At 47.2% G+C, this 144,179-nt stretch overlaps 2 protein-coding genes across 3 annotated transcripts; one reads left to right on the top strand and one right to left on the bottom strand.

Moving 5' to 3' along the window:
- The first annotated feature begins 20,489 nt into the window (after positions 1–20,489).
- Positions 20,490–30,850, top strand: SERPINH1 (serpin family H member 1). 2 transcript variants are annotated; one of them, XM_082659557.1, is made up of 6 exons: positions 20,568–20,627; positions 22,091–22,134; positions 24,676–25,331; positions 26,520–26,618; positions 26,733–26,965; positions 29,760–30,850. In XM_082659557.1, exons 3-6 carry the CDS (start codon positions 24,710–24,712, stop codon positions 30,060–30,062), a joined length of 1,257 nt encoding a protein of 418 aa, XP_082515683.1. In that variant the 5' UTR covers positions 20,568–20,627; positions 22,091–22,134; positions 24,676–24,709; the 3' UTR covers positions 30,063–30,850. The 2 variants fall into 2 exon arrangements, with proteins under 2 accessions (XP_082515682.1, XP_082515683.1); XM_082659556.1 differs by lacking the exon at positions 22,091–22,134 and having other exon boundaries at positions 20,490–20,627.
- Positions 30,851–69,934: 39,084 nt separating this feature from the next.
- Positions 69,935–131,305, bottom strand: MAP6 (microtubule associated protein 6; the record flags this gene model as incomplete). Its single annotated transcript, XM_082661189.1, has 3 exons — positions 69,935–70,135; positions 72,440–72,653; positions 130,395–131,305. 3 exons carry the CDS (start codon positions 131,303–131,305, stop codon positions 69,935–69,937), a joined length of 1,326 nt encoding a protein of 441 aa, XP_082517315.1.
- Positions 131,306–144,179: the final 12,874 nt, after the last annotated feature.

Genomic DNA, 144,179 nt, shown 5'->3' with positions numbered 1-144,179 from the left:
GTGTCACCACCTCATGGAAGCGCCTCTGGGCTCCCACAGGCCCCTGGGCTTCCCTCTGTCCTCTCATTTACCAGCCGCTTCTGTGAATGTCAGCTTAGGTGTCTGCTTCCACCAGGCCACACCTGGCAGCTGGCACAGGGCCGGGTACATCGCGACACAATGGTGGTCATCATCGTCCCTGTTTTACTGCCCTCTCCGGGCAGCCCAACCCTCCTGGGCAGGGAGAGCAATTCCTTCACTTATTCATTGCTCCATCCCTTTCCTCACTCTTTAAATACATTTATATTGAGTGTTTACTTTGTGCTCAGCATGGTTGTAACATTCTAACACAGCAGCAAAAATCTCTGCCTTTGTGAAACTTACTGTCCGGTAGAGGAAGGCAGACAATAAGAAAAAAAAGAGAGAGAGAATGGTATATATTAGATAGGACACGCACTTTGGACAAAGAAAGAACAGCATAGACAGAGGAAAGTAGGGAATATCGGTGAGGGGGTTACCATTTTAAACAGAGTAGTCAGGGAAGGTGACATTTAAGTAAAAACCTGAAGCAGACGGCAGGTGCAAAGGCCCTGAGGTGGGATGTGCCTGGTCTGTTCATGCCAGGAGGCCAACATGGCTGGAGTGGAGGGAGTGACTGGGTGGAAGGACGTAAAGGATGGTGTACAAGGTCACTGAGATCAGATCACGAAGGGCCTAGAGCCCATGGTGAGGAATATGACTTTTACTCCAATTGAAATAGAAAGGCACTGCAGACTTCTAAGTCATTTGCCTTATGAGTCAGACCAAGGGGGAGAGGGTAGAAGCAGGGAGAGCAGAATGAGGCATCAGGTGAGAGGTGACGGTGGCTCAGATCAGGGCAACAGCAGGCATGGTGAAGTAATCAGATGCTGGGGTGTCCTTGGAAGGTAGAACCACAGGATTTTCTGATGAACTGAACGTATGTTGTGAGAGAAATAAAGGAGTCAAGTATGGCCCCGAGTTTTTGGCCTGAATACTTAGAAGGATGGTGCTGCCATGATCTGCCATTGAGGAAGGTGGCAGCAGGAGCAGATTTGGGAAACAGAGCAGAATTTGAGTTTGGACATGCTAATTCTCAGGTGTCTCTTAGACATCCAAGTGGAGACGTTAGGCATACAGTTGGGTTTAGAAGTCTGGAGGCTGGGAGAAGTCCAGAAACTCAGGAGCTGTTGCTTGTTCCTTCTCTTCTGCTGTTGTGGGAGCCCTGGAGCTCAGTCTTAGGGCTTCTCTTCTCCAGCAGAACCATTTGCTTGTCAGGCTCATCAATTGCAAGGCTTTAAGTACCTTCTCTGTACCTACAGCTCCCATAGATATAACGGTTGGCGCTCTAGCCGCCATCTTGGTCTTTGAAGACATAGGTCACGCCCTAGGGTTGAAGAAGCCATGAGCTGGAAGGAGCCTGAACACCCGAGGACTTAAAAAGCAGAGCCTCCACACCACCCTTGAACCATCTATTTCCAGACTTTTATGTGAGAGAGAAACAAACTCTCTTGTTGAAGCCAGAATGATTCTGTTATTTGCAGTTGAGCTTAATCCTGCAATGATACCTCCTGTTCACTGCATTATCTCATGCTCATCCTGACAATGGCCCTGTTGAGTGGATGTTACCCGCCTCATTTTAGAGAAGAGGAAAGGGGGCTCAGGGATTTTCGGCAAGAGGCCAGTGCAAGGCTGAAGTGGGCTCAAGCCCTGGGCACTCCAACTCCTGGCCCTGCTCTCTCCGCCAGCCCCTGGGCCCACACCCAGGCTGACCTCCCTGTGTGCACTAATGCCTTCTGGGTTTCCCAGGGTTCTTTATCCAGGGCCCAGAATCATCTAATGAAAAGGAGGAACTGTCTTGGGGTCAGAGATGTTGCAGGGTGACACCTGCCCTGGTTTGCCCTGGACTGTCCCTCCTTTAGCACGAGGAGTCCTACATCCCTCGGTCATGGGCAAACCCGGACAGGTGGTCACCCTAGAGCTCTGGTCCAGCCAGGACCCATTGCTGGCCCTGTGGACACCCAGACCCTGAGCCATTACAACCTACTCATTTCCAGGCATTTATTCCCTCCCCATCCCTGAGCCCTGGGAGCTTGCTGAGCTGGGGCCTTAGGTGGGAGGCCCTGAGGTCTGGTGAGGGGCTGGGGCCGGGGTTAAGGCAGCAGTCCCCAACATTTTTGGTACCAGGGACCGGTTTCACGGAAGACAATTTTTTCCAAGGAAGAGGGGAAGGTTTCAGGATGATCAGGCATTAGATTCTCATAAGGAGCGTGCAACCTAGGTCCCTCGCATGCGCAGCTCACAGGCGGGTTCCTGCTCCTATGAGAATCTAATGCCGCTGCTGATCTGACGGGAGGCGGGGCTCAGGCGGTAATGCGAGCGATGGGGAGTGGCTGTAAACACAGATGAAGCTTCGCTCCCTTGCCTGCCGCTCACCTCCTGCTCATGGACCGGTACCTACCGGTCCATGGCCCGGGGGTTGCGGACCCCTTGGTTAAGGGATTAAGGAGATCGGGCTCATCCGTACTGGCAGGAAGTAACAGTCCAAATTCCATCTTGATTTCACCTTGCACTGGTCTCAGAAGTCAGCAGCCCCCATACCTGCCTTGACCTTTTTATTAATCTCTGCATATCTCTCTGCATATCCTGTAAACCACCGCATATCCTGTAAACCACCGCCCCTCCCGCCCACCTCCCACCAAGAAAGCACAGAGTCCCAGCCTGCTGTGGTCTGAGGCAATCAGGCTGACCCGAGGGTGCCCACCCACTCCTGTCTCCCCCCAGGCACCCATCAAGCATGGCTGGGCCCTGACTCAGAATAGCACAAGGGGCTCTGCACTCAGAAGGACTCCTGTCAAATTCTGGCTCTCCTACCTTCTCCCCAAGTGAACTTGGCCAGTGATTTCACCTGTTGAGCCTCGGTTTTCTCATCTGTAAAATAGGGATAATAGTACTTACCACATTAGGCTGGGGCAGGGGTTCATGAGATAATGCCCCACGAAGCTTGACACAGGGCTTGGCACATGGGCAACACCCATACAGCTCGTCATCATCACTGTTGTTGCGTTACCACTCCTCTGTGCCAGGGAGCCTTTGTGCTGGTTGCCAGGGCCCCAGTGATAAGCCCGAAGACATCCAGGGACTCCCCAGGGAAATCACAATCTGATAAGGACACAGGACACAAGACAGTTATCGAAAATAAAATAACTGTTCTAATGGAGGCGTGAACAAGGTGTGGTGGGAGCATCAGGGAGGAGGAGAGTCTCAACGGGGCCCATGGGGCACTGAGGAAACCCCTCCTGGAGGGGGCGGAGCGTGAGTGGAGCCTTGCAGAGAAGCAGATTCTTGCCAGGCAGATCCAGGCGATGAAGGAGCCTCTTGCGACTCACTGTGTCTAGGGTTCTCTTGTCCTGTACTAAGGGCGGGGTGGGAACCAGGCTCGTGCTGCTGGCTGGCGTCTCTGCAGAGGCTCCAGAAGCTTCAGACAAGAGGGCCCCAGCACCCCTCCCCCACCCCATCCTAAATGGAGGGTCAGACCCTCCTGTAGGACCAGGCCATCCTGTAGGACCAGCAGGAGGTGTGTTCCCAGACCTGTCCTGCCGCCTCCGCCCATCACCCATCCTTGTTAAATCAGTTTTTTTAAGAGAGAATTGTCACTCTGCTCTGCTTCCCCTCCCTCCTGTAAGTGAAGAGGACTTCCAGAGAACTGTTGGGAGAGCATGATATGTGCACCTAGAATCTGGGGGACACGGGGACCGGAACTCCTCTCACACACTGCAGAGTCTAACAGCACGGTTTGTGTGGGGAGGCGGAATGGGGTGGGGGAGGCCAGGGCTACCCCGGGAAGGGCTCGCTGCCGGCTAGACCACACAAAGGATGCCGGACTTGCCTGTTGGCCAGATGAGGGCCTGCCTGCCTGCCTAAGGCCGTGTCCAGCTGCCTGAGGACCCCTTTGGGGGAGGTGAGGAGATCTCCTGAGTTAAAGATCAACTTTGGACATCAACCATGTCCAGAGGGTCCCCAGCCAGATTACAACTGTGTCAGGCAAGGAGGGCTCTTTCTGCCCTTTCTCCCACTCTGCACTCCACCCTGAAGCAGCCGCAAGTAGTAGCCAGAGATGGTCACAGAGGGAGAGAAGGAACTTGTCGGCACACTCCCCGGGTTTCTGGTTTCTGAGGTAAGCCCAGCCTGAAAGAAGGGTCTCATTCTGGACTGGAGAGATTTTGGAAATTTGATATTACTTTGAACTCTATTTTTAAAAGAGAAATGTGTGGATGATTTCAAACATATATGAAATTAGAGAGATTAGTACAATGAATCTCCTAGGTACCCATCCCTCAGCTTCAACAATAGTCAGGTCAGGTCAAACTTGTTCAACCTGTGTCCTCAGCCCACTCCCTCTGATGGAATTTTGAATCAAATCTGTGAGAAAGAATAAAACAACTTCCTGCTTGCCTTTGAAAATTAAAAATAAAAAAAGTCAGCATCCTCCCCTGTTTGATTAGGGCACTAGTCTAGGGCATAAACCTGAGATCAATGTGGGCAGGACCCACTAAGTCATTCCACTGAAGGCAGGGTTTATACCTGCTTCTTGCATCATGTGTTCCCACCACTCAGAACAGTGCCGGGCACATAGTAGGTGCTTAATAAATCATTCTGGAGCCTCTCCTCCTCCTTCTCCTCTGTTGCATCCCAGACAGCAGCTCTTCTTTGGGCATCAGCTGGAGCTGATACTTAGCCCTCCATCCAAGGCTGCGGGCAGGTCCTGCTCATAGCACCCCACCCTGGGGCATATGCCAGAGGCAGGATTACTGCGCAGAACACAGGAGCTGATGAAATCAAGAGCCTAACTCAGTGCTCCAGATGGCAGATGGCTGTTATCACAAAAGCAGTGGTAAGGAGACACCCAGAAGAAAGTTTTGAGTGGAGGGTGACAAGGGAAGACATTTTGGGGACTTCATTTCACTCTGCGGAAGGTGAGACAGAAGGGGTGAGAATGAAGCAGTGAGACAGTGAGGAGACAGGTAATGGAATCTGGGGAGAAGGGATGAAGGTTTGACTCCTTCTGGGAAGGAAGCAATGGGGGATGTGAAAGATGGGGGAGCTGGAAAACTTAGAGGCACAGTTCAGCTGCTGTGCCCTGACCCCTCCCACCTTTAAGCTCTGAGTCCTTCCTAGGACTAACTACCTGTGCAAAGTGAAAACTACTGTGCTCCATGTCCAAAAATTATTAAGAATTTCAAGGTAAAAATTGCAAATATTGCACCAGATTTATTTATACTAAAAAATTATTCGTTGTTCATCCGAAATTCAGCTTTAACTGGGAATCCTGTACGTTAGCTGGCAACTCTACTAGGGGCATCCTGGTGTCTCCTCCATTACCTGGGGCTTCTAGGAGGAGAACCCTCGAACTTCAGCCTGCATCAGAATCACCTGGAGGGCTTGTTAAAACAGATTGCTGGGCTCCATCCCCAGAGTTTCTGACTCATAGGTCTGGGTGGAGTCCAAGAATTTCATTTCTAACAAGTTCCAAAGTGATGCTGATGCTTTTGGTCCTGGGGCCACATTCTGAGAACCAAGGTTCAAGGGTCCATTACCACAGTGAAGCCCATGAATAGGATCCAGAAATGTGCAGTGACCCAAAATAACCACCAGAGGGCAGGGGAGCCCACTGTCTTGGGGCTGGGCTTACACCTAGGCTGAGCAATTGCTCTGTGCCTGACCAAGTCCAGGGCCCTGGCTGTGATGAAAACATGGGTCAGACTCAGTGCCTGCTCTTGAGAAGCTCAGGGTCTGGTTAGGGAGACACAGGTGTTAACTGGCAATTATAATTGGTGCTGAGGTGCTGGGAAGCACAGAGTAGAGTTGGGTGGGGATTCTGTGGGAACCCAGAGAAGGCTGGGAGTAGTCAGGCAGGCTTCCTGCAGGAGCTTGTGGCCTGAAACATGAGTAGGAGTCACCCAGGTGGGGAGAAGAGGTGGAAGGGCATTCTGCACAAGTACAAGGGCATGCAGGCTGGGAAATGTCAGGTGTTACCAAGGGCTAGCACAGAGGCAGGGCGGAGAATTGGTGGGTGAATACCTGGCGAGGCTGGTGGGGGCTTGATTGGATCCTAAAGGTCTCAGGGAGCCCCAGGAGGGTTTTAACTGATGGTATGTTAGAATGATCCCCAGGCAATGGTGTGGAGGAGGAAAGACCAGAGGCAGGGAAGCTAGAGAGTTGGCCGGTACAGTGGTCCAGGGAAGGGGTGACCAGACAAAGCAAGAATGGCAACAGTCTCATTCATTCATTCATTCATTCGTCCACTCATTACACACATTTATGGAGCAACTTCTCTGATCTAAGCCCTGGGCTGGATGCTGGGATTTGGTGGCCTTCTCAGAGAGCTTACAATCTAACAGGGAAGGCCACCAACCAACAGCTCATGGCACAGTTAGCCAGCCAGTGATATCTGTGGTCCCTGAGGGATCAATACAAGGGATGCCAAGGAAGCCAAATGGCAGGGTCTGGGCAGAGGTGGGGGGTGGGAGGCATCTCCCAGGAGAGCCCCTGACCTGGGCATCCTGACCTAGCAAGCACAGATGCCTCATTCAGCCAGACCTTGGCACCCTCCCCACTGCAGCCCAGAGCTAACAATATGGCCATTGAAGTTTGCTGCCACTGCTCGAGGTCCAGCCTTTCCTGCTCCCATTCTCCCTCAGCCACACAGTCCTGGCCTTCACCAGGGAAGAAAGAGCAGGATTATATGCAGGTACGAGGGGCTGGGCCCACTCCTCGACCACAGTCAGTCTGGCCCCCAGCTCCAGGTGGGCACCCGGGCTGGCACCTTCCTCAAACATGCAGGGCTCTCATTCTAAGCATGTGAAGGGTTGGCCAGCTAGAAGCAGGGGGAGAGAGGAGATGACCTTACGTGCCAAGGGAATGCTCTCTAAGGGCTGTCCTGGCTGCTCAGGGTTCCTGGAACACACCACATTCATCTGCAGGGGTGAGACTGGCCCCATGGATGAAGTGAATTACAATCAAATTAACTGGAGCACTGCTCTCTAGAAGGGTGGCCTTTTGCTATTCTGAGAACATGCCTAGTTTTTTCTAGCCTTGGGGCCCTTGCATATATAGTTCCCTCTGTTTGGGTTGCTCTCCTCCACTCTAAAGTTTTCAGGGGGTTGGCTTCGTTGGCAGGCAGAAGAGTGGCTCCCAAAGGCATCCAGGTGCTAATCCCTGCATATGTTAACTTACATGGTAAAGGGGACTTTGCAGATGCGACTTAATATTTATTTATTTGGCTGTGCCGGGTCTTAGTCACAGCACACGGGATCTTCATTGCCGTGTGCAGGATCTTTACCTGTGGTGTGTGGGATCTTTTTTTTTTTCAGTTGTGGCATGAGGGATCTTTAGTTGTGGCATGTGAACTCTTAGTCATGGCATGTGGGATCTAGTGCCCTGACGAGGGCTCGAACCTGGGCCCCCTGCATTGGGAGTGCAGAGTCTTAGCCACTGGACCACCAGGGAAGTCTCCTACAGATGTGATTAAATTATGGATCTTGAGATAGAGATATTACCTGGTGGCCCTATGTAACCACAAGGTTCCTTATATGAGGGAGGAGGGGAGGGGGGTCAGAGAAAGATAGGTGATGACAGAAGCAGAGGTCAGAGAGAGGGGCAGCTATGAAGATGCTACACTGCTGGCACTGAGGATGGAGGAAGGGGTCATGAGTCAAGGAGTGCAGGCAGCCCCCTAGAACCTGGAAAGGGTGAGGAAACAGACTTGCCCCAGAGCTTCCAGAAGGAACGCAGCCCTGCTGACCCATTCTAGTCTTCTGACATCCGGAACTATAGGAGGAATAAATTTTATTGTTTTAAGCCACTAAGTTTATGGTAAGTTGTTGTAGCAGCAATAGGAAAACAATACAGCCTCTCATCATTCAGTTCTCAGGTTATACCCCCTGTAAAGTACTCATCCCCGCACCTCCAACCACTGGCTTTTGTTTCTTCGTAGCGCTCACCATTACCTGGAATTATCAGATCTGTTTCTTAGCGTATAGCCTGTCTCCTCCAGACGCACGTGAGGCTCCTTGAGAGCGAAGGACCTGTTTGTTCCCTCCTGTGCTCTTTGCACCCAGAATAGCGCCTGGTGAGTAGTGAGTCCTTGATGAACGTTGGTTACATGAAAGAAGGAATAAATAAAATAAATAAAGGGCTTAGGGCTTCCCTGGTGGCGCAGTGGTTGAGAGTCCGCCTGCCGACGCAGGGGACACAGGTTCGTGCCCCGGTCCGGGAAGATCCCACATGCCGCAGAGCGGCTGAGCCTGTGAGCCATGGCCACTGATCCTGCGCGTCCGGAGCCTGTGCTCCACAACGGGAGAGGCCACAACAGTGGGAGGCTTGTGTACCGCAAAAAAAAAACAACAAAAAAAAGGGCGTAGTATGATCTCTCTCCCCTGTGTGCACTGAAGGCAAGGGAAGGGAGAAGCTGTGGCTGGCTGGGGGAGTCTCCCAGGCTATGAGAAGGCAGAAGGGGTCTTCGGAGCTTGGAGGTGGGAAGGAGAGAGGCATGGAGGGTGGAGGAGCCGATCTCTGCGTGCCTGTGGGAGTTACAGTGGCACCTAACACAGAACTGGTGCACAGACTTCCTAGCGTACAGCCCTCTCTGGTTTCAAACTCAGCACCTTTTATTTTTCTTTTGTCTCTCAACCTGGAAGACAGGCTGTTGAAAGGAACCATTGTTCTCACTTTGCAGATGGGGCACTGAGGCACTCAGTGACTTGAGAGTGTGAAGATATCCAGGTGCATCTCTGGCAAGGGCTCATGGGATCTGGGAAGGGCCTGAGGCTGCCCTGTCCCCCGAGCCTTCCCCAGGCCCTGCAGGCTTCCAGCTGCTGGACAGCCCTTCTGTCCATCTGCCTGGGATGCCCTTCCACACCTCGTCTTCTCTCTGGGCTGGGACTAGGGTGAGGAGAGTGAGACATTCACCCTGGGTGCAAATTACAAGGGGCACCCCGAACCTCAGGAATCAAAAGAAATAAGCTTTCCATGCAATATTTTTTAAAAATCAAAGTTAATGCCAAAAAAACCCACGATGAACAAAATATCAAAATTTTAAATAAACCCTTTTTTTTCCCATTTGGCTCAGCTCCAACATGGCTCGACACAGTACTATTTTATTGTCCTTGTCCAGGACTGGCTATGTGATGTGTGAGGCCCCTCCTTCAAAAATTATTCCAAATTTCAAGATGGCAACAGCAGAATATGCAACCAAGTGTGGCACCGTGTCAGACTACACAGGTCGCATGCCCAGGAAGTTGGCCCTGATCCTGTCTTTATTTAAAACGTTGATATTTTGTTCATCATCTATTTTTTTTAGCATGGATTTTCATTTTTTTAAATATTGCATGAAAATATTACTTATCTTCATTACTGTGGGTTTTGGTGTTCCCATTGATTGTGCACCCAAGGAGGCCACCTCCCTTTTCTCACGCTCCCCGAGCCTTCTCTGCTTGAGGTGAGCTCCTTCTCCACCCCAGGCAGCCTCCTCCAGGAAGTCTTCCCTGCTCCCATCCCTGCATGGGCTCTGGCAGCCCTCTGCCTTCTCCCCTCTGTCACAGCCTTGAGCAGCCTGTGTGAGCTCCATTGCTTAAGGACAGGGGGCGGATCTGGTTTGTTTCTGTGTTCCCAGGACAGGGCCTGGCTCAAAACAGTTGCTCAGGAAAAGTTGGTTTCGAGTGAAAATGAGTGGCCTGCCAGCGTCTGGAATTCTGTGTCAACATGATGCCTTTGTCAAGTCCTTCTGTCTCGAGAAGGACCTTGGTAAAACCCCCTGGAAATGCCCAGTGGTGGCAGAGCCAGCTCTGTGGGCGCTGGGCCTGCTTGTCCCCCACATCCCTCCCCCAGGACACTGTGGGAGACCCAGTCCCACTCCAGGGGGCAGGACAGACCTCCAGCAGGACGCGGGGACAGGCCAGTACTGTGGGTGTGGATGAAGGCGGAGAGGGCCCCCTGTCAGGATTTTGGTATCAAGGCAGCCTCATCTCTGTGCTGTGCTATCCCCGCCTGTGGCCTGGCACTGGCCCATCGCTCACTGTACAAGCCACACTGAGCTGCTGCGAGGCTCCTAGCCTCAGGGACTCACAGTCTTGCTCCCATGACTGGGCTTCCTGTCTTGGTCCTGGGACCAGGCTTCTCTAGATCTGCAGCTGAGACCCTTTCTGACACTCAGCCCCACTCCTGCCAGTCTTCCAGGGCTGGGTCCCTTGAGATCGCCCCCTTTAGATCCTGGGATTCTGTCAGACCTGGCCACCACTTGTCCAGATCCCCCTTCTTTGTGGCCCTGACACTGGGGCCTGGGCAGGGTTAATGAAGAAGAGACTCGTAGGCGGTGCCCAAGATTTGGGCAACTCTGAGCCCTGGGCATCAGCGATGCTAGTGTGAGACTCCCCAGTTAGCTGCAGCGGACAGAACCCCGGACCCCAAGCAGGGAAACCTGGCTTCAAATCTAGGCTCTATCATTCCTGGGCTTTCTGAGGGCTCAGTTTCTTGATCTGCAAATTGGGAATGAAAATGCCTGCCTCACAGCAGGGATATGGGAGTTAACAGAGAATGAAAGCGCTCCCTGTACAAAGCGGGCATCAATAAATGCTCGTTCCCTTCCTCCTGTGTCTACTTTGGGCGCCCAGACTGGTCAGCTGTGCCCCTGGTAACCCCCTTCCCCTCCAGCTCCCACGCCTTGAGTTCTTTTTCACAACTCTCTGTCCTAGCGAAAGAGATGGGGAAACTGAGGCTCAGAGAGATCAGGGACTTGCCCGAAGTCACACACAGAGTCAGAGGCTGAGCACAGGCTGGCACCCAGGACCTGACTCTCACCCTGGGCTCTGCAGGTACCAGGTTCCTCCGCTCCCGTCTCCCCATCTGGCCTTGAGAATGCCGAGCCTGAGCTGTGCAGCAGCAGCCGCTGGGGCCCCTCCCCCGCCTCACGCACATGCACACAGCCGAGGGCTCTGGGTGCTTCCATGAAAGGCGTGTTTCCCTCCTGAGTCAGAGCACACCCAGAGCAGACAGCTCCAGCCTGCCCTAAGAGCTGGTCCCCCCTCCCCACTGGAACCTCTGGGCAGCGGCCAGCACAGCTGCATCCCCTCAGCAGGGCCTGCAACGATAGGCCCATGTTGCATCAGCTTGGCCTGTCCCTGCACCGGCTCCTGCCCGCCAGCCAATGGGGCCCGGCCGAGTGTACAGATCCTGGCTCTGACCCACCCCACCAGCCACGGAATCACCACGCGGCAGCCTGGTCCTCCCTCGGCATTCTCAGAGAGGGAGGAGGGGACAGAGGGCATCGTGGCTCCGTCTCCTCCAGCATGGCCTTCCTCCCTCTGCCCGCCCCCCCACCCCACTAGTGGCCCGGCCAGCTCCTCCTTGATTCTCCCTCCTGGAGGTGGCAGAGGATATTCCCCCCTCTGCCTGGCATGGGCCTGTTCCTCCCCGGCCTCTGTTCTTCTCAGCCTCTGCGCCTGCTCTCACCCACACCGACCATCCCATGGCATCCATTAGTCTCCTGTGCCACAATCCCAAATCCCAGCCTGGCCTCTCCTGAGTGCCAGACTCACGGATGCTACAGCTTCTTGGATGCCTCCTATCTACAGACAACAGAGCTCACTACCTTCCCCCTAGAGTCTCCATCTCAGAGAGGGGACAGTTCGCCACCTGTTTACCCAGGCCACACCCCCGAGAGTCCTCTTCCCTCCTTCTCCCTGGCCCTCCAAGCCCCAGTCCCCTGCTGGACCCTCTTAGCCCCATGGCCCCTGCCCAGGTCCAGGCATCAGAATCCTGCTCTGGGTTATTGTGACATTCTCCTCTCTGGCCTCCCTCTGTCACTCTCCACTCAGCAGACGCAGAACTCCTTTAAAAACTCCAACGAGACCTTGTCATTTCCCTGCTAAACTGCCTTTGGGAGGGGCGCCCAAGTTCTTGCTAGACCAGGACTGGCTTGGCCACCTTCTGCAGCTCTGCCCACACATAGTCCTGTCCCTTCACATGGTGACCTTTGGCATGACTCTTCTGTCCCCGCTGGCTGCTGCCCATGAAATCCTGCCACAATCAAGCTCATTTTAGCCTGGCCTGAGGCCATGGGGGTGGAAAATGCCGGCCCTGGCCAGACGGGCTCCAGCTCCTGCCTCCCAGGCTCCCCAGAGCTGCAGTGAGGGGCCCCGAGCCCCAGGCCCCATCACGGCCCGTGCTTCCCCAGCACCTACTCAGACATGGCCTTCAAGCCTGGCTTGATCTCCCACTGGATGTTGCTTTTCTATTTACTTTATTGATTGTCAAAAAGTGATTATAAAAGTAATATGTGCTATTGAAAAAAATTCAGAGAAGCAGAGAGTTGAAAATAGACATAATGTGTATGTCCATCTCCAAAGATAGGATTAAACCATTTAAGAGTATTTCCTTCTGGCCTTTTTCTACGAATATTATGCAGATCTCTCTATATTTTTGAATACACATTCATTGAGGAAAAAAAGCTCGAAATAGTAGAAATGGTTTAAAAATTAGGTGGTGGGACTTCCCTGGAGGTGCAGTGGTTGAGAATCCGCCTGCCAGTGCAGGGGACACGGGTTTGATCCCTGGTCGAGGAGTGGGGTAAGGAGGGTGGGAGGGAGACGCAAGAGGGAGGAGATATGGGGATATACGTATGCATATAGCTGATTCACTTTGTTATACAGCAGAAACTAACACAACATTCTAAAGCAATTATACTCCAATAAGGATGTTAAAAAAATTAAAAAATAAAAATATGAACATAGATACACGTACAAGGATGTTCATTATAGCCTCATTTGTAAGAGCCAAAAATTAGAGACAATGTCAGTAAGGCAAGGACTATTGGCAGCCACCATAAATGTGGAAAAGCCACTTTAATCCTCGGAGAGCTTAATGGACTGGTGGATAAAAAATGTAGCAGCTTATAAAACAGCATATTTACGAAAATTCCATGTGCAGAGGCACAGATGTGTGGAAGGATGTTTACATTTCACCAAAAAGTCAATTCTTGTTACTAGGTGATTTCCACCTAATTTTTTTTTAATACATTTATTTATTTATGGCTGCGTTGGGTCTTCATTGCTGCACGCGGGCTTTCTCCAGTTACGGTGAGTGGGATTTACTCTTCATTGCAGTGCGCGGACTTCTCATTGCGGTGGCTTCTCTTGTTGTAGAGCACGGGCTCTGGGCACGCAAGCTTCAGTAGTTGTGGCGCACGGGCTTAGCTGCTCCGCGGCATGTGGGATCTTCCCAGACCGGGGCTTGAACCCGTGTCCCCTGCATTGGCAGGTGGATTCTTAACCACTGCGCCACCAAGGAAGCCCAATGCTCATACTTTTAAATAATGATTTCCTTACGTTAAATTTCTAAAAACTGATTTTTTCCCCAAAAAGAACAAATTAAAGAAAAAGATACAAATGAACTTATTAACAAGACAGAAATAGACCCACACACATGGAAAACAAATTTATGGTTACCAAAGGGGAAAGGGCATGGGATAAATTAGGAGGTTGGGATTAACACATACACACTGCTATATATAAAAAAGATAACCACCAAGGACCTACTGTATAGCATAGGGAACTGTACCCAATATTTTGTAATAACCTGTAAGGAAAAAGAACCCGAAAAAGAATTTATAAATATATATATGTATCTATCCATCTATATATCACTGAACCACTGTGCTGTACACCTGAAACTAACATGACACGGTAAATCAACTATACTTCAATAAAATTTTAAAAAAATATTTGGGGGGCTTCCCTGGTGGCGCAGTGGTTAAGAATCCACCCGCCAATGCAGGAGACACAGGTTCGAGCCCTGGTCTGGGAAGATCCCACATGCTGTAGAGCAGCTAAGCCCATGCACCACAGCTACAGAAGCCCGCACGCCTAGAGCCCGTGCTCCGCAACAAGAGAAGCCATTGCAATGAGAAGCCTGTGCACCGCAATGGAGAGTAGTCTCCGCTCACTGCAACTAGAGAAAACCCGTGTGCACAGCAACGAAGACCCAACACAGCCAAAAATAAATTAAAAAAATTGTTTTTAATTTTATTATTATTTTTTTCAACATCTTTATTGGAGTATAATTGCTTTACAATGGTGTGTTAGTTTCTGCTGTATAACAAAGTGAATCAGCTATACATATACATATGTCCCCATATCCCCTCCCTCTTGCCTCTCTCTCCCACCCTCCTTATCCCACCCCTCTAGGTGGTCACAAAGCACCGAGCTGATCTCCCTGTGCTATGGGGCTGCTTCCCACCAGCTATCTATTTTACATTTGGTAGTATATATAAGTCCATGTCACTCTCTCACTTTATGCCAGCTTACCCTTCCCCCTCCCCGTGTCCTCAAGTCCATTCTCTATGTCTGCGTCTTTATTCCTGTCCTGCCCCTAGTTTCTTCAGAACCATTAAAAAAAATTTTTTTAAAAGAACAAATAACTTAAAAATTTAAAAATGTATGAATAGGTAATGCATTCATATAGCCTCCAAATTCATAGGGGATGAAAGATAAGTCTCACTCCTCCCCCTCTCCCTCTCACACCCAGTCCTTCCCCTGCCAGCAAGGAATGTTACCAGTTTCTACCCACCTGCTGGGACAGTCTGTGCAGATCTAAGTAACACCCTCCTTCACTTCAGCTCTGAGATGGAATCAATATCAAGACATAAAGAACTTCCTTGCTTTTTGCTTTTCCCAACTTCCTGGTATTCCCACCTCCCCTACTGATGGACAGTTAGGTTGTTTCCAAGTTTTGCAATTACAAACAATGTTGCAGGGAAATATTCAGTACAATCTTTAAAGCTCCCAGTGCGAACTGCCTTCTAGAAAGGCTGTGTCCATTTCTTCTCTTGCCAACAGTGGGGACGAAACTAAACTTTCCCATTTAAAATGAAATCCCTCAGAGCCTTCCAGATCCTCCTCATTTCTCCACGTTACAGATGAGGAAACGGAGGCCCAGAGAGGTGCAGTGACTTTCCAAGGTCACTCGCTGAATGGTGGCACCCAGCCTTCCTGACTCCTGGGCTGGATTCTCTTCGCTTTGCCAGGATGCCATCCTTGGCCTCTGCCTCTTCTGAAGGGCCCCACTCCAGCCCTTTGCTACTCTCATGTGTATGTGCAAGGCCAGGTGTGAGTGGAACTGACAGGATGGTGATCAGAGGACAGAGCAGGAATGGTCAGAAGTGGTGTCTTAAGGTTAGGAAGGATTTGACCAGGTGATGAAGAGGTGAGCAGTGTGCACACAGAGTTCTCAAAGTGCTCTCCAATCCATTGTTTCATCTGTGCTTCTCATCATCCTCTAGATCATCATTCCTATTTGACAGAGGTGGGGAGCTAGACCAGCTAAAACACAGCAGAGCTGGGCCAGGATCCCAGGTCTCCTGACCCCCATGCCAGGGCTTACTGTATCCCGTAACACTGGGGTGGCTGCACTGGGCTGAAGCGGATTAGGGCTGGGAGTGGGGCGGTCAGAGCCCAGGGGCCCTTTTCTGAGTGTCAGAGACCCTAAGATAAGGAGGGCAGCCCTGCGGCTAACCTGGCCATCACTATTATTACAGCTGTCAGCGTCCCCTGGGGGAGAAAAGGAGAGCTGGGTGCTGGGTAAGGGGGTGGGTAGAGAGGCAACAGGGGAAGGGAAAAGGCAAGTGGTACTTAAAAGCCATCTGACCACCCCAGGGCTCTCCAGGCAGCTGGAGCTATTTCCATAAGTTGCCAAAGGAGGCCTGGGAGAGGGAAACTGGCAGAAGGAAGGGAGCTCCCAGTCCCAAAGCTGAGCTTTCTTGAGAGCATCCTCCCTTGCTCTGGCCCTAAGAAGGCAGAGAGTCTCTGCCCAGGAGCACCGAGGACCTGCACTTGCAAACTGGCTTGCTGCAAAGGGCCACCAAGGGGCTTGGACTTTCTCGAGGGGCTGTTGGGAGCCACAGAAGGGTTTGGAGCTGGTGCAATGGACTGAGCCCTGGGCTGGGGTCAGGAGCCCTGTCCCTGTGTTCTGCACCTGGCTCATTCCCCACACATGGTAGATGCTCAAGAAATGTCTGCAGGTTTTGCGGGTGAAGGCAGGGGAGAATGTCAACTGGCAGGGAGGCGGGTGGCAAGGAGGAGTCACACCCTCTCATTTTACAACTGGAAACTGAAGGCCAGAGAGGGGAAGTGACTTCCCCAAGGCTTCACAGCTAATAAGGGGTGAAGAGAGTGGAATCCCGACTGCGGGCTGTCCTCCCCGCCTCCCCTTGAGCCTGAGCCTGTGTACAGGTACCTATTAGGCAGGTGTGCCACATGTGGTGCATTTGTATTGCTAGAAAGTTATGCAGACATTTGTGTATGTGGATTGCATGAAGCGGCCGCAGTGGGTGGGTGGACACGTGTGTCTGCAGTGTCATGTGTCAGTGGACGTGTGTCTCTGGGGTGTCCTGTCAGGGTGTCAGGTGTGTGGGTGAAGGCCCTGGAGTTGCCTCAGCACCAGGAGGGTGGTAGGAAGGTGGGGCTTGCTCTGGGAGGAGAAGGGAGGAGTCATGCGTCTGCCCACCCTTCACCAGCCTCCCACCCTCCAACGTGGCAGCTCACAGGACAGCCCTTTGGGTCAGAAGGCCCCAAACACCATGAGAGAGAATCAGCGACTGCAGAAGTTGCATTTCCCTGACTCATGCTTGGGGCTGCAAGCACATTCTTGGCTCCTGGACAGCATCTCAGAGAAAAACTGCCAGTGGCAGCCCTGGTTTCCCAGGGAGAAGGCCCACCATGGGCTGGCTATCCAAGCCTTTCTTGGCCACAGTTTTATCCTCTGTTAAAAGAAGAAAGGGGGGCTTCCCTGGTGGCGCAGTGGTTGGGAGTCCGCCTGCCGGTGCAGGGGATGCGGGTTCGTGCCCCAGTCTGGGAGGATCCCACGTGCCGTGGGGGCGGCTGGGCCCGTGGGCCGTGGCCGCTGAGCCTCTGCTCCGCAATGGGAGAGGCCACAACAGTGAGAGGTCCGCGTACCGCAAAAAAAAAAAAAAAAAAAAAAAAAAGAAGAAAGGGATGACGTTTCCTTCCAATTCACGTCCAATAATTAAAAGTGAGATATTGTTTAGGGTACCTGGCCACAGCAAAGGGCCCCATGAAGGTCACTTCCTTGTCCTCTCCCTGTCCCAACTCCCCATCTTCCACAGACAAACAGTTCAAATCCCAGTTCTGACTGCAATTTGCTGTAAGGTCTTGAACTTAGCCTCCCTGAACCTCAGTTTCCTTGTGTTTAAAATGGAGACATTCTTACTTAACCTGAGAGTATTAAATATGGTAATATGAACGTGCTGGGCACTTAACATGTTAGTTTTTGTCCTAGGATTCTGTAGGGTGAGGACTGCCTCAATCTAGCCACTGGGGCTAGAGAGCCGTTTCTGCAATATCTGGCAGAACTGGGCCTGTGTACCTGGAAGGCCCAGTTAGAAGATGGTGTGGGAAAAAGAGGGCTGGGGCCCAGGGCATGGGCTCTGGCCCAGCTCCACCTCTGACTTGCTGTGTGACCTTGGGCAAGTTTCTGCCCCTCTCTGGGCCTCAGTTTTCCTCTCTGTACGATGTGATGCAGTTGGATTCCACGGTTTTCTATTTCCTGCTGCCCACACCTCTTGGGACATGGGATTTCCAGCTGAGCCTCTGTCGGGGGTGGGGGTGGGCAGGAACCGCTCCTGCTGGGAGCAGAGGCATTGGAGGAACCCAGACCTGAAATGCTGGAGAGTTTCTCTGCATTTCAGACTCTTTCCTCCCTCCAAAAACAGTGCTTTTTCCAAAAAGTGCAGCCTGGGAGTGTGGGGGAAGGGCTGCAGTCAGCAGGGCCTGGGCTGGGCTCAGAGCTAAGAATAATGTGGCAAAGGCTCTCCAAACTTTTTTTTGCTGATCTTGGAAATTTAAAGGAGCCGTTGCCTTTCTTTCTTCAGGGAGGTTGCAGGGAGGCTGTGCTTGGAGTCCAGTAGACTCAGGAAGACACTTCCCATCACTCACTCACTGGCCACGCTCACCGTATGCCTTTTCTGGGCACACCATGTGCTGGGTACTGGGCACTCAGAGTGAGAAGAAATCTCTGCCCATCCAAAATCTCCAATGACATTCAGTGACCATACAGGGTGATGACACGGAGAGAACGCAGCACAATGCCATAGAGGAGGCTTCTGACCCAGTCTGAGCTACAGTATTGGTCTAGTGAGTCTGGTAGAGCGTCTCCAGACCCAGCCCCCTCCCTAGGCCTCAGCTACCCTATCGGTATATGGTGGGCATTGGTCCTTTCTACTCTGACCTTCTAGGATTCTGGGTTTATCTAACAGAGCGAGCCTCAGTTTACCCTTCCCCCTCAGGGCCGTCACTGAGGGTCGTAGCACTCAGCTTTCCCCTAAACTTCTGGTGAGGCTTCAGAGAGCTAAGAGATGAAAGGGTGTGGAGGAAAGGAAATCTCTGCGGGATTCTGACATCTGGACCTGCTGAAAATCAAGGCAAACCTCTCTTTCATTACACCAGCTTTGATGGACCCTTAGCTGACTGGCCAATTACCACCTGAGGGCCAAGCTGGGGGTGGGGTAGAGGGTGGAGTTGGGCCTGGGACCCAGGCGATTTTCTCAGTTTCCTTGAATAGCAAGGACTTATTCTTAAAAACAATACACAGATGAGGCAGAGGGAAGTACATGAAAACCAGGACAGCTGCACCAAAGAGATGGACACTGCCCTGAGGCGAAGAGATTTTGTCAACAATCAGACCTGTCCTAAGAAAAGGATACTGGTCTGCCTCCGAGGGAGGTGAGCTCCCTGTTCTTGGAGGAACCTGGGTGCTTGCCTTTTTGGGGTACTGCAGAGAGGACTTCCGCTAGGGGCTACAGACAGGAATCCATGACCTCTGAGATGCCTTGCAGCCCAGAGTCCTCAATACTTTTATTCTAAGATTCTTTGACTCTGAGAGTAAACATTCTAAGATTCCTTGTATGAATTCAAAGATTTCATGGGGATATCATATTCTGTGATGACTACCTTAAGGTTCAAGTGATCTCTGATTCTTTGACCCTGATTCGAAGAATCTGAAGCTCTTGGGATCTAAGGTTTCCCACAATCCTTGTAATCAGACTTTGAACCTAAGCCAGACTGAGAAGTTAGTCACTCCCACCACTGGGGTAGCCAGAAAGTGCCCTCCCCTCACCTCTGCTGCCAGGGACCTGGATGATTCATCTTTTGGGTGCTGGGCTTCCTTTGCTCCCCAAGATCCAGAGATGCACCTGGAAGCAAGAAGATATTCAGCACAGTTTGCTGATTGAATGAATGAGTGCGTGAGTGAAGTGTCTGTCCCTTCCTCTCCATACTGGGGTCCATGGGTTATCTATGATTTCCCTATTAAAGATTTGGGGGAGGGAGGGGGATGTCCTAAATCATCCTCTACCTTCTCAAGTTCCCTACTAAGATGTGCATACCCCCCTCAGAATGTTCATCCTAAGGGCAGGGACTTTGTCCTGTTCTTGGTTGTGTCTTCTGCACCTGGAACGGAAATGAATACCCCAGCTTAGCTCAGAGCTCAAGAGGCTATCAACTGGGGAAGGGTGGGGCAAGAGGAGTTGATAGTGAGACCTGTGGGAGAGGACCCAGACAGGGAGGGGGCAGGGACGACCAAGGACAGAGACACAGAGACAGAGACAGACAAGGAAAGGAAGCAAGGAATGACATTTCACAAAGGAACTGAGGCCCAGAAAGGAAAGTAACTTCTTTAGGGGCACACAGTATATTAGTTAGTTGACAGCCAAGGTTTTCTTCCTGTGCACCCCTCCAGGCCCAGGCAGACCATGTGGTGTTTCCCAGGTGTCTCCAATACTTTCCTAGGTGAGGGTCAGGTACTGGGACTGGCCCGACCACTCTTCCTGTTGGGTTAGCCACTGAGGTTGAGCTCCAAGGTGTTCAGGATAAACTGCACATGGAGAAGGGTGCTGCCTCCCAACCTCTGACCACCTCCCCTGAGAGGAAGGAGAGGGGCCCTGACTGAGGAGGGGGTGTGTAGGGGAACCCAATTAAGTTTCAGCTCAAAAATGAAGGAATGGATCCACTTGGAGGCAGAGCTGCTGCAGGGAAAGGGGTGCTGGAAGGAATGTGCAATCAGGGGTAGCTGGCTTGTGCAAAGAGCCTTGGGGTGTTAGGGGGCTCCTCTCCGGGGAGTTGGACCCTGGAGACCCATGTCCCCTCCAGCTAAGTGTTCCGAGCTCCCACTAGGGTGCAGAGTCTCAGCTGAATCAAAGGATGCCTGCTCGCTCTGCAGTCGTGCGGGCCCCGGGCGCCCAGCCTCAAGGCAGGAGCTCCCCGGGTGCCGCGACCCCGTCCGATGAGGGGGGCAGTAGGACCCAGGGGCCGGGTGACTGCCCGCAGAGGGAGAGGCGGGAGCCGGGGCGGTTTGGGGGAGGTCTTTGGCTTTTTTTGGCGGAGCCGGGGCGCCCTCCGGAAGCTTTTCTAACTTTCCAGAAGTTTCTCGGGACGGGAGGGAGGTGGGGTGGGGGAACGCCATATATAGATCTGGAGAGCGGGGGCGCGGCGGAGAGTGGAATCCGTTCGCGGCTCGAGTGCGGCACTGTGACTGCGGTCCCGGCGCCAGCACAGCCCGGCCAGGTGAGGGGCGGGGGCGGCCCGGGTGGGGCGGGAGCGGCCGGGGAGAGCGGCGGGAGCTTTGGGGGTGCTCAAGAAAACGAGAGGGGAGAGCGGCCCGCGGGAGCGTTTAGGGGCCACTCCAGAGCCCGCAAACTGGAGTCCCTGGCACTTTGGGGACAGCTGGAGGGTTCGGCATGGAGAACCCGGGGCTGCGGGGTGATGGCGGAGCGAGCCCGAGGGCCAGAGCAGAGATCAGAGCCGGGATGGGGAGTCGGGGCACTCAGAGGGCCCGGAAAAAGTGCAGGGTTCCGCAGAAGTGTGAGGCAGGGGTGCTGGTGGCAGAGAGGAAACAGTGGGGCTGGGAGCCGGGATGCTGAGGCTCGTCCCTCTGCAGGATCAAGGAGGGAGAAGATGGGGTCTGGAATGCCTTCCAGCAGGGACAGGGAGGCCAGGCTGGCTTTGCATGTCGGGGTGCCTCCAGTTGTGGGGTTGAGGCCCAAGGGCCAGTGGACCACCCTCCTCACAGGCTTGCTGGGGGCGCATCTGAGCCTCCTGAGGTAGGGTGGTAGGAAAAGGAGGTGAAATAGCCTTGACTTTTACTTGGCTCTTGGGGTCCCCATGGTTTGGGAGGAGTCCCCCACCGCGGCTCCATTTCTGATCGGCAGCCAGCACCAGTCTCCCCCACTTCCCTCCAAAAAGGGGTGCGTCCTCCCACAGAAGGGACAAGGGGGCGCTCCCTAGAAGGCTTTGAGTCACCCACTCTAATTCTGTCCACCGCCACCTGGTTCCTGGAGTAACTGCAGGGTTAAGGCTACTTAAGAGGCCGGGGTTCCCTGCCCCCAGCTTAGGGACATTCCTGAGACGGCTGGAGTGGTGGAAGAAGAATGAAACCGCTTCCAGCGTGACCAGAAAGGCCTGGCCCCTCCTCTTCCCGGGCTTCCGGCTGGTCCCGCTGGTCTGCAGGGCCCGGATGGAGGCCGGATGGAGGCCGAAGGAAAATCAGGGGGCTTTGGTTCCCTGGAAGTCTCTGGCTGGGACCACACCCTACTGTCCTCTGGCAGTTCATCTGCCCATCCCCCCTTCCTGAGGCCTCCGCGTCCCCTCCTTTTGTCTCTGGTCACCGGGATTCCCAGCAGAAATGTTTTTTCACGGGCTGTGTAACAGGACACCACATCCAGCCCTCCAGAGGGGCTCTGTGGGTGCTTCTGGGAGGAAGGAGCCCTGTGCTAGGAAGCCTGACCCCCACTGATCCTTGGTGGACTGGAGGTGGCTCCCTGCCCGCTCTCTGGCCTCAGTTTCTCCCACTGTTTGGTGAAGTGAATGACCTCCAAGGTCATTGTAGATCTGGGACTGGTTACGTCTTCCTTCTGCCAGGGGCAGTGCAGACAGGGTTCCATATGGGGGCTGGGCCTACCAGGCCCCCTCCTCACCACCACGCCAGCTCTGCCCCATCCCATCCTCCTCACTCTTCTGTTTTCTTTCAGAATGAAAAAGGCAGGCATTGACCTCCCCCTGAGGCAGTTTCAAGGTACTTTAGCCCTCCTCAAGTGTTCGAGAGCCCTTCTGGTGGTCCCCCCCCAGCATCTGCTTCCCTTCCCTCTACTTACAAAAATCTGGAACCCAGTCTCAACTTGGCCTGGCTAGCTGTGGGCACAGCCCTTGGTTCTGGGCTCGTGTATTTTTCTTTATGGGAGTATAAATCTTCTAACCTTAGCCTAAGGGCTAGGATTTCTCTGTAGCAACAGGGGCTGGGCTGTGGGAGGCTGGCTTGCTTGCAGTGACTTGCCTTCCTCCGTTCCTACTGCTGGGTTAACAGGGCAGCCCTTCTCCATAGCTGCACATCTCCCTGCAGAGAGTGACGTTGCGGGCTGGAAGCTAGGGCCAGGGAGGCTCCGTGGCACCCCCTGGGACCTGAACCCAGGCCTCCCGCTTCCCGAATAGGAAGCCCCCCTCTGCAGGCGGGTGCAGATAATTCAGTTTCCAGCCTGCCACGTCACCCGGCGCAGGAGCGCAGCTGTGTGGCTGCCTGAGGAATCCCAAACTAGTCATTTGGAGCTTTCTTAAAAAGCCCCTCCCAGCCCTTTAAGGTCCTGGTTGGCTGGGGGTGGGGCTGTCAAGACAGTGCCTGCCACGTGGCAAGGCTGTGAACTAGACTCCGAGACTGTCTCTCAAGGGGATGCTGGTGGCCTCTGCAGAGGTCCCAGCTCTGGCATCAGCTGTCTGGACTAAAGGCGGCCTTTGAATAGGATGACCATATATATGCCTGTTGTCCTGGCCTAATAATTAGTAGTGTCCCATTTTACACTCTTAAGTGTCTTTTTTTGTACAATAATTATATGGCCGCTCTGCCTTTGAGGCTCCAGGCCTGGTGGGGAAGTAGCTAGGGCTGGGAGGAAGGCGGGCTGGGCCCTGAGATATTCCCTTCCCAATCCGTTCTTTAGGGTGAAATTCTGTCTTACCTCTGCAATCCATACTCTAGGCTACAGATCTCTTTGATACCGCCCCCCAGGCAGCTGTGGGGCTCAGTGGCCTTCCCTCCTCCCACCACCTCTCCCCATGTACCTTTTGCTTCTCCTCTGCACCGCACCTCCAAGGAGGTGGCAGCCCAGGGAGGGGGGCCTTGGCTTGGTTCACAGGATGGCTGCAGCAGTAGAGTCTTCGCAGAAAGCCGGTGCTCCCCAGGCAGGTTCAAGGCCTGAGGGTCGTCCACCAGGATTCTGAGTTTTCCGTCTTCTTGAGGACCATGAGATGGAATCTGCCAGAGCCATGGGATCACCGCGGCTCCTTCCAAACCTTCCCTTTGCCATGTCACCTCCTCTTCCCTTGTGCTGCCTGGAGAAGCGGAAATGACCTCAGATTGGAGGAGTGTGGAAATAAGTCCATGTGGAGAGACTGTCCTGATGGGAGGCCCCAGAGAGGGGAGAGGGGCTTGTCCTAGGGGCCACTGCTACTGCTGTGGTTTGAGGAGGGGACCTGAGGGCAATCTTGAAGCCACAGAGTAGATAGGCACGTGTGGTGATGACTGTCAGATGGGAGGGAAGAATGGAATCTGAGGTGGCCCAGCTTCCTGGGAGAATGAACACACATCTGGCCACCAGCCTCTGGTGAAGGGGTGTTGGTGTCATTGTTCCTTTGAGCTGTGACTTACCCTCTCCCTTAGTATCCTTCCTCTCAGGAAACCTTCCCCCCCACACACCCGCCGGCTCCCCCCGCTTTTGTCCTGGGGATTTCACATCCGCTCCAGGGGCTGTGGGCAGACGGGCAGGCAAGTCCCTGCCGAGACAGAAGCCTGGGCATGGAGACCTAGACCCATACAACTTGGAAAATGGCGCCTGAGGCTCAGAGAGGGGAGCACACACACATGCACACAGGCGAACTCAAGGTCACCCTTGGGGCAGCAGAGCAGAGCATCTGGACTCTCTCATTTAATGAGTGAACCAACTGGCGACTCATTAACATCCCAGGGCAGGAGGAAAGGCATTCGGGGAGGAGCAGGCCTGTACCTCCACCCCACATGACATCCTTTGTCCAGGCCCCTGAGTTTCATGCAGACCCTGAGCCCATCTACCACTTTTTTTTTTCCCCACTGGAAAAGGGCCCCAGGGTTGTATGAGATCAGAGCTAATAACTAAAGGCCCCACGTTTGGGCAAGTGGCCCTGGTTTTTGTTCATTAAGGAACAGCTGAGGCCTCTTGTGTGCCAGGCACTGGGGATATAGACAGAAGCCAGACTAGCTAGGTTTCCTACCCTCCTGGAGGTCACAGACTAATTAGGGATGGAAACAGTACATAACAAACATAAGTCTAAATGTTAAGTTCAGTGCAAGAAATCAATAGAGCTGAGGTGGGGATTTGCCTGCTTTGGCTAGGGAGTCAAAGAAGGCCTCTGAGAGAGTGGGCAGACGGAGACCCCCAATCTGGGCAACCCGGAGTTAGGTCCGGGCTCCCTAGAGCTCTGGGCCGTCTTGCTCCCATCTCCAGGGGACTTGGTGACAGCCAGAGGCTAGGGATGGTTGTTGGCGAGGAACGACTAGGGCTTCAGGGCCACCCTCTCTCTGCCACCCTCACAGGTCCTCCGTGGTGCTCACACCCCGCCTCCCAGCCATGCGTGCCCTTCTGCTCGTCAGCACCTTCTGCCTACTGGCCAGGGCCCTGGCCGCCGAGGTGAAGAAACCCGCGGCTACAGCAGCTCCCGGACCGGCTGAGAAGCTGAGCCCCAAGGCGGCCACGTTTGCTGAGCGCAGCGCCGGCCTGGCCTTCAGCCTGTACCAGGCCATGGCCAAGGACCAGGCGGTGGAGAACATCCTGCTGTCGCCTGTGGTGGTGGCCTCGTCCCTGGGGCTAGTGTCGCTGGGCGGCAAGGCGGCCACGGCGTCACAGGCCAAGGCGGTGCTGAGCGCCGAGCAGCTGCGCGACGAGGAGGTGCACGCGGGCCTGGGCGAGCTGCTGCGCTCGCTCAGCAACAGCACGGCGCGCAACGTGACGTGGAAGCTGGGCAGCCGCCTGTATGGGCCCAGCTCGGTGAGCTTCGCAGAGGACTTCGTGCGCAGCAGCAAGCAGCACTACAATTGCGAGCACTCCAAGATCAACTTCCGCGACAAGCGCAGCGCCCTGCAGTCCATCAACGAGTGGGCGGCGCAGACCACCGACGGCAAGCTGCCCGAGGTCACCAAGGACGTGGAGCGCACCGACGGCGCGCTGCTGGTCAATGCTATGTTCTTCAAGCGTGAGTCCGGAGGGGCGGGGCAGGGCGCGGTGGGGCGGGGCCTCCTCTCCCCGGAGCCCCGCCCCTGGCAAATCAGGTCAGTGTTCCTGTGCTGAGCACCACAGCTGGGGCTCCTTCAGTCCTCATTAACAACCTGTGGACCCAGAGGGAGGCACTGTTACTGAACTCTTGTTACATACGAGACACTAGATTCAGAGAGGTGTAGTGTTGTGTCTAAAGGAACGGGACAGAGATGCAAGCCCCACTGAAGGACTCCATAAGATGTGCTCCTGCCGTGTTTCATCACATCAGAGTGTTGTTGTCTTGGAATCAAATTTAGTAATCAGTTCTATCTCAGTAATGAGCTGGAGAAAGGCTCCACATCTGTGATCATTACTAACCCTCAAAGCAACTTTGGGGGCAGGTGGTGTTACCTACATTTCACAGGTAAGGAAACTGAGGCTCAGCTAGGAGGAGAGAGCCCAGACTCAAGTCCAGGTGCATCTTGAATTGAAGATTCGATTTGGGCTTAATGTGTATTTTTGAGTACCTATATGGATAGCACTCTTCCTCTCACGGCATGCTGTGAGGATGAGGTGACCCCTCTTTTACAAATGAAGGGACCAAGATAGGGGTGAAAGGTCTTGCAGCCAGTTGGTGACTGAGACTGAATTTGAATACACGTCTGTATGTGACATAGGGCAGGGCTCATGCCACTGTCACGTATTCATGGTTTTTTTGGGTCATTTTGGGGGGCACAGAGACAGGGCTTGCAGACAAGAATGAAGGGTGGTCTTGGGGCATCCCCTGCCCGGGGCACAGACCTCAGTTAGCAGGTGGGGTGGGAAGTCTAGCTCAGCGCATGTTGCGCAAATGCCTGACAGCTGTCAGGGCGGAGGTGGACGTGGTGGTAGCTAAGCTGAGGGTCCTCCTTCTGAAGGCACCCCCTGTCATGTGGAAACAGGTAGGCCCTAAATGTAGAGAGCCGTATCTTCAGGCAGCATGTCCTGGGGCCAAGACCCACACCCCCAGAGCAGGGAACATGTACTCTGTGGGCTGGGTGCTCGGGGGGAGGTGGGCCGCAGCTGAGCCCAGAAGACTTTAACAAAGGCCTTGAGCAGGGAAAAATCCAGGGTATGCAGTTGAGGGGAGTGTCTTGACAAGATGGGGGCATCTATTTCTGACCTTGTGTCCTACTTCCCACTACAGCACACTGGGATGAGAGATTCCACCACAAGATGGTGGACAACCGAGGCTTCATGGTGACCCGTTCCTATACCGTGGGCGTCACCATGATGCACCGAACAGGTAGGTGCCTTGCAGGGCGGGGTTGGGGGGGCGAAGTGGGGGCTTGAGGGTGCTTGGGGCCTGGCCCGCCCCTGCCCCACAGTGTTCCCAGAGCCGCTTCTGCTCTTCTCCCAGGTCTCTACAACTACTATGATGACGAGAAGGAGAAGCTGCAAATCGTGGAGATGCCCCTGGCGCACAAGCTCTCCAGCCTCATCATCATCATGCCCCACCACGTGGAGCCCCTGGAGCGCCTTGAGAAGCTGCTGACCGAAGAGCAGCTGAAGACCTGGATGGGGAAGATTCAGAAGAAGGCTGTTGCCATCTCCCTGCCCAAGGGTGTGGTAGAGGTGACCCACGACCTGCAGGTGAGGGATGGCCCAACTCAAGGGCCTACAGGGCTTGGAGGGGGGCATGGCGCATGGGGCAACCATTCACCAGCTCAGCAGGTCTGTCCTGAGCCCCTCTGGCTGTCCAGGCAGTACTGGGCTGTGTTGGGGGAGGAGGCATGGTCCCTGCCCTTGGGAAGATGGTGATAACATCAATAGCTAAATATTGGGTTGGCCAAAAAGTTCGTTCAGGTTTTTCTGTAACACCGTATGGAAAACCCAAACGAACTTTTTGGCCAACCCAATATAATTGAGCACGTGCTGTATGCTAGGCACTCTGCCTAAGCACTTTGCATGTATTAAACTCTTAATTCTCAAAACAACTTTATTAGGTAGGACTATCAACCTTATCTTACAGATGAGGAAAGTGAGGCTCAGGAAAGTTAAATAACGTATCCAAATTCACACAGTCAATAACTCAGACGTTTTTGCAGGCATGCCTCATTTTATTGTGCTTCGCTTTACTGCGTTTTTTTACAAACTGAAAACATATGGCAATCCTGCGTCAAACAAGTCTATTGGCTCCACTTTTCCAACAGCATTTGCTCGCTTCGTGCCTCTGTGTCACGTTTCAGTAATTCTCGCAATATTTCAAACCCTCCACCAGCAAAAAGATTGACTCCCTGAAGGCTCAGATGATGGTTAGCATTTTTTAGCAATAAAGTATTTTTAATTAAGGTATGTACATTGATTTTTTAAGACATAATACTATTGCAGAGTTAATAGACTACAGTATAGTGTAAACATAACTTTTATATGCACCGGGAAACCAAAAAGTTCGTGTGACTCCCTTTATTGAAATATTCACTTTATTGTGGTGGTCTGGAACTGAACCCGCAGTATCTCTGGGGTATGCGTGTATAGACTGTTCAAGCTGGAGGATTGTCCCCCATGCAGTAATAAGACTAATAATGGCTTTCAGCTCTGAGTCACTTGGCTGGAAACTTAACCAAACCCGCTCAACATCATTTCTCCCTCATGACCACCCTGGGTGGTGGGCAGCGGCTCAGAGAGAAGCAGTGACTCGCTAAGGTCACCCTGGCTAGTAAGCAGTGGAGCTGCAGTTAGTTCTCAAGGTGAAAACTCAGGGTGGCCTTTTTGTCAATCAGGAGAGAAAGATTTTTTCCTCTACTCGAAAGGGAAAACTTTCATCTCATTCCTTCCTTGGATTCTAGAAATGATTCCTTGGCAGGTCTCTCACCTACAGAATTGTTTCAGACTTGTTGCTGAGAGAGCGTGGAGAAAGAAAGCTTGAGATGAGATGGGGCTTAGGCTCCAAACTGGAGACTAGTGGAACTTGTGTGGTCTGTACTGTAGACGGCACTGAGGGTTTCCAGAGGAGCCACCTGTCTCCCTCTTGCGCTTGTCCCGACTCTACCCCAGCCCTTTCTCCTGCAGTTGCTGTCATCTGACTCCCTTTCTTTCTCCCGTGTTTTCCTGGCACCCTGGCTGGACACACTACCCGCTATCCTGCAATAGATTGAGTTGGGAAATTCCAAGAGGGTGATTTGTGCAAAGTCAAGGGGACTGGAATAGCTGGGCCTAGAATGCCTGTCTCAGGACACCCTGACTCTCAGATCCCTAGGTCTCGTGCCCGTTTGGCCATGCTGGGGAAGTGCACTGTCCCGCAGAAGCCTGGGCCCTGAAGGCTGCTGTTCACTCAGCCGACAGTCCTTTACTGCCACCTCTTCTGCACTGAGAGCCAGGGAGAGCCCTGAATATGGGCCCTGCCTTGAGGGAGCTCTGAGCCAGGTGGGAGAGACAGACAGGACCACACACTGATAGCCAGAGGGAGGCCAGGGGTGCTGAGGCCCAGAGAGGCGCGGCTCCAGTCTTGTGGGATAGGGAAGCCTTCCCGGAAGACGTGGAGTCTAAAGGGACCTACAGAGACAGGGTAGCCACTGAGATGCCATCGAGGATGCAGTTTCAGGGAGGCTGTTGAGTGGAGAGCGGAGTGGGACATACTGAGGGTTAAGGCTGCAGTGCAAGCACAGGTCACAGGAAAGAGCTTGTCCTTGGCTTCCAGGGTGTGGAGCCTTAGAAGAGTGTGTGTGTGTGTGTGTGTGTGCGTTTTGACTTTTTACTATGGAAATGTATAAAGATATATTAAAGAGAGATTAGTATCAGGAACCCTCATGCATCCGTCACCCAACATCAACCATCGTCAGCTCATGACCAATAAGGATTCATTTATACACACCCATTCCTCACCCATCAGATTATTCTGAAGCAAATCCCAGATATCATATCACTCTGGAAAGGTTTTAAGCCCCAGAGTGATGTGGTCATAGCTGTCCTTAGGATAAGTCTTTCTCAAACGAGTGTGTCAAGAATTACCTGGAGAGTTGGTTCAAAAGGTTCCCAGCCCACCCCCAGAGATTGTGATTCCGTGGCTCTGGGCTGGAGCCAGGGAATGTGCGCTTCGTGTAAGCCCCTGGGTCACGCTGATGCTGGCGACCCACCACCCACAGTCTGAGAAGCACAGGTCAAGGTGGCTCGGCGGGGCCAGGCATAGATTCTGCCTTTTCCCCCTGGGCCTTAGTTTCCTCATCTGTGACGTGGTGATTGGAAGCTGTTGCAGGGTTTTCATGAGAATTAGGAAAGCAGTGCTTGGCAGTGCCCACGCCATGTCTGGCACACAGAAGGTGGCAGGGAGTGGTCATCTCTGCTCTGAGGGAAGAGACGGGAGGAGACGGCAGGCGGTGTGGGTGGAGGGTGAGGGTCTAGGAGCCTTACCCACCGTGGCCTCACCGGCACTCACCTGGTCCTGCAGAAACACCTGGCTGGGCTGGGTCTGACTGAGGCCATCGACAAGAACAAGGCAGACCTGTCTCGCATGTCCGGCAAGAAGGACCTGTACCTGGCCAGTGTTTTCCACGCCACCGCCTTCGAGTGGGACACAGACGGCAACCCCTTCGACCAGGACATCTATGGGCGTGAGGAGCTGCGCAGCCCCAAGCTCTTCTACGCCGACCACCCCTTCATCTTCCTGGTTCGAGACACCCAGAGCGGCTCCCTGCTGTTCATCGGGCGCCTGGTCCGGCCCAAGGGTGACAAGATGCGAGACGAGTTGTAGGGCCCCAGGGTGGGTGTGGGATGGCACGGGGCAGCGGGAGGCTCCTGAGACACATGGGTGCTATGGGGGTGGGGAGCTGAGGTACTGACCTTGGATGGTCCATGGGGTGGGGGTGGGAAAACAGGGGGGCTGGCTGTGTCTGAGCAGACCTTCCCAGCCAGGATTCACTCTGCCTGGACACAGGCCCCCAGATGTCAGGATGCTGAGCCCAGAGACCCCACATCCTGTGGGAGCTGGGCAGTAATCGTGGAGCCCTGCTCTCGGCCCTGGGATCCAGGCTGCCTCAGTCAGTGTTCATATTTATAGCTGTGTGCTTTCTCATCTGTGAGACAGAATCGAGCTGGGGATTTAGCCAAGCCCTCATGGAATGGGGGCCCTCTTCCTGATACCACCACCACCTCAGCCCCTCCCCGGCTCCCTCCCAATCTTCTGACTTCCCTCAACTATAAAACTAGGTGCTGCAGCCCCTGGGACATGTACCTGCCCCCTGCCCCTGCCCCCCCCATGGGTCTGACCCCAGTGAGGGGGTCGGGTATAGCTTATGGGGGGGCAGGGGGAGCTCTTGGGCAGACTCCAGTCAGGCATCATGGGGATGAACATTTTTTTTTCCCTTTTATAGATTTTCAAAGATGGGGAGGAAAGGGGGGAAATGAGCCTTTGTTGCTGTCAAACAAAGATCTTATTTGTACAATTGTTTTTTTTCAATAAAATTTTCCAGTGAAATTTTGTCAGAGCATGGAAGGAGATTGGATCAGAGATTCCCATCTCATTCTTCCCCGGGGAAAAGGGCTCCTTCTGTTAAGCCACGTTTGCTACTAATAGCCCTTGTCAGGCCCTGAAATCCTGGCAGATGATACCATGTGGCAGGCCCACTATGTGCTGAATTGGAAATTGTTTTGGCTCGGGCTACCCTGGAGAGATGGTGGCTGCAGGGCCGGAGTGACAGTGCTGGACCTGGAGCCCAGACTCTGCTGTCCTGCTGTGCAGGGCCCCAGGGTCCCAGTCTTCAGCCCCCTAGGCTTTCACTTAAAGCTGACCTCATCCACATCCAGGGCCAGAGGGCACAAGCTCAGGCTGCCCAGCTGGGCAGGACTTTGTGAAGAAGGAGCTTGTGGGAACCTTGCTCTGTGTTTGGGTTTGCAGCAGGAGATGAGGGACCTGATAACAGTCCTCACACTGGTTACTTTTCATGGTCCTTGGGGCTCCTGACATCACAGCTCAGGGAGGGAGAGGGCAAGTGGGATGCACAGGACAGAAGACCAGTGGCCAGGGAGGCAGAGGAACAGAGGAAACTGGATTCATGTCCCATCTCTGCTGTTTGCTGGCTGTGTGACTTTGGGAAGGTCACTACCTCTCTCTGGGCACCTCTCCAGCTTCTGTTTGCCAACAACTCTGCCCTGGGGGTTGTTGGTCCGAGGAGGGAATCCCTGCCTGGCTGGGCAACCTAGTTGGAGTCCTCCAAGGTGTGAATGGGGCTGCAGAAGGGCCAGCTGATTCACTCCCATTATTACCATAATGCAACACAACTGTTTAGAACTCCAGGTCTGTTCTGTGCTGTGAACCCAATAAATTAGATCTCTGCCCTCAGGAGGCTTCATTTAGAAGTGGAGACGTAGGGACAGTGACAAGTATGCTCGGTACACACCGTGTTCCAGTCCCCTGGATCATTCTGTTCCCAGACATGCCACACTTACTCTCCTGCCTCAGGGCCTTTGCACTAGCTGTTCTTTCTGGCAAGTGGTTCTTCTAGATCTTTGCAAGCCTGCTTTTTTGTCGTCCAGAACTCGGCCTAAATGTCATCTACTCCACAAGGGCCTTCCCTAACCACCCAGTATAAGCAGCTCCTCCACAACATCAGTTTCTTTACTATGTTTTCTTGTTTTACTGACTCAGTGCTCCTAAATTATCCACCTATTGACACATTTGGTCTCTCCCCACTACTAGAATGGAAGCTCCACGAGAATAGGGACGATGACTTTTTAAAAAAAATTTTATTTATTTATTTTTGGCTGCATGCGGGCTTTCTCTAGTTGCGACGAGCGGGGGCTACTCTTCGTTGCAGTGCACGGGCTTCTCATTGCGGTGGCTTCTCTTGTTGCGGAGCACGGGCTCTAGGTGCGTGGGCTTCAGTAGTTGTGGCATGTGGGCTCAGTAGTTGTAGGTCACAGCCTCTAGAGCGCAGGCTCAGTAATTGTGGCACATGGGCTTAGTTGCCCATGGGCATGTGGGATCTTCCCGGACCAGGGATCGAACCCACGTCCCCTGAGTTGGCAGGCAGATTCTTAACCACTGCGCCCATGTCTTGTTCATCACTGTATGTCCTGCACTCAAATTCAGTGTCATACACACATAAGGCACTCAAAACATTTTAGTAAGTGAAAGAGCTGTGTTAGAAGGGCACCAGGGCTTCGGGAATCCAGAAGGGTGCTATGGGTGGGTGCCATGACTGCCATGGGGAGATCAAGGAAGACTCCCAGGAGGAAGTGCCATGTAGGCTGCCTTGAAGGGTAAGTATGCATTTCTTGATCAGAAAAATGATTTTAATAATACCAGCTGGTCCTTCCTTTGTATTTTGCTTCTACTATGTGCCGAACACCATGTTGGTCACTTGATATATATAAATTTTATCCCAGCCTCCTAACGGCTTGGCTAGGTAGGGATTATTCCCATTTTACAGGTGAGATAACCGAGGCTGCGAGAGGTTAAGTGACCTGCCTGAGGCTCCACAGCCAGTGGGGCTGAGCTGGGAAATGCTCCTAGCCAGCTGGAGAGTTGTTCTTCCTCCATGACACACAGAAAGGGCAGGAGAGGAACTGGCCAGATTTTAACAGGAAAGGTACATAACCTCAGTCTGTATACGTTGTCCAACTTAGTCCCCACAATAGCCCAGTTAGGTGGGAAGTCTTCCTACTCACACAGGTATAGTTCAGAGATGGGGAGACTGGACTAGAAGCTGGGACTCCGGGACCCAACGCTCAGCCTGCAACAGCTTCCCCACCGGGTGGGCATGGGCAGTGAAGGAAGGCAGGGCTGAGTGTGGGGCTGCCCAGATGACACAAAGGGGGCCCTGAGGCCACCTGCCTCCATCTGGGCACAGGCGGGAGGGTGGTGGGAGGTCTGTGCTCCCACCTCAGTGAGGGGTGGGGTTGCTGGTGTGAAGGGTGGCAGGGCAGGTGGTGGAGGTGGATAGGTCAAGGTTGGGCTGGGGCTGGACCAGCCACGTCGGCACCCTTGATGGCCCATCACAGCTCTGTGTGGAGCTTTCTTGCCACCTGGAGGCCACTGAAGGGACCTCCTTGTTATTTCCACCACTGTGCTTGTTAAAAGTCTCAGAAAGATGATGACCCTGCTGCACTGTGTGGGTCTTGGATGTGAGTGCAAGTGTGGGGAGATGGGGATTAACTTTTACTGAGCACCGACTATGTGCCCTGCACTGCCGGGTACACATGAGGGAAGCTCTTAATTCTTAGAGCTTCCCTCAGGGGTAGCTATTACCATCCCAAGTTATAGAAGAGAAAACTGGGGTTTAGAGAATAACGTGACCAGCCCAAGGCCACCTAGCAGGTCAGTGACGGAGCCTGGCACGTATGGGAGTGCAGGTCAGCTGGCTGTGGAGGAGAGAGGTGGTCGATACGCGTGAGCTCCGTGCTCCACGGTTTACAGGAGGCGGTCAGTAACCAATGGGATTCTATATAATCTTTACTCCAGTCCCCGCAGCTAAAGCCGCCTTGAGAGTAGCCCTTGTCTGCCCACGCCCTGGCCACATCCCCAAACCCAGCACAACGCCTGGCACATAGGAGGTGCCTAATAAATACTCATTCAAAGGAAGTGGTCCAGTGGGTGCTCTGGTGCTTAGCAACAGAGGCATTGGAGCCTGGCAGACCAGACTGGAAGCCCAGTTCTGCCACTCCTAGCTGTGTGGCCTTGGGCCAGATACTTAACCTCCCTGAGCTTCAGTTTCCTCACTAGTAAGATGGGAATGATAATAGCAAGTACCTCATAGAGCTGTGGTGAGAACGAAATGAGGTAACCCATGGTACCTGGCAAATAATATGTGGCCGAGAAATATTAACTATTAATAAGAGAAGGTAAATCAAGATCGTACTGCAGAGCTGGGATTTGAACCCAGATCTCCACAACTTTAAAGCCTGATTCTTTCCATCATGCCATACAACCTGGGGGTCAGGCAGAGCTGAAGTGGTCAGGGAAGACTTCCTGGAAGAAGAGGTGCTAGAGGTTGGTAGGAAAGAGGGGAAGAGGCATTCTGGAAGAGAGGCCCAGCGTGAACAGAGGTGCGGCCGCTGGAAGGGCCATGGGAGCTTGGGACACAGCGAGGGGCCCAGGGGAGGTGGGGGTGAGATAGAGGGAGGCCTGGCTGCCAGGTGCTGGGCTGAACTGCTCTGAGAGGGGCTGGGAGGAGGCGGCTGACGGGGAGGCCCCGAGGTCAGTGAACGCTTCTGCAGGAGCAGAGCAGTTGGTTTTGCCACTCCCACCCCTCCAATTTCCCTCCTTTTCCCACAGCCCCCGCTTGACTTATCCCCTCCCCTGGACTTTCCTCTCTCTCCTTTTGCTCATGTGGCCTCTTCTGCTGGTATCATGCCTCCCCCTACCTCTGCCAGTGGAGCCCTCCTCATCCTTCAAAGCCTATCTCAAAGGTTACCGACTCTCCAGAGACCCTTCCTGGGCCCCTGTCAGAAGCGCAGCTGCCTCTGTGCTCCCAGAGCTCTGGGGAAGCATCTCTGGGCGCACGCACCACATTTTCCCTGCAGGTGCTCTCTGGGGGACTTGGTCCTTCAATACCTCTTGCTGTCACCTTTCTTCCTCTCTCTCTGTGACATGGACATGTCTGCTCAGCTCCCCTACGTGCCTACCGCCAGGGTTTCATTTGTGGGGGGAGCACGGAGTCCACATGTCCAGGCATGAGCTGATCCACCTGGCTGTCCCAGCAAGAAGTAGAAAGTGTTCTGACACTTCAAACACACCTACTGAGAAGCGGCCAGCTCTCAGACTTCCTTTTGTTTTTCATGTCATTCCTCTGTCTTGGTGTAAACCAGAGATGACAAACTCAACAGGGGAGCCGAGAGGAGGCCCAACAGGAGGGGAGAGCTAAGCTGTGTTATATAACTTACCAAGACAGGAGTTTGATGCTGCCGTCAACAAATTACATTGTCAGTTTGTCAGCTGAATTCCCAGTGCTGCTAGATCTCAGGTGAAATTTAGGGCACTGATCTCAGGGAGGGAATTAGAGGCCATATGGCAGGATTTGGATGATTTAGAGCTCCCCTAGCTCCAGTAAATCCCCGTGCAGCACCAGCTGCCTTGCCTGAAGACCTTGAAGTGACCTTGTCTTGGAAGTTACCCTGCAAAGTGTTCTAGTTGTTTATTGCAGAGAAACAAGCCACTCCACACTTAGTGGCTTAAAATGACAATTCACTCTTTTTCACAGTTCTGTGGGGCGGCTGAGCAGTCCTTCTACTGGTCTTGTCTGGGTTCGCTCGGGTGACTGTATCCACTGGACGCTGGGCTCAGCTGGGATGGCTGGGCGCTGAGCCTCTCTCTTATGTGTGCCTGCATCCCCGTTTTCTTCCTGGCACAGTGGTGGCCTCAGGATTCTGAGAGGATGAAGGCGGGAGCTAAGCCTCTGAGGCCTGGGCTCTGCAGCTTATATCATGTCGCTTCCATCACACCCTGTTGGTCAAAGCAAGTCACGAGGCCAGCCTGGATTCGAGGGGTGAAAAAGAGACTTCACGTCTGGATGGAAAGAGCAGCGAAATATCATGGGCATGATTTCAATCTACCCCACAGGGGGAGGCCAAGTCTCTTCACGCACCAATCCCATTGTCTCCAGTCCCATAACTGGGATTAGACACTTTCCTGTCTCAGAAGACTAGTTCCAGAGTCAGATGGGGGAGGAGGAAGCAGCCACATCAGAAGAATTGCAAGATTTTGCTAATTTATATCACCAAGGAGTCTGGATGATATATGTGGGAACGTTTTCTGTGGGTGCTAGTGCATGGAGGCAGGAACACAGTTTTCACTGGGCTGGATTTATTAATATGGGTACATTTACCTCAGATTCTAGAGTCAGTGTGCCAGTTTGAGCACCTAGGAGTGGTTTTCATTGTTTGCTTAGCTGGTTGACTGAAACCTGGATTCAACTGAGGCCTATGCTTAATTGATATTGAAATGCCAGAATTCCTTGCTTTAACATAGAGGAAGGAATCCAGTGCTAAGGCAGGGAGCAATCTTGATGTGGATTTACCCTGTGTGACCCACTCACATACTCCCAAGCCAAGTTCCACACTCCCGACTTCCCCTTATAGAGCCTGGAGGAAATTCCCTTCGCCAAGGCATGAAGAAACATGTTAGTGAGGGGAGCATCTCTGAAACATGATGCAGTACTTGTTCCCTGCAGGCTAGGGATACTAGTGAAAGACACTGCCACAGAAATGGGCTCCATGATTTTAGTGGAAATGATGGGATCCCAGGGGAGCAGAGCACAGACAGTAGCACGTGGCCATCTGGGACGTCAGATGCCAAGTGGTACTCAGAATGGTCTAACCCACAGATGTCTTTAGCAAAGACTAATTGTTTAAGGGCCAAATAGGACCAAAGGGACCAAATGGATAGGCAGCCTCTAAGTCCTCCTTAATGTATAACAGAAACAACAAAGCAAAACAACAAACAAAACCCTCCAGGCCTGGTAGCAGAAGCCTGATTTGACCCACTATGAAAGAGAACTTTGGTCCCTCACCCAAAGCCCCTTGAATGGAAGAGAGGTCAGTACCCTTCAGAGCGGCCCCTTCAATAGCACCCCAGATACATACTGTAAATCTTCCTTTTAGCAGCCTACCTTCCACAAAAGGCCCTAGGCCATTTGCCAGAGAACTGTGCTCTGTGAAAGGAAAATACACAGGCTTTTCAGGGATTAGCAGACCTTGAGCTTATCTAATGCTAATTCCTGAGGACATAGAAAGCCACTGTGTAGAGGCTCAGGTGCATCAGGTGACAACTGGAGCTTTGACTCAAGTCCAGGCATGGTGCCTGGACTCATCCTGCAATTGTATTTTTAGTTTCAGGGTGTATAATTGAAATTTACAGCACACATGAGCCTCTAGACCTGTGGAATAAGGGCCATTATGGTAGAAAGGGCCAAGTGGAAGCTTCTGGAACTTTTTCTTCTTACCAATCAATAAACTGGTACAGATCTGGGAGAATCACAGAAATTTGTGCCCTCATCAAAACTTGAGAGATGTAGGCTGGTTTCTATTACATCCCACTTAATTTACTTCTTTGGTCTGTGCAGAAGGCACAGGTCTTGGAGAATGACAGCGAATTATCATAAGCTTACTCAGATGATTCCAGAAGCTACTATTCTAGGTATGGTCTTTTTATGGGGCAAATACACATATATTTTGTTACTTAATGTGAAACTATTTATCTGAAAAAGAATTTTTTTTTAAACTTCCTCTGTGGAAAATACCAGAAGCAGCTTTCTTTTTCTTGGCAGGGACAGCAATACAGCTTTCTCATCTTGTCTTGAAACTCCCCAAGTCTCTGATTCTCTGTTACAATGTAACCTGTGGGGATTTTGACCATCCTCCCATAACACACAACATCATACTTGTCTGCTACACTGATTACATCATGTTCCTAGGATTCAGAGAGTGGAAAGTAGCAGGTACTTTAGATGCATTGATAAGATACAAATGTGCTGAGAATGGGAGATGAATCCCATAAGAACACAGGGCCCTGCCCCCTGAGTGACGTTTCTGGGTGTTCAGTGGTCTGGATCGTGCCAGGAAACATATATTAGTCAGGGTTCTCCAGAGAAACAGAATCAATAGAAGATACAGCTATAGATATGTGTATATAGAGATAGATACAAAGAGATGTATTATAAGGAATTGACTCACAGGATTATGGAGGCTGAGAAGTCTTGTGATCTTCTGTTTGTAAGCTGGAGACCTAGGAGAGCCAGTGGTATAGTTCCAGTCCAAGTTTGAAGGTCTGAAAAGCAGGAGAGCTGATGGTGTTTAGTTCCAGCCTGAAGGCAGGGGAAGACCAATGTCCTCGCTTGAAGACAGCCAGGCAGAGAGCAAATTCTCCCTTACTCAGCCTTTTATTCTGTTTCAACAAATTAGATGAGGCCCACCCACACTGGGGAGGCCAATCTGCTTTACTCAGTCTACAGATCCAATGTTAATCTCATTCCTTACAAACACACCCAGAATAATGTTTGACCAAATATCTTGGCACCCAATGGCCCAGTCAAGTTGATACATAAAACTGTCACATCCTGAAAAGTGAAAGGAATTTGCTGTTTTCTGTCCCTAGTAGTAAGAAAGAAGCACACTCGTTGGGCTTCTGTGTATTTTGGTGGCAATGTATGTCACATTTTGGTGTTCCGCTCTGATTTATGGAGTAACTAGTAAGAACCAAACTGAGTTCATCCTCCTCCTGCCCAAACCTTCCGTTTCCTGTTTTCCTATTCATCCACCCAACACATAGTTATTACATATCTATTGGGTGTGTAGGCAAGAATGGAAGATTCTGTAATAGACAAAGAAATCACTGCTATAATAAAAATGATGGACAAGACCAAGTGTTGACAAGAATGGGGAGAAACTAGAACGTTTCATGTGTTGCTGGTGAGAATATAAGATGGTGCAGCCCTTGCCCCCCCAAGAATCAGGTCTAAGCTCACAGAGGATGTTAAACTGGATGGGCTGAGATGGAGAGGGGGGAAAAGTGTAGGTGCTTTGATGGATGAAGGGGTAGACTGGCCTGACTTGGGAATGGGGGTGTGTAGAAAGGGCAGGGAGCTGGGGGGTCTGGATTATGGGGCCTCTGAGGGATGGGCTCAGATGTGGATGGCTACAGGAGTATCTGGGGAATGGCATTAACACCACACAACCTGGGTAGGCTTTGGGAGCCCCGCAGCCAAACATGGTGCAGGGGGTGTGGGGCTGCCAGTGCCCCTCTGGCTGGGCTGGGGCAGCCATAGTGACAACCTATGTGTCTTCTCAGGATGGCCTAAGCCTCCTGGACCTAGGAACAGGGTGAGGCTCTAGGAAAATGACTAATATTAGAGTTCCTGCCCACCCTGGCAGTGAGAGGAGGGGCTCCAACTTGATTTAATTTGATTTATCAGAATAAAGAAATGCCTCATTTCTTACACCCTGAGTGCCATCATGTAATTCACATACAGAATTACAAACTGTGATATATGTGACGTAAGAGGGGGTGGCCATAGAGATAGAGAAAAGAAGGCAGATTCACCATTTATTTAGCTGGTAGAGGGCGCAGGTCTTAGTGACGGATTGGAAGTGGAGGGCTGGTAATTGGTGCAAAAAAATATTTCCAGGTTTCGGACTGAGAATGGCGTGCATTCCCCATCCCCTTCCTCTAGGTGATCCATCCTCGCCGCGACAAAGACAAAGACTACGGAAGGTGCCGCTGTAGTACGATTTGGCCCCATGGTCTGCCCTGAATCTGCACGCACCGCCTCCTCATTACACAAAAATGCCAAAAGGTGTCCAGGCAGTGCGGGGGTGTCCCCGGCAGGTGTTCAGGGCGGGGATCACTGTGCGAGGAGTAAAATCGCAGTCTTTCCTTGGATCCGCCACAAGGGGCTCCAGCGAGGCCTCAGCCCAGCTCCAAAAGGGCCCCCCAGACCCGCCTTCGGGGGGCGCGCGCCCGCGGGTCCCCAGGCTTCTCTAGCCAGCCCGCTTCTAGGCCCTGGCCCGACCCCGCGCCGAGAAGCTCCGGCAACTGGGCCCGGAGCCCAGACGGGGAAACTGACCTGGCCGCATGGGCAAGACGGCGTGCGCGGGCGAGGACGGCCGCGGCTGGGGACTGGGGCTCAGCGCCGCCCGCCCGGGGGGTATGTCGGATCCCCAGCTGTCAGATTCAGAGCCGGGAGCCTGGTTAAGGGCTCTTGGGCGGAGCCTGGGCATCTTCGGGATCCGAGTTTCGGATGCCGGCGCGCTTCCGAGGCCGCTCCGCGGGGAAGGGGCGCCGCCCTCTCTTCCTTCCCTCAGGCAGCCGCGTCTGGGTGGGGTTACAGGCCGCGGCCCGCCGGGGTCCTTTATCTGGATTCGCCAGGCCGCCGAGGGGCGGGATTGAGAGGGGTGGAGACGGCGCGTGCTGGGGAGGGGCTGGGAAATGGCTGCAGCTGGGAAGAACCAGGCTTAGGATGAAGTCTGCATCTGAGAAGGGCCAAGAGCATCTAGTTCATTTCCCGCCTTTCGCCGCCCCAGCCCAGGGCGGGGACCTGAGCCTACCACCTCTGTCACTGGGCCTTCTTCCAATGCAGTAGAGAGCTGGGCGTGATGCAGGTGAGGCGGTGGCCTGCAGCTCAAGCCTGAGCTGGAGGTTTTCTGCCTCAGTATCACCTCTTATCATCAGAGCCACTTTATCATCAGGAGGAAATTGAGGGGGCTGGCGCTGGGCTGGAGGCCGACCTGCTTCCGCCACTGCCGCCTCTCGGTCATCTGCACTCTCTCCCTCAGCTTTGGACCCTGGGCATCGCTCTCCTTATTGAATCACTCCTGGCACCGCAGGCCCTGGTCTCTCCTTACAGCTTTGGGCGAGACCTTCCTCAGCTTCCTTTGTGCCCTTCTCTTCCTACCTTTAAAAAGTCATCAGAGCCTTGGGCTGGGCCCACTTCTCTTTCCATTCTGACAGTGTCCCTGAGGGAGCTCAGCCTCCCCATGTGGGGCTGACCCCCACACATTGTTTCCAGGCAGCTGTCTCTTCAGAGGGGGAGCCCTGGTAGCCAGTGGCTTTCTGGACATTTGCCCCTGGATGTTGCCCATCACAGAGAGAGCACCATCTATGTGGCCCGTGGGAATGTGTGTGCCACGGGACCAGGTGTGTGGGTCAGAGGGAGAACTGAAAGGAGGGGCGTGGTGTCCGTACACAATACTTCTTTAGCCTCAGCGTGGTCTTTTCTTATCCGCAGGGCCCTATTAGAATTCACATGGCAGCAAACTGTGTTGGGTGAGCCAGGAAGAATCCTCATGGTGTGTGTGTGTGTGTGTGTGTGTGTGTGTGTGTGTGTGTGTGTGTGTGTGTGTGTGTGTGTGTGTGTGTGTGTGTGTGTGTGTGTGTTTATAGAGGTGGCTTGTGGGGCAGAAAACACTGGTGCTGTTGGGAGTGGGGTGAGGAGGCGGGACTGGGGCCTGTTGCTCAGAAAACTTCACCATTTGGAAGTCATCAGTACTTCCTGTGATTTCTCTGTTAGAACCACGCTGAGCTTCTTAAAAAAGAGACCTTTAAAAAGGGTTAGTGTTCATAATGGGTCTCAAAGGTCTTAAAGGGGTAGGAGTGTTCCTTGGGAGCCAGCTTTGGTGGGGTCAACAGGTGGAGCTCTCCCCACACCCCCAGGCCCCTGAGGGCTCTGGGTTTTAAAGGGGAGGCTACTGTGACCCACACCAGTGGGATCCTAGCAGGGCCCATCTCTGAGCAAGGCTGAGCCTTAGCCCCCAGCTTCTTCCCAGTAACACGCTCACAGCCTACAGGACTGACTCCCTGACTCCCTCCCTGAGGTCCTGGGGTTCAGAAAATTGGTCACCCCTCCCTGGTCTCCGTTGTCTGCCCCAGAGGCCTGCTACACCCTTTGGTCAGGCCCTCGTGAAAATCAGGTTTCTTTGATTCAAGGACTTCCAGAGGGGGCTTACCCTGGCCCTCCCAGCCACATCCATGATACCCCTTCCAACCCCTGCTGCCTGGGCTGTCTCTACTTCATAGCCACTTTCTCTGAGAAGGCTTCCTGGATGCCCCTACTAGATTTTCTTTCTTCACTGTCCTCTCAAAGCCAGGCCTTTAGTTGTCCTAGGGCCTCATCCCACGCCACCTTTATTGTCATAAGACTGGAACTTCTGTACCACAGTGACCTCATGCCCAGCACTGAGCGAGGCACAAAGTGAGTGCTGAGGACAAGTCAACTGCAGGCATGAATGAGTGGGGGACTTCAGGCGTTGTTTTAAAAGCCCTGGCTGAGCTGTCCTGGATACTGAATGAGGACCAGCAAATGTTAGGTTCTGCCCTCATGAGTGTCCCGGGACCCTTCTGATCAGAGGCCTGGTTTACTCAAGAAGCATGACCCCTGGAGGACCTTTAGGACTGAGCCCTTGGCAAACAACTGTCATCCAGGGTTATCCTGGGCACCTGGGTCCCTGCTCCTGTCTCCTCTGCAGGTTTCAACTCTGAACAGTCAGCTGCTGCAGTTTGGTCCCTGTTGGGTACCTAGGCTTTCATGGAAACTGACCTGTGAAATACTAGAGCTCCTAAAACCCTCAAAGTTTCCTGGGTTCTAGCAGTGTCTTTTGTTTTAATGAGGGGACTCTTGGTGGCTTCTGGATCACTTCAGGATGGGGGCTGGTCACCAGAAAGACCAAGTCACGATTAGAAGCTTGGAATTTTCAGCCCCACCTTCCATCCTCTGGGAGGGGGAGAGGGGCTGGAGATTGAGTTAATCATTGATTATGCCAGCATGATGAAACCTTCATAAAAATCCCCAGAGTCTGAGGTTCGGAGAGCTTCTGGGTTGCTGGGGGCACTGGCAGGGTGGTGTGCTTGGCAAGGGCAGGGAGGCTCCGTGCCCCTTCCCCTGTACCTTACCCTATGCATCTCTTCCATCTGGATGTATTCTTTATCCTTTGAGGATAAATCAGTAAACATAAGTACGTGTTTCCCAGAGTTCTGTGAGCCATTCTGGCAAATTATTGAACCCAAGCAGGGGGTTGTGGGAATGCTGATTTATAGCAAGTCAGTCAGAAGTACAGGTGATAGCCTGGGACTTGCAATTGGCATCTGAAGTTGGGGGGGGGTGCGGGGGGACAGTCCTGTGGGACTGAGCCCTTCACCTGTGGAAGCTGACGCTGTCTCTAGGTAGATAGCGTCAGAATTGATTTCAATGTAGGGCCCCCCAGTTGGTGTTAGATAATTGCTTGATGTGAGGGACCTCCTCCACCCCCACCCCCCCCAACCACCTCTGGTGTCAGAAGTGAAGTGTGGTCACAGTGTGAGAGTAAAAGGGAAACACATGTGTGTCCCGCCCACACCCTCACGATGGGGTCCTGTCCTCAGTCTCAAGCAACTCCCATCCACTCCCATCTCATAGCGACAGCTCACAGGAGCTGGGAATTTCTCAGATGGCCCGGTTGGATGAATGCAGAGCCCTGAATGCCCACCCTCAAATGTGCATGGCGCGCACACACACACACACACACACACACACACACACACACACACACTCAAATGAAGCCAGACAGGGAGAGGGACACTGCTGAGCCAGAGGGACAAGTTTTATTAGATTCCAGCAAGACTATACAATACGTGTTTCATGCAGATTAAATAAGTGTCTTTGCCGCCCCTGAGAGGGAGCATCTTCATTGCTAGCTCCTTCTTTGGCATGTCGAGGGGTGAGCGTCAAGGAGAACTCTCAACATATTCTGCATAGGGCACAGTTGGGATCATGACTGGGGGTGGAGGTGGTACAGTGGGCAGCTGAGGGCTCCTAAGACCTTGAATCTTCAGAGGCTCAGGGACCACAGGACCTTGGTCCTTTGCTGGTGGTGGCACCAGAGGACCTTGATCTTTCAGAGGCACTGGGGGTATAGGAACTTGATTCTTCACAGGCTCTGGGACCACGGGGCCTTGATCCTTGACTAGTTCTGGACCTTGATTCTTCACAGGTTCTGCAATTACAGCATCGTGATCCTTTAGGAGCTCTGGGGCCCCTCCACCTTGATCTGTGACTGGCTCTGGGACCACTGAACCTTGATTCTTTCCAGACTCAGAGAGCACAGAAACTTCACTCTTCACAGGTGCTGTGACCATGGCACTTTGATCCTGCGGTTGCTCTGGGACCATAGGACCTTGATCCTTGACAAGTGCTGGGCCCATGGGGCCTTTGCCCACAGGTTCAGGGGCCATGGGGCCTTGATTCTTGACAGGTGCTTGGACCCCAGGGCCTTGATCCTTGACAGGTGCTGGGGCCACGGGGCCTTGATCCCTCAGAAGCTCTGGTACCACGGAACCTTGATCTTTACCTCTTGCTGGAACCATAGGACTTTGATTCTCTAGAGGCACTGGGGCCAAGGAATCTTGGTCCTTGACTGGTGCTGAGATCACAGAACCTTCTTTCTTTAAAGGCTCAGGGACCACGTGATCTTGATCCTTAACTGAGGCAGGGACTATGGGACCTAGATCCTTCAGAGACCCCGGGACCACAGGAGGTTGATCCTTCAGAGGCTCTGGGACTGTGGGGTCTTGACCCTTTGAAGGCGTTTGGATCACAGGACCTTGATCTTTCAGAGGCCCAGGGCCCACGGGACCTTGATCTTTGTCTGGTTCTGTGGTTACAGGACCTTGACTCTTACGTGAATCACTGGTGGGTTCGACCTGGTTCCTGCAGAGGAGAGAGAGGTGGTCACTGTGAGGGCCAGTGCTCAGGCCAAGGACAGGGCAGAGCACAGATTGCCTGATAAGTCTTGGCCTAGTGGAGCCTGCGCAGGGCAGCTCTTGCTGGAGAGTCAGGAGGAGAACCTGATCTCCACGTCCTTAGTACAGAATGTGGGGCTGGGTGGGGAGCAGGCTTGGGAATTGGTCATTCAATGTGCTTGCCAATTGATTATAACCTGCGCGTGGCACGGAGGGCAGCCCCTGGGTGACAGCGGCAGCACCGTAGCGGGACTCAGAGTCCTTCAGTGAGCGTCCTAGCAGCCTGTCCACCCCACACTCCACAGGACACGCTTCCTTCCTCCAGAATATCTGGGCCCATCCTGGGGGCCCATCTTAGCTATCCTCTCAGAGGACCCTACAGGCTAGGGTGCTCCTGTTCTCAGGGCCTTCCCAGACTCCTTCCCTCCCCAACCCCCTAGTTAAGTGCTGAGTGGGGAGGGGCAAAGGGTCCAAGGCATGCATGAAAGAAAGAGGGAATGTTCCTCTTCCCCACCTCCCTGAAAAGGGAAAACGTAAAAACGTATTTTATCACCGACATTGCTTACGACAGCCAGCCGGCCGGGGTGACAATAAAAAGCAGACCAGCTTTTAATTGGTTTTATTATTGCTTTTAAATTCTCTATAAACAATGCTCCCCATTGTCGCCTGTATCACATTTGGTAGGTGACTGGCTGGGACTCCCCGTTCAGGCAGTGAAGAGGCCCTGCTCCCCTCGCTCTGTCCCCACTCTGGCTCCCTCTACTCTCCCTGGGCCCTTGCCCTCACTTACTCCAAGGCTCTGGGGCTGATTTCCCGGCAACCAAGAGTCCAGGCCTCTCATCAGAACCCTCACAGGCTGCTCCACCTGCCTCACCGTGGACCCCCGCCCCACCTCTCGGCCCACCCACATCATGGAGAGCAGGTGACATCACTGACACCAAGGGCAAACGTTGCCACACTCAGACCACCCCAGTCAAGATGAGAGTGCACCCTCCTGCCCTGCAGGCTGGGCTCAGCCAGTGTCACAAGCCTATGCACACTTACAGCACATTCTACTTTCCAAATCACTTCTTTCCAAAGCTCATTTCAGCAACCCAGCAATCCTGTGAAGCTCAAAGGGAGGATTAATTACCCTTACTTGTATGATATACAGATGAAGAAACTGAAGTCGAGTGGGCAAGTGATACGGGAAGTGAGGAGACCTGCATGGATTGTAAAGTCTGGGTCTTTCCACTCCCGGGGCCTGTGCTCCTTCCCTTATAGCACCTGCCACATAGTAGGTGCTCAATCTTCGTTGTTATTATTACTCTTTTACACATTGCAGTCAAGTCTTTATGCTTAAAATCATTTCAGTATTTTAACAGTTCCTATAGTTTAAAGCTGGTCCAGTAAGACTTCTACTTGGTAACACTTTCTTAGCTCATTATGGTTTCGTCTCTCTGGGCCCCAAGTGTGTCATCTATTTCATTGGGTAAAATGATATTGACTCAAATTTATGATGATGAGAAATTATGTACATAGAGCACCTTGTACCATATTACTATGTAATCTTATAATTATTTTTCTATTTACTTACACACATCTGGACTATTTTTATTCTGACATGTCATCCTGATCCAGAAGCTTTTTAACTATATTTAGCACCTTGAGCCCTTAGGAACTGACATCTCTCAGCAGAGTACACAGTGCCCCGGGCAGCCTGTGCATCCAGTCCCTCTTGATGTCTCTGAGCATCACAGTGGACAGAGAGGGGCCGGGGTGGCTTGCTCGTTCAGCACATCACAGAGCACAGCTGTCCCAGCCACGTGAACCCAGCTGGCTGCCATCAGTAGGACCTTAGTGTCTGTGGAGGGAGCCAGGCAAGGCCACGAAAAACATGCAGAATCCAAGGATGGCATTAAAATACCTCTAATACCTGGTGGTTGGCCAGAAAGGAAAACTAAAAACCTAATTCAGAATAGAATCCAGCAGGACACTGATTAGATGAATCCTATCTGCGAGTGAACAACTTGGGTAGAGTCATCCTGAAAGGGGTGATGAAGCTGAGACAGGAGACAAAAGAGGTGACCAGGGTTTAACTTGATCTCAGGAGCTTGGGTTGCAAAACCTATCCCATTGGCAGGACATGGACTCAGTGTCCCCTGCTGGCATGGAGATTTAAAAGAGGGCCAGACCCACAGCACGGGGTGCAAAGTATAGTTTCCCGATGTTTGGGGCACTGGCTCCCATGCCCTGCCTCATTTTTCTGAATGAGCATTCTCAGCCAGCTGTGAACTAACCTTAAATTTGCTCAGATATACACCCCTATGTTGCTCTGGTTAGTAAACTTGTTTCCTTAGTAAGTAAGTGTCTTTAATCATGGAAATTTTAGAAAAAAGATTAGAAATGATAAATTAAATCAAATCTATATATTACCTTTTTTGGGTATTAAATTTAGGAAAAATCTGTGTAGATTTAGTTTGAAAGTATTTGTAATGTTTAAAATAATTTGGCATATTATATCTAACAGATTAGCTTTGTGATTCCTATAAAAAAGGTGTAATTTAAAAATTAATTTAGACTTGATTTTAAGTTGAAAGATATAAGTTAACTGTCCTGAAGCTCTCATACTGTAAAGAAGCCAAGTCTGGACTTTTGGAAAAGCCACTTGGAAAGGCTATATGGAGAAAGCAAGAGGTACCCAGCCAGCTCCCAGCTGCTCTAACCCCCAGGCATTCAACTCACCCCAGTTGATACACTGGAAATTTTAGGCAAGGCCGTGTGGCTGACAGGGTCTTGGTGCTCTGGCCGGGTGTCAGGCCTGTGCCTCTGAAGTGGGAGAGCCAAGTTCAGGACATTGGTCTACCAGAGACCTCCCAGCTCCATGTAACATCAAACGGCAAAAGCTCTCCCAGAGATTTCCATCTCAATGCTGAGACCCAGCTCCACTCAATGACCAGCAAGCTACAGTGCTGGACACCCCATGCCAAACAACTAGCAAGACAGGAACACAAACCCACCCATTAGCAGAGAGGCTGCCTAAAATCAGAATAGGGTCACAGACACCCCAAAACACACCACCGGACATGGTCCTGCTCACCAGAAAGATCCAGCATCATCCACCAGAACACAGGCACCAGACCCTCCAGCACGAAACCTATACAACCCACTGAACCAACCTTAGCCGCTGGGGGCAGACACCAAAAACAACGGGAACTACGAACCTTCAGACTGCGAAAAGGAGACCCCAAATACAGTAAGTTAAGCAAAATGAAAAGACAGAGAAACACACAGCAGATGAAGGAGCAACGTAAAAACCCATCAGACCAAACAAATGAAGAGGAAATAGGCAGTCTACCTGAAAAAGAATTCAGAGTAATGAGAGTAAAGATGATCCAAAATCTTGGAAATAGAATGGAGAAAATATAAGAAACATTTAACAAGGACCTACAAGAACTAAAGAGCAAACAAACGATGATGAACAACACAATAAATGAAATTAAACATTTTCTAGAAGAAATCAATAGAACAATAACCGAGGCAGAAAAACGGATAAGTGACCTGGAAGATAAAATAGTGGAAATAACTACTGCAGAGCAGAATAAAGAAAAAAGAATGAAAAGAATTGAGGACAGTCTTAGTGATTCCTGGGACAACATTAAACTCACTGATATTCGAATTATAGGGGTCCCAGAAGAAGAAGAGAAAATAAAAGGACTGAGAAAATATTTGAAGAGATTATAATTGAAAACTTCCCTAATATGGAAAAGAAATTGTCAATCAAGTCCAAGAAGCACAGAGAGTCCCATACAGGATAAATCCAAGGAGAAACACACCAAGACACATATTAATCAAACTATAAACAATTAAATACAAAGAAAAAATATTAAAGGCAGCAAGGGAAAAACAACAAATAACATACAACGGAATCCCCATAAGGTTAACAGCTGATCTTTCAGCAGAAACTCTGCAAGCCAGAAGGGACTGGCAGGACATATTTAAAGTGATGAAAGGGAAAAACATACAACCAAGATTACTCTTCCCAGCAAGGATCTCATTCAGATTAAACAGAGAAATTAACACCTTTACAGACAAGCAAAAGCTAAGAGAATTCAGCACCACCAAACCAGCTTTATAACAAACGCTAAAGGAACTTCTCTAGGCAGGAAACACAAGAGAAGGAAAAGACCTACAATAACAAACTCAAAGCAATTAAGAAAATGGTAATAGGAACATACGTATCAATAATTACCTTAAATGTAAATGGATTAAATGCTCCCACCAAAAGACATAGACTGGCTGAATGGATACAAAAACAAGACCCATATATATGCTGTCTACAAGTGACCCACGTCAGACATAGGGACACATACAGACTGAAAGTGGGGGGAAAAGGATATTCCATGTAAATGGAATTCAAAAGAAAGCTGGAGTAGCAAGTCTCATATCAGACAAAATAGACTTTCAAATTAAAACTATTACAAGAGACAAAGAAGGACACTACATAATGATCAAGGGATCAATCCAAGAAGAAGAAGATATAACAGTTGTAAATATTTATGCACCCGACATAGGAGCACATCAATACATAAGGAAAATGCTAACAGCTGTAAAAGGGGAAATCAACAGTAACACAATCATAGTAGGGGACTTTAACACCCCACTTTCACCAATGGACAGATCATCTAAAATGAAAATAAGTAAGGAAACACAAGCTTTAAATGATACATTAAACAAGATGGACTTAATTGATATTTATAGGACATTCCATCCAAAAACAGCAGAATACACTTTCTTAAATGCTCATGGAACATTCTCCAGGATAGATCATATCTTGGGTCACATAGCAAGCCTTGGTAAATTTAAGAAAATCAAGTATCTTTTCTGACCACAATGCTGAGATTAGATATCAATTACAGGAAAAAATCTGTAAAAAATACAAACACATGGAGGCTACACAATACACTACTAAATAACCAAGAGATCACTGAAGAAATCAAAGAGGAAATCAAAAAATACCTAGAAACAAATGACAATGAAAACACAACGACCCAAACCCATGGGATGCAGCAAAAGCAGTTCTAAGAGGGAATTTTATAGCAATACAATCCTACCTCAAGAAATAAGAAACATCTCAAATAAACAACCTAACCTTACACCTAAAGCAATTAGATAAAGAACAAAAAAACTCCAAAGTTAGCAGAGGGAAAGAAGTCATAAAGATCAGATCAGAAATGAATGAAAAAGAAATGAAGGAAACAGTAGCAAAGATCAGTAAAACTAAAAGCTGGTTCTTTGAGAAGATAAACAAAATTGATACACCATTAGCCAGACTCATCAAGAAAAACGGGGAGAAGACTCAAATCAATAGAAATGGAAATGAAAAAGGAGAAGTAACAACTGACACTGCAGAAATACAAAGGATCATGAGAGATTACTAAAAGCAACTATATGCCAATAAAATGGACAAACTGGAAGAAATGGACACATTCTTAGAAAAGCACAACCCTCTGAGACTGAACCAGGAAGAAATAGAAAATATAAACAGACCAATCACAAGTGTTGAAATTGAGACTGTGATTAAAAATCTTCCAACAAACAAAAGGCCAGGACCAGATGCCTTCACAAGCGAATTCTATCAAACATTTAGAGAAGAGCTAACACCTATCCTTCTCAAACTCTTCCAAAATATAGCAGAGGGAGGAACACTCCCAAAGTCATTCTACAAGGTCACCATCACCGTGATACCAAAAACAGACAAAGATGTCACAAAGAAAGAAAACTACAGGCCAATATCACTGATGAACATAGATGCAAAAATCCTCAACAAAGTACTAGCAAACAGAATCCAACAGCACATTAAAAGGAGCATACACCATGATCAAGTGGGGTTTATCCCAGGAATGCAAGGATTCTTCAATATACACAAATCAATCAATGTGATAAACCATATTAACGAATTGAAGGAGAAAAACCATATGATCATCTCAATAGATGCAGAAAAAACTTTTGAGAAAATTCATCACTCATTTATGATAAAAAAAAAAAAACTCTCCAGAAAATAGGCATAGAGGGAACTTACCTGAACATAATAGAGGCCATATATGACAAACCCACAGCCAACATCGTCCTCAGTGGTGAAAAACTGAAACCATTTCCTCTAAGATCAGGAACAAGACAAGGTTGTCCACTCTCACCACTATTATTCAACATAGTTTTGGAAGCTTTAGTCACAGCAATCAGAGAAGAAAAAGAAATAAAAAGAATCCAAATCGGAAAAGAAGTAAAGCTGTCACTGCTTGCAGATGACATGATACTATATATAGAGAATCCTAAAGATGCTACCAGAAAAATATTAGAGCAAATCAATGAATTTGGTAAAGTAGCAGGACACAAAATTAATGCACAGAAATCTCTTGCATTCCTATATACTAATGATGAAAAATCTGAAAGAGAAATTAAGGAAACACTCCCATTTACCACTGCAACAAAAAGAATACAATACCTAGGAATAAACCTACTTAAGGAGACAAAACACCTGTATGCAGAAAACTATAAGACACTGCTGAAGGAAATTAAAGATGATACAAACAGATGGAGAGATATACCATGTTCTTGGATTGGAAGAATCAACATTTTGAAAATGACTATACTACCCAAAGCAATCTACAGATTCAATGCAATCCCTATCAAACTGCCAATGGCATTTTTCACAGAACTAGAACAAAAAGTTTCACAATTTGTATGGGAACACAAAAGACCCTGAATTGCCAAAGCAATTTTGAGAACAAAAAACGGAGCTGGAGGAATCAGGCTCCCTGACTTCAGACTATACTACAAAGCTACAGTAATCAAGACAGCATGGTACTGGCACAAAAACAGATATATAGATCAATGGAACAGGATAGAAAGCCCAGAGATAAACCCACGCACATATGGTCACCTTATTTTTGATAAAGGAGGCAAGAATATACAATGGAGAAAAGACAGCCTCTTCAATAAGTGGTGCTTGGGAAAACTGGACAGCTACATGTAAAAGAATGAAATTAGAACACTCCCTAACACCATACACAAAAATAAGCTCAGAATGGATCAAAGACCTAAATATAAGGCCAGACACTATATAACTCTAAGAGGAAAACATAGGCATAACACTCTTTGACATAAATCACAGCAAGATCCTTTTTGACCCACCTCTTTGAGAAATGGAAATGAAAACAAAAATAAACAAATGGAACCTAATGAAACTTCAAAGCTTTTGCACAGCAAAGGAAACCATAAACAAGATGAAAAGACAACCATCAGAATGAGAGAAAATAATTGCAAATGAAGCAACTGATAAGGATTAATCTCCAAAATTTACTCCAAAATCTCTAAAATCTCCATATTGAGCTTGTGCAGCTCAATATCAAAAAAACAAACAACCCAATCCAAACATGGGCAGAAGACCTAAATAGACATTTCTCCAAAGAAGACATACAGATGGCCAACAAACACATGAAAGGATGCTCAACATCACTAATCATTAGAGAAATGCAAATCAAAACTACAATGAGGTATCACCTCCCATCAGTCAGAATGGTCATCATCAAAGCATTTACAAACAATAAATGCTGGAGAGGGTGTGGAGAAAAGGGAACTCTCTTGCACTGTTGTTGGGAATGTAAATTAATGCAGCCACTATGGAGAACAGTATGGAGGTTCCTTAAAAAACTAAAAATAGAACTACCATACGACCCAGCAATCCCACTACTGGGCATATACCCTGAGAAAACCATAATTCAAAAAGAGTCATGTACCACAATGTTCATTGCAGCTCTATTTACAATAGCCAGGACATGAAAGCAACCTAAGTGTCCATCGACAGATGAATGGATAAAGAAGATGTGACACATATATACAATAGAATATTACTCAGCCATAAAAAGAAACGAAATTGTGTTATTCGTAGTGAGGTGGATGGACCTAGAGTCTGTCATACAGAGTGAAGTATGTCAGAAAGAGAAAAACAAATACCGTATGCTAACACATATATATGGAATCTTAAAAAAAAATGGTTCTGAAGAAACCAAGGGCAGGACAGGAATAAAGACACAGATGTAGAGAATGGACTTGAGGACATGGGGAGGGGAAAGGGTAAGCTGGCATCAAGTGAGAGAGTGGCATGGACATATATACAATACCAAATGTGCAATAATAGACAGCTAGTGGGAAGTGCCGCATAGCATAGGGAGATCAGCTCGGTGCTTTGTGACCACTTAGAGGGGTGGGATAGGGATGGTGGGAGGGAGACGCAAGAGGGAGGGGATATGGGAACATATGTATATGTATAGCTGATTCACTTTGTTATAAAGCAGAAACAAACACACCATTGTAAAGCAATTATACTCCAATAAAGATGTTGAAAAAAAAAGAAAGATATAAGACAATTTTATAAATTTTGTAAACAATGATGGAACTTTTATTACAGCCTAGTAGTAAACATATTTTTAAGCTTAGTTTATTTTAAATTACTTACAATTTATTTAAAAATATTTAGGGGAATTGAATTAAGTTATAAAATCCTCCTTAAAAGAGTTTGTTAAATTTTACTAGATTTTTAAGTTTGTTACTTTTATAAATTAAGCTCTTGTTTTTAAAACGAACGCAGCCTTGGTTGGTTTTCCTGTGAACAAAACCACTCTCAAGGGCAACATAAAACTCTCATTGACACTGACTGGCCATCACTTCATTCCATGGTGGCCTGCCAGGCTCCCCATCTGTAAAATGTCCCACCACTCACAGTGCCATCTGTGTGAATGAGACAGAGCCACTCCCCCAGGGTGGAAGCCGATGCGTGGTAGGTGAGTGGAGACGGGCTGGGTTCAGTTCCACTCAGCCCACAGGCCAGCTGCCCAGGGGCCCAGCCCAACCTGCACAACTGAGTCTGAGTCTGGTGCCTTGAGCCAGCTGCAGATCTTCTCAAGACAGCATATGAGACAGGTTCCTTTCACCTCCCAGCCTGTGTACCCTCTTAGAAACTAGAACGACCTGCTGGCTTTCTCTTGGTTTCTGTGCTGCTAATTGCCTGCCAGACCTTGGGCAATTACTCAACCACAATAGACCTCAGTTTCCTCATCTGTAAAATGGGGATAGCAATACAAATGTCAGGGACAACTACGACAGAGGATTAGATGATCCTGTTGGGCAGGGATCTGAAATGATAATTTGTGACATCTATAGAGTGCTTTTGTGCCTTACATGAATAAGTCCATAACCATAATAACTGTGTAAGAGTTTATCAGATGATCACGTGCTCATCACTTTAGCTCACTGGAGCCTCCTGGCAGCCCTGGAAGAAGGCAGGGAAGGTGGTGGACAGCCCTGCAGCCTCACCCTCCTGCACTGTCCTCTGGCCACCCCATGATGCTGTTTTGTTTCTGCTGCCTGGATTGCCCTCTTTAACCCACTTTTCCTGTCTGTCCCTGATGGCTTGGCTCAGATCCCACCTTACAAGGTCTTCCTGGATGCACCTCTCCAAATTAGCTTTGTCTGTATCTCCCTTGCAGCACCATTTTACAGTCTCTCCCCACATTCGTAGATACCCTAATCGCATGTCAGTTTTCCCCCCATTGGACTGTGAACTCCCTGAAGCCAGGGGCCATCCACCTGGCCTGCAGCCCCAATGCTCAGCACAGTACCTGGAGCAAAGAAGGTCAAACAGAAAGATGTACAAATTATTGTTGCTGAAACCTGGTTCATCATCTATCCCATGGCCCCAGCCAGAAACTCAGAGTCATCCTAGATACTTTCGACTCCCTCAAAACCTTCACCCAATCCATCAGGAGCCATCTGTTCCGGCACCTAACATTTATTTCCTGAATATTCACATTTCTTTCCCTCCCTCCCTTCCCCCACCAGCTGCGCCATCATCTCTGTGGACCACTGTCACCGTCCCCTAACTGGTATCCCTGGCCCCTCCTCCAATCCATTCTTCATACAGAAATCAGGATGACCTTTCAAAAAAGCAAATCCTTCCCCTGCTGAGGACTCTTCAAGGTTTCTCCTTGCGCTGAGAATAAAGAGGTTTTACGCTGTTCCATGGCCTCACCTCGCTGACCAGCCTGCTCCCACCATCTCCCAGCTCTCTATGCTCCGGCCTCCCATGCTCTGCTCCTTTCCATTTACAGCTTTTGCACATGCTGTTGTCTCCTCCTGTGACCTTCTCTTGCTTCCTCTTCTCCTGTTCATACTACTCATCCTCCGTCTCTCAGCTCCCTTTCCCAGGGAAGCAGATGTGACCAGGCCCCTGCTACAGGCTCTCCTAGTCCCTGACACTTTCTTTCATATCCCTTATCACAGCTAATTACTTGCATTCTTTTCCGTTAATGTTTCTCCTACTAGACTGGAGCTTCAAAGGGCAGGACCGTGTCAATTTCGTAAATCATCGTACCTAAAACAGTACCTGACCCAGGGAAAGCCCTGACTAGATACTCGTCAAATGAATGAATAAATGAGAGACTTTTCTGTGCCAGGCTCTGTCCTATCTGCAAAATGTAGCGTTCCAAGGTTACATGAGACAACCAAAGTCTTAGGAACTTAGTTTTCTGCCCTTCTTCCTGTTTCCATGGTGACAGGCAATGCCTCCTGGGTACACACACGCTGACCTTGGATCCAAGCTTTATTAGAGTCTGTAAACAGGATTACCAAGCACTGCCCGAGACTATCTGGAGAAAGGCTGATTCTTGCCATTGCACACAGTTCTAATCCCATAATCCACCTGGTTTTTTTTCTTCTCAGACTCTCCTGATGCACCATCACAGCAGCCCAGAGCTGGGGCAGTGCTCCTGGTGTAGGGCCCTGTTCAGAAATCAGGACCTATAGACCCTGTCCTTGAACCCCCTGCTTCCACAGCTTAGAAAAGCCCTGAGCAATAACCATGTGCCAGGCTTGGTGCTGGGTATTTTAACCTAGGTCATTTCTTGGACGGTATAGAGCAGGCTGCTGGAGGAGAAAGTGCACTGACTGTGCTCGAGGCCAGAACAGCTGGGTCCGAAGGCTGACTCAACTCCACCCTAGCCATGGTGTCATCATGGGCATCCAGGCTGCAACGTTTCGGTTTCCTTAATCTATAAAATGGGGATTACAGTGCCCACCTTCCAGGGAGGATTCATTTATGGAAACACTCATGGCATGACCCCTGGAATACAGGTGCTATTTAGTATTAACTAAATGTTAGTCCCAGAAAGGGACTTGGTGATCTGGTCCAATGTCTCACTCTACAGATGGGAAACTAGGCCCAGAGTGGGCAAGCAGCTCTCCCAAAGCCACACAGCTAGAAATAGCAGGTCCAGGACTAAACAGAGACCTCTCAAAATCTCACTGGGTGGGTAGAAGGGATGGAGCAAACTCACTTGAAACAAAGATGGGCAGGAGGGGCTGAGAGGGGCCCTGCAGGAGGAGGGGGGACAGTGGGCCGGGCGATTTCACAGCTTTGTCTCCTCCTGTCTGACTCCAAGGGCCCTGGACAGGCACTCACGTTTCCTAGACACAGACAGAGCTCCCAACACATTATAAGAGATGCAGTTACCCGAAGGGGGCTGTCAAGGAAACCGTCTTTGAAAGGCTTGTTATTCTTATGAAGAATTGCAGGAGACAAGGCCTTCTCAAAACAAGAACTCGCGCCCCGCCCCTCCCCCCCACGGGACTCTGTGGCCTCTATTCTAGCAATTATCATGGTGTTCGGTAATTGCCTGCCTCTCCCCCTAGCTCATGGGCTGCGTTTTGTTCATCTCTGCAACGTCAGTACCTAGTGTCTGGCTCATAGTACCTGGCAGCTATCTGTGGGAGTAATGGGTGGCTGGCATATAGCTTTTTCTCTTTATTCTATTTGATGTTTTTTTCTCTTTTATCCATTCATTGGACAAAGTCTGCTGAGCCTGCACTCTGGGTTAGGTCCTCTGCTGGGGGAACAGGTGGGAATGAGCCCGGGGCCCTGACTTGCGGAGCCCCCGGTGTGGGGTGCACACCACAAACACTGTAAAGCTACCAGTGCACCATGACCATCAGCGCTGGCCCCAAGCCCTCACCTGCCTGAGTTTCTCCAACCGGAGAGGCCTGAAAGTCCTTTCAGTGCGAAGACGTCACTTTGCTCGAGAAGTCCTTTCTCTCTGGGCCCTGAAAGCACAACTCCGCAGAGACACTTCAAAGGTGCCCAGGCTGAAAGGACAGACCTGGGGGTCATCGGGTCTCCTGAACTTGTGCTGCCGTCTCCCGCTGGCTGGCCCCAGCCTCTGCCTGCGCTGCCCCGGTGCGGGGGGTGTGGGGGGCGGGGGGGTCAGGGCCACACAGCCGGGTGAGGCAGCCCACCCTCTGTAGCCTGGACCCTGAACAGAAGCCTGTATTTCTGTCAGCTCCACTCCCTGTGTCCCTGCCCTGATCTGGGTTCTGTGCTGTGGGGCCACCCTTCCAGAGAATGCCATGCTGCCTGACCCAGGACTGATATCTGAAGATATTCCTGGCTTCTCTGGGCAACGCATGTCCCCCAACAGCTCAGAGCCCTCACCGTTCTGACTGCTCTCCTCGTTGCACATCTCCGTTGGCTCCCCTCCCTTGGAAAGTGTGCCCCCAGAACTGAAAGGGATGTCGCAGTTACGGTCTCCAAGAAGCAGCACCCACCGCCTCCGCCCTGGCACCTCTACCGATACGGCCCTCGGCAGCTCTCTCTAAGGCACGTCAGTGCTGTTGCCCAGCACCACTGCCCATCTGCCTAGTAACGCCCTCAGCAACCAAAGGTTCAGGTCCGGGGTTACTCCCTCAGGGAGATCACCCTGACCCTCCGCCTCCAGGGGTCGAGTACTCCCTCTCCTGTGTCCCCGCAGCCCCCCTCTGTCCCCATCCCCTCGCCCCATCACAGCAGCCTCCATCAGATGAGCTGCCTACCGTTCTGTAGCTGCCTCTCCAGACTGGGGCTCTTTAGGGCAGAGACCGTGTCTGCCTCACTCTCTTTCCTCTGTCTTTCCCTCCCTCCCTCTCTCCTTCCCCACCCTTCGCCCTCCCCTCCTCTTTACTCCCTCCATCTTTCCACAAACATTTAATAAATGCCTACTCAGTGCCAGGCTACTGACGAGAGTGGAGAGCCAGAGCACCCTGGCATAGGGCTGGCACATACAGGAGGCCTGCACCCCAAATGGGAAGATTAAAAACAAAAACTCACACAAGATCAAATTCTAACAACTGCATTTACAAGACACACAAATGCTTTCCTATTCTTAACTGCCTTAGCACCTTTTTTGTCCTCCCAAACTGTAACCTCTCTTTCTGGTTTTCTAAGAGGACTTTACATTCAATGTGGCACATTGTATTCTCACAGCAGCCCGTCACCCAGGCAGACAGGGGTCACTCGTGCCCCCATTTTCCAGAGGTGGAAGCGGGGCTCTGAAGGGTCACATAGTGAGTCGGTGGCAACGTCAAGACCTTAACTGAGGATGACAGACTTTTGGTCAAGCTCTTTCCTTTTTACAACAGTATCCCTCAGGGGTGTGACTTCAACCATAGAGATTCCAAATTTGTCTGCTGAGGTCTGAACTGGGTCTGGCTTGACATGACTCTGACTGGTTCTGCCTGGTCCAGGAGGCTGGAGCCATTGACCTCTGCAGGTCCCCAGTTTCGAGCTCCCAACTGTTTCTCCTGAGAGTTGCCCCTCTGGGACTCCAACAACCAGTCCCCCTTTGCCTCAGCCCTTCCCGCATCCACTACGTGAGGACCTCCCTGGTTTACCTCCTGGTGTTCAGCAGACCCTGGCAAAGAAAATCGTCTCAGAAAACAGGGGCATCCTGGTCTAAGAGTGCCCATCTGCACCCACACCTGTAAACCCTACCTGTATGGCTGCCAGCCAGGCTACCAGCCCGGGGCTACAAAGGGAGTCCACCCAGATGTGGCTCATTTGCACAGGAAGAGCAGCTAGGACCATGGCTAAAAAAATGCCTGCCAACACAAGGCTTAATTCTGGGTGGAGGGGGGTGGGTAGGAGGTAGTAACTGTGCTGATCAAACTCAGCATCTGTGACCTTCATCTGACTCACTTTCCAAAGATGATGAGAATACTTAGGGTCACTGAAGGTTTTGGAGCAAGGAAGAGAGAGGATGAAGAGACTGCCCTTTCAGGAATTCTCTACAGTAGGAATCCTAGAGATGGTCCCAAGTACTGGACAAGGAATGGGTTTCAGTCACCCAAACCAGGCTCCAAATCCTGGCTCACCACTTACAAGTTGTGTGACTTTGTTATTTAATCACCTAGTCTTGACTTGTTTATCTGTGAATGGGGATGATGCCTACAACAGACTCTCTAGCCCTACTGTGAGGATTAAATGCAAACAACTGTGTAAAGGTCAAATAAATGCTCCTTCCCTTCCCCTAGGTTGTGCCACCTCTGCATTTTACAGAAGTGGCACCAGACAGCTGGGGCAGATTCCTGGTTCGGATTTTTCTCCACCACTCCAGGTCCCCTGTGGGAAGATGTGTTCTCCTGAAGTACAGGGAGATGGTTGCAGTACATAGCTAGATAGTTTTGTTTTCTGCCCTGTGTTGTTGTTGCTTTTTCTTTCTTTCTTTAAAAATTTTTTACTTTATTTATTTTTTGGCCACGCCATGCGTGGCATGTGGGATCTTAGTTCCCTGACCAGGGATCGAACCCATGCCCCCTGCAGTGGAAGCACGGAGTCTTAACCACTGGACCACCAGGGAAGTCCCTGCGTTTTCCTTTTTACATTTTTGCTGGTAAATACCTTTTCTGGATATAACCTCCTAAGAACTAAATAAATTCCCATTTGTATAAAAAATATTTTAAAAGCTCCCTTGGTTGTTTTAACACCAAGAAGGCAAAGTCAGGGGCATAGTTGACTGTCTCAATGAGCTGCCATGAATCTGACAATCCTGCTAATGACGCTTTTAAAAATGTGAAGTTCTGCATTAAAAGGATCATACACCACGATCAAGTGGGGTTTATCCCAGGAATGCAAGGATTCTTCAGCATACACAAATCAGTCAAGGTGATACACCATATTAACAAACCGAAGGAGAAAAATCATATGATCATCTCAATAGATACAGAAAAAGCTTTCGACAAAATTCAACACCCATTTATGATGAAAACCCCTCCAAAAAGCAGGCATAGAGGGAACTTACCTGAACATAATAAAGACCATATATGACAAATCCACAGCCAACATCGTTCTCAATGGTGAAAAACTGAAATCACTTCCTCTAAGATCAGGAACAAGACAAGGTTGTCCACTCTTACCACTATTATTCAACATAGTTTTGGAAGCTTTAGCCACAGCAATCAGAGAAGAAAAAGAAATAAAAAGAATCCAAATCGGAAAAGAAGAAGTAAAGCTGTCACTGTTTGCAGATGACATGATACTATACCTAGAGAATCCTAAAGATGCTACCAGAAAACTACTAGAGCTAATCAATGAATTTGGTAAAGTAGCAGGATACAAAATTAATGCACAGAAATCTCTTGCATTCCTATACACTAATGATGAAAAATCTGAAAGAGAAATTAAGGAAACACTCTCATTTACCATTGCAACAAAAAGAATAAAATACCTAGGAATAAACCTACTTAAGGAGACAAAACACCTGTATGCAGAAAACTATAAGACACTGATGAAAGAAATTAAAGATGATACAAACAGACGGAGAGATATACCATGTTCTTGGATTGGAAGAACCAACATTGTGAAAATGACTATACTACCCAAAGCAATCTACAGATTCAATGCAATCCCTATCAAACTACCACTGTCATTTTTCACAGAACTAGAACAAAAAATTTCACAATTTGTATGGAAACACAAAAGACCTCGAATAGCCAAAGCAATTTTGAGAACGAAAAACGGAGCTGGAGGAATCAGGCTCCCTGACTTCAGACTATACTACAAAGCTACAGTAATCAAGACAGTATGGTACTGGCACAAAAACAGATATATAGATCAATGGAACAGGATAGAAAGCCCAGAGATAAACCCACACACATATGGTCACCTTATCTTTGATAAAGGAGGCAGGAATGTACAGTGGAGAAAGGACAGCCTCTTCAATAAATGGTGCTTGGGAAAACTGGACAGGTACATGTAGAAGTATGAGATTAGATCACTCCATAACACCATACACAAAAATAAGCTCAAAATGGATTAAAGACCTAAATGTAAGGCCAGAAACTATCAAATTCTTAGAGGAAAACATAGGCATTAACACTCTATGACATAAATCACAGCAAGATGCTTTTTGACCCACCTCCTAGAGAAACGGAAATAAAAACAAAAATAAACAAATGGGACCTAATGAAACTTCAAAGCTTTTGCACAGCAAAGGAAACCATAAACAAGATGAAAAGACAACCCTCAAATGGGAGAAAATATTTGCAAATGAAGCAACTGACAAAGGATTAATCTCCAAAATTTACAAGCAGCTCATACAGCTCAATATCAAAAAAACAAACAACCCAATCCAAACATAGGCAGAAGACCTAAACAGACACTTCTCCAAAGAAGACATACAGATGGCAAACAAACACATGAAAGGATGCTCAACATCACTAATCATTAGAGAAATGCAAATCAAAACTACAATGAGGTATCACCTCCCACCAGTCAGAATGGCCATCATCAAAAAGTCTACAAACAATAAATGCTGAAGAGGGTGTGGAGAAAAGGGAACCCTCTTGCACTGTTGGTGGGAATGTAAATTGATGCAGCCACTATGGAGAACAGTATGGAGGTTCCTTAAAAAACTAAAAATAGAACTATCATAAGACCCAGCAATCCCACTACTGGGCATATACCCTGAGAAAACCATAATTCAAAAAGAGTCATGTACCACAATGTTCATTGCAGCTCTATTTACAATAGCCAGGACATGGAAGCAACCTAAGTGTCCATCGACAGATGAATGGATAAAGGAGATGTGACACATATATACAATAGAATATTACTCAGCCATAAAAAGAAACGAAATTGAGTTATTTGTAGTGAGGTGGATGGACCTAGAGTCAGTCATACAGAGTGAAGTAAGTCAGAAAGAGAAAAACAAATACCGTATGCTAACACATATATACGAAATATAAAAAAAAAAATGGTTATGAAGAACCTAGGGGCAGGATGGGAATAAAGACACAGACCTGTTAGAGAATGGACTTGAGAACATGGGGAGGGGCAATGGTAAGCTGGGACAAAGTGAGAGAGTGGCATGTACATATATACACTACCAAATGTAAAACCGAAAGCTAGTGGGAAGCAGCCCCATAGCACAGGGAGATCAGCTCGGTGCTTTGTGACCACCTAGAGGGGTGGGATAGGGAGGGTGGGAGGGAGGGAGACGCAAGAGGGAGGAGATATGGGGATATATGTATACATATAGCTGATTCACTTTGTTATAAAGCAGAAACTAACACACCATTGTAAAGCAATTATACTCCAATAAAGATGTTAAGAAAAAAAAAAAAAAGTGAAGTTCTGGACTAAGGCTGCCAGACAGTAATGGCTCAGTCCTTGTCTACCTGGGAACTTGCAAATCAATCTTTGTCCTTCCCCCTACCCCATCTAAAGCAAAGGATGGGATCTTGAGCCATTAATCAAAAATTGGTTTGGTGTGTCCAGAGGGGATCGATGAAAATGACCGTGTAATTGCAGAAATGGAATCTGCACCAGGAGGTTGATTAATAAGGTGCTCAGGGAGGAGGGGCTGGGGAAGGGCTGGGAAGGCGAGGGGGCAGCAAGAGCCAGTACGAGAGGGGCATCATCTCAAGCTGTTGTGTGGCAGAGAGAGTGGCTTTGCCACGTGTAGCTCCAGCCACCACCACTCCGTTGGGACTAAGGGTGGTAAGTAACTGGGAAGTGGTGGTGAGCAAATTACCCATAAAGTGAACTGTGACAAGGGTGTTCCACTTACAGTTCACAGAGGCCTTCGTATGCACCCTTACGGGGCCCTCATAATAGTCCTCTGAATCACAAACAGGGTTTTCTGTGATCAGACCTCTTACCACCTGCTACCCACACTCTGGAACCAAACAGATTCAGGTCACACTATATTCCTTGCTGACCAAATTCCTACCTTCTGAATTTGGGAGTCGTATAGATCTGGGTAGTGGTTGATACTTGTATTCTTGTTATTTCTTTGAGGCTCAAAGAAAGTAAGAAATTCAGCCAAGGTTACACAGCTACTAACTAGTAGAGCTTGGATTTAGAACCAGGCCTGCTGGCTCTAATTCCCAGCCCTTGTTGCTAAGACATGCCCCTGGAAGATGCCTCTGCCATCACGGAGTTAGCAGCTCTGCACTGGGCAGGGGCTGGGCTCAGCCAGCCTCTTAAGATTACCCTCTAACCACGAGTCAATGATTTTATGAAGTCAGGACTGTTTAGAAAAAGTGGCCATATGACGTACAGAGGAGGCTGGCCCAGAGGCTGGCCATTATAAAAGCAGCGGTTGACTCCTCTGTGCTCAGCCGTTGCCATGACCTTTCTTGAAACCAGCCCTGTCTTGCGAGCAGAGCCAGTTACTAGGCAGAATAAAGCCTTGCGGAGGCTCAGTGGTGCCTATGGAGGCAGATGGCGAATATCATCAGTCATTCATTCGCTCACTGTTTATTCAGCAAACACTTTAGAAGACATTATCTGTGGAAGACAATGGGCTGGGAGCTAGGGCTACAAAGATGAGCAGAAGGACAGGGTCTTTGCCCTGGGGGAGCATAGTCTAGTGGGGGGGGGGACACACACACACATATGAGCAGATGACACAGTACGTGTGCTAAGTTCCACGATGAAGAACACACAGGGAGCATCTTACCCAGCCTGGGAGGTGCGGGAAAGGCTTCCTGGAGCTGTCCCCTGAGCGGAGTCTTGAAGGATGAGTTAGCCAGGTGGAGAAGCAGGAGAAGGGCAATCTGAGCAGGTGGGTGAGCGTGGGTAAAGCATGGAGGTGAGAAGCAGCATGGTGCGCTGAGCAGACATAAGCTTCTGCAGGCCGAGAGAGGAACCCACGGACGGTTTAAAGCAGGGCGTGACATGGTCAGAACTGCATGTTCTAAAGATCCCTCCGGCAGCTTAAACCAGTACCAGTGGCGGTAATTTGCGTATCTCAGCATCTGAAGCTCCCTTGGCCCCAGGTAAGATGTCCAGGTTGAAATAGATATACACAATACCAAATTAACAAGCGACTGAGGGCCACTTATATGAGGACAAGGGACAGAGAGTTAAGCTCGGTTCCACTGTTTGAAATAAAATGCACAAGCTGGCGGTCTCTGATCCAACACCTCCAGTGTCAGGTTTGGGCACCTGCTTTATCTTGGTATCTCTAGTACCAAGTATATTTCTTATGAATGAAAACAGTTGGATCATTCTGTATTCAGTAACCCAGTCAGTTAATTTAGCACCCAAAGGAGAAAACCTATATATTTGGCTGAGACAATTGGTCAATTCATTCAGGATGTTTGAGCCAGTTGTGTGTGAAAACCTGACCCAACTCTTACTTCCCCTCATTTGTTTCTGGTTCCCAAGACTTAGAGGGGATCCTAGGTGAGCCTGCAGTTTGCCCAAGCAGACAGGGCACCTCGAGGTGAGGATATAGCTTAGGAGTCCAACTCATCTGAAACCTGACTCCCTTCAGGCCGGCCTCCTCCCTTGGGTGAAAGGGAGAAGCAGCCCAGGCTGTGGAGCAGCCAGGTGCAGCTGGCACACACCCTCCTCCCTGAGCTTCCCTCTCCTGTCTGTCACCTGGTGCAAACACCTGCTCCACTATATCAGGAGGGCTCAGCGGGACTGCACAGAAAGAAAGGCTTCGTAAGCAATCGGTAGTTATAAATTATTAGAATATTATTGCTTACATTTGTGAACTCAAGGTAATTCAGCAGCTGGGATTCTTTAAAAGTGTTCTTCTTGATCAGTGTTTGCCTCAATCAGCTTCATCTATTGTCAGAGTAATTATCAAAAAGACAGAGAACACAGACCTTTCAAGTACTGTACAGGGAAGGCAGAGGGGCCTGAAATGGGCTCTATTTAGTGTCCACTATGGGTTGCCTATAGTCATCAAGTCATTTCATCCTCACTCCTCTCATATGAGGTGGGTATTAGTGTCCCAATTTTTAGAGGAGGACAGTCTGTGTTTGGTGAAAGACACAGACTGGCATAGCTGCCACCGACGTCCATCCATGAACCTGGTAAAGGCCTATGGGCACCGCGACTGTTAACCCGTACTCACATGCTAAGGAAGAAAATATGTAAGGATGGCCACTCTGTTATTAGAGCTATTCTAGGATGGTCTAGGTGTCATGAGGATCGATGCATCAGTGGCAGTGGGATGGAGAGCTTGGGATCACATGCCGGGCTCTGCTCGAGGGGAAGCCGAGCAGGGTTGGTTCCATTGGTTGGAAACAGCTGCCTCTCCTGTCGCGGCTCGGCTGTCCCTGCTGCTGTCCCTGCCCTGTGGGCCTCCGGTGGGGCTGCTCTAGGTCTCCCCTTAACTGTAGATCGTCCCCGGTCTACATCCTGAAAGAAACTTTTTATACCTGAGGTCCTGAAAATGTAAACTGCTCTAAGCATTTTAGCAGGGAGAGGGCCTTGAAACGTGATGCTCATGGAGGGAGTCCGCACACAGAGCGCGTCCGCTTGACACTCCCTGAATCTACGGGAAGCAGGCTGTGCAGTTTTAAACCCTAGTGGAAAAAAAAAAATGAGGGAAGAACTTCACTAAGAACACAAGCTCTAAGGAAGGATTAAACTACGCTTATAATGAATGTAGCAGTGGGGACCTATTTTAAAACTAGAGGCTGGTTTTGACTCCATTTGCTGTTTCAGGGAGGTGATGATAGTGAGGGGTGGAGATTCGCCTCCTGGGCTTGGGCAGCATCAGGGAGCACAGCGGAAGTGAGGCTGAGGCTCCAGGTGAGCCTGACCACGGGGTGGTTCCCACCTTCCTGCTTCTCCGCGGCCCATTCTTGCCCTTTGATTCTGAGTGCGTCTCACCTTCTCCTGGGTTATTCTCAGTGTCTTCATACATGTGTGTTTTCTGGGTGTCTTCTCTCTTTGCCTGTTTCTACTTCTCCTGTCTTTTCATCTCTCAATCCCTAGTTTTGATCAAACAATTCTTAACTGATCAAAAGAGAGCTAATAATATACTTTTAGGTATGTTTTATTATTGGACAGTATTTTGTATTTTCTGCCTCATACAAAAGCAGGCAGGTGGGTGGAATGCTTTCTGTTCATCTGGAAAACAAATATATAGTGTTTTGTTCCACATACACGATCCTTGATTATTCCTACCACGGCTCCTACTCAAAGCCCAGATTTTGAGAAACAGCAACAGAATGAGTCCCAGCCTAGCTCCCAGCCTAGAGCAAGAGAGGACCTGTGGCTGGTGCCCGGTTTGAGGGTGAGGGTGAGAAGCACGATGGCAGGAGCATGCGCAGGTGGGGTACAGCTGGGGGTGTGAATAGACACCCTGGTTAGTGACCTCCCCACCCCACCCCCGACGGCACCAGGACGTCCACGGCACCCTGACCCTCCCAAGGACTGAGCTCACCTGGCATTGGGCTCCCACATCTCTGCTCCTGCAGCCCTTCTGCCTGTCATGACTGGCCGCCCCCCATCCAGCTCTGTTCACTTGGTCGCCGCCTGCCCATCCACTGAGGTCCTCCCTGACCCACAGAATCTGCTAGAACAGACTCCTTCTTCATGTTTCACTGTGATTGGAGGTGGGGTCTCAGCCATCCTGCTTCTCTGCTCCAAGCACAATGCCTGGCACATGAGAGGTATTCAGTCAACATGCACTGGCAAAAGGAAGCGGGATCCCAAAGGATAGAATCTTTTGTCTCCCATTCCAGCAGAAGGACATCCAAGTGGGCACCCTCGGCCCCGGCTCTGAGGTGCCCACCCTTCTGCTCTCCTGCCTGTAGGCCTGCCCCTGCATGCCCCGCATACCCACATGCCACCCACTCGCCAAGCTTCCCCCCCATGAAGACTACAGACTCCCCACTCCCGGTGGGAAGAATCCTGTCTTCCATCTGAGCTCCCAGCTCCCTGGCCTGTTGTTACCTTGTTTGGACTCCCTTACGGCGGCTTCCACACCCCCGTGTTAGGCGCACACCCGACCGTCACGCCATCACCCACACAGCCCCTGAGCGTGGAGCCTCCACAGTGACCAGATTAAATAAGTGAAGGCATCTCTGCCATCTCTTGGGAGGAGAAAAGCCATCACAGACAGTCCTGCGGGTTGACGGGAAGAGGGTGGAGGTCGGGGGCCAGCCTCCCAGGGTGGCGAGGTGGTGCTGGCCACTCACCCCCAGCTACATGGGATCAGATCGTCACACTACCTTGTTGGCCACTGGGTCTCCCGGTCCATCGTCGCCTTTCCCAACACTTAGCTCTGACTGCTTGCAATTAGTATCTGAGAGGCAAGTATCTAAAAGAGTCAAGCTGCGTTACGGAGAACCCCAGAGAAACTGCAGGGTGCAGCTCATCTCGTGGAGAGCGGCTCAGATGGCAAAAGTTGGTTCCTTCACCTACTCAGCTGGGCCTTACCAAGGAAATAAGATCAAGAAAGTGGTGTTCGTCTTTAGCATTTATTTATAATTGGAAAAACTGTTTGTTTGTTTTTCTGAGCAAGCACAGACCACAAGCACGTCACAATCAATTGGCTATACATGAATATTTTTGTCATTTTCTTACTAACAGCAGGAATGAAATAGCACCAAGAGAGGTGTGCGCTACACATACATAGACAATCTGTGGTTCGCAACAAAACCCAGGCCACAAAATCGTAATTAGACGCTTCCGGTCTGCCTTGAGAGAGGCAAAGGCGTAACGGGAGCACCAGCAGATAACAAAAAGCTTTAAGGACCCAACGCACAGCTTTAGGGATCATCTTTGCAGGTGAGTGAAGCAGAAGGTGAGAAAGCTTCAGTCCTAGCTCTTTTGTCAGGGGAGTTCAGGGAACCACAGGGAAGTGTACAAAAATGGGGCGAACAGGCATTTGAAGCTTGGCCACCTTCAGAAAGGCAACACTAAAACACTGCTTGTGAAACTGAAATCAGTTTCAGTCAGCGCGTTTGGGATGCAGAACTAGACCGGCTGAGTTTTATTTGTAAACAGTAGAAATCAAAGGAGGTTTCTTGCCAGTGAAGTGACACATTCAAGAGTCAAAGCGAAGTACCAACAGGGTTTTCTCAGTTGGAGGCACTAAAAAGATGGGGAGACTAAAGGCCTGAAAAGACATCCTACAGGTCATCTAAAGCGTCAGGTGGGGCAGGGAAGAAACTCAGTGCCTGGGGCCACAAGGTGGGTGGTTAACTCTACAATTGGGGCAACACAAACTTGAATCAGACACAGGGGTGGAGTCCTACGTATCCTGGTTGTGCTGTGGTGGAGACATTTATACACGCTACCCACTACAGCTGGCCCCGTGTCGGGCACACAGGTATCCAATAAGCGAATGTTGAGTGAATGGTCCCCTGTGCATCGTAAAGTTTGATTTACTTGATCTGCAAAAAAATAGATGACTATTCTACGAAGAAATCCAAATCGTGGCTAACATCAACATGTCTGACGAATGCCAGGTCTCAAGAGAACGAACATACGTCGGCAGATTCTCCGGACAAAGTTAAGATCATGCTGACCGAGCTCTCAGCATGAGATTATCGTTAAGATCAGATAGCAAATACCTGAATCGGTACCAAGATCTACTCTAGCCCTTTCCAGCTAGGCATCAAAATCTGTGATCCATAAACCCTGAAACTCACTAACGTTTTCTACCTTCCTTGGTACTTCTTCCTCACAGTTCCTTCCCTGGGACGGAAAGGAAGATGGCAGAGAGGCCTGGCCAAGCGCTTCCTTTCTGCAGGTTCGGTCCTCTTAGGAAATAGGGCCTGCATAGCACAGGCTCAATTAATTTGCAAGAGACTTCTCAATCAGCCCAAAGGTGACAAAGAAAATGGTGTAAATGGGGATTTTGCTGCCTGAATGGTCAGAAGATGAGAGAGCTCGTGGAGGCTCTATTTCCTCCAACTTGAAGGACCTAACGGGACTTTTGAGGTAGGGAACCGTGAGAACTTCACTCATTACCACTTTTATTACAAAAGAAAAGTACGCCTGAGCAGAGGCTGGTGTCACACAACAGCCCAGCGATTTCAGAATGACGGCGACAGGAAGCACCCTGGGGATGTGGGAAATAAAGAGTACTGCGCAACCTACACGCCGCCACGGGGTTTGCAAATGTAATTTTTCTAGTAGATATGTGGGGTCTTTCCACGACTCCCTGGCTAATGCCTACAGCACAACTCTAGCACAGCTAAGGTGGCACTGCTGCCACTGGCAGCTTCGGCCACACAGACAGGAGACACACAATGCAGGGAGAGCTGCTTTTATTCAGAAATGAGGTCAAAAATGCTTGCTAATCACATAGCAGGGAACTGTCCTCGTCTTAGACTAAGTCACAGAAATTTCCCATAACCTGAAGTTCAGCATCTCCTGTCCTCTCTGAGGAACAGAGCAAGCAGAGCCCAGGCAGGAACAGTAAACATTGTCACAGCAGCCACTACATCTGCTTCCTGCTGTGTGTTTCTCAGAAGCAAGAAAGCCACATTCTAAACACACTCTCTTTACACCTTGAACTTTCTTCCTCAGTCCTCTGTAACCAGTCACTTTGCAAAATCTGCAGCACTGGATAGGCGGAGAGTTAACAGGAAAACAATCTCCTCATTTTCGTCATCTTCCTATGCTGTCTGGAGTGTACCTACAACACCTAATCTTTCTGCCCTGGCCTAGTTTTGGTCATCAGTGGCACATCATTTACTTGGTATATGATTTAAAGCCCACTGATAGGAAACTAAATGCAGTCACATGTTTCTAACAGAAGAGTCTATGAAAAAATTACTTAAACTTAACAGACGCAACTCATTTTATTGACATGAAGGCCAGAATATTTTTGTTTGCTTGTTAAATATTTCCACAAATTTTGTCAATTGCCGAAGCCCAGGTCAAGCTTCTATAGCGCATGAGTTTTGGAAAAGAACACTTTTACCTAAAGTTCAAAATTGATCACTGGCACAGACCCTGGGGAGGAACAGGAGGGGGACGCCCTACATTCATGTCTAAGCACCGCCAGGACGGTTCCCCCGTGGTCCCCGGGCCTCCCTCGGCAGGTATATTCTCCCCCGCCAGGAGGCACCGCCCTGCACACAGGCTCTGGCTGGTCCAGGGGCCCGTGGTGCAGACCTGCTCTAGATCTGCACAGGAGGCAGGCCGCCCAGTCTCTGAAACAGGATCCGTCTGTTCAAAGAAACCAAAGAGCTCCTAGGACGTTAAGGACCCATGCAGATGGGAAGCCTCTAATCAATTTTGTGGCCTTTTTTGTTGGTTAGTGAAAAAGAAAAAAGAAAAGGAAGAGAAGAAGCAAGGGAAGTGCAGTGCATTACTCTTTAGCCTCAGCCAGCTTATTGTTCATCTCTGCGCTCTGCTCCTTGTCAGCAGGCGGGGCAGCGCTGGCGCCCTCCGCGCTCTTTTTCTTGGAGGCCCGGCCCAACACCACCTGCTTGTCTTTGGCCTTCCTCGGGGGCTTATGGCTCGCTGAGGTCTTTTTTGGTTTGGAACTCTGGAGACTAGGTTTCTCCACCTGCACGGAGAGACAGACAGACGGCGAACAGAAACACAGAAGGGGAGGGAGTAGGAGGACGAATTTAGAGAGAAGACGTGATTAGTGAAAGGGTAACAGTGACAACACAGGACTCGGAGGGGCGTGGCGTGTAAAGCCTCTTCAGGGACGCTAGGGCATCCGGCATCTCCCCTCTGAAGCCCCCCGTCAGCCGTTCTGGCCGCCCTCTCGCTGGCCACACTGGCTCCCGCCGCCAGCCCTTGCGTCCCGGGCCCCGCCAGGCGGACTGTGTTCTGTGATGCACTCCCTGCTGCCCCTGCCCGCGGGAGGACTGTACCTCACCATCCTGCTCAACTCAGGCAGGCACGTGAGTGGCTTTAGGCAATGAGATGTGAGCAGAGGTGATGGGTCACCTCCAGACAGAAGATCAACAGTTGGCCTGTGCTTCCCAATGTGCCCCTTTCCTCTGCCACAGAGAGGCTGCTCTTCACCCTGAGTTCTAGATGGAAGAAGTGCCGAGGAAGAGAGCTGCAGCCCACCCACGGTGGGCCCATACTGGTAAGAAATAAACCTTGGTTGGGCTTCCCTGGTGGCACAGTGGTTGAGAGCCCGCCTGCTGATGCAGGGGACGCGGGTTCGTGCCCCGGTCCAGGAAGATCCCACATGCCGCGGAGCGGCTGGGCCCGTGAGCCATGGCCGCTGAGCCTGCACGTCCGGAGCCTGTGCTCCGCAACGGGAGAGGCCACAACAGTGAGAGGCCCGCGTACCGCAAAAAATAAAAAAGAAATAAACTTTGTTGATGGAAGACACTGAGATTCTGGGCGGTTTACTACCACAGCAGGAGCCGGCCTTTCCTGTTTCTGAGCTCCTGTGCACAAACGTCCTCACTGAGAGGCTTGGGCGGGCAGTCTCGCCCAGTGAGGCCTTCAGCGCTGTCCAGCCATCCCCTCCTCCCCTCTGGCTGGTTCCCCAGACGGTCTTCCCCAGGGCTGCTGTTCAAGCCCACTTCCCTCTCCCCAAGCTACCTCCTGCCAGTTCTGCCCCCTCATTCCTGGAAGATGGTCTTTTCTTCTCTTTTTCAAGAACTCTGGGCCACTGGGTATGATGCCTCAATATGTCACCCTCCTCCCACCCACCTCTGGATTTACTTTCCCCAATCTTCCCTCGCTCCTCTACTTGAATCTTCTGTTGTCCAAAGTCAATCCCATGTCCTGGGTCCCACTTCATCTGTGGAAGGTGGACGGAGATGATGTTGGGCCTCACAGGCTGGGTCATCCACTCAATGAAGTCTAGGGGTTTTCAAGTCACCCCTGACCTGGAAATAAGGTAACCGATCGTCCTGGTTTGCCCAGGACTGAGGGCTTTCATGGAATATGGAATTTTCAATGCTTCATCTGGAGTAGTCCAGGCAAACTGGGTTGGGTAGTTGCCTTACCTGTAAACCAGTCCTGGGCCAAAGAGGAGACTCCACTTGACTGCAAGACTTTAGGGCAAAGCAGAGCAAAGGCTCTTAGGTTTTCAGACTTTTACTGCTATTATAGAGAGGAGAGCTGATAATTGCACAATTCCGTATGGCTTGACATCATAGAATAAGCTATGGCATGTATGATTCCTGCCTCAGCAGCAGAGTCTCCAACATGATTCTCCCTCTCATGAATGCATATTGCGATGCAAATAAGGCAAAGCTCTGATGTCACTGGAAAATCCCTGAATCTACTGTAACTTACTTAGGAGTGAAAATCATTCACAAACTGTTTATTATAGTAGCAAATTACTTGGAACACATCTTGCAGCTGATGTGACAGGCTGAGAATTGCTGCTGGCTGGAGGGAAAGGATAACAAAAGGCAGGTGATGTTTAGGGATTTGGGAGGTAAAGAAGTGTCCAGTGATTGGAGCTGAGGATGAGGCAGGGGCTGGGTGGGAAAGAAGTCAGGCAAGGAAGCCTCCAAGGCTGGGTCAGCACTTCAGGGGCAAAAGCACAGTTATTTTAAGACAAGGGGATTTAGGGCTCATGTGAGATTTTCTACCATTTTGGGGGGGGGTTTCTCAAAATCAGAAGCTAGTTCTCTGGAAACCTACCAGTCTTTAAGCTGTTTTCATTTTAGGTAATGTTCCTTTAAAAATTCACTTTGAATTTAGCAAAGGACCCTGGTAAGAAGCCCCTCTGTCTCTGTGTGCTGTGAAGGAAAGGAGGGGCTTTAAAGAAGCCCTTGGGGGCGGGGCCAGAGTTGGCAGTACCCGCTTCCCCACCCCACCAATCTCTGCTGCAGTTAACCCCTCCATGCCAGACAGTGCTGATGGGTCCCCAGAAGTTCAGTCTCACCTTTGGCGGTTCCTTGAAGGGCTCGCTGTAGAGGCTGCGTATTCTTCTGCGATCAATGACCTTATTGTCAGCTGGGGTTGGCTTATTGGCCTCGCCTTTGAACTGGGCGCTGTAGCTGGTCTCATGAGCCATCTTATCATCCGGGGGCTTGTACTGGGGCTTGGCTTTTATGGGTTTCACGGGCTTGATGTCAGTCCATGCTCTGAATTCATTCCTGCAAATCAAAGAAAGCCTCAGTGATATGATACATCCTATATCCAGAAGCAGCGCTCTCACACAGGGCGGCGAGCGCAGCGGGTTCTCAGTGAGTGCTTGTCGGGCTGACTGATGTGTGGCTGAAGAGTGAACTCACTCTCTCCTCCTGCGTAAGTGTAAGTGTTCCTTCCTGCCCGGTCGAGGCAGGTTGTGACAACAGCAGCAGTAGTTCAGAGAAAGAGCACGGGCTCCCAGCCCCCACTGTGTGACCATGGACAGGCAGTTCTCATCTTTAGGCCTCATTTTCACAATACCTAACATGAGGTCATTCAGTCATTTATGAGTTCAACACATATGACCGAATGCTGCTGTGTGTGAGGTTAGAGAGCTGTGACTGTTAAATGAGACAACGTGTTGGACATTGTGCCTGGTACGTTGTGGCCAAACGAAAAAGTGCCAGTTCTGATTGAGTTATTTGTAGTGAGGTGGATGGACCTTGAGACTGTCCTACAGAGTGAAGTAAGTCAGAAAGAGAAAGACAAATACCGTATGCTAACTCATATATATGGAATCTAAGAAAAAAAAAAAGGTTCTGAAGAACCTAGGGGCAGGACAGGAATAAAGACACAGACGTAGAGAATGGACTTGAGGATATGAGGAGGGGGAAGTGTAAGCTGGGACGAAGTGAGAGAGTAGCATGGACATATATACACTACCAAATGTAAAACAGATAGCTAGTGGGAAGGAGCTGCATAGCACAGGGAGATCAGCTCGGTGCTTCGTGACCACCTAGAGGGGTGGGATAGGGAGGGTGGGAGGGAGACACAAGAGGGAGGGGATATGGAGATATATGTGTACATATATCTGATTCACTTTGTTATACAGCAGAAACTAACACACCACTGTAAAGCAAATATACTCTAATAAAGATGTTAAAAAAAAAACTCTACAAAAAAACCCCACAACTAACCAACAAAACAAACAAACAAAAAAGCCAGTTCTGTTCCTTCCTTTGTCATGATGAAGATGCTCTGTAACCCTGAATCTTTAAAGTTAATACTTCTCTTCAAAATAGCAGAGGGCTTGCTTCTTGTGCTACCTGAACCTTAACAATCTCAATCACTTTAGATGAAAATCCTTATGAAATGTCTAAATGCCTGCAGGTCATAAATAAGCAAAATGTACTGGACACAACCGGATGTCACCATGGGGACTTGTGTTGGGATACATGATGTGTAAGAGAGTCTTGGTGGGTTTGGTGTGAATGGCTATTGGTCCTTACCCTAAACGATCCCTATTTGGTGTTTTTTGAGTCAGTGTGTCAGTTTGCTTCTTCATAGCAATCTCTCTCCTGGTTTCTAATGAGCCATATCTGATCTGTTACAGGACTGGAGAGTAGATGGTGACAGTGTTTAAAACAGGGTAAAATAAATGTCGCTGCTGATGTAGGCCACAGGGTCCATCCTGTTTGTTGAGTGCAAGACATCCAGTACATAAGCTCTGTGGCTCTGAGGTCTTTATCAGTCTCCCCTGATTTGGGGCCATGAGAAGCTGTGCTGTGGGAAAGGAAGAGCCAGTGTACGAATATCTGTGGAGTGAGGCTCTCCAGCACCTTCTCTCATCCTCATGGTAACTCCCTCCTTCAGGGCTCAGACACGAGTGCCACAAACAACAGGCCACAGGGGACAGTAGAGAGAGCTCAGGCTGCCAAGGAGACACACGAATTCTAGCCCTAGCTCTGCCTCTAGGTAGATGCTGAGCAGGCCCCTCCCCTCTCTGAGCCTTAGTTTCCTCATCTGTCAAAAAAAGAATTGACCAGACAATGTCCTTATAATGCCCTTCAGGCTCTGAGGGCCTCTGAGTTGATAAAGCTGGTTTGGTAACACTGAGCCATATCCTGGTCATTTGAGCTCCTGAGGGGCACTGGCTCATGTGTGAGCAGACTGACCACAGTTTCTTGGAGATCCTCCCGAAGCTTTAGACTTGCCTTTCCAGTGCAGTTGGACCTACTTCTAAATGCCCCACCAACTCAAACTCAGCATCCCTAGAACCAAATCATCTTGTCTCCCCTGCCAAGTTGTCTACTCTTCTTGGATTCCCTCACTGCTCCATTGCACTCATTCATTCATTCATTTATTCATTCGTTTATAAAACATTTACTGAGTGCTTAAGGTCTGCCTGGCAGGATGAACTCAAGGTGTGGGAGAGGGAGGGACTGGAGTTTACTCCAGGACAATAAGATAGGCTCCATGAAGGAGGAGGGAGTGGGGAGCACAGGGGAGGAGCTCCTGCACCAGCCCGGGAGTTGGGGGGCGGGTTCTGGAAGGAGTCATGGAGATTGACAGGGAGCCGGCCGAACGTGGCGGGGCAGGTTTCCAGGCAAAATGGGGGGCATGCAAAGAGGCTCACGAGAGGCCCGGCCCCCCAGGAGGACCTGCGGGCAGCTCGGGCGGCTGGGTTGAAGCTTGGTGGGGAAGGACAGGAGAGGCTGGGCAGGTCATGAAGGTCCTGCCAGCCACGTCAAGGGGATGGTCTGACTGTAACAAGAAGTTGCCAGATGAGTTCAAGCCATGGATGCGTGTGGCCAGATTCTTCTTGGGGAAGAGAACTTTGGTAGCAGTGTGAATGGGAACAGAGGGGGAGGGGTGGAGTGGGAGGCCAGAAGGGATGTGCAGTGAGCCGGGAGGAAAGCGCAGACCTGAACCAGGATCGTGGCAGTGGGGACGGAACACGGCACTGAGTCGAGGGAAATGGGCGGGACTCGAACATGGCTGAGCTGAGGGAGGCCAGGCTTGGAGAGATATTTGGGTTTGTGGGTGGGGACACTACCCCCCTGAGCCGTGGAACCTGGGAAGAGAGGGGATTTGGGAGGAGGGTTGAGACCCTCCTGATTCTGTTAATGGCAGCCACCTACTCGGCTTCAAGGCTGCCTTTGGAGCCTCTCCTCCCTCCTCCTCCTCCCCCCATTCGCCTCTGTAGCCTCAACCAGTTACCATGACCCGACTTCTGAGCCATTTCGGCTCTACACACAGGCCCAGTGCTGGCCCGGGCTGCCTCTGGGGCTCGGGCCCCATTACCTGCCTGAGGCGCCAGGACTCCCTTCCTTCCTCCCACCCTCGGGCCCTGATACTTGGCCTGCATCTCCCAGTAGCCAAAGCAGCAACAACCTGGCTCCCAAAATACGATGGCAGAAACCCGGATTCTCTGCTCCCACCCCTGCCTGCCTGCCTGCTTGCAGAATGAGGGCTGAGATAGGTATACACTGGCCCCAAGCACTGATTCTGGGTCATTTCTCCCAGGCCAGCTTCTGCAGCTTTCTCTCTCTCTCTCTGCAGCGGCCCCTGTGGGCTGGTAAGTGTCTCTCTGTGAGCATTAACCATAGGACGTGTCCTTGTGGGGACAGCTTGGTCACCCTGGTCTTGAACAACTTTGGTACATCATCTTCACGTGGGATGTGTTAATGAGTCCCATAATAAGTTCACTGTACTTATAACAGGCTGTTAAGTTTAAACCCAAATTCTATTACCTAGAACTTTCTTTGAACTCTCCACAAAACCTTCCCCAGCCACATGGAGCAATTAATCATATGTCATAAAAAAATTATGTACCATTCATTAGTCACCTCTTATAAAGCTGGAAGGTTGTTTTTCTTTTGTATATTCTCTATAATCCTTACAACAACTTTGAAAGGAAGCAGTATTATTTCCCTTTTATGAAAGAGGGTCACCAAGGCTCAGAGAGGTTAAGTGGCTTGCATAAGGCCACACAGCTGGCAAATAGCAGAGCTGATTCTCAGCCCAGGTCAGTCGGGCTCCACAGCCCACATCCTTCCCACTGCACTCGGATAATGTGCTGGAGCTGCAGCGTGCTGGCGGCCCTCACTGGAGGTGCTTGTGCAGGCTGTGGCCTGCTGTCTGCAATGCTGTGGACGGTTTATATGACAGACTGCACAGAGAATACCTGAGCTCCCCCAGCCCTGAGATGCTCCTCCCAGAGCAGTATGGGCCACACTCTCAGGTCAGTCATGTCCAGTTCCTTTTGCCACGAGTTCATGGTCCCCTGTAACCATCAATTCCACTTTCTGTGCAACCAGATTTCAGCTTGATCATTCATTCATTCATCTGTTTGGCATTTGCCAAACTCCAGCCATGGCTATGGCACGTGGCCCACAGAGAGGAGGAAGCCAAGGTTGAGGTCTCTACAGTTTAGTGAGTCAGGGTCTGTCCATGTGTGACCCTAAGAAAAGGCAGAATGAAGCAAATGGAACAGAGCTCAGAAGGATAGAAGGGAAAGGATGCTTTATTCTGAGGGGTGAAGTGGGGAAGGGGGCACTGAAGGATGCAGATAGAGAAGTGTGTGGGGGGAATCAGGCAGCAGTGAGGTATTTGGGGCAGGTTCACAGAGTGGCTGAACCACTCAGGGAGCGGGAGGGTGGGGCTCTTGGAGGGATGGCATGGTGACCGGGCAGGCAGGAGCTAGAAGCAGGCTGTACAGAGCCTGGAATGCCATGCCTGGATGCTAGTGGGAGGCCTGGGGAGCCGCTGAACACTTCTGAGCGAGGCAGCACTATTCCTATTCCTCCACTGATGGTGTCCTCCTCCTCTCAGACTGTCCCAATTTTAGTTATTCTCCAAGGCCCAGCTCAGGGCTCTCCTCTTCCAGGAAGCCCTCCTGGATTACTCAGCCCAAAGTCTCCCAGCTCTTGGCTCCTGGACCCTCTACTGTACTGTCCAACTTTGTGGTTACCTAGCAGTTTCACATTCTTTAATTCTTTCACGAGTCCGTTTGTCTCTCTCGAGGGATAACATATACAACAGAAAATTCATGACAGAACTCTCCTTCAAGTCCAATCTCATTTGCGTGGCTGCAGAGGGATATTCTTTAACTTACCCTGTATCAGACTACAGGTTAGGGGCCTGGCTGGGCGAGGACCTCAGTCCTCAGTCCCGCCAGAACCCTTCCCTCTCCCGGGCCATCATTGAGAGCCACACTCCATATCTTTCCTACATTCCTCTCAGGATTGAAGGGTTTGGCATTCAGTAGGCATTTACTAGAAACAGCTGTTATTTGATTTCCTTTCTGGTCAGCAACTGGCCCTCCTCCTGAGCCCTTCCTGCCTGCCTAGATGGTGCAGAGCTTGCTCCTTGGAAGCAAGAGAACATCTTATGCTTCTATCCGGTGCCCATCATGCTGAAATGATGATGGTCTCACAAACTTGTCTCCTGCCTTAGCCAGAGGCCATTCTCGCCAGGAACTGAGCTCTGTTTATCTGTGTTTCCCTGCTGCCCTGAATAGCATAGAGCAAAACATCCAAGAAACATTTGGAGAATCAAAGAAAATCAAGGGTTCTGTTCTACTACAGAGACTTGTGAAGGCTGCACACACGTGGGGCTTCTATTACTGCTTAAACCATGCCCCTAAAACCCATGAGCCGCAAGTCTTAAGTTCTTGTCGGGAAGAGTTTCCCTCATGAAAGTAAACATGCCAAGTCACCCAAGCTTCCACAGAATCCATCCTCCCTAGATGGACAGGAGGCACCTAGCGCCCCTGCTGAGCGAAGCTGCCTCAGGTGGGAAAGGGGCTGGCTGGGGGCCGTGGAGAATCAGGACAGGGAAGGAGAGGAAAACTTAACAAACACTTGCCCAACACCTACTTGTTAAAAGGCTGAGCCCTTTAAGAATCTAACCCTACTTTAGCCTTTGAACACCCTGTGTGGTCACTGTTATTCACCCCATGCTGTGTGTGAGGAACTGAGCACGGGGGTGGGGTGGGGGTGGGGGGGGTGGGGGGGGTTGGGGGGGGAACGAAGGGACGCCAAGCCAAGCCAGTACAAGCCAGTATGTAGTCAGGCAGTTACTGGACCGCAGTCTGCCTGACTCAAAGGCCTCGTTCTGTCTGCTTCTCCACACTTGGGGGTGGGTGCGTAACCCACCTCAAGCTCATAGCGACTTTGGATCCTGGCAGCAAACACAAAAAAGCACTGCCCTTCAGCCTGTCTGGTACACACCACGGTGAGGCTCTGGGCAAACTGGGAGGCTCCACATCTGCAGGCTGCTGCACTGGCCTCCCAGAGCTATTCCTCGTGCCAAGGCTTCTCCTGTATCCGGATGTAAGGAAGTCATGGGGATTGGATGGTCCAAACACATTGCCAAGGCCTCACTGTCCCCTAGAAGGACCCCATCACTTGAGGCTTAGGGCATCACGGATGTCCTAATAATCCCTGCAGGGGCAGAGAATGGCTTTGGGACTGTGATGTCCCTCTGTGGGTGAGTGAACTGCACAGAGAAGTGGCCCCACTGCTATGTTCAGGTCTGGGCATAAGGACTCCTTACAGGACTCTGCTGATGGCCCCTGTGTGCTGGAGAAACCTATGGAGGGGAGCCTGGGCCGGTGTGAGCCGTCTCAGTGTGTGGGGACTTGGTGGACAAGATGTTCCTGGGCTGCTCCCTCGGGACCTTCAAATCACAGCACAGTCACGCTTAGAGCAGCTGCTGAAGTAGAGCTTTTGGATTGTGCTGACCAGGCAGAGTTTCTAAAGGAGTCAACAAATGCTCTACCTTCACCTCCTCCTCTGCAGCCCCTGTGCCCACCTCACCTGGGCCCTCAACGCCTCCTCTCCCTGGACCACAGCATCAGGATCCTGGCCCCCATCTCCTCACTTGGACCCACCCAAGACATGCTGCGGGATCAATCTGCTCGGCTGTGAGCGCACTCTCCCCTGTGGGAACACCTTAGCGGTTCCCAGTGTCCTGAAGGACAAAGTCCCAGCTAAGGTCCCTTCTAGCTGCCACGTGTCACGATTCCTTAGGATGATAGGCAAAGCCCTGGGACTTGGCCCCAGGTGACCACTCCAGCCTCATTTCTCTACCTTCATCAGTCATCCGCATCATCAGTGAGTGAGTGTTTTCTGCGTGCCAGGTTCTCTGACTGCACTGTCTTATGCTGTCCTCACAACGACACTGTGCCACGGGTACCATCACCGACTCTGCCCAGGAGGACTCCACGCTGCCCTTCCCCAGACACAGACTGCACTTTCCTGCTGTGCGGTTCCCCTTCCTGGCACGCTACTCCCTCCACGCCTCCAGTTGCTGAAGCATTACATGACCTTGCGTGCCAGGATCCAGTGCTCTCCCCTCCAGGGAGTCCCCAGGCCCACTGCTGAATCAGGCCTTCCTCCTCTGACCTTCATCTCTTGGTAGCACTCACTGTCTTCCAGCTTGTCCTAGGCCACCTGTGTAGATATCTTCCTTCCCTCCCAGACTGTGCCCTTGTTGAAGGTCAGGACTGTCTTTCTGCATCTGTGTAATCTTCACTGTGCCCTGGACATGGATTCAGAATGCAGCCTCCACCTCACCCCTGTGAACAGCTAAACAGGAAGTCCCTGGGCTGCCCCAGCCAGGGAGGGGGCATAAGGTTGCTACACGAGCATCTTATGGCCTATATACCACTTCTCACAGTATGTCCACAAATTCCTTGACATTCTTCCCTTAGATGGAGTTTAATCCCCCACCCCTTGAATGTGATTGGACTTAGTGACTTGCTTCCAATAAACAGAATAAGGTGGAAGTGATGGTATGTAGCTCCCGAGACTGCACCACAAAGCCATTGTAGCCTCGTCCTTGCTCTCCCTCTCTTGGATCACTCAGCCTGGGGACAGCATGCTGCCACATCACGAGGACACTCAAACAGCCCCTAGGGAGAGGTCCATGGGGCAAGGAACCGAGCCTCCTGCTAAAAGCCATATGAGTGAGCCGTCCTGGAAGTGGACTCTCAGCCCCAGGCAAGTGTTCAGGGGACCTCACGAGAGACCCTGAGCTAGAACTCCCCAGCTGAGCTGTTCCTGGATTGCTGGTCCTCAGAAGCTGCCTGAGATCATTAACGTTTGTTGGCCTAAGCTGCTAAGTTGTGGAGTAACCTGTTACATAGCAATCAATTCTAATACAGACCCCGATCAGAAATTACTCTTCCCATTGGAAGGAGTTTTAACAACCCAGGGTTCGGGTCAGCAAGGCAGAGAGCACTGGTGTGAGCAGAGCCCAGGAAGTTCAAGTTCCCAGCAGAGCTGTGGCATCAGGTGAATAGAGACGGTCAGGCTCCTCAGGTAAGAACCTGAGGGGGAACATTTTGCAGCCTTCACTAGAGGTAGCAAAGCCTCCTATGCAGCAAAGCTGGTTGAGAAATACATGCCTGCGGGCCTGGTCACAAGCAGAAACAAAGAAACTCAGGCCCTCACAGGAGAAAATGATGCCTCAGTGCACACAGCACATGACAGGGCTCAGGGAAGCACAGGCCGAGGGCAGGGAGGTGGGAACAAGCATCAAACCTGGGTCAGAAGAGAGTCGGTGGTTCCCTGGCAAGAACACGGGCTCTGGAATAAAATAAACCCGGGTGCCGTCTTGGCTCTAACCCTCCAGTCAGTCCCTCACTTGCTCTGAACTTCAGTGAGCTCATTTGGAAAGGATTTGCTCAAGGCCTGTTTCACAGGATTGATGTGGGGTTAAATGAGAACGTATTAGTAGCAGAAGACCTAAACGTCAGAATTACCAAGTCTTTGGTGGATAACTGTATCATAATGTATTTGGTTTTCATTACAGAGTCACGTGCTCAAGAAAAATGATTGAACATATTCTTCATTGCAGTCACGAGGCTGGAGATGCGGTGTGAAAGCCAGATGCTGCCCCAGCCTCACTGACCTCGCAGTTAGTGGGAAGGTCTAAACAATTACACAGACATCAAATATCTGTCCAGCTATTGTGTTCTCTGACCACTGCAGTCAACGGTTTGGTGCCCAATGTGGACAAAATTTGGACAGAAGCTTCCAGTGGCAGGTTCATTTCTGAATGCATTTCATGTTAGACTTGAACAAAGTAGCGTTCAATGAATGCCTGATTAATTGAATCTCCAATACTGAGGGCCCACTGTAAGCAGATGTTCACTCCTTAAGGCCTTGTCGCACTTAAGCACATTTTTTTGCAGTGACTCAAGGGGAGATATTGAAAGAGCAGTTACAGAGGGAGAGACTGAAGACGGGAGAGAGCTGGGTGATTGATGAAGCCAGGTCCCAGAAGAGGAAGGGGGGAGGCATCAGGAGAATGCAGAGGGTTTGGCCTTGGAGAGACGGTGTTGTAAAAGAAGAGAACAGAGGCTGGTCCTTCATTTCTCATTTGGAAAAGCCTGACATTTACAAGAAACAATGAAACAGAAGTATAGAAGGACAATTTTACTGCTGTGAAGAATATCTACATGTGTTAATTAGTACAAATCTCCTCTTGACAGAAGTGGAGTCTTAGAATAATAGATTATTGCCAACTACGATCATATATAAATTCTACTTCTCTGCCCATAAGCCCCAGATTTATTTATTATGTGTCTAAGTCCTTGGGAAAGATACTTCTTTCCGCATTCTCTTGACAACAAAATTTTCAACAACATTCCTCAACTGCTTTATGAAGGAAGAAAACCACCCTTTTAAATCTTAATGGTTTAAAATCTTCCTGTAGATTTTCATCAGTAATTTATGTTGCCATGGAAACATTGTCTTTGTTCAAAAATCCTGTCCACACTTGTTATATTAAAGTGTTCTAGAAGAAGGGAAGCAGGCTCCTTATTGAACTCAGGTTGGAAGCAGTCAGCGAATGCTGTCGGTTACCAAGCTATTGTCAGGAGTTGGTTAAAGGAAGTAGGATTTGTAGATTAAAAAGAAAAGAACATCCCTGGGCCTGGTGGGTTGCAGGGGGCTTAGAGAGGCTTCTCTCTCCTTCTAGGGGGAGTGGATGATTGCTTTTTCCCGCTGGAGATGACTGGGTCGAGAGGAGTTTTATGATCTATGCATGTATATGTACTGCACGCATCTTGCAGCTTCTTTTGTGTGAAAGGGAATCTTATAAAGAATGCCAACATTCTAATCATTTAGGATTGCTCTTCTTATCCATTAAAACCCAATAAACACATGCACACCATGTGTGAGTTTTTTTTGAAATGAGGAAAGCACACACTGGGCAAAAAACTTGTCAGTATATAAAGTTCGAAGCTTATTGAATGTGAACGGAGAACAATAGGAAAAGCATCCTCCTTTCCCTTCCATGGAAAGATCTAGCATGGGCATCAGTTGGCAATGACAAGTGTCGGGACGTGGGTTCCCCTCATTAGGTAAATGGCTCATTCTGCAGCTAACTGCTGTCTCAGTCTGTCACGGGCTGCATGGGGCTCACAGGCCCCCGTGCACCTGGGAAACAGCGCCTCACACAGAGAAAGCCATGTGCACGATATATATGAGTATGATATATATGAATTATGAGTACAGATAGTTAAAAATGAAAACTGCTCAAAGTAGGAGTCAGTTTGATTCTACACAAATTAATTTAGGTTGCAGTGTCTAGCAGGCACTACGCTAGGAACTGTCGGGAAGAAAAAGGGTCCAAAATAAGAAACCTACAGTTGGCAGAGGTGGAGGATAAGAGTGGGGGAACGTGGTAGTTAAAGTAAGTGCACATACAAATACACCTCACGTAGAAAAGAGTAAGAGCTAGATGAGAGGTTATAAGAAAATTACAGTTCCCCTTCCTTGCTTGCTAGCCCCCACTTTCGCATTATTGTCTGCGTTTATTATTCCCAGGAATGCGGGATGTGCTACAAGACCATAGTTATCTGGTTGAGGCCACTCTCTTCTGGATGGTTGGGTCCCCAAGGACCTGTGTCTGTTACTTGCAGAAAAATGGTTCCTAAGACAGGAAATGGGAACCCTGAGAGTTGCCCTGAAAGGAGGGAAAGACTGCTGCCTCCTTCTGGGTAAACCTAGAATTCTGGGAGGACACGCCTATGAGATGATCTATAAAAAGTGCCAAGGACATTGTATGATACATCCAGTGAAGTGCTCAATAAATCCAGGTTTCCTCATTCTTTGCTCTGTGTATAGGAGGGATTTGATGAATTTTTTTTTAACAAATAAAGCTGGTGCTAAAGATAATATCATTTTATGACTTCTTGAGACCTATGCTAAGTTACTCTTTAAAGTGTAGCTCCATTACAAGGAAATACTAGGAACAACTTCATGTCATTAAACTTGACAATATAGATGAAATGGACAAATTGTTAGAAAGATGCCAATCACAAAAGCTGACTCAAAAAAGAAATAGAAAATCTGAATAAATGTATATCAAGTAAAGAAACTGAATTAGTCACTTAAAATCTTTCCACAAAGAAAATCCAGCCCCGGTGATCTTCTATCAAGCATTAGAATTAAAATTCATATTGTTGAATTCTATCAAACATTAAGGAAAAAATAAACACCCAGCCTAGGGCTTCCCTGGTGGTGCAGTGGTTGGGAGTCCGCCTGCTGATGCAGGGGATGCGGGTTCGTGCCCCGGTCCGGGAAGATCCCACATGCCGTGGAGCGGCTAGGCCCGTGAGCCATGGCCGCTGAGCCTGCGCGTCCGGAGCCTGTGCTCCGCAACGGGAGAGGCCACAACAGTGAGAGGCCCACGTACCGCAAAAAAACAAACAAACAAAAAACACCCAGCCTAACAATCTCTTTTCAAAATAGAGGACGAGAGAACACTTCCTAACTCATTTTAAGATGGGTAAAATCTCGTATTACCCTGATACCAAGCCGGTCAAACACGTTTTAAGAAAACTACAGGCCAATATTACTCATGAATATAGATATTAAAACCCTTAACAAAAGATTAGCAAATCAAATCCAGCAACATATAAGAAGATTTAACAAGTGAAGTTTATCCTAGGAATGCAAGCTTGGTTTAAGATACAAAAAAAAAAAAGAAAAATTAATGTAATATGCCATTGTCATAGAATAAAGAACAGAAACCATATGATCATCTTAATAGATACAGAAAAAATGTTGGACAAAATCTAACACCTTTTCATGATTAAAAAAATCTCAGTAAACTAGGAATAGAAGGGAACTTCCTCAACCTAATAGAGGACATCTACCAAAACCCTACAACTACCATCATACTCTGTGGTGAAAGACTTAATGCTTTCCACTTAAGATCAGGAATAAGGCAAGGATGTCCACTGTTATCACTTTTATTCAACATTGTAGTGGAGGCCGCAGCCAGTATAATAAAGCAAGATAAAGAAATTAAAGGCATATAGATTAGAAAAGAAGAGTAAAACTGTCATTATTTGCATATAACATGATCTTGCATTTAGAAAATCATCAGGAATCTACAAAACGTTCTAGAACAAATGAGTGAGTTTAGCAAGGTTACTGGATACACAATGAATATACAAAAATTAATTATATTTCTATAGACTAGTCTCAAACAACAAGAAAATAAAAAATTTAAAAATCCATTCACAACAGCATCAGAAAGAATAAAATGCTGTGGAATAAGTTTAACAAAAGAAGTGCAATGCCTGAACACTGAAAACTACATAATGTTGCTGAGAGAAATTGAAAACCTAAACAAATGAAGTCATATACAATGTTCATAAACGGGAGGATTTAATATTGCTAAGACGGCAAATCTAGAAATGGATCTATAAATTTCAAAGCAAATATTATCAAGATCCCAGCAGGAGTTTTTGTAGAAAATGACAAGCTGATTTTAAAGTTTATATAGAAATACAGGAGATATAGAATTGATAAAAATTTTTTGAGAAAGATAAACAAAGTCTGAGTAGTCATATTTCCTTATTTTAAAACTTATTATGAAGGTATATTAATCAAGTATGTTACTGGCATAAAAATAGACACATAGATATATGAACAAAATAGAGAGTTCAGAAATTGATCTTTGTATATGGTAGTGTGTTGAAGCTGGCCTATCCTGGCTTACAGAGATGACTGTCAAATTTTCAGGAATCTGGTGAGCTGACTGTTAAACTATTGGTAGCTTGAAATGAGCCATGTAAGAGTATTCATACCAGGAAATAGGCCAACACTACAAATTAAGCCCCTTCTTTTTCCCAGAGAGTTAGTTGTTAAACATTTACCATCATATCATTGCTCACATATATGGTCAATTTATTTTTGACAAAGGTGCTAAGGTAATTCAATAGAGGAAAGGATAATCTTTTCAACAAATGGTGCTGGGAAAACTGGATATCCATATGGAAAGAGAATTAATCTCAACCACTAACTTACACCACACACAAAAATTAATTAGAAATGTACTATAGACCTAAACTAAATGTAAACCTGAAAATGATACTTCATAAAGAAGACATGGAAGAAAATCTTTGTGACCTTGGAGTAGGCCAAGATTTCTCAGATATGACACAAAAGGCAAAAACAATAAAATTTTAAAAATGATAAATTCAATTCACCAAAAATAACATTTTTAGTCTTCAAAAGATACCATTAAGGCAAGGAAAAGACAAATCATAGTCTAAAAGAAAATATTTGCAAAACATATACCTGATAAAAATTTGTATCCAGAATATATAAAGATCTCTTAAAACTCAATAATAAAAGACAATCAACCCAATTTTAAAATGGGAAAACTACTGATAGACACTTTACTAAAGAAGATATACAAATGGCAAATAAGTACATGAAAAGATGGTCAACACCACATTTTAAGGGGAAATACAAATTAAAACCACAATGAAATATCACCACACTCACTAAAGTGGCTAAAATAAAGATCACTGACTACACTAAATGTTGGCAAGAACGTGGAGCAACTGGATCTCTCATACATTGCTGATGGGAATGTAAAATGGTACAGCTACTTTGGAAAAAACATTGTTTTTAAATTAACCATACACTTACAACATGTCTCAGCAATTCTATTCCTAAGTACCAAGGAGAAATGAACATATACATCTACAAACAATTGATACACAAATGTTAATAACAGTATTATTCATGGTAGCCAAAAAGCTAGAAACAACCCAAATATTCATCAACCAATAAATGAATAAAGAAAATGGTAAATCCACACAACGGAATAACACTCAGCAATAATAAGGAATGAACTAACATGGGTGAATCTCAAAAGTATCATGCTAAATGAAATAGCCAGACAGAAGATATGACATATATGATTTTGTTTATATGAAATTGATAGAAAAGGCAAATTATAGAAACAGAAAGATCAATGGTTGCCTAGGCCCGGGAGTGGGAGGGAGGATTGATTGTAAATGAGCGGGACAGATGACAATATTCTAATACCATCTTTCAGGGATGGTTGCCCCGATGCATAAATTTACTAAATCTCATCAAGCTGTACTTAAAAGGGGTTAATTTTATGTTATGTAAACTATAACTCAATAAAGCTGTTAAAACATCCAGCTGTCTTGTCTTCTCTCCTGACATCCCTCCCCTTGCAGGGAGCTGACCCCTGCCTCCTTTAGTGCCCCGGGACTTCTCTGTACCAGCTTCTTTGTCTGGTTGCTCACACTGCATTCTTGGCTGTTTCCAAGCCCATCTGGGAGGCCTGGGAGGACAGCCAGGGCTTCCAAGCCCTCTCTGTGTCCCAGGTGCCTGGTTTGGAGGCTGGAATGTTTGACCATTCGCCCAGTCAGTGTTGCTGAACATGTAAATAAACACCCTTGTCTTTACTTTTTTAATTGTAAAAGTAACACGTAGCAGTTACAATTAGTTGTCTACTATTCTTTTTCCTATTAATTGGTATGAATCTCTATAAGTATTAGAGATAAAAATAAGACATAATATTTCTTTGCCACTGTGTTTCCCAGCTTGTTCTTTGCCTACCTCTCTATGGCTCTATCTATGTCTATGCAAATCCCAGCTTACATAACAGTGACCTACCATGGCCCCCTGTTTGGACTAGAGCCCTGCTCTAGGGGCCTCAGGGTGTTTAGACAAGTCCACGATGAGAGACCCCAGTGTTCCGCAGCAGTCTCCTGAGCATCACTGGAAAGCTGTGTACATAAGGCCTGAGGAGGGACAAGAGTCAGCGTGACTTCCTCACTTGTGGCTACATCCATATATAAGCTTTAAATTTGCACATGGCCTATTCTATCAATCTTTTCCTTTATCCTTTCACTCTTGAGGTTAAAAACCTTTAAAAACCCTTCTCTATGCCATAATCATATAAATATTTACCTAGAGTTTCTTCTTTATGTATTTATTTTTTACCTTTAAATCTTGGGATTCCATTGGGAATATATTACTATTTTCATGTAGACGGCCAAAACAGAGAAAGAATCACAGTACCCACTATTGTCAAGGATGTGGGGAAAGTGTAGCCTGGTCCAGTGCAGCAGGGCACTACAGTAACTGCAGGGCCCAGCAGAGGGTCTGGAACATCATAAGTATTTGTTGAATTTGTGAATTAGTGAACGAGGCCTTTAAAATTGCTATCCTTTGATCTAGCAATTCCATTTCTAGGAATTTGCCATAAAGAAACAACTGGAGGGCTTCCCTGGTGGCACAGTGGTTGAGAGTCCACCTGACGATGCAGGGGACACGGGTTCGTGCCCTGGTCCGGGAAGATCCCACATGCTGCGGAGCGGCTGGGCCCGTGAACCATGGCCGCTGGGCCTGCGCATCCGGAGCCTGTGCTCCGCAACGGGAGAGGCCACAACAGTGAGAGGCCCGCGTACCGCAAAAAAAAAAAAAAAAAAAAAAAAGAAACAACTGGACAAGAAAGTCTTTTTTTCAAGTATCACAAACTCTGGATTATCATCATGTGTGAAGGCTGCAAATCAATCCTCTGTTTGGAAATACGAATGCATTCCAAGTCTGACAGCGCTGGAGCACAGCTAAACCTCAGAAATTATTAAATAATATTTAGCCTAACAATATTAAATAAGTGATCTCCATGATGCCATTTTTCGTGCATTGGATGTCAGTGTGCTTCTTGTTGCTGACGATTCACTGGAAGCGGTACCCCTTATGTTCTGCCTTTGACTGCCTACGCTCCATCTTGTCTGAGGTCAGGGGAAGTCTGGGATGCGTCAGGGAAAGAGCAGCCTGGCAGGAAAGGGGTGGGCAGTTGGGTGAGTGAATTAAGGACTTCATTTACCCAGGCAGACTAAACTTTATGGCTTCAATATCATTCTTTCTTTTCACACGGTAAATTCAGTTGCAGGAGGTCTTTCAGCAACCTGCTAGGTCTGAGGAAGCAAGAGACATCCTCAGAGGCATCAGAGTCTGAGAAAACGTGAGGCTGTTTTCAGGCCACACAATCTGGAGGGGTTTCCTCAAAACTGGGGTCGAGAATTGCTTCATGACGCTGCAGCGTAGAACTCAAGTCTTGTTTGTTGCTTGCCTGGGTCAGGGACCAGCGTGACAGTGATTTGGTGTGGCAGGCACCTTCAGAGGCTGGTTGCTAAGGGGCCAGAGAAGGGCTAGGGCCGCATTACATCCTTCTTCCTCTCTGTTCCAGGGGCAGGAGGAATTTACATGTTCGCTCTTCAACCATCAGTGCAGCCCTTAGGGCTGGAGGTTCCCTGAGTCTCAGATTGGGGCAACAATTTACTTGGGGTGTGTCTGTCAGTCAGGGCCAGATTTGAGCCCAGGTCTGTTCAACTCCACCTTTCAACTCCATAAGCTGCCCTGTGAAACCCGAAACACTCCCATTACTCTGTGTGTTGCGTAGGCTTGTCCTTAACCTAGAATTCTTTTCTTCCCCCTTTTGACTGGGGAAACCGCTGTGTCAAGATGCAACTCAAATACAGGCCCCAAAAGAGGTCAGGAAAAGGTCTGCATTCCTGAGACGGGCACGTGTTGGGCTGGGACTAGATCCTGCCTGACCCCTGGCCACATCCCGGTCAGCAAACATGATTGAACCCAGCACCTCGCACACAGCAGGCACCCAAACAATATTTCAAGTCCTGTTTCCTGCCTCTGAGCCTCTGCTAGCTCTCTGTTCAATAGGCACGCGTGAAGCATCCCTGAGTAAGGTGAAGTATGAACTTGCATTTCAGGAACTTTCTGCAGAAGCCCCACCAACACAAGAAAGCAAAGGTGAATGGCAGGGCCTGAGGAGGGCAAGTGCTCTGGAGCTGAAGGTCCCACAGAGGAATCTGAGGGGGTTCAGAAGGTGAGTAGGGGTTTTCAGAGAAGGGGAGGCACTGACATTTCTGGAAGAAGCATTGAAATTCCTGCAATCCTTTCCCCCTCTGAGCTTTCCAGGGCTCTTGATAGGAAGGAGATCCTGTCCAAAAACTCATGAACATTGTCTATGCACAGAGCCGTCTTAGCGGCATCCTCCCCCAGCAGCCTGGAACGGCAGGTTCTAGCTGGTAAGGTCACGAGCTTTCAGCTGGGCAAGCAAAGCCCTTCGGAACACCTAGTCTTTGGGGGAAGCAATTAATATTTCATAGGCAGCCTCCTTCAGATCAGTGCCCTGCCTTCTCTATCTGACACACTGAGCAGGTCATCAGCCTGGCGACTGAGGGGGAGAGAAGAGAAGGGATGTGTCGGGCGCACAGTGAGCCACATGCTTCAGAAAAACATGCTCTCACCTAAATCCCCAGGCAGGCAGAGGACTCCCACCCCAGCCCCACAGCACATCCTCTCTGCTGCCTTCGTCTCTCGACAAGCCTGCCTCCTCCTCTAACTGGAGGTTCTTGACAGAAGGAGCTGTGTCCCCAGAGCTGAGCCCAGGGCCAGGCACAGAGCAGACACTCAGAAAAGGCTTGTTGGGTGAACACAACTGCATGAGAATCACAGCGCAGCAGAGCCAGACAGGCGCCTGGAGACTCTCACCTTATTTTACAGCAGAGGATTACATGAGGGGCAGTGGAGGCAAAGAAGGTGGAGAGGTGAGGTGGGAACACGTACTGGACTTGGACTTGACTCTGGAGGCAGCAGGAGTCACTAGAGACTTGGAAGCGGGGGAGTGATGTGATGATGTGGCCTGGGAGGTACTTTGGTGGGGTGACTCGGGCCACCTGGGGACAATGAGGGGTTGGGGATATGGAGGGACTGAAGCTGCAGATTCAGGTACGTTTCAGTTAATGATGACAGCATTACAAACTTAGTGTCAACTCTGCTAAGAAATTATTGAATTCCCCACTTAGTGCCTACAGCAGTTATAAGATGGTTTTCCTCTGCTGAGGGCCTGCGGTGTGCCAGATGCTTTGCACTCATTTAATCCTCAGAACTACCTTTTCAGATGGACGTGATTACCTTCCATTTTAAGGGTGAGGACAGGACGCTCAGAGAGGTGAAGTGAATGTCTAAGGCCTCAGAGAGCCTGGGGGCCAGGCACCGTGTCAGCCCCTGGGGAGAGAGAATAAGGTGCTCACCTTTGAGTGAGGGAAGAGGAGAAAGATAAGCAGCCTTGAGACCTGTGGTATGAGAGGTGTTGTAACCAAGAAACAAAGGGGCTGGGAGGCCAGAGCAGGGCTCTAATCACTCTTAGGCGGTGACAGATGAAGTCTTATTGTGACAGGTGACAGGAGAAATGCATCACAAGTTGGAAACAGCCCATCATCCTATTAGTACTTTTGTTTTTTTGGAGCAAAACCAGGCTATGCAAAACCTAAAAAGAAATAACTCAAAGCAGAAGGAAAAGTATGCAGAGCATCACTGCATGAGATTCAAAAACCATCTTCACGCTTATAATCATTTAACACAGAGGCTCCTGCGTGTGATTTCCCAGCAATGGGATGAGCCCTGTCTTTCTGCTGCAGGAAACTCCGGGGCCATTAGGGGAGTCCCAGGGATCGTGGGAGAGAGATGGCTGACAGTCCAGCAGCAGATGGCCTCACACAGGCCCACCACTTAATTAGTGAGGGACAGTGTAAGAGAGACACAAGTCAGGGGTGGTGGGGGACAGGGCACCTAGGGTGCTTCTGCAGGAGAGCCAGCATCAAAGGGAGTCAGGAACTGAGACGCCCCCAAACAGCCACTACTCTGCACATGTGGCCGTGCCTGTATGTCTCATCTGTGTTCCTATGTGTGTGCGTGTGTATGCTCCGGCCAAACAGTAAGAGGAGGGAGGGTTGGCAACAAAAGGACATGAAAATGAGGAATTTTCCCACTTAGAGATTGATTTGCTTTGAGATTGATCCTGATAATGGTGATGGCAGTGCAGGCAGCTCACATCACAGAGAACCTTCTCAGTGCCAGGGGCCGTAGGAAGTTCATTCTGTGCGTTCTCTCATAGGTCACAGAGGACCTATGAGGCTAGTGCTCTTGTTATCGTTCTCATTTCACAGATGAGTGAACAGGAGCTGAGGGTGTTAAGGGGCACGACCTTGGCTAGCAATAAGTGGAGTTGCTGGAGGTCTTTTATCAAGGGACCTGCAGGCTGAGATCCGCGTGATGAGTGGGGGGTCTCCAGAGAACCCTGCACGGCGCCCACAAGAGAGAGTCCACCCCACACAGCTGCCGGTCCGGACAGCACCGGTCACCACGACTGCGCCAGTCCAGGCTAGAACCCTCCTGCTCCCCTCCCTTGGCTCTCGTTCCCTGAACACCAACCTGGGCAGGTGGAGTGCTGGAGGAGGGGAGCAGGACAGGTGCGACGTAAGTCCCACCACAGACTTCCGCTCTGGAGCAGGCAGAGCTGCAGGAGGGGAAGAGCCTTAACTTGAACTAGACTGACCCAAAACTACAACAGGGGAACTGGACTTTTTTTTTTTGCGGTACGCAGGCCTCTCACTGCTGTGGCCTCTCCCGCTGCGGAGCACAGGCTCCGGACGCACAGGCTCAGCGGCCATGGCTCACGGGCCCAGCCGCTCCGCGGCATGTGGGATCTTCCCGGACCGGGGCACGAACCCGTGTCCCCTGCATCGGCAGGCGGACTCTCAACCGCTGCGCCACCAGGGAAGCCCGGGACTGGACATTTTAATGACGGAAGGACTTTCATTCACTGAAATCTGATGTACAAGTGACGGGACTTGCCCCAGATTTCATGCCAGGGTACGGGAAGACCTTGTCCCAGAATAAATTTGAAGGGATAGTGGAGGCAAAAATAAAGTCGCCTTACTATTCTGTCCTACCCTATGAGTTACAATTAGTGAAAGGCTACTGTGCTCCAGAAGCTTTCACAGTTGATTCACACCCTTGATCTAATTTAATCTCAAACCAATCCTTCAAGATAGAAGTGACTATTCCTGTTTTACACATTAGAACATGGAGACTCAGAGAAGAAAAGTACCCCGTCTAAAGTCACAGAGCTGGCAGGTGGCAGTGCCGGGGCCCAGACTCACAGGGACTCCACCCCAGGATCTTCCTCGCATGTCTTTGCTCCGGACGCTGGCAGGTCAACCTGAGCCGAAGAAAGTCGGGATGGGAGCTTCTTTGACATTCTGAACCACAAGTACATTTATTCTGCATTAGCTCTGCTCTCACTCAATAAAGACTTCACTACAAAGGATAAAAGGCTTCGGTCTAAATACTAAGTGACTCAAATGTATTTTAAAATTTTGAGACCAAAGGGACTGGAAAGGAAACAGTTTATTCTGAAGACGCCATCACCTGATTGGCTGTCAAAGGATTACCATAAACGGCAGGAGTCATAACCAAGTAAAACAATGAGAGAGGCTGGATTTGGGTCTGGATCTGCATTCAAGTTGTGAAACAAGGCTGGAGCTATACGGGCAGGGGTGTGCTGGGGTTCTATGGCGTGAGCTCTTATTATAGGACAGGAGAGAATAGGAGGGGAACGACGGCTGAGGGGGGAGAAGAGAAGTCAGGGAGAGTAAATCTCGCTGGCACACGAGCAAGAGTCCCGATTGTTGCTCATAAGATAAATATTTAATTTTAATATCTTCTGTTAATACATTATAATTATCCACAGAAAGGAGCTATCTAGAGAAAGGCAAAGACCAGGATCTACCTTAGAGAAGATGTCTCACAAAAACACATGGCTGAATTTCAGTCTGTGTGTGTGAGAGAGTGTGCCCACCCTGTTGTAATTATAATCACTACCACCGTCTTGTCATTGTTTTCATCACAGCTGATCTTTCTGTCCCACCCGCTCCCTGAAATCTGCCTGCCAGAGTCAGAGAATGAGCAGGTGACTCGGGCTCACACCTCCCACCTTTGCAGGTGAATCGCATGCCTTTGTCTGGTTTTGGTAACAGGTAACACTGGCTTTACAGAATGAATTGTGAGGCGCTCTTTCCTCTACTATTTTTTGGATGAGTCTGTGAAGGATTGGGATTGATTCTTGTTGAACATTTGGTAGAATGCACCAGCTTATTTATTTACTTATTTTTGGTAACCCATTGCACCTGGCACAGAATTGCTATTCATTAAAGGATATTGAAAAACAGAGAAAAAACTAGTGGGGAGACAGAAGAGGGAGGGGCAAAATAGGGGCAGGGGATTAAGAGCTACAAGCTACTCTGTATAAAATAAACAGGCTACAAGGGTATATTGTACAGCACAGGAATACAGCCAGTATTTCATAATAATTATGAATGGAGTACAGTCTTTAAAAATTGAGAATCACTATGTTGTACACCTGAAACATATAATATTGTACATCAACTATACCTCTATAAAAACTTTTTAACTTAAAAAAGGGATATTGAAGAAATGAATCTGTTTCTACAATTTTGCATCTTATAAAATGCATTATAAATAGTTTACTTAAATATGTAAGAGGCTACTTGATACATCATAGAATATTACACAAGTCCAGAATGGAGGCCATTTTCCAAACTATTTATACCAGGACTTGAATTTTATAGTTGTGACTACAATCAGTCCTAAAAATAAACTCCCTCAAATTCCTCTGACTGCCCAGAAATATTCACTTGCCTCAGCCTGTACTGAGTTCCAGCTTCCTCCTTTCTCTTTCCTAAACTCACTCACTGTTCACTAGAAGAACCTATAACTGCACTTCAAATACAAAATGCTTAGCTCAGAAAGCCTTCCAAAAAAGTAGTGATTTTCAGTGTTGCATTAATCACAAGAATTTATTACCTTTTAAAAACAACTGTCCTCCAACTTTGAGTGGCAAACATTACCAGAGAATTGGTTAATAGTGAAAATTCCACTGTCCGCACCCCTGGGATAAAGTCCTGGACTCTGTATTTTAACAGGCTCCTTGGGTGATTCTAACACAGCTGGTCAGAGGAACTCATTTTGGAAAACATCTCTTTAAAGTTACCATGACCGTGGTGAATAAAGAAACCGTGTCTGGAGAGGGCTGGGCACAGCCCCAGGCTCAAGGCACATGCTGAGGGGCCAGTGTGACTAGTTTAAGTACCAGCTGAATTACCTCCAAGAGGGTTGCAGCTGGGTAAAAAGTTAATTGTTGGCGGGCTTGTAGGCCATATCCAAGTATTTGGGGTCACTCTTTCACAGTCTCCATTCATTCCCAACAAAGCCTGGCCTATCAGAAAGAGCTTGGGTTTGAATCTCAAACGTGCCATTGACCAGCTGTGTAACCAAGAGAGTCACCTGCCCTTTCTAAGCCTCAGTTTCCTCATCTGTAAAACGGTGGTAATGTCATCTACCTTGCTCTGATAGGGTGATGACTTAATGAAATACAGCAAAAGTATTTTCTTACCTGACCTTCGCCCTTTGCTAACCCCCTTCCCTGCCCCTCCTCCAGATGAGATCATTTAACACAGAGCCAGCAGGACACGGCACAGATGCACTTTCACGACTCTGACAATGGATGACTGTCAGGTGGCTCTCTGAGCTAACAAAACTCAAACATGAAAAGGGGGAAAGAGAGGCAGACTCAAAGGCTGGTGACCAGAAGATCACAGGCTTGCTTCTGAACGCAAACCTCAGCATGAGAGCAGTGAAACTCAACTGAAGGAGAAAACGCTTATATCCTTGGTGCTTTGATATATTTAGGGGGAGACGGGAAGGAATACCAAGGTCAGATCTAAAAGCAGATCAATGTAAAGTGATCATTTCTGCTGTCCCAGGAGATAGGCACTGAGTATCCAGTTATGTTACTTAGATGGGATCATACAATTCCAGCCAGCAAATACCACCAGCCAAGGCATTGCTGGCATATTTTGCTGCAATGGACACCAAGGGTGTGAGTGAGTAAATCTCCAGCGATGGTGAAATTACCTCTACGGGCACCATGTAGACATTTCTTACTTTAAATCTGTTAATCAACAGATAGTCTAAAACTATGAGTCTCTTTTGATTCCTTTTATATCCACTTCCTACGAGAGCTCTGGGGTCCAAATGATTAGTTCTGTGACCTTGGAGGCATGTTACTTTACTTCACTGAGCCTTTTTATTGAATTCTCACTTCAACCCTATTAACTCTATTCCATTTCCAAGAAAATGAGGTGTAGGGGGTGCCTTACCCAAGGTCACCTAGAAAGTGACTGGTGGACTGAAACGGGGCAGGCTCCTCTGTGTTCTCATCCACTCCAATTTTGGGCATTTGCCCAAGGATACCAGGTTAGGTGGGCAAGATCTCCTTCACATGTTCTTCTGGGTCTTTCCATATCCAGCTATCTGGGATTATAATTTGCCAGAGGGAAGAGTCAACGTGTAATTCTCTGTAATTCTTGTGCAAAAGCGTGTAAAGGAATGACTCTCAAAAACAGACAGTAACAACTAAAGCAGGCCCCAGGAACTTTAGCTTCTCCCCCAATTCTTGGAAGTAAGTCAGTATATTTATCCCTCTTCTTCCTTCCTTTCTCACAGAATAAATATGCTTCAGGTACCATCATTTCTGCTTTTTACTATTCTATAATCTACTGTTTGCTAACTGTCTACTATTCAAAAAAGACATAAGGACCTCAGGGGTATACATAACAAATTTTCAGGTAAAGAACAGGGATCTTCTGGACTAGGAAAGAGTAGAAAGAAGAAACTAGAACCAATCAGGAGAATTAATCCTGGGGAAATGTGGTGGAATTTTAGAGCTGGTAGATTCTGGAGATGATTTAATCCAGTATAGTAATTTTACAAATTGGGAAAATGAAGTGGAGAGAGGGAAAGTAACTCCATGGAGTGGCAGAAAAACTAGTGGCAGAGAGGGAACCAGCAAGCAAGTCGCTAGAGTCCTAGTCTGTTTATTTTATTTTCCCCACCAGAATAGACCGATTATTTTAAAGTTGCTAAAATACGTTGTCATTAAAAACGACAAGAGATACTATCTGCACAGAACCTAACAGTTTGCAACGTACCTTTATGTAAGTATTTCACTTGAGTCACCATTTTGAGGGCATTAGAAATCATCCCATTGTGTTCTTCAAGTTCCTTGGTGTTTGCTCATAAATCCCTATCCTGCAGGACTTCTGAAGGCAAATGATCTTTCCAACAGGCCCACCTGCCTATTGTTCTTTAGGTTAATCCTCATATGACTTGAAATTAAATCTCCCTCCTTGGGCAGATAACCTGAGCACACAGGATTTTCCATCAGTAACTACTGAGTGATGCTCAGTAATTCACTCATTCATTTATTCGACATATATTAACCTAGATTCTGTGGACAGGAGATTGGGATACAACAGAGGCCAGGAGAGACCAAGTCCCTGCTGTCTTGGAGGGAGTGACATACATTCCGGTGAGGGGAGACGGGCAATAAGCAGTTATATAATAGGTCAGGTGGTGGTAAGTTCTAACAAGACTAATAAAGGTGAACAGAGAGTCACATATGCCTGTGTCAGTTTGTGCTGTGTTACCTAGGGTCAAGGACAACCTCTCTGATGAAGGGCCATTCGGCAGAGACCTGATGGGTGAGCCTTGGGAATGTGTGGGGAAGAGGGCTCCAGCAGGATGCTAAGAGGCTGAGGCAAGAGGCGTGTGAGGGACCAAGGTCAAGGGAGACGGGAGCAGAAAAGGACAGGCAGATGGGTAGGCCTTGCACATACGAGCGAGGGATATGATTTTATTCTGTGTGAGTCGGGAGTCACTGCAGGATGTGAGGAGACCCCATCTAGTGTTGAGCACCACGATTCACTGGTCATTTTAGGAGGTTAAGAACAGCCACTACTTATGCAAGGAGGAAGCAGGGTGGCCAGGGAGAGGCTACTTCCACAGTCCCCGTGAGAGATTACAGGTGAGTGGGCTGCAGTAGCTGTGTCCCCATCTCCGGGCCAGGCAGATGACACTCTGAGTAGAGACAGGTGCTAAATGAATGAGTAATCTCACACAGGAAGTGTGTAAAAAGTGCTAAGGGCAAATAAATGAGAAGATGGATTCCACTTTATGGGAGAGGGGGCAGAAATGTCAAAGAAGTTACAGTTGAAGCTTGATGATTAAGAATTCACCAAAGATGCAGAACACAGGGCTTTTCAAGGTCAAAATGGTGAAAGCAAATTCACAAAGACCCCTGTGGTCAGAGTCCTGAGGGTAGGGAGCACGGGGGCGCGTGGCAGTCAATGACCAGACGGTGGGGAGCCAGCCCTGCTGTGCCAAGAGCCCACTCACAGTCCTCCACTCCTCAGGCCAAAAGCCACGCTGGGTGGGCCCAGGCAGGACAGAGGCTTGGCCTCCAGGGGCTTCTGACCTGGCTTCAGCAGAACGGACCTTGAGGGGCTGGCGCCGGAGACCAATGACCAGGATACTAGTTCTGTTGGCGGGTGTGTCTTTCTCAGTTTTCCGAGGGGCCGTGGGGCATGTGAGGCTGCTCATCATTGTTGCTGCTACTCTTCTTTTCTAGAACTTTCAGAGGGCCTTCACTCACTTAGGAATGGGCTCTTCGGAGCATAAGGAAAACGTAGAGAAACATGTATTGATTAAGAGTTATGCTGACACTTTTCAAAACATTGTGCAGGAAAAATTCCCCCTTTTCTTTTAGTGGGGGTTTAAGGGCTATGAAAACTGCAATTGTCATTTGTAATCTTTTCGCTATAAAGAGACACCCCTTTTATTATTCTTTCCCGGAGCTTTCTCACACCAAATTACTAATGAGGTAATTACCAACACAATAATTACTGCATGATTACTAGGGGAGTGGAAGGAAAACGCCGCAGCCAGGGTTTGGGTTGTTCTGTCAGAGATCCGATAAGCATGGTTTCTGTGAAAGGCAGTAACTGAAAGTTTTTCAGTTCATAAAGTGAGAGCTACATCACCAGGGTTTTATAAAGTAATTAGTTAAAAGCATGCCTTTTAACCCCAGCCCCCGGGGTTCCGGTATCTTCTTGAGGCAGCCTGGCTGGGAAAGCAAGGGGCCTCTGTAATCGAACAGCTGCCTGGAATCCCCTCCACCCCTCCCTTCCATGAATGCTGCGTAAGCACCTGAATCCGCCGGAGCCTCTTTGTACTAGAGACACAGTGGGAAGTGCACCTTGGAGGTCTTCTGGGAGGATTAACACAGCGACCCCAAGGCCAAACTAGCGCGGCTTACTAAGCCTTCCTCTCAACCTCCCCAGTCAGCACCGGTGGCCACAGCACCATCTGCCGAGACCCCAGTTAGGCAAGGCCAGAGGACTCGGCATTATTCGTAATTCTTACCCACGTATTTTCCCTTGAAAGTGCCCCTATCACTTTCAGTTAGTCTGTCAGTTCATATTTTTTAAAAAAATCTGAGCTAAAAATAGAAATACCGGGGATAAACATGGAATTCGAAAGATCACACAGCCACACTGGAGGCCAAGCTGGGCGTGGAGCCTGCTGGCCTTCTGAGGGGACTTGGTGCCCTGGCTGTGTTCCCTCCTGAGGCCATCGGAGCATCTGTAGTACCAGCCTTCCCCAGCAGCCAGCCTCAGACAGCCAGGGCAGAGGAGGCAGAGCAGGGGCTGTATCTCTGTCGTCCTGTGTTTAACACCTAGCTCAGCAGATGCTACATGAGGCAGGCAACCCAAACATAATTCTTGTTTAAGAGCTGACATGTAGAAGATACTGAAGCACAGCGAAGGTAATGGTTGGAGTAAGTACCTAAGACTTCTTTACATAGGTATAGTATTTTACTCTTTAGATTCTAGAATGCACCTAGCTTGTTTTCCCTAGGCTGGTATCCAACTTCAGTGTTCCTGAGGATCAGCTAGGGTGGGAATGAGGGGCTTTTTAACATGCAGACTCCTGGGCCCCATCCTCATAGTCTGATTCTGAGCCCCAGGAAGCTGCATTTTAAATAGACCCTCCATGCAGTTCTTTCTTTCTTTAAATTTTTTTAAATTTTTTGGCTGTGTTGGGTCTTTGCTGCTGCGTGTGGGCTTTCTCTAGTTGTGGCGAGCGGGGGCTACTCTTCGTTGCCGTGCGCGGGCTTCTCATTGCGGTGGTTTCTCTTGTTGCAGAGCACGGGCTCTAGGCGCGCGGGCTTCAGTAGTTGTGGCTCGCGGGCTCTAGGGCGCAGGCTCTGTAGTTGTGGCGCACGGGCTTAGTTGCTCCACGGCACGTGGGATCTTCTCAGACCAGGGCTCGAACCCATGTCCCCTGCATTGGCAGGTGGATTCTTAACCACTGCGCCACCAGGGAAGCCCACCATGCAGTTCTGATACAGGTCACAGGGAGAGAAACAACTGAGGTATTCACTTGTTCTATACAACTTTGATATAAACAGAATATACACAGATATACACAAGATTTAAACAGAATAAACTTCAGTCAGAGGGTTTAAGTGATTTGCCCAGGGTGGGCAACTGGCCAATGAATGCAGAGCTGGGATTCTCTCCCCTCACCCCGCCCTGCTGAAAAGCCATTTCTTCCATTAGCCTTTGTCAGAACAAGTATTCTTGAAATAATCTTTTCCTCTTAACACCCCATGTGTGCTTCTGTTTTTATTACTTATAGCTTTCCTCCTTGTACAATACAATGCTAGAATAGGCACCTGCCCTGTCTCTGCATTAAGCATGTCTTTTTATTCTGGTGTTTTGGTATCTGGGGACTTGCTGACCCTGGGGAGACTGTTCCCACCTCCACCCCAAGGCTAGCTGTTCCTAGAGAGCAGACAGGCCTTTCACATGCAAACCCCCCAAATCCAGAGCTCACCCCCCCCCCACCTCCTTTACTGGGCTCTCATTCCTGGGCCACTACCCTCCTGCCCTAACTACCGCAGGGCCAAGGCACCAGATAACCATGGATCACCTCTGTGCCCCAGAGCCACTGGAATTACTGAAACTATCCAATCCTGACCCTGCTCAGCCTGCTTACTCTGCCTCACCCATTCCTTCTTGTGAAACCCACAACAAAGGCTCCACAACAAAGGCTCCTGCCCAAGCTTTCCCTCACTCCTTCTGCCTCCTGACCAGCCCCCCGTGCCTCCCCACGTGGCCCTGCAGTGCATGTGTGGTCTGCCCCTCCTCTGGCAACAAACTGTCTTTTCAATAGCCGTCCTCTGCTGATGTGTTGGCTTATCACACCTGAATAACAATAAAACCTACATTTTCTAGCAGTGTCCCATAGTAAACTAGAAGCAACTTGAGGACAAATTCTGGCTCTCTCCGAACAGCTATTAGACTAACTCAGTGTCTTGTTCCCTACGGGTGTTCAAAATATATTTGTTGAATTGTTTCTAAAATTTAATCGAGAAGCTTAAATGAAGCTTCAGTGACTTTGTTCATTTTGGGGGTTAGAATTTGAAGTAAAATTTGAAGCTACTCCCAAACTTACATTGTTTCTCTCAAGCAGGAGTGTACAAGTGAACAACATATGGTCACATGATGGTTGGGTTATTGAAATTGTGGGTCAAATCCATTTCATCTGCCTTCACTAATCAAGGTCATTTTATTTATTTATTATTTGTTTATTTATGGCTGCGTTGGGTCTCCTTGCTGCGCACAGGCTTTCTCTAGTTGTGGCGAGCAGGGGCTATGGTTCGTTGCGGTGCATGAGCTTCTCATTGCGGTGGCTTCTCTGTTGCGGAGCACGGGCTCCAGGCACACGAGCTTCAGTAGTTGTGGCACTCGGGCTCAGTAGTTGTGGCTGGCGGGCTCTAGAGCACAGGCTCAGTAGTTGTGGCGCATAGGCTTAGTTGCTCCGCAACATGTGGGATCTTCCCGGACCAGGGCTCAAACCCGTGTTCCCTGCATGGGCAGGTGGATTCTTAACCACTGCACCAGCAGGGAATTCCTCCAAGCAGCACTTAGTCTAAACAATAAGATGTTTGCCTGAGTTGTTTTCCAGGAACTTGGAGTCACCTGTGTCTTTTTCGAGCTGAGTTGATTAAAGCTGGATAGGACCACTGACCATTCAACTGAGCATGCGTGAATGTCCACGCTCCACTCAGTAACCTTTTGAATGTGCCGAGGGCTGAAGCTTAGTTTCGCCTGCGCAGAAGACAGTTGTCGCACCTTTTCCCAATCACCTTTCCCCTGCTCCCCAAGCCTCAGACCGCCCTGCTTCATTATTCTTTACCCCATAAATACCCTGAGCCCCTTGCCTTTGGGGAGGCAGATCTGAGACTTTTCTCCCATCTCTTCGTTTCGCTGCCTTGTGAATAAACCCTCTCTTTGCAGCAAACCTTGATGTCTCAGTGTTTTGGCTTGCTGAGCGTAGGGGAAAATAAACCTAGTTTGGTAACATTATCACAGGCTCCCTTCAATCATGCAAGGACAGTATTTACTGACACTGAGTTGAAAAAGACACATTTCCTGCTTTCTAGTTTGCCATGAAAACAGACAGTTTTTACTCATTAATAAACATGTAAAAGGACAGAAATATTTAAAAGGGCAGAAACATATCCAATAAAATAAACTCAGCTATTTTATAGAGTCTCCAGTGGGCTAAGTTGGGAGTACTTCTGTGCAATGGGATGAGAAATATATGAGCAAGCAAAATAAAAAGATGGAGCTGCAGGTTGCTTGGTGAGAGAAAAGAGAGCACTGGACCAGGAGTCCAAAAAGACTTAGATTTGATTCCCTATTCTGAGCCCATCTGTGTGTGTCACTGGGTGAATCACAAACCCAGATGTCAGCCTCAGCTGCCACATCTGTAAAATGGGAGTTCAGACAAATTACTTTTAAAACTACTTCCAGTCACCAAGCTGCCAGTGGATAAAAATTAAGGCCTTGAAATGTAGTTCTTCTGAAAGAAAGAAGAAAGGAAGGAAAGTAGGAAGGAAGGGAGGGAGGGAGGGATAGAAGAGGTGCAGCAGGGAAAATGACGTCCATCATGATGTTTTGAATTAACAGTGGTAAAAAAGTGAAAGCAGGTGAAATGTGCTGTAATAGAAGAATGGTTAAATAGAAGGTACTATGCCCACGTGACGGAATAGTGTGCAGTCATTTAAATGATGTAAATAAGGAGTTTAATGCTTCAGGAAAATTTGAGGATACTAAGGTAGCCCTTATTAGCCCTTATTTGATCACACTCTCCTCACTCATCACCGATAGCCCTTATTACAGCTCTCACGGTGGCTGCTATCACCCCTGTGGAGGTCTTGCTCAAGGTCATACAGAACTGAGTGAACCCATGAGAAAAGAGCTGGTGTCAACAACGAATCAATCTGAGAAACACTCTTTCAAATGGCATCTTGGTCTCACCAGCAGTTTGCATATTTCAGTTGGTGATGTCACTTTCCCTCAAATATGACTGGTCACTTGAGGACACAGCACCCGCCACGTGGTGTAAGTGCTCTTGGGGTAACAGGAATGATTGGGCTTGGTTGTATCGGGAAATTCAGGAGGAATGATCCAGATACACAGTTCTTACCCACTATGCCACATTCTATGTTCCATACAGCATTTAAATCTCAATGATCTTTTCAAAAATATCTCAGCAAAACAATCTCCATTCTCTTCTCCCTTTGGAAGTTGCTTTTCTTTATGCACAAGCTTTATCAAAGTTGCTTAAACACACAAGAAATGCCCAATTCAAAAACTGGTGAAACTACTAAAATGGGCACCACTGGCTCAGATGGCACAATAGAAATCACTTAGGAATATCCATTTCGCATCAATTTGTCCTTTTGGCCTCAGCCATTCATTTTCAACCTGGCAGATCTGTGATGCGAATGCAGGGGGGCATCTCACTACACATCCCATGTTTTGTTTTGTTTTTTTCTCTTGAAGCTAAATGCCTGACTCAAAAGAACCTTTAAGAAAGCAGAATACTGAACTGAAAATGCATGATTTCAACCTTACAAAAATATGCATAGAGAAAAAGGCAAACTAACACCAAAATTAAAGCACCCGATTATGAGTGGTGGGATTTGAGGCAATTAAAAATTTCATGTTTGGGGTTTCCCTGGTGGCACAGTGGTTGAGAGTCCGCCTGCCGATGCAGGAGACACGGGTTCGTGCCCCGGTCCGGGAAGATCCCACATGCCGCGGAGCGGCTGGGCCCGTGAGCCATGGCCGCTGAGCCTGCGTGTCCGGAGCCTGTGCTCCGCAACGGGAGAGGCCACAACAGTGAGAGGCCCAAGTGCCGCTAAAAAAAAAAAAAAAAAAAATTCATGTTTTACTTTTCTACTAAGTTGTACTTTTTTAAAAAAACCTAAATTTCCTATTAAAGGAGGGAGGGAGAGAAGGAAGGAGGGAGGGAGGAAGAGAGAGGGAGAGAAATGCTAACATTCAAATTGCCTCAAGAGATCCTCCTGGGCGCAAGTCACAGTGCTGTCTGGAGGTTTCCTTCCGGGGCCAGATGCTGGGTTGGCTTTGCTCATGCCTCACCCTTGCTCTCACAGCTGACGGCTTCCCACTCTATTGAACACACATGAGTCTGTCACTTTCAGTTCCACTTGATTTCCATTCTTCCCTCTGGCTGATGGCCCTGGAGCCGTCCTGGCAACCTCCATACTGGTTCCCATGGATACCCTCAACTCCCAGACAGGCAGCTGCTCAGAGCAGATGGTCGCCGGCTCTGGGTGGGGCACAGACTGGGGGACATGGGAGTTACCCAGCACCCTGCATCCTTCTGTTACCCCCCTCCCAACGCACTGCACACGGACACACACACATACACACACACACACACACACACACACGTCTTTCCCTAGATCCTGCTTGGTTCTGGCCTTGACAAGGAACTCATGATGTTTTAAGTATCACAAATACTACAACAACAATGCTAACATTTATCGAGCACCAACCATCTGCCAGTCATTGACCTACGAAGTGCTTTGCACACGAAGCAAAAGAAATAATTTACCAAAACAGTTTAAGCAGTTCAGTTTTTCTGACCCAATTCCAACATGACTGTTTGGACCAAGTCTTTTGGGGATTAACGTGACTGTTGACGTGCCTAAGAATAATCTCAGAAGCATACTGAAATTTCAGGTTCCTGGGCCCAAACTTAGAAATTCAGATTCAGAAGGTCAGGCGTAGGACCAGGAGTCTGGGAGGGGGCCCAAGTGATTCCAACGCAGGTGGTCTGGACCACTTGAGAGAAAGCCTGCCCTAACCCAGGGATGCTCAGACTTTAGAGTACCCATGGGGTGTGTTAAAATGCAGTCTGACTCAGGATGTCCAAGGTGGTCCCTGAATTTCTGCATTTCTGATTAGCTTCCAGGTGAGGCTGACGCTGCAAGTCGTTGGAACACACTTTGAGTAGTAAGAAACGAAATGGTCAGTCTTCCAGAGGCTGGTGCATGCAGCACTTACCTGCCAACAGCCCAATTAGGTAAACCATTGGACTTAGCAATTATTCAGTAGTATGGTTCAGAGAGAGAGTGCAGAACACCGACCCCACTTCCTACCAGGGCAGACCAAGAGCAGGACTACATCCAACACATCCACCGGCACGAGAGTCCTTGGCACTGTGCCAACAGTGCCCAGGTTTCCAGTCACATCCCTGCTATTCCCCAGCAGGAAGTCTATGCCCAGGCCTCCCATACTATCCCATTTCCTGTGCTTGGTTTCTCACGCCTCAAGCCTTTGCACATGCTGTTTGGGGTGCACTTCCCTTACCACGTGACCTCCATTACCTGGCACCTTGCTGACTGCACCACAGCATCATGGCACACCAAACCTCTCACCACACAGCTCCCAGACAGGTCTCCTGAGAATGCAAATCCAATCACTCACTCTCTTGTTTAATATTCTTCAATGCTTCCCTAAAATGCTGGGGATAAGGGGTCCACAAGACCCTTCATGAATTACCTCTGCCTTTCTTCTCTGGTTTTCTCCTACTTCCCACGCTGTTCCTCAGAAGCCTGGGAATGAGCTTCCCTCATTCTGTTCCCTCTGCCTGAGATGCCTCCCTCTACCCAGCAGACTTCTATTCAACCCTCAGAACCCTGCTCACACATCAGTCCTTCAGAAGCTTTCTCTGATTTCCACGTCTATTTCAGATGTCAGTGATGTGCTGCAGCCAGCTCATACTATCTGGAGGGAGCCAACTGCTAGATTTTCTGAGCTAGCTGTTAAGCACAGCCATTATAGAAATGTAATTATATCAACATATGATTAAATAAACTATATTAAAAATAAAGGTAACAAATGCTCAAAACACACAACTTTCTAATTATTTTACCACATTTTACTGTTATCTATGCTCTGGGGATGATTTAGATCGACTGTATGCACTGGATGGAAAGGCTACATACCGGTACGCTCCTGCCCACCCTGTAGCGGGTGACGTCAGGTGGGCAGCCTGAAATTAGCCGTGGTGGGATGTGGTGGGATGTTGACACCATGGAAATCAGCAAATGTTACAAATCAGCACTAGCTTTCTTGTTTTGCTGACTGTCCAGACTTAAGGAAGCGATAGGGTAAATGTTAATGAAGCAGATTAAACTTAGAAGTGTGCTATATCTGTGGCTGTTCCATTGTGAACAGCACAAAAAGTTGAGGAAATATTTTTCCAGTATTCAAAACTATTAGCTGAGCAAAGACGCTCACAGCAGTGACTACTGAGTGAAGTTCTGACGTGTCTTTGCATCTTCATTGCTTCCCTTTCACCTCCTCCTTAATATAAACAAGAGTAGCAACCAACGTTTGTCAGACCTACACTCGTGTGTCAGTAACATTAGTGCCTTCTTTGTAAAGTCAGATAGTGATGTCTGGTCTGTGACCTATTTGTTGGTGGTGGAATTATAAAAACTGATGGTGGATTTTTGCTAAGAAATATAAAATCATACTGAAGTTATAGGTGTTTGGAGTTTTCAATAAAAATATTGTGTGTTTTATTATTATTTGTCAAGTGTGTTCACATCCTTTATGTCAATAATACAGAACGTATTTTTTTTCCTTGGGGACCTGGTTGTTAACCATTTTCCAGCACAACACTGCAGATGCCCCTGCTTTGTTTTCTTACAGCAGCCCAACCTTGCATTTTTTTAATACTTATGAGCCCACAGTCTATAAAATCCCTGATTTACATATTTGTTTCTTCACCCAGAATGAAGACTCCTTGACAGCAGGGACCTCGAACTTTCTATCTTCATAAACCCGCTGATTAATAAGGTTCTTGGCACAAAGGGGGACATTGGTAGGTGCTGAAGGCAAATCTGACTTCATCTACCAAATCTTTCTTGAAACCCACACGTGATAGAACCAGCCAATTCTGTGCACCTGCAGCAATTTCCACACGTCTCACATGTCCCTCCTGGCGGTCCTAGAGATGGAGCTCAGAGTAGGCCTCTGACTGTATGCAGAACCAAGTAATAATAATAAAACCCGACATTTCCTGCATATGTTATGTGCCAGGTGCTTCTCTAAGTGCTTTAACTTATTTAATCCCCACCCCATGAGGTAGGTGCTGTTATGATTATTCTCATTTTATAGATGAAGAATGTGAGGTCTAGTGAGGTCAAAAAGCATGTCCAAGGTTAAGGAGCAGAGCCAGGATTAGAACCCAGGTCACCTGGCTTTAGGCATCCAGAAATGAGTGGATGGATGGATGGATGGACGGACAGATGATTTGCAAAGCAGCTCCTCTCCTAGGTAGCTTCTGATTCTATATATTATAGTTTACGTTTTCAACACACTGGAAAACAGGAATTCTTATTCTTAGAGGCGCATGGCTATAAGCTTATTTCTTTCTTTGAGGTTCCTCTCAAGAATCCTGCCTGGCCCTGAGCTTTTCTCCCTGCTTGCTCTGGAAGTGCTGAGCAAGGTACCAGGACCCTTGTCAGCCAGTTTCCCACAGATGGCCTAGCAAGTACTCTGCCCAGGGCCTGATTTTGCAACTGTACAAACCGCTACTCCAACGGGGGCAGGATAATCTAGGGAGGGGAAGATACAGCTTCAGGAGACCTGCTCTGGGGTGTAAATTATGCTTCCCATTATTAGCTATGAGACACTGGGAAAGGAATTCAACCTCTCTGAGTCTCAGATAACAAACGTCTACAACAGATTTGGGAAGACTAGCTATAATGTATATCAAACTTTTACTATTATTTCTACTACTACAACTACTACTGCTGATAGTTAATATTTATGATACTTGTATTATGTGTCAGGTACTAATCCAAGTGGTTTACATATAGTAACTAGTTTAATTCTAAAAATAATTCTTCAAGGTAAATACCATTACTATCCCATTTTATAAATGAGAAAACTAGGTTTAAATAAGTTAGCAACCTGCACAAAACCAGAGGTATTAAGTCACAGAGCTTGAATTCAATCCAGACTTGCTAGATACCAAAATTAACCACTATATTATACTTCCTTGGCCTCTATACTAGTCTATGGAGAAGCTTTGCAATGGTGTACTGGTGTTCCTAGACAGTGATATAAGATAAAACTGAATATACAAGAGGGAGAAAGATTGTGAAGACAGAGAAAATACTGTCATTAATTGCAGATAATATGATCATCCAAGAATGGAAATTTGGTTGAGTATGCTAAGTCCTCCCCCCCGCTTAAAACACATAGAAATGCTGGATAAATTATAATAAAATATAATAAAAATCTTTTTTACATTCAGAGATGAGCTCAAAAGAAATAAATGGGAAACCTCAGATGCCAAAAACAAAGGCATCCCCACATCAGAGCAGTAAGCCTGAGAAGTGACACCACTACGGCCGAGGGGAACCCTTGGACCCCAGTATCAGCTCTAATGGTAAGGCAGTGGGAGGAGACCAGGTCTCTGGAGCTTGGGGAGTGGAAACTGAAACTCCAGCATGAAGCAGGGCCACAGAGGCACTCCTGCTGTGTAAGGGAGTTGCTGGCCTAGAGAAGTAACAAGGAAGCCCCTTTCTGCTAAGGGTCTAGGTGGGGGTGATGGCAGGGGTGGGGAAGTCTGTCACAACTAATCAACCTGCTCAGCATGGGTGTGGAGTCCCTAATTGTGCATAATTGCTCTAGGAGGCCACTTTTACAACCCACAATAAAAACTTTAAAAGCATATGAGGAAAGGGTTTGCCATGATGATTAGTGTCCTAAGAACTTGAAATAACATCATGACCTGAAAGAGATTATTTAATAAATGTTTAAAGACACAAAGAAAAAGAAATCATAATGAGACCATAGGGCACTATGAAAAAAAGAATAGCATATTTGAAAACATGAAATAGAACTTCTAGAATGAAATACCATAGACATGAAAAACTCAGTGGATGAGGTAAAATCATATATGTGAAAATTAGTGACAAATTCAGAAAATTATCCAGAATTAAGCACAAAGAGATAAGACATATGAAAATAAGAAGGACTTTCAAAGACAAGGAGGATATATGAGAAGAAACAGTGTATGTAAGTTCTAGGCGAGAGAACAGAGAAAAAGGAGAGAGGCATTATTCAGAGATACAGCCTGAGAAATTCATGGAACTGAAGAAGTGATGCATCTTCAATCTCAGGAAAACAGTGAGTCTCAAGCATAAAAATAAATCCATGCCTAGATGCATTATAGTAAAGGGTAGAACAGCAAAGACAAAGAGAACAACATTTAAATAAAAACAAGGAAGAAAGATCACACAGAAACGAATGACTGTTAGAGTTATGGCATATTCCTCACAGGTAATGACAGAGCCCAGCAGACAGTGGAATGAAGTCTTCAAAGAGCTAGAGAAAACGCTTGTCTACCTAGATTCTTCACTCAGCTATCACTAAAGCATGAAGTGAGATAAAGATATTTCAGACAAAGGACATACTCCAGAAGGCAAGAGTGATAGTCAAAAAACAATGGTGAGCAAAATATTGCTGAATATTAAGGCAAGTCTAAATAAGAATTGAATATAAAAATGTATGATTAGGGCTTCCCTGGTGGCGCAGTGGTTAAGAATCCGCCTGCCAACGCAGGGGACACGGGTTCGAGCCCTGGTCCGGGAAGATCTCACATGCCACGGAGCAACTAAGCCTGTGCACCACAACTACCGAACCTGTGCTCTAGAGCCCACAAGCCACAACTACTGAAGCCCATGCACTTAGAGCCTGTGCTCCGCAACAAGACAAGCCACTGCAATGAGAAGCCCGTGCACCACAACGAAGAGTAGTACCCACTCGCTGCAACTAGAGAAAGCCCGTGCGTAGCAACAAAGACCCAACGCAGCCAAAAATAAATAAATAAAAGTTTAAAAATGTATTATTGATTATTTCTATATGAAATGTCTTATAAAGCAAAGATGAGCTAAAATATAAGACAACAAGAACATGCAGGCTGGGGGGGGAGCTGATCAGAGGTATAAAGTTTGACTAACTGGAAACTGAGATATACAGATTGAAAAAATAAGGATAGCCGCCCAAAAACTACCCAACAACAATAAAAAACAGAAATAGAATGTATAACTATTACACAGAAAGAAATACAGAAAATTTTAATCAATTCAATAAAAGGCAGGAATAGATCAAAGCAGGAGCAAAGGAAATCATGGCAAATAGAAAATCTAAGACAATCAGAAGAGAAAATATTAGAATGAATGGGAGAATACAGCAAGTTTATAGGCACAAGGTAAGTATACAGCAATCAAATTGTTCCTATGCATCATCAACAACCAATTAGAAAACATAATGGGAAAACAATCTTATTCACTACAGCAACAAAACCTAGAAAACATCTAGAAAAAACAAAGAGAAAAGGACCTTTTTGAAGTATATAAAAGAAAACCTGTGAAAATGTAATGACGTATAGTTATCCCTCGGTATCCGCAGGGGATTGGTTCCAGGACCTCCATGAATACCAAAATCTGAGGACGCTCAAGTCCTTTAGATAAAATGGTGCAGTCCAGTCTGCCCTCCGTATGCCTAGGTTCTGCATCTGCAGAATCTTGTTTACACATAGAAGTACTCAGTATTATTCAAGATCAATTTTCAGATTAATCTATAACTTTAACCCAAGTCCAATCAAAATCTCAACAGTAACATTTGTGGTGGCTGAAAACTGAGTCCAAAATAATTATGAAAGGGTAAATGCCTAAGAAAGATGAAGACAATTCTAAAAAAAAAACAAAAAACAACTAGACGGAGACTTCCCTGTTAAAAATCAAAACACATTGCAAGGCTATAATAGTAAGTGCGGTGTTTGTGAGGAACAGAAATGTAGGTCATTGAACAAAATAAAGAGCCCACAGCAGATCCACACCAGTGAGGGAACTTGCTATGAAACAGAGGGAACTTTTTAAATCGGGAGGAAAATGACCCTTCAAACAAGTGGATTTGGATCACTGGCCTTCTACACAGAAGAATGTGAAACATATCCCTGTCTCACACTATACAGAAAAACTAATTCCAGATGTATTACAACCTTCAATGTGTGAAAATAAACCTTGAAATTATCAGGAGAAAATATAAAAGAATGTGTCTCTCTCTTTGGGATAGTGAAGTATTTTTTCAATTAGGAATAAAAACATAAACCATAAAGGCAAGGACTAAATACACTGAATACATTAAAATGAAAAATTTCTGTGTGACAAGACACTCTGTAAATAAAGGTAAAAGACAAGACACAGGAAAAAGGATTAATAATCAGAATCAATGTAGATCAATTAAAAGAAAAGACAACCTCTTAACAGGACAACAGCCATGGGGTATGAATATTCAGTCCACAGAAGAGGAAGGCACATGGCCAATAAACACATGAAAAGCTTCTTAATTTCACTGAAAATTAGGGAAATATGAAATAAACAATATACCATTTCCACACTATGAAATTGCAAAAATTTTAAATTCTGACATTAGAAGAAAAAGGGGTATTTTTATACACTATTCATTGAAGTATAAATGAACCCAGTAATTTTCTAATATCTAGTAAAATGTGTACAACCCAAGATTCAACAGTTTCATGTTTAACTCATAAATATATTCACAGAGAGACATAAGAAAATTCATTGCAATATTATTTGTGATAGTTAAAAATTAGGAAAACCTAAATATAAGATAAGTAATAATATGTAAATATGTAATATATTCATATGCTGGTAGATTATACAGCCATTAAAAAGAAGGAACTGGGCTTCCCTGGTGGCGCAGTGGCTGAGTCCGCCTGCCAATGCAGGGGACGCGGGTTTGTGCCCCGGTCTGGGAGGATCCCACGTGCCGTGGAGCGGCTGGGCCCGTGAGCCATGGCTGCTGCGCCTGCGTGTCCGGAGCCTGTGCTCCGCAACGGGAGAGGCCACAGCAGTGAGAGGCCCGCGTACCGCAAAAAAAAAAAAGAAGGAACTATATGAGTGGATGTTTACATATGCATGTTTGTATTTTTTCAAGATATATAATGTTGCATGAAAAAAACAAAGTCACAAAATGATACATAGCGTTGGAGGTCATTTAAGTAAACACACACACACATACAGCAATGCCTTACATAGTTTATGGATAAAGAGGTGTGTACACCAAAAGTGGTGACCTCCTGGGGAGCAGAGGGAGGAACAGAATGGGTCTTTTGGCCAGGTGGGCAAAAAGACTTTTACTATGGAAGAAAAAATGTTTTAACACAAAAAAGACAGGAAGTAGATATAATAATTTTAAAAATTCTGGGTAGTAGCAATATGGGTGTTATACTATTCTTTGTAGAGTATTTTTTAAAGTTCTAAAAAAGAAAGAAAAGAGAAAGTGCTTTGAAGATTTCTCAGACAAGATAGCATCAGCTATTTAGCAGGGAATAAGAGCAGTATCAAATGGATGAAACCAAATCCTTAGCCACAAGCTCCCTCTTCAATGTCATTGGATTTTCCAGTCACGGTCGTGCTCCCTCCTCTACCCTGTGTTGTCTCCTGCAAGCCAATGACAAGGGCTCTCTGGTACCATGCACTGGGGGTCTTTGAGTCTGGTCCTTTAGCACTGGGAAGGACTTGAGAGGGGACTGGGCCAGGCTTCTAGAGACAGGCGAGGAAAATGAAGCCAGAGGAGAGGCTTGTTCAGGGTCACACGGGAAGGCAGACGTCAAGGCTCATCTTCATCCTTCAGGGCTCGGCTCAAATGCTACTTCCTCAGATGACAGCTCCAGCTCCTGGTTTAGGTTAGGCCTGTCAACTCTCATTAAGTGCTCTGTTAGCACCTTGTGCTTTCCTTGCCTAAAATTCCTCACAGCTGTGTTTAATACTAGTTATCAGAATGCATGCTTAACACCGTATCTGTTGTTGTACTGCTCACCCATGATGAACCGCGTCTGTCTTGCTCATAGCGGTAATCCAGGAACGTAAGTGAAGAGCCTGATCCCGAAGTGACTGCTCTCCCGGCCTCTAAAGTGCTGTGCATTTAGGTTCCACGCTCATTTCTGAGTATAAATATTTAAAACTGCAGGACCTAATGGTTTACAAAACATGTTCACATCCACACAACCTGTGACATAGAATACTGCCCATTTTCTGGAGGAGGAAATTGAAGCTCAGAGACTTGAAATAACTTCATCAAGTTTGCATAAATAGTAAATGGAAAGGCTGGGATTTGAACTGAGGTTTATCTGATGCCAAGACATTTGGTTGATCCACTGCACCATGGCTACCAGATCAGTATCAGTGATTATTATTATTTTTTTAACATCTTTATTGGAGTATAATTGCTTTACAATGTTGTGTTAGTTTCTGCTGTATAACAAAGTGAATCAGCTATACCTATACATATATCCCCATATCCCCTCCCTCTTGTGTCTCCCTCCCACCCTCCCTATCCCACCCCTCTAGGTGGTCACAAAGCACCGAGCTGATCTCCCTGTGCGACGCAGCTGCTTCCCACTAGCTATCTATTTTATATTTGGTAGTGTATATATGTCCATGCCACTCTCTCACTTCGTCGCAGCTTACCCTCCCCCCTCCCTGTGTCCTCAAGTCCATTCTCTACGTCTGTCTTTATTCCTGTCCTGTCCCTAGGTTCTTCAGAACCATTTTTTTTTTAGATTCCATATATATGTGTTAGCATATGGTATTTGTTTTTCTCTTTCTGACTTACTTCACTCTGTATGACAGACTCTAGGTCCATCCACCTCACTACAAATGACTCAATTTCGTTTCTTTTTATGGCTGAGTAATATTCCATTGTATATATGTGCCTCATCTTCTTTATCCATTCATCTATCAGTGATTATTAATTTCCCTTACATTCCTCACAATTTCTTCAGAACTCTTCCCTCTTCTATTGCCCCCAGCCCTAAACCACCCTTCTGGTTAAAAGCACTCATGCTTCTGCCAGTGCAAGATCTTCTGCCTTTTCCTCCTTTTCCATCATCATCATCACCATCTTCCTCCTCCTCATGTATCTCCCTGCTATTAAAGTAGGAACAGACACAGAGTAAATCAGGATGTCTCAAACTGTGGACCTCACAGTCATATCCCCAGAGCTGAGCTCAGTGCCTTATACATAGGAAGTACTCAACAAATAGGAATTGAATTAAACTGAATGAATGAATTGAATATGAATGGAATTGAATCCATTCATTCACAAAGTAATACTCTCTACCAAAATTCCTCCGTCTAGGTAGAGATTAAGGTAGCACTCATAAAGTGTCACCTTCTCACAAACGTTGTTTGAATCAGGACTATCAGGATGTGCTAAAAAGGCTTCCCAGAGAATGGTGTTAGAGTAGATTCTTAGTAGCTAGAATCACCAAGCCTCTCTCCAGTTCATAGCCAGCCTTTGGCCAACTGGAGGAATGCTGGATCAGGCGCTTCTTGAGGAGTCAGAACAGAACTCCCACGGCAGAGCTCTCTTCCATACTTTTCTTGGATGCTGAGTCCTAGGCAAGTGGATTACGTCCCTCTACAACTTTTAATACCACTATTTCCTTGTCTATTTCTTTTAAAGCCTGTTTCAGCACCTGGGGAAACCCCAAACAGATGGTCATAGCAGCCAGAGACTAATAATATTTCACAATGGAGACTCCTGTACCTTGTGCCCTTGGTTGCTATGAGAGATGGGTTGGTTACCCATTATACATAAAGACAAAGAGACTCTCACACGTACATCAGTGCCCTGTTGCTTTTCAGTGGTAAGGAAGCCAGAGAGTGACTATGTCACTTGGGGAGAATAAATGATGTGCTTAACAAGGCATGGTCAAACCAAGTATTCTCAGGCACTCTGTTCAGGAGGTGATTGGCTACTTAAATACAGAGTCTGAACCTTGGTAGCACAATATTCCGTCCTCAGTGATATAGATCAGAGATTGGCAAACTATGGTCCACGGACCAAATTTGGCCCTCAACCTGCTTTTGTTCAGCCAGGAGCTAAGAATGGTTTTTGTAGATAAATGTTTGCAATCAATATGATGAAAAAGATCACTAATTTTGAACCCGATTTCAGCAAATGTTATTCCCCTAAAAAATCCATTCTTCAGGGCTTCCCTGGTGGCACAGTGGTTGAGAATCTGCCTGCTAATGCAGGGGACACGGGTTCGAGCCCTGGTCTGGGAGGATCCCACATGCCGCGGAGCAACTAGGACCGTGAGCCACAACTACTGAGCCTGCGCGTCTGGAGCCTGTGCTCCGCAACAAGAGAGGCCGCGATAGTGAGAGGCCCGCGCACCACGATGAAGAGTGGCCCCTGCTTGCCACAACTAGAGAAAGCCCTTGCACAGAAACGAAGACCCAACACAGCAAAAATAAATTAATTAATTAATAAACTCCTACCCCCAACATCTTCTTAAAAAAAAAATCCATTCTTCTCATTAGTAGACCCATATTGCAAAAGATTATATTCTATTATTATTATTATATTTTGAATTTCATCAATAAAAATTTTGGGGAAATTTTTTCTTTCTAGTTATATAAGGTCCAGTAAAGCCTAAGATATTTACTATCTATCCCTTTACAGAAAATTTTCCGATCACTGGTCTAGACCTTTTCAGACTTGCCTCCTGCCGTATCATTCCTCACGCTGGGAACATTTGCCATATCTGAATAGCTGTGGTCCCCAAATGCACATCTAGTTCCACATGCTCCAGCTATCCCTTCTGCCGGCAGTGTGTCACCTCCCTGCCCACTGATCGTTTTGTCTACTGACATCGGCTGATCCTTCAAAGTTCAGCTCAGATTATACCCTCCTCTCTGAGGTCTTCCCAGATCCTTCAAGTCAGACTAACAACACTCATCTTTTATCTGAGCAGTTCATGGTTCTGTTCCCAGAAACACAGACTGTGTGCACACAGAAGGGCAAAATTACCTCTTTATATTAGCCAAGTGGTGCTCGAACCCACTGGGGAGATGGATGATGAGCATAGCTGTTGTTTACTGAGCACTCACTATGGGCTAAGCATTATGCTAAGTACTGCACATATATCATTCATTCATTTGTTCAATTAAAACCTACTAAGCATCTCCTAAAGACCATGCACTAAGCTTGGTGCTTGGGGTGCAGTGGTAAATATTACAGGTAAGAGAGTCACAGACTTGGGCTTCCCTGGTGGCGCAGTAGTTGAGAGTCCGCCTGCCGATGCAGGGGACACGGGTTTGTGCCCCGGTCCGGGAAGATCCCACATGCCGCGGAGCAGCTGGGCCCATGAGCCATGGCCGCTGAGCCTGCGCGTCCGGAGCCTGTGCTCCGCAACGGGAGAGGCCACAGCAGTGAGAGGCCCGTGTACCGCAAAAAAAAAAAAAAAAGAGTCACAGACTTAATGAAATGTTAAGTCTTTCAACAACCTTGCAAGGTAGGTGTCATTGTCAACCAGGAAACAAAATCAGAGAAGAGAGGTTAAGCAACTTGACCAAAGACATAGAGTTAATAAATGGTAAGCAGGATTTGAACGCAAAGCTCCAAATAAAGCTAGATATCTGGGAGGGGCTGGAATTACTATTAAGTATTGTATTCTGTTTTTTGTTTTTTTGTTTTGTTTTTTGCGGTACGCAGGAGAGGCTCCGGACGCGCAGGCTCAGCGGCCATGGCTCACGGGCCCAGCCACTCCACGGCACGTGGGATCTTCCCGGACCGGGGCACGAACCCATGTCCCCTGCATCGGCAGGCGGACTCTCAACCACTGCGCCACCAGGGAAGCCCAAGTATTGCATTCTTAAAAGGCCTTCTTCATTCTTATCTTATTGGTAAAGACCTCTAGGAAGGAATATATAGTTCCTAATCTTTGCCTTCCCAGTGGAACTAACTCCATGCTTTTGACACACTGCACAGGTCAACAACTCCTCAGGAAGTAGTCCCTGATTCAGAATGAATCAGACCCCCCTTTCCTCTATATCCCCTCAATACCTTGTGCATATTTCTATTATTGTACTTGCTACCATTACTAGAATTTTCTTAATATGTTTCTCTCACTAGGAACTATGGAAACTTAATATGTTTCTCTCACTAGAAACTATAGTTTCTCTCACTAGACCAGGAACTCTTTTAGGACAGGTACTATGTAATTCATTTCTAAATCCCCAGGTTCTAGCAGAGTGCCTGATACAAGATGTGGCAGATGTTAAATGAATGAATCAATGAAAGACTTTTATTGGTAACCCACTCTGTTCTGTTCTCTCAGTGATAACAAAAGTGGGCAGCACTTACTGATGGGCATGCACTCCTAAAAGCATTAGCTCCCTCCACCTTCATCATGACTCTATGAACTCACTACTGTAATTATCTCCTTTTATTGATGAGAAATATGAAGGCTTTCTCAAGGTCACACAGATTTTTAGTTAGAGAGAGATGATTCAAACCCAGTTTTAGTGGTTACCAAATCCTTTACTGGCCACCAGGACACTGCCCAGGACTCATACAACCATCTCTTCCATGAATCTTCCAACAGGATTAACCAGCCCTTGTTGTGGCCCTTGAGAACTCTGGCCCTGATTAAACCTCACTAGGCCCTGCCTGGTACTTATGATACTTGCATCCATGTTACCTCCCCCACACGACGGCAAGCCCCCGTATGGGGGACCGTGTGCTCTGCACCTTGAATCCTCATAGCCCACAGCCCCAGCCGTTGCATGCTCCTAAGATGATGCACTGAACTTGAAATAAAAATGATATTAAGCCCACTACATTATTATTATGCTATTATGATCAAATAAATCCAACCTAATTCCCTGCTTTTATAGCATAAGCCTCTTTCACAATGGACTAAAAGCCCCGAAGGATAGAAAGGATTTAGAAAGAAGATGGAAGGTGGGCAGGAGGGACAATTGTGAGCAAAATCCAGCAATGGTTACGTGTGGAGCTTGTCATGGCTCAGCTCAGCCTGTGATTTGGCTAGATCACACGCTGGGGACCCTGAGATTTTAAGGTACAACCAGAACTGAGAATCTGCAGGAAAAAGCATCAGGTGTTGTGAAGGGAGCAGTGGGAAAAAATGCTGGATGCACCAGGTAGGTCAGATCCCGGAAAGCCTTGACCACAGGCTGAGCCGCCAAGGCCTTGCCCTGGAAGGGGATCCATGGAGAGTTCAGACAAGGAATAGTGAAACCATCCATCCCTCTCCCCCTGCAGAACCAGGTGGTGAAGGAGGATGGCGCGGGCTTAGGAGAGTGGGAGTTGGGGGGCAGGTAGCAGCCCTCCCAGGAATGGCATGTTGAACTGCGGGGACATGGCAGGGGTCAGCTTGAGCCCACGAGTGAGACACAGCTGGAGGCCGGAATGAGGAGAACCAGGTTCCTGAGCCAGCCCAGTCACCGACTGGTTGTGTGACCTCAGTCCCCAGACCTCCCTGACTCTATTCTTCATCTTTAAAGAGAGAGATGTTTACCTTAAAAGGTCATGATAAAGTCTAAATAAAAAAATATGTTAAAGCAATTGGCACTGTGCACTCAGCAAATGAGGCTGGAACTCACTTATGTCTCTGTTCTAACGTTCTGCTCTTCTGCTTTCTGCCATTGTCTATCTTTCGCCCATTATCACGGTTTAATAGAGAACGATTCTTAGGGGCCAAGAAGATTGCAAAAAGGCACTCTAGGATGTGCCACAACATGGGCCAGCTTTTTGAAGTCATTGCACAAAGTACACAGTGACCACAAGCAACAGCACAGTGGAGGCACTTATGGTGGCTTTTGTGGTTTGGGGCTTGGGTCCTATTTTCCTACCGAAAGAGGTTCCATCAGGCTTGTTCCTGCAAAGCCTCTTCATTCAGTTTGAAGAGAAACACACACTGACAATGGACTATGCAGGAATAGGGAGGATGGAGAAGACTACTATTACGTTATACATGTGTGGGTAGCTTTTGTGGGACTCTGGCGGGCCTATGCTCTCGCTCTCGGATGGGAACAACACAGACACACATGCTCCTTCCTCGCCTGACTCTTCTTCTGCTCATCCCTGATATGTTGGGGAGGCTGGGCTGTGGCCGCAGCATGTTATTCTTCTCACTCTCTTTCTTCCCACCCTCCCGGACTCCTACGGGTTTGATCCTCACTGACAGCTCGATATCCAGATATTTCTTTTCTGTTCTGCCTTTTCTCCTGAGCATCAAACTTATATCTCCGTTTACTTAGTTTGTAATTTGTTTCTTATTTTTTGTGGAGTTATAACAAACAGAATAAAGCCCATAAATCTTAATTGTCCGTATGTATAGACCCACATGACCACCATCCACATCAAGAGATAGAACATTTCCAACATCTTGGTCAATTACACCCCCCGACACCACCCCCAGAGATCATCACTATTCTGACATCCATCACCATCACTTACCTTTGCCTGTTTTTGAAATTTCATATAAATGGAATCATTCGGTAAGTACACTTATATCTGGTTTCATTCATTCATCATATGTCTGTAAGATCTATCCATATTAGTGAGTATTTCAGTAACTTTCTTTTTCTGCTATGTAACAGTGGATCTCAACCAGTGGCAATTTTGGCACACCCAGAGGGCTTTTGGCGATGTCTGGAAAGATTTTTGATTGTCACAACTTGGAGGGGGATAATGTGGGGAACGCTACTGGCAAGGCTTGGAAAGAGGCCAGGGATGATGCCAAACACCCTACAGTGCACAAGACAGCTCCTCACAACAAAGAATTATCTGGTCCAAAATGTCAGTAGTGCCGAGATTGAGAAACCCTGTGTATTCGTTTGCTATAGCTGCTCTAACAAATTACCACAAACTGAATGGCTTAAAACCACATGAATGTATTCCCTTATAGTTCTGTAGTTAAGAGTCAGAAATGGGTCTCACTGGCTAGAATCATGGTGTCAGCAGAAGCAAAGTGTTCCTTCTGAAGGCTCTGGGAAGAATCCATTTCCTTGTCTTTTCCAGCTTCTTAGAAGCTGGTGCATTCCTTGGTGCATGTCACACTTCCGTCTTCACAGCCAACAATGGCTGGCCAAGTCTTTATTACACTGCATCACTGTGACACTGCCTCTTTCACTTATAAGGGTCCCTGCGATTACAATGGGCCCATCTGGATAATCCAGGATACTCATCCCACCTCAAGAGCCTCAACTTAATGACATCTGCAAAGTCCCTTTTGCTTTGTAACATAACATATTCACAGGTTCCAGGAATTAGGATGTGGACATTCTGGGGTGGGGGAAGGGCACCATGATTCTGTCTACCACACCCTACCAGGAGACAGTCCACTGTATGAATATACCACAGTGTATTTCTCCTATTGTGGATGGACATTTGGGTTGATTTTACTTTCTAGCTATTATTAATAAAGCTGCTACACGTTCTTGTACAAGGCTTCTGCACTCATTTTTGCTAGGTATATACTCAAGAGTGCGATTGCTGGGTCATAGAGTAAACATATGTTTAACTTGAATAGATAATGCTGAAGAGTTGTATGAGGTGACTGTAGCAATATACACCCTTTACCAGCAGTGTGGGTTTCTATTTTCATTTTCTATTGAACACCTCCATGTAGTCTTTCTAAAGACACCTCAAATTCAACTTATCCAAAACTCTGCTATCTAACTCAGTGAATGACTGTTTCCCCAGACATCCAAAGCATCTAAAGGAAACATCCTAGACTCTTCCCTCTCCCTTTCTGCCGACTTTCAATTAGCCTTATGTTATTCTGTACCATCAGTGCTTGTTTACATCCTTTCGTGGCTGGAGGTCTTCATCATCTCTCACCTAGACCACAGCTTCCTTTCTGGATTCCATGCTCCCAGTCTAATCCCCTCCAATCCATCCTTCCCACTGCTGCCAAAGTCACCTTTGCTAAAAACCAAAACCTAATCCTCCTTCTTCATTTGCTCATAGGATAAAGGAGCTGGCCCAGCCTACCTACCTGGTCCACCTCTCGCCACTCTAGCCTCATCCAACGAGACCTCTACGTTTTACCTGCACAGAACTGCTGACAATTTCTCTTCTGTACTTTTGCTCAGACTGATCCCTTCCCCATGTAATGCCCATTCATCTTTGAAGATTCAGCCTACCAGTCCCTTCTCTACTGAACCCTTTCCCTGATAACCCTCAAATCAAGTAGACTTAGCCTCTCTCTCCTCTGCGCCCCACCAAACCCTGCATAGACTTTTTGTTAGGGCACCTATAACTTTTCAGCTCACCTGTCTCTCCCTAATAAACATAAGTCTTCCAAGAGCAAGGACTACTTTGTCTTCCTAGGAATTAGCCAGATATAGAGCAGACACTAATCAATATTCAGTGGATTGAAAATGGTTTGAGACAATACATGTTAGTATGACGTGGAGGAAGTGCCCTGTGTAGAGAGAGATTAGTGTTAGACAAAGTCTGTGCCTTCAACAGTTTTAAAACCTAAAGACAGACAAGAGGCCTTGTGGGTCCTCAGCTCTAACAGGGAAGTAACAGGACCACTTCTTCAGAGCTACTATAAAGATTACAGGCGAAAATGCGTCTAAAGTTTCTAGCAGCCTGCCAGGCATATAGGAGGCACTTGATTAAGTACTACTATTGTTTCTAACGGTGAAAACTAGCATCTTTAGTGAACCTCGAGAGAATTTTTAGTTTGCTGGTCACGGTCCATTTGCAGTTTTCTTCATTTGGCAGAGAATTAGAAGCTCACCTGCCTAGATGTCTACAACTGACCTAATTTGAAAAGCCAAAGCTGTATTGATTACAGAGATGTCTCTTTAATCCCAGTGGACATGGTTGGATTCTTTTAGTTTTATATCCTGGACACAGTGATTCTTTGTGATTATAGATTTAGAACTATCACTGGCTTGACTTTTTTTGAAAGTTCGTAGATGCATTAGATGCCTTTTTTTTCTAGGACAGCAACCAAGGATTAACTGTGCGTATCTTATCTCCTCTCCTCTTTGTGGGTTAGTTTCAGTAACATTATATCTAACTGCTCAAGGTCAACCAATGATCTAGAAAAATGCTTTGCACACAGTAATTCCTCAGTAAAAATTTCCAGGGCAGCATAAGGCTTTGCTGAGTTAGGTGCCCAATGTGGTTTCCATGATTAGTCTCTCTCCTGCTTTTCTTCCCTCCCTTCCGATCACTCTTTTGTCTTTTTCATGGTTATCCCTTCTGCTGTCAGTACCCCAAATACATGTATCCCTCAGGGCTCCACTCTCTGATGGCTAATTTTCTCTACATCCTCTCTAGGGATGATTTCACCTCCTCCCATGGCTTTAATAATATCCATAGGGCTTCCCTGGTGGCGCAGTGGTTGAGAATCTGCCTGCTTATGCAGGGGACACGGGTTCGAGCCCTGGTTTGGGCGGATCCCACATGCCGCGGAGAAACTAGGACCATGAGCCACAACTACTGAGCCTGCGCGTCTGGAGCCTGTGCTCCGCAACAAGAGAGGCCGCGATAGTGAGAGGCCCGCGCACCGCGATGAAGAGTGGCTCCCGCTTGCCACAACTAGAGAAAGCCCTCGCACAGAAACGACGACCCAACACAGCAAAAATAAATTAATTAATTAATAAACTCCTATCCCCAACATCTTCTTAAAAAAATAAAAATAAATAAAATAATAATAATATCCACAGGATGTTTCAAATCACAGCCCGATCTCTCTCTACACTTCAGATCCATTTACTCAGCTGCCCCTTGAAATTTCTTGTCAGATATCTCATAGACAACTCAAATTCTAGATACTAAAAATAAGCTCAACTTCCACTCCTGACTTTCTTCTCCTCTACATTCATCATAGAATTCTAAATAAAAGTCTGTTGCTTTCTTTTTTAAATATCTTTATTGGAGTATAATTGCTTTACAACGTTGTGTTAGTTTCTGCTATACGACAAAGTGAATCGGCTATATGTATACATATAGCCCCATACCCCCTCCCTCTTGAGTCTCCCTCCCACCCTCCCTATCCCATCCCTCTGTTCCAATGACTAGGACCACTACCAGTTAATCACCCAAACCAGAAAAGAGTTATCCTGGATTTACCCTCTTCCTTGCATCTCAATTGGTCATTACGATCTGTTTTTCAGTAACTGTATGGACTATGTTACAAATCTCCAGTCCCACAGCCTCAGTTCAGGCTTTATCGTTGTCCCTGGATTATTCCAGTAGGCTCGTTACTGAAAGGCCACCCTTTCTCTAACCTCCCCTGGTCACCGGTCAGTGGGACATTAATAAAATTTAAATCATATTAAACTATCATGTAGTTCCTCTACCTAGATTCCTTCAGTGACTCATTTCTTTAAAAAAAAAAAAAAAATCCAAACTCCTCAGCCAGGGATATAAAACTGTTCCTAACGTGACCTATGCCTACCTCTCAGAGCATAAAAGGTAAAGGAATAGTAAAAATAAGAGCAAAACTTACTGAAAAGGGAGATGATCGACAAAACCAAAATTTGATTCTTTGAAAAGACTAAGCAAACCTCAATAAGACAATTATGAAAAAAAAGAGACAAGGCACCAATTAATATTAAGTATGAAAGGGGATGTAACTGCAGATAAGTGGAGATGATTTTAAAATCCACAAGATAGTGCTATGGTGACTCTTACGTCAATAAATTTAAAAATTAAAAAAAATTATAACATTTCCTAGAAAAATATAAATTACTAAAATTGGCTCAAGAAGAAATACAAAAGCTGAATAAATGAATAACTATTAAAGACATCAAACTGGTAGTTAAAAACTAGTCTCTTCATGAAAAAGACACCAGGTACAGAGAGCTTTACAGGAGACCCTTATCAGATATTTGAGGAGGAGTACTTGTTATAAGAATTGTTCCAAATAACTGAAAAAGAGCAAAATCTAACTATCTAACTTTATAGACATAACCATGATTCCAATACTGTACCCGACTGACATAAAAAAGGAAAAAATTTTAGACTAATTTCACTTATGAATAGATATGCAAACATTTCAAATAAAAAGTAGCAAAAGAATTCAGCACCATAAACTATATTTTTAAGTAAGATTTATCCTAGGAATGGAAAGATGGTTCAGTATCAGAAAAATCTATTAGCAGATTAAAAATAAAAAGCATAAGACTTTCTCAGTTGATGTCAAAAAAATCATTTAATAAAATTCAATACCAACTAATAAGAACCTGCTGTATAAAAAGTAAATAAAATGGAATTCAAAAAAAAATTCAATACCAATCCACATTTTTAGAAACCCCTAACAAACTAGTATAAAGACAAGCTTCTTAACCTGATATGACGCTATATTATAATGACACAGAGCAATCCTCATTCTTAATGATGAAACTTAAGAAGCATTCCCATGTCGCAAGACAAAGAAGCCTATTATCAAAACTATATGGAGGGACTTCCCTGGTGGTGCAATGGTTAAGAATCTGCCTGCCAATGCAGGGGACACGAGTTCGAGCCCTAGTCCGGGAAGATCGCACATGCTGCGGAGCAACAAAGGCCGTGCAGGAAATGCAAATCAACACTACAAAGAGGTAGTGAGCCTGTGCTCTAGAGCCTGCGAGCCACAACTGCTGAACTAGAGCCCGTGCTCTGTAACAAGAGAAGCCACCACAATGAGAAGCCCACGCACCCCAATGAAGTGTAGCCCCCGCTCTCAGCAACTAGAGAAAGCCCGTGCAGCAACAAAGACCCAATGCAGCCAGAAAGAAAGAAAGAAAAAGCATTAAAAAAAAAAACTATATGGATATCCTCACCAGTGTAGCAATATACATACACACAGAAATATATGAATATCAGAATGAAGACAATAAACTGGTATTTGCTAAAAGTATACACATTATCTCCACAGACAGTCCAAGAGAATCTACAAACAAAATTAGAGTGTGGTAAAGTTGTTGAATACAATAAAAACATATAAAAATTAATACATATGAGCAATAACAAATTAGAAAATGTAATAAGATATATGCTTGAAAATAGGAAAACTAATTTTAAATAGCTCAGAAAAAAAGATGATAGTATGGCATTAGCTCAGATTAATGGAATAGAACAGAGATCTCAGAAATATATTCAAGCATACGCGACCCTTATGTGATAGAAGAGATATCAGTGGGGATATTAATGGGGAAAAGTTGAACTGTTAAAAAGGGTATTGGGGGCTTCCCTGGTGGCGCACTGGTTGAGAGTCCGCCTGCTGATGCAGGGGACACGGGTTCGTGCCCTGGTCCAGGAAGATCCCACGTGCCGCGGAGCGGCTGGGCCCATGAGCCATGGCCGCTGAGCCTGCGCGTCCGGAGCCTGTGCTCCGCAACGGGAGAGGCCACGGCGGTGAGAGGCCCGCGTACTGCAAAAAAAAAAAAAAAAAAAAAGGGTATTGGGATAAATGACTTTCCATATGGGAAAAAGGAAAATCAGTTCCCTGCCTCATTCCATACATAAAGTTAAATCCAATTATATTACTAGAGGCTTAAATATAGAAAAATAAAACTTAAAAACTATTGTGTGTGTATGTTATTTTTGTGGAGAAAATTACAAAATGTAAGTGAAGGACAAAAAGACAAATAAATGGCAAGCAATACCACGTTCGTATATGGGAAAACTCAATACCTTTAAGATAGCAAATCTTCCCAAGCGGTGTCTTCACAAGCAAGTCTGAAGTTAACCTGCATAAAAATTACCTAGAGTGCTTCTTAAAATATAGATTCTTAGGCTCCATTTTAAAAGTACTGAATCAGCACGTCTGAGGATGAGGCCCGGGAATCTGCATTTTAGAAAGCTCTCCAGATGATTTTTTTGTGTACTGAATTTTGAGAACCTCCGTCTTAAGGGAAGAGGTCATAACCTGAATTGCACATGAGAATTATCTGGCGCAGTTTGAAAAGATTCACATGCGCAGGCTATACCCCAGACCAATTAAATCAGAATCTCTGGACAAGGCAGCTATGTAACAGCATTTTTTTTTTTTTTTTTTTTTTTTGCGGTACGCGGGCCTCTCACTGCCGTGGCCTCTCCCGTTGCGGAGCACAGGCTCCGGACGCGCAGGCTCAGCGGCCATGGCTCACGGGCCCAGCTGCTCTGTGGCATGTGGAATCTTCCAGGACCGGGGCACGAACCCATGTCCCCTGCACCGGCAGACGGACTCTCAACCACTGCGCCACCAGGGAAGCCCTGTAACAGCATTTTTAAAGTTCTCCAGTGATTCCATTGTACAGCCAAGGTTGGGGACCACTGCCCTGGGTGAAGGTGCACCTAGAGTTAGGTCTGTAGGGTTTCCTGCCCTTCCCCATTTGAACATTGACTTCTAGTGCTAACCCAGTAGGAATCCCCCTTTATTTTGATTAAGGAAAACACAATTTCTTTACATAGGGTTATCACTTTTTGGTATCTCCAGTATCCTGTCTGATACATTGCAGGGGCTTGGTGGTCATTTTCCAAAATTAATTCAGCTAAATGAAACTGAATGAAATGAATCGATATGTAGGTGAATAAATTTTTCATCTAACTTTAAAACTTTCACTGGATTCAACAAATCTATATGATAGTTAGGCACAATGTTACACTGTGAGAGGTACAGAGAGGAACAAAATACAGCCCTTCCCTTCAAGTGTTCCTATCTGGTAGGGGAGGCAGCCAGAGGCAAAAGTATCTTACAGTCAAGCAGACAATGACAAGTGTACAGAATACGAAAGGGGAATAAGAGAAAAATTAGTCCTGCATGGCAGGACCTGGAAGGCGTTGTTGAAGACTAGTATCTGAGATTGGCCTTGAAGTATGGCTGGGATTTAGTTAGGAAGATCCTAGGGAAACGGGCAGTTGCCCTGTAGGCACAGGGCAGTTCTGTATAGCATAAGCTAAGTCAGATGGGCCTTTCTCTAACCTTTATGGAAGACTGCAGGGTAGATAGGAAAGGCTCTTTTTCTTTCTGATTTCCTTGTTACCGCTCTCATTTTTCAAGTACTATTTTGCCTCTGGTTTATTAATTCTACTTCCTGGTGCCCCAGCTGATTTCTTCCAGGAAAAGTTGCTCATTAGCATTTCTATGGGGAGCACCTGCTACCCTATCTATCACTCTTAACCGACGGCTGGGGCAATGGGGTTGGCTGCGAGAGGAATTTTAATTCCCTCCTATGACTCATCTATTTCCTAACTGAGAATGCTAGGTCTAAAGTCACAAATAGCTGCGCAGTAAAATCCATCCTTAACATTAAAAATAACAAAGACATGTTTCTCAATTTTATAATGTCATTTATGTCATACGAATGTATTGAAAATCAACTTCATGATTGAGAATAATTCTAAAGATACCTCAGATACCGCTTGAATGCAAAAAGTCTCAGGCTAGTGTGGATAGGTTATGAATTAAATGAACTGTTGAACAGGGAAGGTTTCTCAAAACCATAGCGTCAAAGGACATTTGATGTTATCTACTGATTGTACATTGCAGGAGGAAACCAAATAGCATGTATATGACTCTGGATGCTGAATATATATTTTATATTATGTACCAATATATCAAGCTGATGGGTTGTATATCCTTTCTCTATTTAAGCAAACTGCTCACACTGATGTTACATGACAGATGTCATTTGTAAAGCCCATGAGATGAACCAGTCACCATGGTGTAAACCACCATGATTTATGTAGAGCGGCAGTAGAAAAGGATTTGTCAGATTATCAGTGAAATGTAGCCCAGCTTGGCTTCTAAGGTGATGTAAGGCTCATCTACAGAAGACATGGAACATACTTAAATTCAGGAGATATTTAGAATCCTAGCAAGGAAAAGGATGTGAGAGAATAGGGGGGAAGAAACAATCAATGTTCCAGATAAGCCTATAATTTCCAGGCATTTTTTTCTTTATTGTATACTTAATTAATTGATTATCTTATTTCTTCATATCTACTTTCACCCAAAGTGCATTTCCCTATTATTAGTTAATTTTTCTTCTGGAACAAAAAATAATGTTAAATTTCACATCAAATTTGTCGAGTACTTAAATTGTCCATTAAAGAAATTGATGTTTCTTAGCAATACTCATTCTCTTAGTGCTTCAAAACCCTTCTGATGATACGGCAAAATGGAACGGCTGATCCCAAAGTCATATGCATAATTAAATTTTACAGAAGACTCAAATTAGAAAAAAATGTTTTTTGAGGTACACAGAGATTTTTCTTGACAGGTTGATGAAATTCTAATAGCTATGAAAAATAATCATTCTTACCAGCTGCAAGAGCATAGCCTGCCCCTATTCAATCAAATCACTTGCAGGATGTGTGTAATTCTAACTGTAAAGCATGACATGCTTACTGCACAGTTAAGGTGTTGTTTGGGAGGAAAGAGCCTACACAGAACAAAGGTACAACCCAAAATATTTGGAGTGAGTTGTGTCTGAAGGGTGGTTTACGCCCTGACTGAACCATCATTTACGAACAAAGCAAGTCCTACCAGCCTGGAAACATAAACTGAGTAGGATCATCAAATGAGATTTGAGAATCTGGATCTCTCTTGATTGGCATTGACTGTATTGAGGTGAGGAGAGGTAGATTCTGTCTGGTAGGTGGTAAGGTTCCACCTGCCGCAGGGTGGTAGACTGCGAGTAGGATGATGAAGAGGCCAGTCCAGAAATCTGTGATGTTAGGCCAACCTTAGGGTTCTTAGGGAACAAAGGTAGGGCCTTGTAAACAACAAAGCCATGACAGAGTCATAAGATTGTATCCTGGCTTTGTTTTTTTATTCCCCTTGCTTATTTGTTTCCTTTCTTTTCTTTTTGATTCTCCTTGGTAACAGCATAAAGGTTTTGTGAAAATTCCACCTTCTCATAGCTAGAACCAAGGAAAAGGATCCATGTCCTTGCCTGACCCAGAGCTTTAAAAGGAAGTGGTGTATTCCTGGGGGACCAGTGTGGTCATGATAACAAGACACCAAGAGACAAATGCCAGGTGGGAGGTAGAATTCAGGAAGAAGGAATAGGGGCCAATTGATTAACTGCCCCTTTTCATTGGGAAATGCTTTCCAGAGGTAATACCTGAGTGGGGGGCAGATTTTGCCTTAACAAGAGAGGATGTCTATCAATGCTATTCTTCCTCAGCATAAGAGGGAGTGTTTGTCATATTTAATGGAGAAGGACATCAGTCTGATGAGGCTATATATACGGTCCTGGCAAAAGACACTAACTCTGCAGTCCTCCTGTCCACACCCTCCTGCAGGAAGGAGGCAACTGGCTGTGGCATTGATGAAGGACCCCATAAGCCACATTTTGAACACCTCTAGCTCAATTACTCATCGTGTACATCTTCTTCCCCAGAGACCCCAAACCCAATGCCACATATTCAGAGTCAACAGTGATCTGTCAGCTAATTGTTTCCATTTGAAACATAAGGGCAGGACTGAAAGCTAAGCATTCAGAAATACATATTAAATGAATGAAGGGTGAGAAAGCAGACTGGAAGGACTGAGGCTGCAGCAGAGGGAGAATTCTAGAAAAAGAGAGAGAGAGAAAGAGAATGAATGAATAAATATGCTCTGTGGAAGGCATTCATTTAAAGGGAATTTAAATGTGCTGAAGAGGGGGTTCTTGGTGGTAACAGAATGAGAACCACATTTGGCAAACATGAAAGGAAAGGAGATGCATCAATAGGGGAGAAGGCTGGAAGTGTCTGGGAAGTGGAAATCAAAATAATGAGGCATCATGTAGAAGGCTGGAATGGAACCAAGATGTACTAATTACCTACCATGTGCCAGGCATAATTCTCCTCCTGAATCATCTCATTTAATCTTCAAAATGTCTAGCACAGTGCTTAGCATATAGTAGGTGCTCAAAAATATGTTGAGTATTTAATATTAAATCAATACATGAGCAAACAATCTAAGCGAAGAATCTATTATCCATCACGTCTTACAGATAAGAACCCTAGGCCAAGAAATGTTAAGAAATTTGCCCAGTGAGTCACAGCTAGAGGTGTAAGGAATCTGCCTTCAGCATAAGTGGCTGAAAGAGGAGGGTGCTCTATAAGGGACCGGCAGGGAATCTAGAAAAGGGTGTGGTGCTTGGTGGTCTCCCAGGGATTGAGACAGAGGGGGTAAGAATGAAGGGCCAAGTGAACCGGGCTAGGGAGGAGGGGAAGGGGGAGAGATCACTCTTCTTTGGGGAGGATTGGCCATGCAGGAAGGCACGGAGGCCCTTGGGCGGCAGCTGAGCCAGCAAGGGGCAGCATCCAGGCTAATGCAGCCAGTGAGTTGGGTGGGGCAGAATGGAAGCACAGCCAGTGAAGAAACTGCAAAGGTCTCTGTTGGGCAGGCAGGGACTCGGGTTGGGGCAGAGATGGGGAAAAGATGGCTGAAGTGGTTAAGTGAAAGACTTTGGCAAGATGGGATGGATAATACTAACAGCTTTCACAAAAGAAAGAGCCAAAGAGCAGTCGGCCAGGGCTGGGGAGGGGGAGAGGGTGTGTTCTGGGCTGGAGGGGGAGGATGACAGGGAGGCCTGCGATGCAGAGAATCTGTGGGAAAGGGTAAGGATGACCAGCCCCGTGGCCTGAGCTACGGGCTGCGTCTCACCTGTAAGAGCTGCTCACGGCACTCGCCACCTCCTCGCGGATTTGCCTGTTGAGGGCGTCGGCCGCCGCACGCCCCTTGCCCCCCTCGGGGCCCGTGGCCTGGACCTGGGCCTGGGCTGCGGGCAGCAGCGTCTGCTCGTGCCCCAGCCCCTCGGCGCGACGCACCATCCAGGCGGGCCCAGGCTTCTTGCGTGTGTCGCGCTCTTCCGCACTGGTTGATCTTCCAGCCGCAAGGCCACCTGCTCCTCCAGGGGCCGCCTCCTGCTCCTGGGCCTCGGCGGCGGCCTGCACCGGCCACCGCTCCTGGCTCTGCGGCCGGCGCTGAGGCGCCCCGAGCACAGGCGCCGCCGCCTGGGAGGACGTGGGGATATGCACCGGCTTGGGAATCCACGGGTGGTCCCCGCGTCGCGGCAGCGGCCAGGCGCGGAAGTCCTTCTGGTACTGGGTCTCGCGCTCAAAGGGCGCGTCCGAAGGCTGGTACTCGCTGCGCGGCCGGCAGCTCGGCTCCGGCCGCTGCACCTTCCAGGCGCGGTAGTCCTGCCGCATCACCGAGTCCGCGGGGCCCGCGCTGGAGGTGGAGCCGGAGCCGGAGCCCGGTCCCGGGCCGCTCCGGCCAGAGGTGGCCCCAACCTCGCGTTCGCCGCTAGGCCCCGGCGCCGGCCCTGTTGCCCGGGCAACCACATCCCCTTCGCCTTGGGCCGGCTGCGTTTCTATGGCGACCGCGCGCGCCGAGGGGGGCGCGGGCGCCTGCTGTGCAGGCTGCGCCGGCTGCTGGTGCGGCGGCTGGGCGCCCGGGTGCTCGGTGGCCTCCGAGTACTTGGTGAAAACCAGCGGCACGGCGATGTCTGCCTTGTCCAGCTGGTTCCAGAAGCGGGCGATGCAGCAGGCGCGCGTGATGCACGGCCACGCCATGGTGCTCGCCTCAGAGCTAGTCCTCCCTCTTCTTGCTCGTTTCTAAAGCAAGTCCCTAATCTTCCTCAGCCCCCTGGCCCTCGTCCGGCCAATCTGGTTCTCACCGTGTTTTCCTTGGTGGCCTGAGCTACCGCCCCCTCCTACCTCAGAGAGCACCCGGGAAGGTTGCGTGGGCAGAGCTATCACTGAGAAAGTCCGTAAAGTCCCTCGATGCCCGGCTGTAAACGCCTCCGGGAGCCGCCGCACAGGTCTCGGGAGCGCGGTCTGCTGTAGGCTGCGCAGCGTGAGACACCGCGTCCCGGGTCCCCAGGCGAGGGCGTCTGGGACGCGCCCCTCCCTGCGGCTGCTGCGGCGCTCAGACCCCTGCCAAGCAAGGCAACGCGAGGCGAGGTGACTGCAGGCTTAAGCCATGGCGCAGAGGAAGGGCCGGGCAGTGTGGCCGCAGGGGCCGCGGACAAAGCTCTATCTTCTTCCCGCCGGCGTCCAGTCGCAGCCGGCCACCTAGCAGGGTTCAGAGGAGATCACCTCTCGAGGAGACCGAGCATTGCTGCCGCCACCGCTGCTCGCAATGATGCTGCAGCCGCCGCCGCCGCCGCTGCTGTCTCTGCTGCGGGGAAGCGGCCCCACCCTTTTCTGCCGGTCAGTAGAGCGGGGGAAAAATCCAGGAAAGATGCTGAGAGATAGCGCGATGCAGAAAAAAAATCACCTGCTGTCGTCAGCGCGCGCTGCTGGGAACTCGCCCTCTCTCTTTTCCCTCCTCCCTCTGATCTGGCAGCTCCTCCCTCTTCAGTTCCTAGGCAACAACAGAATCTGGGGCCTAGGTAGGTTCAAGTACCAGGCTCCTTATGACTTGCTGTCCTTACACTGGTTGCTTCCCAACTGGGAGCCTCAGGCTCCTCTTCTGTGAAATAGGGTCAAACATGTGGGAAGGGGGGGGGATTCAGTTTAAAAATACGAAGGAAACCCCTAGTGAAATGTCTGTCCCAGAATATAGGTTTTTTAAAAAGGAAGTTCCTGTTATTGGCCAAAGTCTCTGGCCTGGATTTGAACCCCTTTGGCTGGCTTCTGATCCAAGCACTTGTCAGTCTTATCCACAGACCTTGCTCAGATGTGGGAAGAGGAACCTGCAGACTGATGGTACCTTAGCTGTTCCCTTCCTAGGGGACCCTTGGAGGAAGGGACGTCTTACAGCTTCCCAAGAACCATCCAATCCCTGTTCAGCCCAGGGGCCACACTGGAGGGGAGACAGTGAGAAGTAAATTCTTGAAAGGGGCCTAAGTGGGGAGGTCAGGGAGGGTGGGAAACAGCGAGATCGTGTCCTGGGAAAGGGTAGGCCTGACATGCAGTGGCTTTCTGCTGTATTCCTGACCCCTAGCCTTTGCTTTTCTTCTACCTGGGAGGCAGAAAAATTTTGGGGTCAGATGTTCCTGCTTTGGCTCTGATACTTCCTACCTGTGTCACTTGGACAAGTTGGGTCATCCCTGAACTTCAGTCTCCTCACCTATAGAATGGAGGAAATAATAGCTACCTCAAAGTGGTTTTGTGAAGATAGCTAAGGACTCAGAGCAGAAGCTATGAGTCAAATCAGATCCCAGAGGATTCAAATCCTGGCTTTTCATGCCTTAGCTCATGGCCATGGGCACATCACTGCAACTTTCTGACCTTTAGTTTCATCTTTGAATGGGGGTGCCAGCTCTCAACTCACAAGGTTGTTCTGAGAATTAAAATGAGATAATCACTAAAAGTGCTTACCACAATATCTGGAATCTACTAATGGCTCAATAAATGGTAGCTATTAGTATTCACAGGACCCACCCTGGGAAACCCATAGGTGGAGCTTCCCAAGCAGGCCAGGCACTTGGACACCTTTTCCAGGAAGACCTCTTGTTCTTCTGAGTATCTCCTTTTGGTATCTCCTTGCACTGTTTTCCACTCCCTACCCCTAGCTACATTCACTGGCCTACAGCTCTGTTTCTCTCCAATACAAACAGAGTTTTCAGCCTCAGTTAAGCTGGGGGCATTGGTATTTATGGGGGAAAAAGTCATTTATGTGTTTAGATTGGGAATTGATTGCAAAATACAGCTTTTCTTTTAAACCTTAGAATAAAACAGGATAGATAGCTCTAATTAGTCAATTGTCTGCTGAACTTCCTCCTACTTGGGTCTTGGCCTCTTGGTGATTTGATTTGAGTTCCACAAATAAAATGATGCCTGGCACTGTTTTCAGTCATGAGGAGATACATTTCTATAAACAAAATAATCTGATCTCACCCTTCCTCTCCCCAATTCTGCAGAACTCCCTGGGATTTGGCTTCTGTCTTTCCAATAATCATTTCCAAAGGTAAAAAAATGGACTAGCAATTGGAGTTGGAGGTCATTAAGAGTCATTGAGATTTTACCCTTCCTTAATTTAGACGCCCACTCTGTGCCTTGGGCACCGTGGAACACAGATGAATTCTAGCTCTGGGGGAGCCCTCAATTACAGGTGCATTATGAAAGGACTGGGAGATAGATACACAAATAAATAATTAGCAAATAGTATGGTCAGCATAAGAGAGGTTCATTCACAAGGTGCTGAATGAATGACTAACAACAGATGAGTAGGAACTCTCCTAGCAGAAGTGTAAGTAAGAGTGCTCCAGGCAACTTTACCATCAATATCACCTCCCACATTTGGATTTTCTAAACACGTTCAATCGTACAACCTTCTTCAACCATACAATGGCTCAGTGGGATAGTCAAGTCTAATGGTTATCTGTTACGTGGCTTGCTTAGCACCAATTCTGATGATAACACCTCATTATTTGATTTTGGAGACTGCTCCTTTTCTAATTTCAGTCCATATGATTTGGGTGGGGTTAACTTACTCAGTCCACTTCCAGATGTGACTATGTGACCCACACCTGTTTGCCAGTCACTGCATCACGCTGGCCAAAGTGACTAGTTTACTGATTGACATGTGGTCCACATTGGACCAATTGGAGGAAATCCTAGACTTTAGCTGAAACTATCTGTAAAGAGCCACTCTCTTTTCTACTGAATTGCTACATGCGAGACCATGAGGCTACTGTTGTTAGTGACCATCTTTGCCATCACTGGGGGATGCTGCCTGCCTAAGGCTGACTCAAACAGAGAAAATCAGAAGAGGCTGCAAGATTCTGATGATATCTATGGAAGACTGCAATTTGCGCCCCAAGCTCATTCTCTCCTTCTTCCTTTTAGGAACAAAACCCTCCAAGTTTTAGTTGGGCTCTTGGTTACCCAACCAGAGACAACATTTTCCAACTTCCTGCAGCAAAGAGCAATCATATGTACTTCCAGGCCACTTCCTTAAAGAAGTTGCTTGGGTTCAGCTTCATCTAGTGTAGAATGTGGACACAGTAGAGGTGAATTATCATCTGGGGGTTTCAGTGCCTATGACATGGTGGATAAGAACGTTCAGGTGCCAGGATCCACCCCGGGTATGGGAGGATAGAGAACAAGATAGAGGAAACCTGTCTTGGATGACCTCCTAGCACTGAGCTCTCCCAGCAGCCTTGGACCACCTGCCTTCTTCTGCACTGTTATGTGAGAAAGACACACACTTGTCTCTTCTTTGAACCATTGCTCTGGGGTCTCTGTTTCAGTCTTTTAGCCATTTGAGCATGTGGATCTGGCCATGCTTGAACTAATTTGAGGAACATGAAGACAGTGTGGAACTAAGATACATGTAAGATGGGAGAGAGTGATCAGAGTTAAAAGTATTCCAAAGTCCTTATTTGTTTGTGAGGAGAAGAGTTATTGATTAACTTATTAACCTAAAATGTTTATTAACTTAAAAATGCACATGGAAGGAAAGAAAAGCAGATATAGAAAACCTTATTAAGGCCAGAAAAAGGGTAAAAATAAGCAAAGAAAACACATAGCAAATAGAAAATAGAATACAAGGTGGTAGGAATATTTCCAAATATATTAGTGATTGAGGTAAATGTCAACGATCAAAACTTTCCTGTTAAAAGAGAATGTCAGACTGGAGAAAAACACAAAACAAAACGCAACTATACATTGTATACAGGAAACATATTTAGAACATAATGACACATAAATATGGATAAAAAGTGATGGAAAATGTGTAGCAGGCAAATACTAACCAAAAGAAAGCTGATACCATTATATTAATATCAGACAAATTGATCTTAAAGCAAAAATCATAATTGGGGATAAAAATGAACCGTCATCACATAAAAATAGAAGAAACAATTCACCAGAAATATATGACATAGTTTGTATCTAACAATATAGCTTCAAAATATATACAGCAAAACTTGCTAGAATTTTAAGAAAAAAATGCACAAGTCCATTATTATCATCAAAAAGAGAGATTTAAAAAAAACACATCTAAGTAAGTGGTAAAACAAACATAAAATATTGTTAGGAATGTAGAAGATTTAAACAATTAATAAGCTTGATCTAATGGACCCTGCATCCAACAATTAGAGAATACACATTCTTTTCAAACTTGAATGGAATATATACAAATTGACCATACAGTAGGCTGCAAAACAAACATAAACAAGTATCAAAGACTCCTACTAATCACTTCTTCTGATGACGGTGCAATGATATTAGGAACCAGTAACACCAGATAATCACAAACCTCCACATGTTTAGAAATTAAGCAAAAAAAAATACTTCTAAATAATTCATGGGTTTAAAAAGAAATTATAATGGATACCAGAAAATATTCAGTGCTGAAAGAAAGTGAAACATTATACATCAAAGTTTGTGGGATGCAGCTAAAAACAATATTCGTAGGGAAATTAATCACCTAAATACATACTTTGGAAACAAAGAAAGATTAAAAATACTCTACTGATCAGATTCAGGAAGTTAGAGATCATCCAGAGCAAACATAAAGAAAGTAGAAGAGCAAAAAAAAAAAGAAAATGCAAGGTAATTAAATTAAAAAAAAACTTATGTTAGAGAATGTCAAAAAATTCAAAAGTTGCTTCTTTAAAATAGACAAACCTTTGACAGATTCATCCAGAAACAAAAACACACAAGTAAGCAAAAGTCACACATCAACAATTTTAGGATAGTAGGAGGGACAATTGTAGATATAGCAGAGATTTAAAGACTCATCGGCAAATACTAAGAATTACCGTCTGCTGATAAACTTGAAAAACCTTGTGCGGTAGGAGCCTCCAGGATGGCGCACAATAATCTTGACCTGGAGTGCGTAGCTCTGTGTAGTCCGCTCCCACACTGCCTAGTGCTAACCCGAGCAACCAATAGGATATTGTGAAAATGATGGTGTGTGAGTTTCGAGGCCAGGTCAGAAAAGACATTGTGGCTTCATCTTGCTCTCCCTTGGATACCCACCCCGGGGAAGCCAGCCACCATTTGGGAGGATACTCAGGCAAGCTCGGCTGCAAATGATGAGGAACTGAGGCCTCCTGCTATCAGCCATGTGAGTGGCCCAAATTAGAAGTGGATCCTCCAGCTCCAGTGAACCTTCAAATGGCAGCAACCCTGGCTGACATTGTGACTGCAGCTTCATGTGAGACACCCTGAAGCAGAAGCACCCAGCTAGTCACTCCTGACGCATAAAAATTATGTGAAGTAATAAATATTGTTATTTAAAGTGCTAAGTTTAAGGGTAACTTTTAAATTTTTAAATAAACTTTATGTACTTATGTATTTATTTTAAATATACTTTATTTCTTAGAGCCTTATTAGGTTCACAGCAAAATTGAGGATAAAATACACTCAGTTCTCATATACTCCACTCCCCATCGCCACACAGTCTCCCCAACTATCAACATCCTGCACCAGAGCAGTACATTTGTTACGATTGATGAGCCTACATTGACATACCAACACTCAAAGTTCAGAGTCTGCATTAGGGTTCACTCTTGGTGTTTTCCAGTCTATGGATTTTGACAAATGTTTAATAACATGTATCCACCATTATAGTATCTACAGAATACCTTAAAAATCCTCTGTGTTGGGCAGATTCATCCCTCCCTGCCCCCCTGCTCCTGGCAATCACTGAACTTTTTACTGTCTCCATGGTTTGCCTTTTTCAAAATATCATATAGTTGGAATCATTCAGTATGCAGCCTTTTCAGATTGGCTTCTTTCACTTAGTAATATGCATTTAAGGTTCCTCCATGTCTTTTCATGGCTTGGTATCTCATTTCTTTTTAGCACTAAATAATATTTCATTGTTTGGACATACTGCAGTTCATTTATCCATTCACCTACTGAAGAATGTCATGGTTGTTTCCAAATCTTGGCAAGTATAAATAAAACTGCTATAAACATTTATGTGCAAGTTTTTGAATGGATATACATTTTCAACTCATTTGAGTAAATACAAAGCAGCATGATTACTGCATCATACAAGAGTATATTTAGTTTTGTAAGAAATTGCCTGTCTTCCACAGTGACTGTACCAATTTGCATTTCCACCAGCAATGAATGAGAGTTCCTGTAGCTCCACATCCTTGCCTTGGTGGCTCCACATCCTTGGTGATGTCAATGTTCTGGATTATGGCCTTTCTAATAGGTGTGCAGTGGTATTTCATTGTCTTAATTTGCATTTCCCTAATGGGATATGATGTGGAACATCTTTATATATGCTTATTTGCCATCTATACATCTGCTCTGGGGAGCTGTTTGCTCAGATCTTCTGCCTATTTTTTAATCAGGTCGTTCATTTTCTTATTGTTGATTGTTAAGTGTTCTTTGTACATTTTGGATAACGGTCCTTTTTCAGATATGCCTTTTGTAAATATTTTCTCCGGGTCTGTGTCTTATCTTCTCATTCTCTTGACAGTGTCATTTGAAAAGCAGATGTATTTAATTTAATGAAGTCCATAGTATCAATTCTTTATTTCGTGTCCTCCTATGCTATTTTCAAGGAGGTTTATGGTTTTGCATGTAGGTCTATGATCCATTTTGAGTTAATTTTTGCGAAGGGTGTAAAGTTTGTGTCTATATTCATATTTTTGTGTGTAGATGTCTAGTTGTTCCAGCACCATTTGTTGAAAAGACGATCTTTTCTCCATTGTATTGCCTTGGTTCCTCTGTCAAAGATCAGTTAACTATACCTACATGGGCTATTTTGGGGATCTCTATTGTGTTCCATTGATCTATTTGTCTCTTATTTTGCCAATACTATGCTGTCGTGATTACTGTAGCTTTACAGTTAAGTCTTGTAGTCAGGTAGTGTCAATCCTCCATCTTTGTTCTTCCTTTTTCAATATTGTGGCAACTGTTCTGGGTCTTTGTCTTGCCATACAAACTTTAGAATCAGTTTATTGATATCCACAAAATAGTTTGCTGGGATTTTGACTGGGACTGTGTTGAAGTTTTAGGGTAATTTTTACGCAGCAATACAACTAACCCACCCAGGGGAAATAGAAAGTTTTCTTAGGAAAAAAATGTATCTTACTAAAACTGATTTTAGAAGGAATAGAAAGCTTGAATAGTTCAATAAGTTGAATCAGTAGTTAAAAATCTACCCACAAAGGAAAACAAAACAAGACAAAATAAAATACCTGATACACTTACCTTACAGGTGATTCTCACAAAACTTTCATAAAACAATCCCTATGCTATGTAAATTATTCCATAAAACAGAAAAAAAAAGGGAGAACTTCCCATCCCAGTTTGGAAAGCCAATATAATCATTGTACCAAGATAGACAAGGATAATATGAGGAAGAAAAAATTATAGGCCAATCATACCTGTAAAAATCCTAACTGAAATGACAGCAAACAATTCAAAATTCTACATAAAATTACTAAAATTTCAATATTAGTGTTTAATCCCAAGAATGAACATGTTTTAATAACAGAAAATCTGTAGATATAATACTAAACGCTTCTAGATTAAAGAGAAACATCACACAACCATCTCAAATAGATGTAGTATTTTGAAAAACATGATAAAAGTTGACACCCATTAATTAATTTTTAAAAACCCTTAGCAAGCTAGAACGTTCTAATATGTCAAAGGATATCTACCAATAGCCTACCAGAAATAGTACACATTATAGTGAAATATTGGAAGCCTTCCCTCTGTCTTCAGGAACATAACCAGGGAGAGTTGATCCCAGTCATTAGGGTTGGCTGAGAGAGTCTGGTGGTTTTGGATTTCCAGTTCTGAAGCTAGGTAATGACTGGAGTCAAATACCTCGGTGCTTTTGCTATGGCTGGTATGACTACAGAAACAGGAATTGTACCAAAATCGTGAAATCTTTGAATCCTGGAATCAGAATAAAAGAAGGATAGAATCTTAGAATCATAAAATATTTATTCAGAGTCCTAAATCTCATAATAATAGAATGATACCATCCTAGAATCCTAGAAAAATGAATGTTAAATTCCTAGAATCTGGGAATAATTGAATATTCTTCTAAACTATTTATTTATTCATTTACTTGTTGCAGGCTAAGAAATTCTTCCTTTATTGAGCCAAAATAGGAATTCTTGCAATTTCTTTCTTTCCTTGAGACCACCCATGGCAGCATTTTAAAGACATATTCAAAAACAACTGTTATATCCCCTCATCTTCTCTTCTCAGGGTAAATATTCCTAATTCTTTCACTTATTATCATATCCAAATATTATACTAAAAACCAGATACTTTGATACTCTATTGATCTCCTGTTACTCATCAAACTTTCGTCCACTATTTTAACAACTATTGATGGCTCTTGCCTGAAATAACTATTATTATGTTGTTTGCCAAATAGCGATTTTCTAACTCCATCATTCCTTATACGTTTATTAGTTGACATCATTGTTTATACCCGTATGGATTCGTGAATTCTTTTTTTTTTCCAGTGGGTTTAGTTTATTACTATCACTTTTTATTTTGATGCTCAAACTGCTCCAGATTTTCACAGCGGGAGCCCCTTGGTATGACTCTGCAGCTCCATTTAAATAAATGATACAGACACATCTTACGTTCCATAGTGAACACACACCCTGCCTTCCTTTCTCCAAAGTTACCTCCAAAAGAAGATGGTATAGATGTATGTTTTTGTACATGGATTACATACACATGTACCTACAATAAATGTGGTATTTTTTCCTGAATGGTATCATACTTAATGAAGCCTTTTCAATGTGCCTTTTCCCTAATCAATAGGAATTTGAGAGTCATCCATGCTGATACAGCTAGATTTAGTTAGGCTGTTTCAACTGCTCACTAGTAGTCTGTTGCATGATAAACAACTTAAAAAAATCTACATCTCCATTGATGAACAGTTAGGATGTTTCCATTTTTTAGTTGTTACAATTGGTACAGGGTGTTTTTCCTTATGTCTGTCTCCATTGACCATATGAGAGCATTTCTCCAGGGCTGACAATCCAGAAGTAAAATTTCTTGGTCATACTATATGCTTCTTTTAATATAGAAGGAACAACTTGCTCTCCAAAGTGGTTTTACCAATTTACACTCCCACCTGTGACATGTGAGAGTTCCTATTTCTCAGGATCCTCACCAATATTTGGTACTACAAGACTTTTTAACTTTTGCCAGTGTGAAAGCTGTGAAATGTTATATTAGGGGTATTTAAATTTGAATACTAGGGAGGTTAAGCATCTTTTCATGTGCTTATTTCCTGTTGGAGTTTCTGTGCATTACCTGTTTGTCTATTAGGTTAACTTTAAAGAATTATTTTATGAGTTCTTTATACATCCTGCATATTAATCACTATGGCTTGTATGTATAGCAAATATCTTCTCCCAGTGTGTAGCTTATCATTTAACCTTGTTTATAGTATATTTTGGCATACAGAGGTTTAAAATTTTAACATAGGCAAATGTACCAGTGAAATCAAAGTTTATCCAACTTTGTGGGTTGTAATTTCTGCATCTTTAAGAAATCTTAGCTACTCTGACGTTAAAGATAATCTCTTATATTGTCTTTAAAAGGTTTTGTCTTTATATTTTTAATCTATCCTCTGTGTGTGACGTGAGGGTGTGTAGCAGACTCCCATTCTTCCTTGTTTACCACACCCCAACTTATTTCAGTTCTCATTAACAGTGTACTTCCTTCCTTTTATGACTTCCTTACAGCCAGAAGTGGTCATGTAACCTGATTCTGCCCAATGAGGTATAATCAGAAGACTGCTTACAAGAAGTGGCAAAAATGCTGCACAGAGGACCCTGTACCCATCACCTATCATCTCCTGATGGTAACATCTCAAATAACTATACTACATTACCAGAAGGAAATTGACATTAACACCATAAAATTATTATTTTTTTAACATCTTTATTGGAGTAAAATTGCTTTACAATGGTGTGTTTGTTTCTGCTTTATAACAAAGTGAATCAGCTGTACATATACATATATCCCCATATCTCTTCCCTCTTGCGTCTCTCTCCCTCCCACCCTCCCTATCCCACCCCTCTAGGTGGTCACAAAGCACTGAGCTGGTCTCCCCGTGCTATGCAGCTGCTTCCCACTAGCTATCGATTTTACACTTGGTAGTGTATATATGTCCATGCCACACTCTCACTTTGTCCCAGCCTACCTTTCTCCCTCTCTGTGTCCTCAAGTCCATTCTCTAAGAGGTCTGTGTCTTTATTCCCATCCTGCCCCTAGGTTCTTCATAACCATTTTTTTTATATTCCATATATATGTGTTAGAATATGGTATTTGTTTTCTCTTTCTGACTTACTTCACTTTGTATGACAGACTCTAGGTCCATCCACCTCACTACAAATAACTCAATTTCGTTTCATTTTATGGCTGAGTAATATTCCATTGTATATATGTGCCACATCTTCTTTATCCATTCATCTGTCAATGGACACTTACGTTGCTTCCATGTCCTGGCTATTGTAAATAGAGCTCCAATGAACATTTTGGTACATGACTCTTTTTGAATTATGGTTTTCTCAGGGTATATGCCCAGTAGTTGGATTGCTGGGTCGTATGGTAGTTCTATTTTTAGTTTTTTAAGGAACCTCCATACTGTTCTCCATAGTGGCTGCATCAATTTACATTCCCACCAACAGTGCAAGAGGGTTCCCTTTTCTCCACACTCTCTCCAGCATTTATTCTTGGTAGATTTTTTGATGATGGCCATTCTGACTGGTGGGAGGTGATACCTCATTGTAGTTTTGATTTGCATTTCTCTAATGATTAGTGATATTGAGCAATCTTTCATGTGTTTGTTAGCAATCTGTATATCTTCTTTGGAGAAATGTCTATTTAGGTCTTCTGCCCATGTTTGGATTGGGTTGTTTGTTTTTTTGATATTGAGCTGCATGAGCTGCTTGTATATTTGGAGATTAGTCCTTTGTCACTTGCTTCATTTGCAAATATTTTCTCGCATTCTGAGGTTTGTCTTTTCATGTTGTTTATGGTTTCCTTTGCTGTGCAAAAGCTTTTAAGTTTCATTAGGTCCCATTTGTTTATTTTTGTTTTTATTTCCGTTTCTCTAGGAGGTGGGTCAAAAAGCATCTTGCTGTGATTTATGTCAAAGAGTGTTATGCCTATGTTTTCCTCTTAGAGTTTTATAGTGTCTGGCCTTACATTTAGGTCTTTATCCATTTTGAGTTTATTTTTGTGTATGGTGTTAGGGAGTGTTCTAATTTCATTCTTTTATATGTAGCTGTCCAGTTTTCCCAGCACCACTTATTGAAGAGACTGTCATTTCTCCATTGTATATTCTTGCCTCCTTTATGAAAAATAAGGCGACCATATGTGCACGGGTTTATCTCTGGGCTTTCTATCCTGTTCCATTGATCTATATTTCTGTTTCTGTGCCAATACCATACTGTCTTGATTACTGTAGCTTTGTAGTATAGTCTGCAGTCAGGGAGCCTGATTCCACCAGCTCTGTTTTTCTTTCTCAAGATTGCTTTGGCTATTTGAGGTATTTTGTGTTTCAACACAAATTGTGAATTTTTTTGTTCTAGTTCTATGAAAAATGCCAGTAGTAGTTTGATAGGGATTGCACTGAATCTGCAGATTGCTTTGGGTAGTATAGTCATTTTCACAATGTTGTTTCTTCCAATCCAAGAACATGGTATATCTCTCCATTTGTTTGTATCATTTTTAATTTCTTTCATCAGTGTCTTATAGTTTTCTGCATAGAGGTCTTTTGTCTCCCTAGGTAGGTTTATTCCTAGTTATTTTATTCTTTTTGTTGCAATGGTAAATGGGAGTGTTTCCTTAATTTCTCTTTCATATTTTTCATCATTAGCATATAGGAAGACAAAAGATTTCTGTGCATTAATTTTGTATCCTGCTACTTTACCAAATTCATTGATTAGCTCTAGTAGTTTTCTGGTAGCATCTTTAGGATTCTCTATGTGTAGTATCGTGTCATCAACAAACAGTGACAGATTTACTTCTTCTTTTCCGATTTGGATTCCTTTTATTTCTCTGATTGCTGTGGCTAAAACTTCCAAAACTATGTTGAATATTAGTGGTGAGAGTGGGCGAGCTTGTCTTGTTCCTGATCTTAGTGGAAATGGTTTCACTTTTCACCATTGAGGATGATGTTGGCTGTGGGTCTGTCATATATGGCCTTTATTATGTCCAGGTAAGTTCCCTCTATGCCTATTTTCTGGAGGGTTTTATCATAAATGGGTGTTGAATTTTGTCGAAAGGTTTTTCTGCATCTACTGAGATGATCATATGGTTTTTATTCTTCAATTTGTTAATATGGTGTATCACATTGATTGATTTGTGTATATTGAAGAATCCTTGCATTCTTGGGATAAACCCCACTTGAACATGGTGTATGATCCTTTTAATGTGCTGTTGGATTCTGTTTGCTAGTATTTTGTTGAGGATTTTTGCAGCTTTGTTTATCAGTGATATTGGCCTGTAGTTTTCTTTCTTTGTGACATCTTTGTCT

The sequence above is a fragment of the Grampus griseus genome (assembly GCF_964374135.1).
Source record: "Grampus griseus genome assembly, chromosome: 8".
Classification (NCBI taxonomy): domain Eukaryota; kingdom Metazoa; phylum Chordata; class Mammalia; order Artiodactyla; family Delphinidae; genus Grampus; species Grampus griseus.
The sequence above is the reverse complement of the archived record's forward strand: the minus strand, read 5'-3'. Positions and strand labels throughout refer to the sequence as shown.

Bases quoted from the DNA above. Each gene is read 5' to 3' on its own strand.
- SERPINH1 (XM_082659556.1), top strand. From the start codon at position 24,710: ATGCGTGCCCTTCTGCTCGTCAGCACCTTCTGCCTACTGGCCAGGGCC. The intron at 25,332-26,519 runs GTGAGTCCGGAG...TTCCCACTACAG, and splicing joins CAATGCTATGTTCTTCAAGC to CACACTGGGATGAGAGATTC. The intron at 26,966-29,759 runs GTGAGGGATGGC...CTGGTCCTGCAG, and splicing joins AGGTGACCCACGACCTGCAG to AAACACCTGGCTGGGCTGGG.